This window comes from Portunus trituberculatus, chromosome 20, assembly GCF_017591435.1.
Source record: "Portunus trituberculatus isolate SZX2019 chromosome 20, ASM1759143v1, whole genome shotgun sequence".
NCBI lineage: Eukaryota > Metazoa > Arthropoda > Malacostraca > Decapoda > Portunidae > Portunus > Portunus trituberculatus.
Genome location: NC_059274.1, coordinates 12946352 through 13071351, shown reverse-complemented (window position 1 = coordinate 13071351; position 125000 = coordinate 12946352). Strand labels below are relative to the sequence as shown.

At 40.4% G+C, this 125000-nt stretch overlaps 4 protein-coding genes and 1 long non-coding RNA gene across 18 annotated transcripts in view; 2 read left to right on the top strand and 3 right to left on the bottom strand.

The window, feature by feature from the left end:
• Positions 1-14533: 14533 nt before the first annotated feature.
• Positions 14534-44283, top strand: LOC123506803 (COP9 signalosome complex subunit 5-like). Of its 6 annotated transcripts, none has more exons than XM_045259154.1 (9): positions 14534-14616; positions 16088-16144; positions 18246-18433; positions 18886-18970; positions 19365-19514; positions 19665-19859; positions 20176-20373; positions 23877-24202; positions 43583-44283. In XM_045259154.1, the coding sequence occupies exons 3-8, from the start codon at positions 18255-18257 to the stop codon at positions 24144-24146; spliced, it is 1077 nt and encodes a 358-aa protein (XP_045115089.1). In that variant the 5' UTR covers positions 14534-14616; positions 16088-16144; positions 18246-18254; the 3' UTR covers positions 24147-24202; positions 43583-44283. The 6 variants fall into 6 exon arrangements, with proteins under 6 accessions (XP_045115089.1, XP_045115090.1, XP_045115088.1 ...); XM_045259155.1 differs by lacking the exon at positions 43583-44283 and adding an exon at positions 32207-36759; XM_045259153.1 differs by lacking the exon at positions 43583-44283 and adding an exon at positions 38685-39812 and having other exon boundaries at positions 14535-14616.
• Positions 38541-74607, bottom strand: LOC123506641. Its single transcript, XM_045258889.1, has 13 exons — positions 74381-74607; positions 72577-72771; positions 71394-71517; positions 70582-70658; positions 68762-68784; positions 68482-68594; positions 62255-62374; positions 59383-59559; positions 52402-52666; positions 47899-48037; positions 46566-46722; positions 40810-40991; positions 38541-38851 (listed from the first exon to the last, which is right to left on the bottom strand). The coding sequence occupies exons 1-13, from the start codon at positions 74605-74607 to the stop codon at positions 38578-38580; spliced, it is 2073 nt and encodes a 690-aa protein (XP_045114824.1). The 3' UTR covers positions 38541-38577.
• A 17382-nt stretch (positions 74608-91989) lies between these two features.
• LOC123506530 (potassium voltage-gated channel protein Shaw-like) overlaps positions 91990-125000 on the bottom strand; it is a 227625-nt gene continuing 194614 nt past the window's right edge. Inside the window, exons 1-7 of one of the 6 annotated variants that reach the window (XM_045258690.1) lie at positions 115481-116396; positions 114119-114318; positions 109212-109328; positions 108783-108917; positions 107269-107463; positions 104453-105332; positions 91990-92218 (exon numbers count right to left, since the gene is read on the bottom strand). In XM_045258690.1, coding sequence (XP_045114625.1) covers positions 92106-92218; positions 104453-105332; positions 107269-107463; positions 108783-108917; positions 109212-109328; positions 114119-114178 — 1500 coding nt within the window. In that variant the 5' untranslated portion in view covers positions 114179-114318; positions 115481-116396 and the 3' untranslated portion in view covers positions 91990-92105. Of the gene's footprint in view, positions 92219-98871; positions 99656-104452; positions 105333-107268; positions 107464-108782; positions 108918-109211; positions 109329-114118; positions 114319-115474; positions 116405-125000 lie in introns of those variants that run through there. The other 5 variants (XM_045258687.1, XM_045258685.1, XM_045258688.1 and 2 more) reach the window with 5 other exon arrangements.
• Positions 92919-96929, top strand: LOC123506533. The gene is made up of 3 exons (XR_006675461.1): positions 92919-93082; positions 95971-96148; positions 96435-96929. It is a non-coding gene; the product is annotated as an uncharacterized LOC123506533 (long non-coding RNA).
• LOC123506531 (splicing factor, proline- and glutamine-rich-like) lies at positions 93398-95963 on the bottom strand. Of its 4 annotated transcripts, none has more exons than XM_045258691.1 (2): positions 94830-95963; positions 93398-94726 (listed from the first exon to the last, which is right to left on the bottom strand). In XM_045258691.1, the coding sequence occupies exons 1-2, from the start codon at positions 94876-94878 to the stop codon at positions 94332-94334; spliced, it is 444 nt and encodes a 147-aa protein (XP_045114626.1). In that variant the 5' UTR covers positions 94879-95963; the 3' UTR covers positions 93398-94331. The 4 variants fall into 4 exon arrangements, with proteins under 4 accessions (XP_045114626.1, XP_045114627.1, XP_045114628.1 ...); XM_045258692.1 differs by having other exon boundaries at positions 94919-95963; XM_045258693.1 differs by having other exon boundaries at positions 94989-95963.

Here is a 125000-nt window from a genome sequence, read left to right as displayed (position 1 = left end):
CTTGTGGCCTAAATGTAGCAATGAGAGGACATTCCATGATATAGTGATGCAGAGTGTGTCCCCATGGTGCAGCACACACCACACAGCACACACCAGGAGAAGCACTGACTTCCCAAAAGTATTTGTAGTCTAATCTGAGCCTCTTTGCCACCCTGTCGTGTGATGCAGTGTGTCTCCCATAGGTGTAAGCACAGATCTGGGAGACACGTGCATAGTGAAGACTAGTGCTACTGCCCCTATGGCAACAAAGTTCCAAATGATCACTAATGCTACCATGTACAAAGTCCTTAATGCTACTCTTAACCCGTTTCCGCTCCTCTATTTCCTGCTATAATAGATATCATATCTTTGTATTCATATAAGATCATGCCATGAGGACCACCTTGACTCCGTGGCACTGAGTGAGAGTGAACTACTATTGAAATATCACTTCCCTTGGCATGACCTTTTCCCTTTGTAACTTCATGTGGTAGAAGACGACTCAGTGGGGCATGTAATTCTCACTCATACCCAGATTTTGCTTCACTTACTGACTATATGAGAGAATTGTATGCCCCACTGAGTCCTCCTCTGCCAGATGAAGTTACAAAGAGAAAAAAAGTTCATGCCAAGGGAAGTGATATTTCAATAGTAGTTAACATCACTCAGTGCCATGGAGTCAAGGTGATCCTCAAGGCATGATCGTATATGAATACAAAGATATGATATTCATTATGTCAGGCAATAGAGGAGCGTAAACACAAAATATTGCTGTGAAAGCAACACACAAACATAAGGAAAGAAGCAGCAGCCAATGCCGATCAGCGGCGGACAAATGCGCGGCGCCTCCTCCTCATCTCCTGCTTTGATTTTGGTATTCCATGCAAGATTTAACTTTGTGCTTTATAAAACAATCCTTTCATGGCGGCAAAGCTTGTAAAAAAGCTAATAAAAATGTTGTTTTGTGACCATTTAATGTATATACAAAACAGTAACACCTCCTTGGCAGGTGGTGTTACCAACAGCCTGCTAGCAACCTATACTCGCCACAGTGAGATATGGCCGGTAGGGCGTGACAAAGGGATTCCCCCAGTGTTGCCATTATCACCGTCTACTTCTTTCTCCAAACCTGCTCAATCGATCTATAACCTCTGCCTCTGTCTTTTTTTTTCTCTCTTTGTGTTTCTATATAAATTGGTGCATTTCCGAAGTTATTTCCGGAATTATTACGACTTTTGTTCCACATCACCAATGATGTAACAATCAAAGGGTGTTTTCTGTATAAAGGTTTCGTTTCTCCCAGTCGTAAACGTGGCATATGAGTGAGGGAGGACGAAATTGCCACTTCACCAAATCGTCAGTGAAGGAATTCTTGGCGTAGTAGGCACATGTTTTCGCTATGGATCATTCTTCTGCTTTAAGCTTGCCATATGGCCACATTCATAGTCAACCTAAGGCAGTTATTTGCAACGTCAATAGGTACTTCTTGGAAGAGAGAGAGAGAGAGAGAGAGAGAGAGAGAGAGAGAGAGAGAGAGAGAGAAAGCAGGCTGGTGATCTGTGATGTGGCATCGCTGAGGGAATCCCCTTGGTTTCCACGCCCTAATGGCCATTTCTCACTACAGCGGGTATAGTTACCATGGCAACGATATTCCCTATACGTTAATGATACCATTTCGCGGCCAGAAGTTGCTCCGTTCGCTATTAATTTTTTTTTTTTTTTTTTTTATCCTGGCCCAAAGCATCTCAGTGTGGTTCCCACCAGAAGCAGCATGCGTGTGCGTGGTGTCATTGAGTCGAGTTAACTTGCGTTAAATTAAATAAATCGCGTAATTTAATCGTAACTCCTTAAATATCGAGTCGTGTTAAATTGAAATCACGTTATTAAAGTTCGCGTTAATTGATAATTTATCTAAACTGAGAGACTGCACACACACACACACACACACACACACACACACACACACACACACACACACACACACACACACACACACACAAGATTGGTTAAGTATAGATATGGAGACGGGGCCACACGAGCATAAAGCCCAGGCCCTGTAAAACTACAACTATAAAATATAAGTAAATACAACTAGTTAAATACACACACACAACTCGCTCCGTAATGGGGAAGACTGGCTGGGTGACCAGCAGATGACCGAGGTGAAACACACACACACACACACACACACACACACACACACACACACACACACACACACACACACACACTATTATATTTAAAAAAAAAAAAAAAAAAAATATATATATATATATATATATATATATATATATATATATATATATATATATATATATATATATATATATATATACACACACACACACACAGTGGAATCTCTCTAACAGTGTACAGTTTAATTCAGTAATCATGTTCACTTTATGCAATTTTTATATTATGCAATCCCTTCAGGATTCCTTCCTTGCATAAATCGAGAAATCCTTGCACTTTCAATGTCCCTCATCAAACTATAGCATTTCACTAACCATTCACCTCTTTTCCCCAAAATTTCACACGTATATAAACATAACAAATCTTAATTTTCACAACAATACCCATTTACTTCATAAACAAACTTATACTTTCAATCTCTCTCTCATTAAACTACATTTACCAAACCATCCACCTTTCTCTGCTACATTTTTTTTTTTCAAGTACATAACATAACTGGACTCAATATTTACAACCAGGCGTGAGTATGGTTATGATTACTAACCGAAAGATCATAATCTATTGCTGTGATTACGTAATCATTACCAAATCATAATAAAAAAACATAATTTGTGTGCAAATCATGATCAAAATTTACTCTGCGGTGATAATCATAATCAAATCATAATCAAATTTTTCTTGATAATAATCATTGATTAAAATATGATTATTGTGATTATCTATTTATAATTTCCATGAAACACTATACTTTTAGGTCAAAGTATGTTTTGAAAGCATTGTCACCGTCTCATGTTTTTACTTGCTTTTCTACCATGATATAGGGGAAGGTTGCGGGGGGCATAAAGTAGACCAGTGGTGCAAAGTGGACAGCTGGGTTTCCCACGAAACCAATGGTACAAAATTTCAAACAGCAAGTACAATAACTTCGGTAACATAAATAGCCGCAAATTACTTCCTTCACAAACTCGACAACTGCAGGATCATCTCAACAAGAAATTTCGATCTATTGGTCGTGTCTGTGTTAAAGTTGACCTTTGGACAAACAGACATATGTATTCGTACCTTGGGATCACATTTCAGTTCACTGATAACTTTCAGCTTTAATTAACAGTGCTAGCATGCAGAACATTCAAAGGGTCCCACACTGCAGAAAAATTCATGTCACTTTCACTGAAATCATCACTAGTTTTAACTTAGAAACAAAGGTTTTTACAATGTAACTGACACTGCCAGCCATATCATTTGTGACACTTGTCGGTCTGGACGGTGTGGACACTAATCAAGACAGTGAAAGTCAAGAGGACGATGACATTTTTTGGCATTTCCGATAACAGTGAGAACTTACTGGAGCATTTGCCTGAGCATGTAAGATGTTTTCCTCATAATTTACAGAACACTGTGAAAGATGGGCTTGCGGAAGCAGGGCCTATATCAGGAGTTATTGGAAAAACTTCAGGTCTAGTATCACACATTCGTCCTTCTGCACTGCATGGCATCTGACATTTTTTAAGGTAAATGCAGACCTCAGATCAGAAATGCAACCAGATGGAACAGCAATAACAAAATGCCTCGCACCTTTCTGAATATTGATTCAACCAAGCTTGATCAGTTAAGACATGTCCAGTAAAGCTATCCAAATAGTATGAACTTAATCTCATCAAGGAAATAACAGCCATCTTGACACCATTTGGAGTAGTAACTCTAGTGTCAGGGAGAAAATATAACGTCAAGCAAAGTAATAGTTAATTCCATGCCTTCGTGGACTGAACAACTGTCACAGACATATAAGTCAAACATGATCACCACTCTCAAAAGCTCAATCGAGAAAAGACTGAAGGCATGGATAGGTTTCAGCTGGCTTCACTCCTAGATCCCCGCTGTAAGACGGACTGGTGCTCACCAGAAGAAGTCAGTTTAATGAAGTCGCTACTGAAGAAAAGGGAAGATGAAGTTATACCGGCACTAAAGAAAAGGATTCCCTTCAGGAAAATTAGGAGGCCCCCTACGAAAAAATGCAAGCTGTTCAAATTTATGACATGAGTTCTTCCCTTTGTACATAAACATCAACTTTATCATAAATGGAATCCTATTTGAGTCAGTCAACAGTCAACAACAGAGCATGACAGTGATCCCCTTCTTTCCTGGAAAAGAATCACCTCAATTAACAATACTGACTCTCCACTACCTGTGTATCCCTGCATCAATCAGCTCCAGTTGAGAGACTTTTCTCTGTTGCTGGGAAAGTCTTACGTCCTGAACGATGCAGATCGATTGATGCTCGCTTCGAGGAGTTGATGTTTATCAAGTGTAACAAACACATAGTAAACTAAACCATAACATGAAAAATAATTAAGTGTATATTGAATTCTATATTTTGTAGGGAAATATTTTCATTATTACTGAAGTTTTTATATTTTACAGGGAAATACTTTATATTCATTATTACTAAAGTTTTTATATTTCGCAGGGAAATACTTTGTTTTCATTATCATTGAAGTTTATATATTTTGCAGAAAAATACTTGCAATGTATTATATACTATAAAACAAAAACAAATAAAACTTCTTACACACAAATGTATGTTTTTAATAGCATTTCTTAGTATATGGGATCCAAACAGTGTTCAAATATGTAAAAATGTATCTAATAAATAAAATTTGCTACCTGTTTAGGCATTGTACTGTACTTAACCAATGTTTTTTTATATATAAATAATCACTGAGAAATGTGATTATAAGCATAATTCAATCATAATCATGCACAAAACGAAAAAAAATAATCATAATAAAAAACAGCAAAACTCAAGTAACCATAATCAAATCATAATCAGAAAAATGAAAAAAACAAGTAATCATAATTTAATCAGAATAAAAAAAAGTAAGAATGCCATACACAGTGGGGTGGTCTGTCCAGAGCCAGAACACCACCATCAGCCTGACAGTGATAGCTGCTGGCCACCAGAGTGACACCCACTCACTACATTTCGGCCACCTCAAGGCATAGCTCAGTTCTAGCGAGGCACAGCGGAGTGATGATGGCCTCTTCCTGGGGCATATAACACACGTACACACATATATATACACACACACATACACACACACACACACACACCGCGTAGTGTACGTAGTGGTTAGCACATTTGGCTCACAACTGAGGAGGCTCGGGTTTGAGTCCCGGGCGTGGCAAGGCAAATGGGCAAGCCTCTTAATGTGTAGCCCCTGGAATGTAACTCGAGGGGTTGTGACTTCGCTTTCCTGGTGTGTGGAGTGTGTTGTGGTCTCAGCCCTACCCCAAGATCGGTCTATGAGCTCTAAGCTCGCTCTGTAATAGGGAAGGCTGGCTGAGTGATCAGCAAACGAACGTGGTGAATTATACAAAAACACACACACACACATACACACACACACACACACACACACACACACACACACACACACGCACACATACACACACGCACGCACGCACACACACACACACACACACACACACACACACACACACAACGATAGTAATGCTACTACTATACTCACTCATACACTTCCATTCCCCATTTCTTCCTCCTATCACTACACTTTGGCCCCCGACACACGAAGCGATTTTAGAAGCGCGATTTGAGAAGCGCGATTCCAAAGTCAATGCAAGTCTATTAGAGCCTTCAGACGTGGTCGCGACTCGCTGTGTTGGAAGCGCGACTCGAGATATCCCTTGGTGAAGCGCGATTCCCGAGCGACTCGAGTTACATATGTTACTATGAAACCCCACATACGAGGCGACAGCTTCCCGCGATTTCATCACTACTTGCATCTCATTGGCTGGTCAGGGTGAGATTAGAGCCAATGAGCGATCAGGCAGTTTTCCTCCACGTGGAGTCCGAGCGCGGGGCAGCTGGGAGGGGGAGTGAGGGGTAACTGGTAACATCTGGCTTGGAGGAGTGCATCACAACCACGCATAGCAAGATGAGTGACCAGGGATCTGCTGACCACTTTGATACCGAATTATTAATAGATGAAATAGAAATAGCTTCCCGCGTCATTAGTGGGTGTTATGGCCAATGAGAGGGCAGTCCACGTGGATACAGTAGCGGGGATGGGGGGTATGGTGGGGGAGGGGGTATGCTGTCGCTACACCAGTCGCTGTGTGTGTGGGGTCAACCCAGAATCGCGCTTCTCAAGTCGTGCTTCTAAAATCGCTTCGTGTGTGGGGGGCCTTTATGTATTTCAGGTGGGAAACAACAGGTAGGAAGCACTGATAATTGAAGAAAAAGAATGATGTGTTGACATGTCTTTATCCAGATTATGGTGGATGTCGGGCAGGCTGAATGGGGATATACATAACTATTGCCTTATTTAACACAGTTTGGGCAATCTATCTATTTTGGTATTTAATTCTGGCTTTTGCTTCACTCTCTGGGTCTGGAAGCACAAGGTGGTGTAGAAAAACATTGGTGGACTAACCTGAGGGAAAAGCATGGTTGAGGTACCCCTGTGGTCCAATATTTACGTATGCAGTTAATTTTAAAAATCACCAAAAGAAAAAAAAAGGTATCCATACTGGAATGCACTATATTTTCATACTTAACAAATACTTCAACTGATAACCAAAATATAACAACGTTACCAAATCTATTGTTTACCAACCAGAGTCCAATGAACCATCTGTATTTCAAACTAATGGCACCACAAACATGTGCATCATAATGTCGAGAAGGAAAGCACAGCCACACTGAATTTTATTGCATTTTCCGATTTTTTTTTCCAGCCAAATAAAAAAAAAAAAAAACACATTCCGCATTGTATAAAGATTTGTTTTCTATTTTGGTACCGTTAAGATTTTTAATTTGAAAACACGAAGGAAGATCAAATCTTATGGCATATTATTACTTGGGTCGTGTTTTTCACGTTTTATATCAAGCACCAAAACAATCCTAGACGCATTAATTAGAAAAATTATTATAGAATGCTGAAAGTGTTATTTCAAAGAGAAAACAAAAAGCATACCTAGACACAATCATATTACAGATTACAGCTTGATTTACATTTCTGTCAATAAATAAAATATAAATACAATGCAAACTTCAATAATAAATGGGGAAAAAGCATGATGTACAGCCTAAGTAGTTTTTTGCACCTTTTATCACCATCTCCATCTCCCCTTCCTTCCCTCCCACATTTCTCCCCTCCCATCCATCTCCATCCTCTCAACCTACACCAACACAGCGCGCCCTTAAAAACATCTGTAAACATCTGCAAAACCCTCGAAAAACGCAGGTTGGGGCGCCAGCTAGCTATGTCTTGGTGTGTGTTTGTATTCACGGTCTCTTGCTGGTAACTAAGGAATATACAATTTAATAAACTTGATATAGAATCCTTGCTGGTCATCCAGCTCATGGTACAATAACGAGAGACAGGTAGACTGGTAAGTCTTCTGAAACGCTGTTTCTGTGACGTCAACCACTCGCCTAGCCAGCTCTTATCGCGATAGTCTGCTACTCAATAAATCATGAATAATTAATATAAAACTTTTTTCTTTTCATGATCCATTAGTTATGCAGTTGAAAATTAAATATGATACACATTAGTGATTGAATGTTGATATTTCATAGCGATAGACAAGATATTGTCAGACATGTCAGATAGCCTAGTACACATGTGTCAAACTCAGGGACACGGCCCGCGGTGTAATTATAATTGGCCCGCGAGATCATATCAAATGTGCATTATAGCTGGCCCGTGGTATATACTGTGCCGCTAATACTACAAATCCCACAATGCTTTGCTATAGTCCTTCTACGCTATGGAGTCACTTTGGGAGTGGACGCTGCGGTAAATCCCCGGCTCGCCACTATGCCAAATCAGCCCCAACACATATCACGTCGTGTCATTCGTCACCTATTTACTAATTATTCTTATGTTTATTTCCCATTAAATACTTTTTTTTAGATTCAATAAGGGTTTGTAGTGTTATGAATGCACTAGTATTGTAATATAGATAATAACAATTAGTATACATACAAAAATAGCACGACACTTGGCAACGCTATTTTGCTGGGTTGTCAGGTAGGTCTGGGAAGGCAGGCAGGTCAGGGGTCGGGGATTAAGGTGGGTCAGGGTCATTCATTCATCACCTGGCCACCCACCCAGCAAGATGGAAGGAAGCGTCACGAATCGTGGTGGACACAGCCGAGAGAAAAAACTTTTATACAACGTATAGAAAGTTTTTTGGGAGTTTTCTTTACCCTTTTCTACAAAATTATGCAGAGAGAGAGAGAGAGAGAGAGAGAGAGAGAGAGAGAGAGTGGGTGGTGGTTGGGTGGTATAGTCCTAAAAGGGTCAGGCGATCTCTAATCCTTTTTAATTGCCATAGTACACTCCAGTTGACAAAATCAACGCGCTCAGCGCCGAGTTTTCCCGGCGATTTGCCGACTTTGAGGCTCAGAAAGGGAGATTTGAACTGCTCAGTAACCCGTTTGCAATCGACGTGGAAAGCGCACCAACCAGCCTCCAAATGGAGCTAATTGAACTCCAGTGTAAAGACGTGCTCAAATCAAATTATGACTCTGTTGGTGCTGCGCGGTTTCCATGTTTCCTCCCCGACACAATGCCTCAATTACGCACCCAAGCTGCTCAGATGTTCTCAATGTTCGGCAGCACATATCTATGTGAACAACTGTTCTCTCTGATGAAGGTGAACAAAACACCTCACAGAAGTCGACTCACTGATGAACACCTTTACTCCGTCCTGAGGCTTTCCTCAGCTCAGAACCTGACCCCAGACATTGATGAACTTGCATCTAAAAAAAGATGCCAGGTATCTGGCTCAGACCAATGTGCAGAGTAAATCAGAGTGTAGCAAACTGAGCTTGAATATATCTGTTTCTTATGCACTTTTCTACTGCAAGGCAGGGTCTGTTAATAGTTGAAATGTTGGATTTTTATTAAATGACATTATTATTTTTGGTTCTTTTGTTGTTGGCTTTGAAAAAGGTTTACTTCAAAAAGGAACTTGAAAGGAGGAGGAGGAGAGACATACTTTATTTATTTATTTAAATAAGAAATTAATACCAGATTCTGTGTTTAAGCAAAACTAAAGTTTGTTTCCATATGAAAAGGTTAAACATTACATATCAGTTGCAGTTAATTTTTCAATAAATATTGAGTTTGGCCCATGACTTTACTTCACTGCTTAATTTTGGCCCACTGAGAATTTGAGTTTGACACCCCTGGCCTAGTAGATGTGGCTCAAAAACATTGTTAGTAGATTTTTCAAGCCATATACATTATGCATAATTGCATAATGCACATTGATTTCCTCTTATCCTCTTCGCCTTCATGTACGTACCTTCGTCGTCTTCCTCAGCACCTCACTGTTCTCTTTACATATAAAACTACAAGAGGCTAAAGGCTAATGCACGTATGAGTCTAAAGGAGATCCACACTATACAGGGACGGTCACGCTCTGTTTACGGTGCTGTCACATACTAAATCCATTTCAGTGGAGACCGTAAGCCATTGAAATGCATGTAATATGAATGGACCATGAGTGCATACCGCTATTTAAACGTGGCAATCCATTCCTTTAGCTTGCATCGGCCCTAAACTATTCACACTTCATATAGATACTTTATTCTTGAGTGTAAACCCATGGTACAATAACGAGAGACATCAAAGAGTTATTGTACCATGGTACAGTCAGTAGCCTGTAAGGCTGGCATAGCCTGTAAATTATGGACTATAGTCTGACCGGGCTTAATTTACGGCTATGGTGGGGCGAGGGTATCTCTACAGTTCTGCCACGTTTCCAAAAAATGCGATGTGAAATGGAAGTTATTGGTGTACAAGGCATCGCAAACACCATCAATTCAGATGTATAAAATTTTGACTTGTGTATATAGATGGCTGAATCAACAGTAACCATCATATGCATAAAAAAAACTATATAGTACCATACAAACATGGCATACATATTCAACAGTGTTGCTGATATCAACTGTAGTAACTTATAATGGTACTTAGCGTATGTTTAGGGTGTGTAATAATATCAGCGTTACAGATATAAGATAATGAGCATGGAAAAAAGAAATAATCTATTATCCAAAGTAAAAAAAAAAATAGTAGAAGTCTTGTGAGTGGCGGCAATACTGATGAACCCAGCCTGGCCAGGCCGAATAGCCTCACCTTGTAGTACCAGATGTTGCTATAATTATAAGATAAAATGCTCACATTTACTGGCTTTTACAGTAATTTCAAGGGTGAGGCATAATCGCATTCATAATTCGTAAGCCAAGCTAATGTGTAGTTTCTATTTTTACAAAATAGTAGGTATATGCCAATACCTAAGTGAAAAAAAAAAAAGCCTTATTCACTTGTGAGCGGCAACTCTTCCACACCCAGCTGGTGGCCTTGACACATTGTGGTGGTGACGTGACTGACCTCGTGCTACTCACTTATATATATATATATATATATATATATATATATATATATATATATATATATATATATATATATATATACAATTATAAATGACTCTCTGCTTACCTTTGATTCTTTAGTAAGAGAGAGAGATTAACAGAACAACAGTAGTGAAAACGTGGCAACACTGTACATAGACGCTCGCCCCCCCATGGCCGTAAATTAAAGCTGGTCAGACTATAGGTCTAGGCTACTAGTAGAACTAATTTCGTTCATTAGGCATAAGCAGATTATACAATTTCTAATTTGGAGTGTTGAAACTGATCAGATTCAGCCAGTAAATCTAAGTTTCCTTACCTGTATTTTCTGCAGAAAGGCCACTTCCATTATCGTGTCCACGGAATGGCAGATTTTGATCAGGGACTGCCTCAGTTTTTAGATCCCTCCAACTCTTTGGAACTGGGGAACCTAATAACTCATATTTCAAATTGCGCTTAATTTGGGCAGAACTAAAATGTTGCTCACAAATCACGGCATTATTTACGTTTACTGTGTCAGCACGATAGCATTTTTGGAGCCACTGTCTTGCGATGGTCTTGTTCTTGGGGAATCTATAATATCTAAAATTATTAAACTTAGCAGGCGTGCATCCATACACTGCACAAGGTCTAGCTCTGCCCATACTAACAATAAGAAATTAATATTAAGACACATGAAACATACAATCCAAGATCAAATTCTGCCACACGTGTACACTCACTCAAAGATATGGAGTTGTTTACACGACCGGATGACGTCACTGAGTCAGCTGGTGGTTCCAATAATGTTCTCGTGCGTCTACCTATCAAAAAGTTATTGTACCATGATCCAGCTAGCCAGCCTCCCCATTACAGAGCGAGCTGAGAGATCATAGACGATCTTCGGGTAGGACTGAGACCACAGCACACTCCACACACCGGGAAAGCGAGGCAACAACCCCTCCAATTACATCCCGTACCTACTTACTGCTAGGTGAACAGGGGCTACACATAACGAGGTTTGCCCATTTGCCTTGCCGCGCCCAGGACTCAAACCTGGGCCTTCTCAGGTGTGAGCCGAGTGTGCTACACTACGCGGTACGTGTGTGTGTGTGTATGTGTACGGTCACCTGATGGTCAACCAGCCATCCTTCCCCATTACGGAGCGAGCTCAGAGCTCACAGACTGATCTTCGGGTAGGACTGAGACCACAACACACTCCACACACCGGGAAAGCGAGGCCACATCCCCTCGAGCTATATCGCATACCTATTTACAGCTAGGTGAACAGAGGCTACACATTAAGAGCTTGCCCATTTGCCTCGTCTCTTCCCGGGACTCGAACCCGGGCCCTCTCGATTGTGAGCTGAGCGTGCTAACCACTACTCCCAGTGCCACTTAAAAAAATATATATATATATAATAATAATGAGAAAACTCCATAAATACGTGATAGATGTGAATTCTTCGAGGCACAAAAACTTATTCTTACCTCCTCTCGCGCAGCACAACACGCCATGGTGACGGGATATAGCAGATCACGAGGAAAATCAAACAACACGACAGAATCATAACACTAACCAACGCACTCAAAAAAAAAAAAAAAAAAAACGTGAAAAAAGCGTCAAATACCCTTCATACAAACACCAAACAAACATCTTAGGAGACAGAAAACCTTGCTGACTTCCCCATCAAACGAAGCGGTCTTGTACGTCCTACCACATTTCAAAACTAATTTTCGAACACCTCTATAAATACATTACATAGATGCATAATTTCATACGTACTTATTATTATGCCTTTCCTTCCCTTGCTTCCCAAAAAACGGCAGGATGAAACAATACACACTTCACGGATCGAGAAAACATAAATAATAAACCCGATCCTATAGCACTAGCTATAGCTGCCCGCCCCACTATTACAGTAGTTTCGTCATGTTCAGCAATACAATTATAAATAACTCTGTAAGTACATACATAACAAAAACTCAGATTTTCACAAAGCTGTTTTTACTTACCTCTTCTTCCTCCTCACAACACGCCATGGTGAAGGCATGGCTGTAATGGTGAAAATTTAGCCTCATTTCCCGTACGCTACACACAACAGCACATCGCTACCTCACCTGACGCTGCTGTGCGACGCTAAACTGACTCAGCTGAAACGCTAACCGGAAGAATCTCGGGGACAAGTAGATTCATGAAGGATACGAATCCCAAGAATCCACCAGGCCAAGCTAGTAATCGGACTTTCGATTACTCAAGATAGCGAATTCTGCGCAGCCCTTTTCACTTATTTTTCCTTTTTATTTAAGATGGTAAAGCTGGCCAAGGGCAACATAAAACTAGAACAAAAGGCCTACTTGCCAGTCCCCGTGCAGGACTGAAAGAATTATACAGGGTGGGGCAAATCAAATGCTCGAGTTTTGATACGCTATTAGGAAAAGTAAAACAATACTTACAGAATTATTTGTTGTTTTATTCGAATGAGTATACAATGCCGTTTGTGTGATCACTTTTTGAAGATGGCATCGGGAAGATGGTGGCCATCTGTATAGTGATGCACTGTTGAAGGCGATGTCTGAAGTTTTCGGCTGTTCTTCGGCACATCACAAGGGGTATTGCAGCGATTTCCTCCCGAATTCACATCTTCAGTTCTTACAAATTGTGTGGCCGACTTCACCGCTCCATTCCCCTAAAGTCACTGTTTGGTGTTCAGTTTCCAAATTTGCGGTAATTGGACCTTATTTCTTTGAGGAGAATGGAAGATCTGTCACCGTCAACTCTCAACGTTATCTTGCGATGTTGGAAGACTTTTTTGAACCGAAATTGGAAGAATTAAGTGAGGAAACAAATCTTGGAGACATCTGGTTCCAACAAGATGGAGCAACACCCCACACTGCTCAAGTTGCAATGGTCAAATTGCGACAGATGTTCCCAGCACGCCTCGTCTCTCGGAGGGTGATGTCGAATGGCCCCCACGCTCACCTGATTTGAGCATTTGCGACTTTTTCCTGTGGGAATATCTCAAGGAGAAAGTGCTCTGAAGTCGGCCCCACAATTTGGAAGAATTGAAGATGTGAATTCGGGAGGAAATCACTGCAATACCCCTTGAGATGTGCCGAAGAGCAGCCGAAAACTTCAGACATCGCCTTCAACAGTGCATCGCTATACAGATGGCCACCACCTTCCCGATGCCATCTTCAAAAAGTGATCACACAAACGGCATTGTATACTCATTCGAATAAAACAACAAATAATTCTGTAAGTATTGTTTTACTTTTCCTAATAGCCTATCAAAACTCGGGCATTTGATTTGCCCCACCCTGTACGTAGGTATGCGTACTAGCAAAAAAGAGAGAGAGAGAGAGAGAGAAAAAAAAAGAAAATTACGTCTTGAAACTACTCGTGTTAATGTTAAGTATTGTTTTACTTTTCCTAATAGCCTATCAAAACTCGGGCATTTGATTTGCCCCACCCTGTACGTAGGTATGCGTACTAGCAAAAAAAAAGAGAGAGAGAGAGAGAGAGAGAGAGAGAGAGAGAGAGAGAAAAAGAAAATTACGTCTTGAAACTACTCGTGTTAATGTTCCCACAATAATAATATCAATAAAAATGATAATGAGGATAATAATATGCGATTATCAACACTTCCTTTCATCCAATTTCTTGTGTTTCGTCACGTCAATATTCAACTGCGGTAGTTAGTTAGGTAGCAGCAAGAGACCAATGACGTACGGTAGAGCCAACTTATATAGTAACAAAAATAGTCACAAATTCATGGTCAAGTATAAACCACTGATCATTAGAAAAAAAAAAAATGGGATAAAGCAGCAGCCACGGAGCAAATTACCTACAGAAAACTCTTTATTTTGTATTTCTAAGCACAAAACTAAGCAAAGAAGAGCTCTGAGGAGTATAGGAAGAAGGGGAAAACTTTAAGATGAGATGATCATATAAACTGTAAGGAGGAGCCGTTGCAAAGAATGTTTTGTAAGGCATTGAGCCAAGCCAAGGCAAAGTTGTCGTCAGAGTTGCCAGGTCCGTGGTTTTCTCGCCCAATTGGGCTCTTTTTCATGGTATTGGGCGTGAAAAATATGGTTTCCGCGGTTTGGCGCTTTTTGGGCTCTTTTTACCGCAGTTGGGCTATTTTTTGGGCTACTTATATTTGAAAATATATAATATACTCTTGCCTTCCCGACATACCAAATCAGGGGGTAGACTCACTCGTATGATAAGGAGTGGCGCCAGGTCAGCCAGCAGAAGGGTGTGAACAAGTCTCTCCTCTCCCTAAGGGGATTACTACTAGGGCCGCATGACCTCATTAAGCCCGTAGGCCACCCATCCTGAACACCTGCATGCCACACCCATAATTTCCACATTCACCTCACAGCACACACACTGAAACACAGCCAGTTTATTCTCAGCCTCGTAGCTGCCTCAGCCTGCCTGGAGGAGATACAAGTATACTGGATACAGGCCACGTGCATACGTGTGTACGCTCAAGTGAACATGAGCAAGTGGTCGAAATACAGCAAAAGTACAGTAAAGAGTGGGAACAAGAGGATGGGCTAAAGACGTGGATAAGGAGTATACCCGGCGATGACAATCATGCAGCCTGCAAATTTTGCAAAACTGTGATCAGAGCCCATCACACTGACCTTATCAAGCATGGTCTGACAGCAAAGCATAAGAAAATGCTGCTCCATTTTCTAACATGAGGACTCTGTTTCAATCAGGGTTATCAAGAACAAAAGTCACTAGTGATGGAAAAGTTGCTGAGCTGAAGTTAGCAGCTCACATTGCATGTCATTCCAGCATCAGGACAATCGATCACATGGGTGAGCTGGTAAAAGACATTTCTGGTAAGGATATATCCTTACACAGGACAAAATGCACGGCACTCGTGAACAAAGTGTTAGCACCGACAAAGTGTTATGCACAGACAAAGCATATGCTGTAACAAGTTTCTTCCCACAGAGGAAATGCTGTCATTATGTACACAAGATATATACTTCACAAGTGCTGACAATGATGATGATAACTATATTGATATAGATTAACTGTTGAATAAGATATCACTGTACATATATATATATATATATATATATATATATATATATATATATATATATATATATATATATATATATATATATATAATCGTTAATATTGCTGTTACTACTACTACTACTACTACTACTACTACTACTACTACTACTACTACTACTACTACCACCACTACTACTACTACTACTACTACTATTATTACTATTATTATTATTATTATTATTATTATTATTATTATTATTATTATAGGTTTAAATAAAGTATGTCTCGTTTTCTACCTTTCTCGTTTTTAACACAACATGCATATTATTCATAAAATATTGGGCTCTTTTTGGGCTCTTTTGGAGGGTGGGGTCCGCGGGTTTTGGGCTCTTTTTGGAGTAAAAGTGCGCGGGAATACTGCCGCAGACCTGGCAACCCTGGTTGTCGTGTCCACTGTCCAGTGTCCACGGTCCACCTGAAGGCACAACCACGCAAGGGTGAGGTATCTTTCTTTCCTTGGTTAACCAGATTTCTGTCTCCTCGGTGTTAGCCACGTAGTGTGTTGTACAGTGAGATATTGCTGGTGAACCTGAGTTTGGTGGTGTTTGTTGTACCTACACATCTTGGGTGCTCTATGTTGTTACCCTTCTCTTTGTTGATTGCCTGCAGTCGTCTCTAATTTAATGATTTAACTTTCTTTTTTCTGATTGACTTACTCCATATTGTCTCCAGTCCTATTTGTTTGTGATGTTACGTTTGTTGGTTGAATTGATTGACTTCCCTATAATTACCTCCAGTCATATCTATTATTATTCTTCTTAAGTGATTACCTTTTACTAGTAATTGTCTCTAGGCCTCTGTTTATCATTGCTATAGATTTGTCTGTTGATGTACCTGTCTCAGTTATCTTGTCTAGGGTGTGAGGAATGGTAATTATCTATAATACATCTACATTCCTCCCAACCTCTCCCACCACCCACCACTTAATATTCTGGGTTCTAAAATAACCTATCCTAGCCCCCACTAGGATATTAACTTAACCAAACATAAACCTAGCCTAACCTAACAAAACATCTAAAAAATTACATTGTTGGATCTAGAATATCTCAGATTTCTGCCACACTCTTTAGTGCTATCCGTAACAAGTGGGACCTGTGGAAGTGTATAGTGTCAAAGTAGGATAAGATGAAGACAGGTATTTTTCAGGGAGTAAATTATCAGAATCACCAAAAACACGGCAAATAAGTGACGAGAATAACTTTAAATGCACCCATAAAGCACATTTTGCAATCATAATAACACAAATGATGTATGAAAAATTCCACACCATGTTGAAAAATCACAACTATTGGAAAAGATTGCAGCTGCACTTTACATGTTCAACCTAACCTAACCTCTACTACTGTGCTTTACAAAATCTACCATGTTTTAGGCGATTCTGATAATTTACTCCCCAGAAAATACTTGTTTTTGTCTTACCTCACCCAAAAATCCTTTATTACCATAGGTCCCCAAGCTTGTTCGGGGTGGAGGGTTGGTGGTATTTATTTCATATTATCTTAATGTATATATATATGGGGCTGCCGTGGTGCAGTGGGACCGCGCGCGCTTTGTGAGCCCCAGGGTTCTCAAGCGCACGGGTTCGAATCCTGGCCACGGTCCGAGGTTAGGAAGGGCATCCACTCGGGGTAACGGTTCCCAAATGCCAAAACTGACTCCTCTGTCAGGAGGCACCGTCCTAGCCCTAATATAATAGGGAAACCGGACGTAAAAAAAAAAGAAAGAAAAGAATCTTAATGTATATATATATATATATATATATATATATATATATATATATATATATATATATATATATATATATATATATATGTGTGTGTGTAATGAATTTTGTAAAAGTCTGGAACAAAATAGTAAAAAAATTAGATGATGGAGCTATACTGGACCATTACTGGACTGTGTTTCTAACTATTGATGGTGACGGGGATTATTGAAATAACCATAGCCCATTGATTTTCAGACTGTAAATATTAATTTCTGGCCAAAAGTACTGACTTTGTCACTGAGCTACTTGAACTACTAAGGTACTTTAGTAGCTAGCTAAAATACTGAGATGATTTGAAAGACCAAACTGAATCAGGAGCAGCCACGTCATCAGGGAGAAAATTTAGAAAAAAAAGTTTCAGTACTTCCATTCAGCTTAAAGCTTCTAATAATCATGCAAATAGTTGTGCATCTGCCTGTTGTCATTGTCATGCACATCCTAAAATCCTATTAACTATTTTAAGTATATATTTGTCATTAGACATTAGACACCCAAACAATTTTCAGACTTAATTGTAACTACACTTTATAAGTTATTAACATGGATTTCAATATCTTGTGGACCTCCCTATTTGCATTAACTGCCAATCAGTAAGGCATTCTTTTATTAGTGTAGTCCTGATTTGGGTGTGTGTCCCACAGATGATATCTTATAGCAGTAGTATCCTGCTACATTGAAGTTTAAATTAGTTAAACTCAATTGATTTAATCAGTTCATTTGAATTAATTTTTGTTTTATTTTATTTACTTCCATAGATTATATTTTTTTTTCAGGTGGTAGTCATGGCATCATCTAGCACAGGTGAGGGCAGCAGCTCCAGCAGCATGTCTCAGTCACAGATAGCTCAACGCACATGGGAGATGGCAAACAACATGGAATCTGTTAATTCTGCTGATGAAATATACCAGTATGATGGTAAACAGCAGCAAGATATTCTCCAAGCTAAGCCATGGGAGAAAGAGTGAGTCGCCTTTTTTGTTTGTGGTTTAGCAAATCATAAATAGATGGTGGCAAGTGTTTTTTAGAAAGTAAGACTGGAGTCTTCTTTTATACCATATGCTATATCTTACATTCTTCGTCTTATATATCATATTCATTGGTGATGCTGGACTAAAATTATTCCATGCTGATGATACTTTGCCTATTTTCCTTACAGTTAGTTATGTAGTTGCAGTCTATGAACTGTTAAGTCCATGATTTTAGAACATGGTGTCAACTTTTGCATTGATCCATCATCTTTTTCCATCTACATCTTCAGACAGAAGTGATTGCATAGGGTTATTGTCAGCTCTTGACAAATGAAAATGACACTGTTTTATATGACTGTTTATTGTCAACAAAAGTGCAGGCTTGTGCTAATAGCTAGAATATGTACTAATGAGAATTGTAAACACTAATATTTGGTTCTTTCAGCCCACACTTCTTCAAACAGATCAAGATCTCAGCCCTGGCACTGCTAAAGATGGTGATGCATGCCCGGTCTGGAGGCACTCTTGAGGTATGTTTCTCATGTAACAATGTTGTATTTCAGTGGATGGATTTCCAGGTTTTAACTCAAATTTAATTTTGAAAGACAGGTTCCATGATTGTGTCTTTGTAAGTATTAGAAGTGTGTAAATTGCTTACATATTGTCTTTGACAAGTTTGGTTTTTAAATTTTTACTCTAATCTTGAAATCTGAACTTAAATTGTTTTATTCTTGTGCGGTCTAAACTTATGAATGATTATCTTACTATGCGTAAGTCTACTTTCAACTTCCATGTGCTTTGTGCTAAGTGAAGCCATTTTTTTTTAGTCTTTACAAACTCTTTCTAAGTTTTATGGTATGAAAGATTTTTGGCAACAATGTGTACATTTTTTCATGTCTTGTTTTACATGCATTTCTCTTGCAGGTGATGGGTCTGATGCTTGGAAAAGTGGATGGACCAACTATGATTGTCATGGATTCATTTGCACTGCCAGTTGAAGGAACAGAGACACGGGTCAATGCTCAGGCCCAAGCCTATGAATATATGACTGCCTATGTGGAGGCTGCTAAGCAGGTTTGTCTTGCACCTTAGTGGGATTATTATACAGTGGAGTTGTTTGTAGTATAATTGTGAATTGTGTTTGTTGATATGAGGCTTATGGATTTTAAAATTGCATTATTTTCAGTAAACAAATGTTGAAGTAAAGTCTTTCTTAAATTTCAGGTTGGACGCCAAGAAAATGTGATTGGTTGGTATCATAGCCATCCTGGTTATGGGTGTTGGCTGTCTGGCATTGATGTGTCTACTCAGATGCTGAACCAAAACTACCAAGAACCTTTTGTAGCCATTGTCATTGATCCTATTCGCACCATTAGTTCAGGGAAGGTCAACATTGGAGCCTTCAGGACATACCCCAAGGCAAGATTCTTTATTATTCAAATAGAGCACTGGTTCACAAGTGATATCAGCAAACTTGATATGTCATGTTAGATTGAATAACAAAGTGAAAACCTTAAAAAGTATCACTGGTGCTGAACAGTATGAAGTAATAGTTACTTATGCCTCTCAATCTCTCTGCAATCTCTCCACAATAATACATCATATTTATTTAATATGCACACTTAATACTTACAAGAGAGTTTTACTATTATTTTGTGAATTAAGCCATTTGTTTTAGCTATAGAATGATTATGGGTGAATTTGACATTAACTAACCTTTAATGACCTCCTTCAGGGTTACAAACCACCTGATGAAGGCCCTTCAGAATACCAAACAATTCCTCTCAACAAGATTGAAGACTTTGGTGTCCACTGTAAGCAGTATTACTCCTTAGATATCTCATACTTCAAATCCTCTCTAGACAAAAAACTTTTGGATTCCCTTTGGAACAAGTATTGGGTAAATACTCTGAGCTCCTCATCACTCATAACGGTAAGTGCTTCTTTTATTTAAAAATTGGCTATTATGGTTATCTATCTGTTAAGATATCTTTTTTGTTCATTATTTTGTCCAGATATTCCACATTGGTTTAGTATGCATACTTCTGCATGTACTTTAGCCTCTTATTTATTTCTGACCTTCATTAGGTTAAGTGTTCTGGTACTGCAAATCCATTTTGTAACCAACATTTTCTTTCACATCTGTAAGATCTTTTTTTACCATTTTGATGATATATATATATATATATATATATATATATATATATATATATATATATATATATATATATATATATATATATATATATATACAATAAACCTTCAATGTAAAGGATCTCGATATACTGGACATCAAATATAACAAACAAAAAATCTGACTGGACAAACCCTCGCTATAATAGATGAAAATCCATTATAGCGAGGGTGTTGTCCCATAACATGATGTATGTAAATAACTTTTATAATGTTGATGATCTTAAATTTATGAAGGAAGGGAAAGTGGAGCAGGAAAGACGCTAGCTGGCAACTTGTGTAATGTAAACAAAAGGTGCATCATTGTACCACACACAAAACTTATATACCACATTTCCACAAGGCTTTCCATTTTATCCACTGCAGAGTAATGAGTTCGGGTGGTTCTTTTAGCTTGCAAGGAAGATACAGTCTCACCAGGCTTCTTAATAGAGTCTGCTGACTTGAAAATAGTAGAGACAGTAGATGGAGTCAAGATGGTGGCGAGCAATACTATTAGTGTTCTCGTCTCGTGTCTATGAATAATATCCAGCTTCACTTCGAGAGTAAGAGACTTCCTGGTCTTCTTAGCAATGCTAGGCGACATTGCAGGGCTGATTGCAGGGCGTTTTGGTGGCGTGTTGAGCATGAGATGACGAACTGGTGCTGGACCCTGTTTTTGTTTTGAACTAAGAGCGGGGAAGGGTAGGGAGGGAGTGGTGAGCGTGTTGTCCACGAGAGGCGCTGGTGTATACAGCGCTTTCAAACTTGGAAAAAATTACCTGGATAAGATTTCATTAAAGCGAGTTTGGTGTTTGTTATATGAGCAGATGGTAGTAAAAGGAAACGTTCATTGTAGCGAAATTTCGTTGTGTGAACATTCGTTAACCCTTAACATACGTTTTGGTACAATTGCACTGTCGCCTGCTTGAGCCTTGAGACATATGTTCCCTCACAATAGGTCATCTTTTCCCATCTTGAGGCGACATCTGGTAACCCCCGTGACCTGGAGGGAGGAAACAGTACTCCGAGTGATGTTATGTCAGTGTTACTCGGTACTGAAGAAAGTGAAGACTCCAGTAGTGATTCTGATAGTGATCTGGGAGACAGAGACCAACCCTCACAGCGACGTTCATAAACCTCCTCACGTAGCCTATTCCCCTCGAGCAATGCCCTGGTGTGTGTCACTCATGGTTGCCTCTACAGGACTGTGCTTGTCGGCCAAGTCACGTAAATCCCATTGCTAATAAGAGTTGCCAGATTCCAATTATTATAGAAATCCACAATACTTGTAATATGTAGTTTCTTTTTCTTTTCCTGTTTTACATATTTCATATATCTGAGTTTGCATTTTCTTGACATGAAAGTGCAAAAGTTCCTACTTTTACATCAAATTCAAATGCCCGAAAGGAGAGAGAGAGAGAGAGCGCGCGGTGTTATTGGAGCCCGGGGGGGTATTTCTTAGTGGCGGGTTCTGCCATGAATTTTTTTTATATGCAATAACTTTGCTCTCAGAGGTCATAACATGTTAAAAACTACGCCGTTGTTCGTTGTACTCAGAATAACACAAAGAAATATGTTTTTATAAGGAAAAAATATTTTTAGCATTTTTGACAGGTGTGATTTTTCTCTGTTGTAACAGACGGAAAGTAAATCAACCCCCTGTACTTTAAGAGTTAATGAAGGTTCACACAACGAAATTTCATTACAACGAAGGTTTCATTTTACTCCCATCTGCTCGTTTAATGAACACCAAACTCGATTTAACGAAGTTTTATCCAGGTAATTTTTTCAAAGTTTGAAAGCACCGCTGTGTCACGCAAGCCAACAGGCTTTTGAATACACCAGAGCCTCTGGTGGACAACATGTGCACCACGCACTCCCCCTGTTCAAAACAATAACAGCGTCACCAGCAGGTCGTCTTTCCTCGCTCAACTTACCATTAAAACGCCCTGCAATGTCGCCTAGCATTGCTAAGAAAACCAGGAAGTCTCTTACTCTCGAAGTGAAGCTGGATATTATTCACAGACATGAGAGAGGCGAGAAAACTAGTAGCATTGCTCGCCACCATTTTGACTCCATCTACTGTCTGTACTATTTTCAAGTCAGCAGATTCTATTAAGAAGGCTGGTGAGACCGTATCTTCCTTGCAAGCTAAAAGAACCACCTGAACTCGTGACTCTACAATGGATAAAATGGAAAGCCTTGTGGAAATGTGGTACATAAGTTTTGTATGTGATACAATGATGCACCCTTTGTTTACATTCCACAGGTTGCCGGTTAGTGTCTTTCCTGCTCCACTCTCCCTCCCTTCATAAATCTAAGATCATCAACATTATAAAGTTACGTACATACATACATTAGTGTACATTATAATGACAAATTAAACTGCCTAAATGTTTAATTTCATAATTTTTACTTTCATTAAACCTTTCACTGTACTATGATGCACTCTCAGTTTGTTTACTCTCAATGGAAGTTCAAGTCAGGGGTTAAACTTGTTATAATTGGTTCACTTAACGAAGTTTCGCTTAACGAAGGGTTTTTAGGAATGTAACCCCTTCGTTAAGTGGGGGTTATATATATATATATATATATATATATATATATATATATATATATATATATATTATATTATATTATATTATATTATTTTATATATATACATATACATATATATACACATATATGAGTTGCTTCGTGGGAGAACAATCCAAGTACCATCCCCACCAAAAATGTGTATTCTTGTGCAAACAAGAGCTCAAGGCATCTGCTTCCATTATATATGCAACATTTAATCAAAGTTTAGTCCGTATTGTCATAGAGAGAGAAAAATGTAAGAAACATCTAGTGGAAAAAGATGCCTTGACCTCCCGTTTGTGAGAGAAAACATGTTTTTGCTGGGGATGGCATTTCGATTGGATTGTTCTCCCGCAGAGCAACTTTTATATATATATATATATATATATATATATATATATATATATATATATATATATATATATATATATATATATATATATATACACATATATGTATATATATATGGATAATTTTTTTTTATGTGACACAACCAACTCTAGGTATCATTCCCTCTTTTAGCTGTTTATTAGGAAAAAAATGTATTCTTCCAACAACTAAATTACATTAGGTAGGATAATATACTATATGATGGCTTTAAAAAAGATTTCTCCAAATGATTATTTTTATCATTACTTATATATTAAAAATCAGTGTTATGATATAATTCATTCTCCTTTTCAGAATGCAGAATATATGACAAGGCAGATATTTGACCTTAGCGACAAACTGGAGAATTCAGAGACCGCCCTTGGCCGAGCCGGTCTTTTTGGTTTGGACCCACAAGAAAAGAAGACTGAAGACAAGTTGAGTCGTGTTACCAGAGATTCTTGTAAGACCACCATGGAGGCTCTGCATGGACTTATGGCACAGGTGGTCAAAGATCGCCTTTTCAATCAAATTCCTCAAGCGCAGGCACAGGATCCACCTCAGGCTTCGCAAGCACAAGCCTGAAGTGTTAAGCTGCCTTTCTTTAGACTGAACCATCTAATACAAATAAAGCAACACATGTGAGTATCCTTGTATTGCATCTCAGCTTTTTTATTGTAAAGTTAAATTTTCAGCTCGAAATAAAAAATTCAGTAATATAACATCTCCACAAGGTCCTATTGAAATGAAGTGTACACACACACACACACACACACACACACACACACACACACACACACACACACACACACACACACACACACAAATCCAGTAAATAAGGAAAACTTCAAGGCAGCGAGAAATGAATATGTTAAGGTGAGGAAGGATGAGGAAAGGAACTATGAAAAGGACATTGTCGAAAAATGTAAGGAGCAACCAAAATTGTTCTACAGCTTCATAAATGGAAAAATGAGGCAAAAAGAAACAATAGAAAGGTTAAACGGAGAGAACGGGATGGTGGAAGACCCAAAAAGTATGGCAGAACTATTAAATAATAAATTCCAGGAGGTCTACTAAGGAATCCAAATTTGAAAGGCCACATGGTAATAGAGAGACCGTCTATATGAAAGAGGTTAGAATAACCAAGCTTGAAATAAAAGAGTTAATGAAGGAATTGGATGAAGAGAAGGCAATGGGACCGGATGAAGTCTCAGGCAGAATACTGAAAGAATGTAGGGAAGAACTAGCAAGTCCTATATACATCATAAAATGCTCAATATAAAATGGAACAGTACCAGTAGAATGGAAAAGAGCTGAGGTGGTTCCCATATACAAGAGCGGAAGGAAGGAAGAACCTTTAAATTACAGACTGGTATCACTAACTAGTGTAATATGCAAGATGTGTGAAAGAATAATAGAGAAACAATGGATCGAGTTCCTTTAAGACAATAAATTAATATCAAATAGCCAATTTGGTTTTAAAAAAAGACGGTCATGTGTAACTAATTTACTGAGTTTCTACTCTAGAATAATTGAATGAGTACGAGAGAGAGAGGGATGGGTTGACTGTATTTATTTGGATTTAAAAAAGGCGTTTGACAAAGTGCCACATGCAAGATTACTGTGGAAGTTAGAGGAGAAGGGTGGCTTAAAAGGAAGCACATTGAGATGGATAGAAAATTATTTGAGGGGGATATGAAGTCCAAGTGGAGAGCAGTAGAAAGCGGAGTGCTGCAGGGGTCAGTATTACCGCCAATACTTTTCCTCATATATATAAACGACATGCCAGAAGGAGTGAACAGTTACATAAGCCTGTTTGCGAACAATACGAAACTGTGCAGAGTTATAAAGCAAAAAGAGGATTGTGAAATACTGCAGGAAGACCTAAATAAGATCTGGGAATGGAGTAAAAAGTGAGAAATGGAATTCAATGTGGACAAAAGCCATGTCATGGAAATGGGAAAGAGTAAAAGATGACATGTGGGAATCTATAAGATGGGAGATGGAGTAGAACTGGAGAAAGTAAAAAAGGAAAAGGACTTGGGAGTGACGATGGAAGAAAACAATCAACCAGTAAGCCATAATGATAGAATTTTCAGAGAGACATAATTTGCTAAGGAATGTTGGATTAGCATTTCACTACATGGACTAAGAAATGATGAAGACCCAGATTGGAATATGCAGTAGTGTGGACCCTTCATAAAAAGAAACACATAAGGAAGTTGGAGACTACAAAAAATGGCTACAAGAATGGTTCCAGAATTTGAAGGGATGACATATGAGGAGAGACTAAAGGTATGGATCTACCAACCCTGGAACAGAGAAGGGAGAGAGGGGATCTGATACAAGTTTATAAATTGATCAGCAGAATGGACCAAGTGGATAAGGAGAAACTGATCCTGAGAGAAGGATATGACATTCGAAGCACAAGATCGCATAGTAAAAAGCTGAGAAAGGGAAGATGTCTGAGAGATGTTAAAAAATATAGTTTCCCACAAAGATGTGTTGAGACGTGGAACAGTTTGAGTGAAGAAGTGGTGTCAGCAACGAGTGTGCATAGTTTTAAAGAAAAATTGGAGAAGTGTAGATATGGAGACGGGGGCCACATGAGCATAAAACTACAACTAGGCCCTGTAAAACTACAACTAGGTAAACACAACTAGGTAAACACACACACACACACACATGGTAGCTCAGTGGTTAGAGCGCTGGCTTCACAAGCCAGAGGACCGGGGTTTGATTCCCCGGCCGGTGGAGATATTTGGGTGTGTCTCCTTTCACTTGTAGCCCCTGTTCACCTAGCAGTGAGTAGATACAGGATGTAAATCGAGGAGTTGTGACCTTGTTGTCCCGGTGTGTGGTGTGTGCCTGGTCTCGGGCATATCCGAAGATCGGAAATAATGAGCTCTGAGCTTGCTCCGTAGGGTAACGTCTGGCTGTCTCGTCAGAGACTGCAGCAGATCAGTGAAACACACACACACACACACACACACACACACACACACACACACACACACACACACACACACACACACACACACACACACACACAGACGAGACGCGGCAGAGGAAGGACGTGATACCGTCGCTCCCGAGAATCAGCTGACCTTCACTACCTTTGTTTGGGTTTACAGTGGCCTGGGCGATAAGTGTGGACTCATTTTTTTTCATGAATACAGTGTTAAATAATAATGAGTGAGAAAGATATTCCATCTAAATGCAGGTATGTGACAAGGGAAAGAATGAAAGCTGATGATGACAATGTTGGTGAGGGAGGAGGAGAATTTGCTTTGATACGGCGCAAACTTCACTATTTGATAGAGTCTTAACTATCGAATGTAAATTAGATAAATTGATAAAGGAGAGTATGGGAATGAAAGAGAATGAAGAACAGGATAAAGAGCTCCAGAAATTGAAAGAAAGGATAAAAAGAGTGGAAGAAAACGAAACTAGGCTAAGAACCGAAAATGAAGAATTAAAAGTCCAAATAGTGAACTATAAGAAATTGATGGAAGAAGGACTCGGTTAAGCCGAGAAAGAAAAAGAAAAGCTAAAAGATCTAGTTAACAAAGAAGAAGAAAGAGTACAAGACGTGATTAAAAAGGAAGTACAAGCATGGAGAATCCAAGATAAGAAAGACAAGGAATCATTTCAAGAAGTATTTCAAGAACAGTTAAAAGAAAGAAATGAAAATATGACAAGCAAAATGATAGGAGTCCTCAAGAAAAAGAAAATTTAGTAAGAGAAATTGCAGAAAAAAGAAGAGTGTAATTATTTTTGGACTGAAAGAAAAAATGTTAAATATAGACCAAGAAGGAAAAGACGAAATGAAATCAGTAAAAGACCTACTAAAACATCTGAATGACGAGGATAGACAGAACTTAGAAGAGGAAGTAGAAGAAATCCATAGAATGGGACCATATCAAGAAGGAACAGTGAGACCAATTAAGATATTACTAAAATCACAAGCAGCAGCAGAAGTACTATATAGAAAAACGAAACTCAGAGAAACAGAAGGTTGCAAAGATATATATATATAAAGAAAAATAGAAACGAGGAGGAAAGGAAGAGACACAATGAACTGGTGGCAGAAGCAAGAGAAAAAAATAATGAAAGGTCAGAGGAGAAGAAGGCATTTTTTTGGAGAATTATAGGAGACAGGATAAGGAAATGGTATATAAAAGAGAAAGAAGAGAAAAGAATGGAGCAAGTTTAACTAAAAATGATAAGAACAAGAGATTAAAAATGATGTATACAAACATAGATGGGATTTTATCTAGTAAATTAGAATTAAGAGATTACATAAAGAAAGAAGAACCAGATATTGTATGCCTGGTGGAAACAAAGTTAAATGAGGCAATAAAAATAGACATAGATAAAAGGTATAATATATGGAGGAGAGACAGAGTGGGTAAAGGAGGAGGAGGAGTCATGATGATGTTAAGGAAGGAGATAGTGGTAAATCAAGTGGAGTTTGGGAAGGAAAATCAGAAATACTGTATGTTAAGATGCATATTAACAAAAGGAGTTAACAATCATTGGAACATATGTGCCACCAAAACAAACTCATGGACTAACCAAGAATATAGAGACATGATAGATGACACAATAAGGAGTCTTACAAGAATCATTAAGGAAAGGAGAAAAGTGATATTGGTAGGAGATTTCAACTGTAAGGAGGTAGACTGGGAAAATTATGAAAGTGGTATGGGGGAAGATGCCTGGGGAGATAGATTCCTGAACCTAATGATAGATAATTTGATGGTCCAAAGAGTAAAGGAAAACACAAGATTCAGAGGAAACGATGAGCCGGCAAGATTAGACCTAGTTTTTACAAGGGATATACCAATTAACGATGATACAAGTGCCCATTGGGAAAGAGTGACCATGTAATATTAGAGATGGATATAGAAGAAGGAAAGGAAGATAGAGATGAATCATACAAAGGAGACCGATTAAATTACAGAAAGGCTGATAATGACAATCTCAAGAACTATTTTAAAAACGTAAACTGGGAGGAGATGGAAAACTCATTAACGGTTCAAGAGAAATATAACTTATTTTTGGAAATATACAAAACTGGGGTCAGGAATATGTTCGAAATATAGACCTAAAGAAGAAGGAAAGAAAGATTGGTTTAATGCAAGATGTGCTAGGGCAAAGGAGAAACGAGATGGAGCATGGAAAAGGTGGAGAAGAAACAGAAATCCAGAAAATAAGGAAAACTTCAAAACAGCAAGAAATGAATATGCTAAGGTGAGAAAGGAAGAAGAAAAGAACTATGAAAAGGACATTGTCGAAAAATGTAAGGAACAACCAAAATTGTTCTACAGATTCATAAATGGAAAAATAAGACAAAAAGAAACAATAGAAAGGTTAAAAGGAGAAAACGGAATGGTGGAAGACCCAAAAAGTATGGCAGAACTGTTAAATAGTAAATTTCATGAGGTCTTTACTAAGGAATCCAAATTTGAAAGACCACAGGGTAATAGAGACTGTCTATATGAAAGAGATTAAAGTAACCAAGCTTGAAATAAAAAGTTGATGACGGAATTGGATGAGGAAAAGGCAATGGGACCGGATGAAGTCTCAGGCAGAATACTGAAAGAATGTAGGGAAGAACTAGCAAGTCCAATATACAACATCATAAAATGCTCAATAGAAAATGGAACAGTGCCAGTGGAGTGGAAAAGAGCTGAGGTGGTTCCCATATATAAGAGCGGAAGGAAGGAAGAACCTTTAAATTACAGACCGGTATCACTAACTAGTGTAATATGCAAGATGTGTGAAAAGTAATAAAGAAGCAATGGATCGAGTTTCTTGAAGACAACAAAATATTATCAAATAGCCAATTTGGTTTTAGAAAAGGTCGGTCATGTGTGACAAATTTATTGAGTTTCTACTCTAGAATAGTTGATAAAGTACAAGAGAGAGAGGGATGGGTTGACTGTATTTATTTAGATCTAAAAAAGGCTTTTGATAAAGTGCCACATGAAAGATTACTATGGAAGTTAGAGGAGAAGGGTGGCTTAAAAGGAAGCACATTGAGATGGATGAAGAATTACTTAAGGGGAGAGAAATAAGGACGATAGTTAAAGATATGAAGTCCAAGTGGAGAACAGTAGACAGCGGAGTGCCACAGGGTCAGTATTGGCACCAATACTTTTCTCGTATATATAAATGACATGCCAGAGGAGTGAACAGCTACATAAATCTGTTTGCGGACGATGCGAAACTGTGCAGAGTCATTAAACAAAAAGAGGATTGTGAAATACTACAGGAAGACTTAAACAAGATCTGGAAATGGAGCAAAAAATGGGAGATGGAATTCAATGTGGACAAAAGCCATGTCATGGAAATGGGAAAAAGTGAAAGACGACCAGTGGGAATCTATAAGATGGGAGATGGAGTAGAACTAGAAAAAGTAAAAAAGGAAAAGGACTTGGGAGTGACAATGGAAGAAAATAATCAACCGGTTAGCCATATTGATAGAATTTTCAGAGAGACGTATAATTTGCTAAGGAATATTGGAGTAGCATTTCACTATATGGACAAGGAAATGATGAAGAAATTGATAAGTACTAAAATAAGACCTAGATTGGAATATGCAGGAGTTGTGTGGACTCCCATAAAAGAAACACATAAGAAAATTAGAGACTACAAAAATGGCTACAAGAATGGTTCCAGAATTTAAAGGGATGGCATATGAGGAGAGACTAAAGGCAATGGATCTACCAACCTTGGAGCAGAGAGAGAGAGAGGGATCTGATACAAGTTTATAAATTGATTAACGGAATGGATGAAGTGGATAATGAGAAACTGATCCTGAGAGAAGAATATGACTTTAGAAGCACAAGATCGCATAGTAAGAAACTAAGGAAGGGACGATGTCTGAGAGATGTTAAAAATTTAGTTTCCGCAAAGATGTGTTGAGACTTGGAACAGTTTGAGTGAGGAAGTGGTATCAGCAAAGAGTGTACATAGTTTTAAAGAAAAATTGGATAAGTGTAGATATGGAGACGGGACCACACGAGCATAAAGCCCAGGCCCTGTAAAACTACAACTAGGTAAATACAACTAGGTAAATACACACACACACACACACACACACACACACACACACACACACACACACACACACACACACACACACACACACACACACACACACACACACACACACTTTATGCTCGTGTGACCCTGTCTCCATATCTACAGTTATCCAATTTTTCTTTAAAACTATGCACACTCGTTGCTGACACCAGTTCCTCACTCAAACTTCTCCAAGTCTCAACACATCTTTGCGGGAAACTATGTTTTTTAACATCTCTCAGACATCTTCCCTTCCTCAGTTTCTTACTATGCAATCTTGTGCTTCTAGTGTCATATTTTTCTCTCAGGATTAGTTTCTCATTATCCACTTGATCCATTCAGTTAATCAATTTATAAACTTGTATCAGATCCCCTCTCTCTCTTCTCTGTTCCAGGGTTGGTAGATCCATAGCTTTTAGTCTCTCCTCATATGTCATCCCAGAATTCAAAGGGATGACATATGAGGAGAGACTAAAAGCTATGGATCTACCAACCCTGGAACAGAGAAGAGAGAGAGGGGATCTGATACAAGTTTATAAATTGATTAACGGAATGGATCAAGTGGATAATGAGAAACTGATCCTGAGAGAAGAATATGACATTAAAAGCACAAAATCGCATAGTAAGAAATTAAGGAAGGGAAGATGTGTGAGAGATGTTAAAAAAGTATAGTTTCCCACAAAGATGTGTTGAGACTTGGAACAGTTTGAGTGAGGAAGTGGTGTCAGCAATGAGTGTGCATAGTTTTAAAGAAAAATTGGATAAGTGTAGATATGGAGACTATAATGCGCTCTCTCTCTCTCTCTCTCTCTCTCTCTCTCTCTCTCTCTCTCTCTCTCTCTCTCTCTCTCTCTCTCTCTCTCTCTCTCTCTCTCTCAATGGGATGTCATGTAAGAAGAGCCTACATATTCATGTGCAAACTTTCCTTTCTTATCTTGCCCTCTACTAACACCTCATCTTTGTCATAATATTTCTTCTGCCACCCCAAATAAATATATTCCAGTATAACTTGATCATTTCCAGAATATTTCTTTCATATAGCAGCACAATAACTGCTTTCCTTCTCTTGTGTGGTGCTTTTGGTTTCCATGCAAGATCACATTAGAAGCATCCAATCTACCACCACTGTACTTCCATACTATAATATATGAGAAACAATTCTATGCCACCACATGTGGGATTGTCAGCTAATTAAATAGATACAAAATTTTGCCACAGCAGCCTAGCCATTGATCACTACCTGCTTCCTACCAGTTCCTCCCTGTATTAACACTTGTTCTTTGCTCCCATACCTAAACTAAGATCTATTGTTTCCCCTTATGTCTTCTCATTTATTTAATGGTCAAAATGCCTTTCCCATATTTCTGCTCCTCTTTATTTTCCTTTTTTTTTTTTAACTCCTTGTTTGTCATTCTTTTGATCAGTTTTTTTTTTTTTTTTTTTCTGTATTTCAAGACTTTCAGTCCATTCTATAAATGTTATTTCCTCTTGAGTTCCACCTTTGTACATTCTCTGATATATGTTGTATTCTATTTTGTTCTTTTCTATTTCAGTTGTCCACTAGTACACTCACCTTACTGCAATCCCTATTTTTCTTAATGCATTACCTTGTTATTTATTTCAACAAGGATGTGAGTACCTTAAACACAAGGTGCATTCTCACCTACCTTCTATTCTCCACATCTAGCCTTTGATTAGCCACTATTCACATTTTCTCTCATTTCCATAATTACCACATTATGATCCGGACTATAAACATTCCTTTTATAATCTGTATATCCTCAATCACAATTTTCTGTTTCATTATGTACCTGTAATCATTTTATTAGAAAGTAGTGTTTGCCTGAAACCCTCCTAGATAGACAAATTTACCATTTACTCTTTCTCATTCATTCTGTCTACTTACCAATTTTCTAGTCACATTTGCTTCTTCACCCTCTTTCCATACATTTAGCTCTTGTTGTATCTTAGAGAAGGTAGGGATGGGCTAGCACACTGTTCTATTGCAGGGTATTCCTATTGCCAACCCTTTTCTGTGCAATCCTGGCTTTTCATCCAATAGCATCTTCTACCTGGTTAAACCTCATTTGCTATACAGTGCTGTCAGTGCTATAATTAAAAAAAAACATGCAAATTTTATATTGATGACTTTTTGGTTGCACAGGTGCTCATCACTTATTTATTTGTATTAGATGAAAAGACTCTTGTAATTGAAAAAAGAAAGCAACTCAAAACTTTATTTATAATATAACCTTTAGAACAGACAGGATATATTACCACTACACTGAAATCCAAATGTTCCAGTAGATTGATCAAAGATGGCGAGTCTTAGGCAGTGTCTACACTATCAAGCAGTGCCCGTCAGACAAAACAGTTACCATGTCCTGTTTGATACACACATTGCCAATTTAAGTGGCAGGCACAATGATGTCTGAAGCAAGGAAACGACAGGCAGCACTCTGATTTATCTTTTTTTCACACAAACTGCAAAAATTATGCAATACAGGGCTATTTTTCTTCTCTGTTGTGCTATGCATGGTAAGACTACTCACTCTGCCATCTTATTACTGCCTACTGAATGACCACAGAACCATCTCTCTAGTGGGATGGAGTAGTAAATGAGACTGCAGGCAGACGTTACATGGTGATGGTAGAACCAGATATGCTCTGTCCATGAGTGTAGGGTTTACATTGATCTGGTAGCACTTTTTTGCCACATCAGTGCCCCTGATTTTCACATTTTTAACGTCACCAACTATGTACAGTGATGTGGTTACACTGTTTGCTTGTTGGACTCTGCTCAACAGTGTGGACAATGCTTTAAAGTCTTCAGTATGCAGTAGTGTGTATATTTTATATTCATGGATCTGGCTATTACAGATATCTGACTATGAAACCTGTTATGACAAAGAACATCTAGTGTCATGAGATATTTCTTTACATTTGAAGAACAATTGCCATAAGTCTATATATTTACTATTGGACCAAAACAGAGAGCAACGTGTGTCTACAAGGTGTTCCTATATTTTTAACTTCTTCACAATGCAGGAATTATTGAAGCAGTTGTGCAGTAGGAACATCTTGTTTGAAGCTTTCAGTTTATCATATTTATCATAACAGATCAGCTTACAGCCTACTGGTCATGTATGAAAATATCAATTATTAACTTGTCAATAAAAGGTGCAAATACACAGTAAGTTTTATAATATGGTTAATACTCGTAATTAATATAGTACCATTGTTCATTTTTGTCAAGAAAACATTAATAATAAATAGTAATGTGTTCCATACCCTTGCAGATATAGCTTGTTGAAGTACTAATGTTCTCCAATTGGCAGGTCATTCTTTCCTGTATAATAAACAAATATTAAATAGTGCACGCATTGCTAGTGTATGCTAGTGTACAGTCACAGTTTTAAGTTGCATCTTACTTTGTCGCCATGAAGACCTGTAACAAGCTCATGTTTGAAGCTTTGAACAACTGTGCATCAATAAGAGAGGATTGCCAGCACCTCACACCATTCTTCAAATCCTAGCTGATTACAACCCATCATGGCAACGAGCCAGGGTACACAACTAATGATTGCAACCATACATTGATGTGAGGACAATATGCAATAGCAACAAACATCCAGAGGTCTGGTGACAGATTGCATGCTACACATGAGATATTAAAAATTCACTCATTCTTACTGTTTGCTGATCTGTTTTTGGGTTATGCCTGTGGGCATGGCCAAAGCTGCTGCTCCTCTGTGTTCTGCTTAGCTTCTGTCTACTAGAATTATTTCTCTGATGACCATTTTCACATGCCTTCAGTTTATATTAATAGTTTGAGTGCTATGCCTCAGTGAAATAATAAAGAAAATTTAATCATAATACTACTAGTAAATAGAAATTAAAAATACTTAAAATCTAACAGTACTTTTGATGTACTTAGTAATAAAATAGTAACTTTTCTTTGTAAATGGAATTCAGTCCACTTTAAACATTACTGGTAATGATTATTAATGACACTAGTATTAACTGAATTCAGCATTAGGAAACTGCAAAAAATACATATATATGCATATTTACTTATACAAAAATACATTGTGGTAGAAGAAAACTATGGTAGTTACAAATGTGAGGGAGACCAGGAAGGTGCAGCCTTGGCTTTGCCCTCAGGTGTGATGTCAACCTTGAAACTAATCACTGAACAGCAGGGGCAATGGCAACAAGTAAGCTGTCAAAATTTATAGTAATTGCTTGTAAGTGACCATCAAATCATGTTTGCTGCAATTGTATTTCTGATACTATAATGTGTATTATTTTCTTTTTCATAAAAGAAAATTTACCAAAAAGATAATTTTTACACAGGCAGAGATCATTAGCACACATATCACATATGTATTATATTTCTCAAACAAGAATAAAGTGTAATCTGTATATGTGCACTGTATATGTGCAGTTGATGTACAAACAGATTGAATTCTAGTATCATATCTTGGCACTGGAGGCAAAATTGTGGTTGTAGGACAGTGACCATAAACTCACTTGAAATTTCCCCTTGGAAATGTTACACAGTTTGCAAGCTCTACACATCTTCATGATTGCTGGAGGAAATGAAGCACCAACAGCAACTGCATTGTATGTACTGTGTGTGTTATGATGGACTGGTGGCTTGCCATCTTGCCTTTACTTGTGTTTATGATGCCTAATTTCTTGTATTTTGTGAACAATGGATTAACTAACATTTTTCCTTACAAGACAACTTGTTAAGATGACCTTGTATAGGAAGGGGAAAACCATGTGAATCACCTGCAAGAAAAAAGGCTCTGGCAATTACAGAGAGAGAACTGTTAGATGGCTGAAATTAGAACATTTAACTAACCTCTGATTTAAGCCATCAGCCGGTCACATTTTTCCCTTTCCACTCGAGTCTTTTTCTTGCAAATGATCACTTATTATTACAAAAATAAGTGCATCTTAGAATTTTTTTTTTACATATTCTTAGAATATCTTTTCTATTTCTAGTTTTGCTCTTTAAATACAAGATCAATAAGAGTCTTGTTAGCAAGAAAAAAATATTTTATCCATTGTTTTAAAGATACAAGAAATGTGGGATCATGAACACAAATTAAGCACACATACAGTAGATACCATGTCTCTTTATGACAGCCAACTGGCTATTACTAGTGGCTTTCTAATTCTTGAAGCAATCACAATTCTATGCATTGTTTGTATACTGCTGTTAGACACGACTGAAAATAACAGCCAATATTTAACTTAAAACATTTCTTTCCAGTTCACTTGTGGCCATTGTAGCACTGGACATTAATATCAAGAAATATGGACCAAATCTGCTCTGGTTCTTTCAGTATTCTGGATACATTCTAAATCACTTCCATAGTTCTATCAGTGTTCTGGATACATCCTAAATAATTTCCAAGTTAAAAATTAAGATTGTAACAAATTACCTGTTACATTTAAGTTGATCCAGCTTCCAAACAAGCAATGTTTAAAAAAAATAAATAAATAAAAAATAAATAAATAACTGAACTGGCAACCTTTCCTACTTCAGTCCAACAGGTGAAGTAGGCTATTATTAACTATGAAGACAACTAATCCTAATGTAATGTTTGTCACAAGTGGAGGGATGTATGTAACTATACAGTGTATGATAAACAAAGCAGAAAACATACTTGTAAGTAGTGTTGTCACATATGCTACTAAATTCAAGAAATGAAAACTCAAATACTTTTCCTTCAGTCTAATCTGTATGGACAACCAATTTCTAATTCAATCCAGTCATTCTATTATATCTTTCCTAATGACACCAAGAAACCCACATGTTTGTCCCACCAACCTTCTCACTATTCCCCCTCCTTTATATTGTCAGCATACATAATGCTCCAGTCAACATTTGTGAGAAGTGAAGAATTTTACCTGATGCCAAATATATAATCCAGGTAGGCTGATATAATTCTGAAGAATGTAAATCCATTTGTCTAATCTAGAGACCCAGCACTGTTTTACACAAACAGTTAGGATAAAAGTATTACACCTTAGTTGTTGCAGTGTTTTGGAGTGTATAAAAGAAAATTCAAATAAAGCCTTTTGAAGATCACCCCTGCTTCTACTTGGAGCAACAGATGTACATCTGAGGCCATGCTAACACTGTAATAAATGTCCATGACCTGATGCTCTCCTTCACTGGCTGGCCTGTATTCCTACCAAACCCTTCTTTATCTTTAGGTCATTGTGATCACATCAGAAATTTGGTACCTTGCAAATTACAAAAGATAAGAATACACAGTCTAGACAGCAGGAGGCCATTTCCTAATGACAGCATTAACATGTTCAAATGTCCTCTGATGGCAAATGTACAAATGTGATTAGTGACACTGAATACAGTTGATATACAAAAACAATACATTAGAGATAGTGGACACTACCTTCTAAATGGCTTGTGTGAATGAAAGAAGCAAGGTAGTTTCAGTAAATGATGTGGTAACTACTTACCACAGAGTGACATTAAAAGACTTCATTTTTCCCAACAAGAATACTGGTTCAATCTGACCCCTAGAATCAAGTACTCTTGTATGATTTATTAGAAAAACTGGTACGATTGCACTCACTGGGTGGTGTTCCTTAACCCCTTCGCGCCGGATGTTAAAAAAGCCCGCCTGTATGATATACGGGTGGTAGTGCCTACCGAGCGGGAAACTCGTGCAAGCTTGTCATACTTGTCGTCTTTGTGTATTATGCTGCTGTTTTTTAGTCACTATATCGCCTTCGAAGAGGAAAGTGGACGCTTCTCTCTTCGGAGAGAGAGAGAGAGAGAGAGAGAGAGAGAGAGAGAGTGTGACATTTGCTAATATTTTAGACACAAGCGGACGCATGTAGCTTATCTTTCGAGAGGAAGAGAGAGAGAGAGAGAGAGAGAGAGAGAGAGAGATGGGAACAGTCTATGCCATTGGGTAATTTTAGACAAGGCGGGACGTATGTAGCTTATCTTTAGTGATTGGTGGAGACAAGGATGGTGGGAGGAGCACTAGGATTTCAAAGACAGCATACGGCGTGTGTAGTTGGTATCCAACACACTATACGGGACTACTGAACTGAAGAAAGCTCAGAAAAGAAATATGACGCCTACGTAGGCGTCACCATATTTGCTACTGGGGCTTCATGACGCCTACATAGGCGTCACCGTATTGAAGGGGTTAATACATTATACAATTGCAGGTACTAATCAGTACAAAAAGCAACATGATTACCACATCAATGTTTCCAAATCGATCTTTCATGGTGATCACTCAAAACAAAAAAAAGTTACCCAAATAAAAATTAGGTGCCAGTAAGAGGCCTATATATTTCATTATCAAAAAATCACTTGCCAGTTAGAAGTCTGTCTTGAATTAAACAAAATATTGAGATTTTAAAGTCTAGGTACGAGGTAAAAAGTAAAGAAAAATTAAGTGATTGTTGCCAGAAAAAAGTCTAACAAGGCCAGCTGTCACTTAACTAAAACTAAGACTCACAATTTTGGTTTAGTAATAGCTAAGTTGTTAAAGAATTAACCTTTACAATTGCTTGTTAAATTAAGAATGGATTTACTAGTATGCTGTTATCATGATCTAGCAAAAAGATTTGGATGCCTCATATAAAACTAGTGAATCTTTTTATATCTTATGATTCATTCATATTCAAAAAATATATTCAATATTAGAATTTTTCACAATGCATAAAAGCTGTAGAGATTCAGTGACTAGTGTTGCAAGTCTGACACTCTTTATCTGGCTGAACAGGAACTTTTCCTAATTCACTACTCTCAACTATCTACTAATGAAGCTAAAACGTCGAAACTATAAAGGAGCTAAATAATGTGAGTAATTTTTCATAATTCAATCTTGTACAACAATATTTCTGGTAAAACTTGCAATTCCTAATGAACAGCACGAGATGCTGTGTTGCAATCATTGACCAGGGCATTGGTAGTGCTATTTGTGGTAGAAACACTTGACAGATTTTCACCACCACTGACATTTTCAGACACATGAAGAGTTTGGTCTTGGGCGGCTGAAGAATGCTCTTGTGATGGGGAGGAGGATGCCCCACCTGCACATGCTTCACTGGCAGATTCTTGCTGAGCAACGAGGGCTGCCATGGCCATATCATAAGAGGGAGGCGGCTCGGGGAACATACCCGGCAGCTTCTTTCTGTGAAACGATGTTCTGATTAAATTTTGTTTGGCGAATTATTACAACAAAGGAAAGAGCTTAATATGTAATGCATCATCAAATACACAGTAATAAAACTGACACGGATTAGTACTGTATTTTAGAAGTTTATTGCATGTCAGAATTCAGAGACCCACAGATGTGGATGTGTGTAAAGATGTCATGTACATGTTTTGTGAATGTAGAAGCAGATGTGGAGATCAGTTTTAATAGATAATGGGTGTGGATGTATTCAGGATATTTCTATAAAATCACTTATTTTTGTATAAATAGACAAGATAAAGCACTGAAATCTTCCTTGTACACTTTAAGAGGAAGTAGGTTTTACATACAGATATGTATAATGCATGTATATATTGTTTCCATTCTCTCTCTCTCTCTCTCTCTCTCTCTCTCTCTCTCTCTCTCTCTCTCTCTCTCTCTCTCTCTCTCTCTCTTGCCTTTTACCAGCCTGGCTGCTTTCCTTTATACTTAATTATTTATGCAATATTACATATAATGCTATTACACTATACATACATACATACATGATACTTTACATATTCTTTACATAATCATGTAAAATTCTCTCCCTCCTGCCTCTCTGCAAAATTCTTGCCACATTATATTATGTATATTTGAAAGGATATGAATAGTAAGTATTTTTGGTTGCTAATTAACTAATCATTAATTAAGTAATCATGCATGAATGAGTTTTCTTCAGTTAGACAAGCTCTGTAGTCTGTGTGTGATGTGGATGTGCACGTTTCATTTTATCAGAACTGTGGATGTGTAAGTTTAATTTTTTAGATCTGTTGATGTAGATGCAGACATCTGATACATCTCTACTGTATTCAAATGATGCTGTCAGTATGGCATGCCAATACTAAATTTTTCTCCAAGCAAACACTAATAAATCATTTATGTAACAAAATTATCGATAATATATAAAAATATTTAATATTGTTATCAATTTCCTCTCAGTACAATGCTACACTAAAACACAGTTTGACAAATGCAAGACTGAAGATGAAGAAATGTGGTACTCACTGCCTAAGTGATTGAAAACCCAAAGATTGCACGTCACAAAATGGGACAAGATGACATATACAATAAGCCCCCAGACTTGGCGAATCTCAGCTTAGCAAAATTCACTTTTGGTGGTAGGGTGGCCATGGACCACCTAGTGCAAGCTTGGCAATTTGAATTCAAACTTGGCGCCCACATGGCAAACCACACGGTTCCCTGGTGACGTCAGACCTCTCTCTAAACCTATCAGAATGCAGTGTGAGAGTCCCCTTCAGCCATTTTGTTTGTGCTACCCTCTGTTCTGCTAGCGTGGGAATGAATTCTGGCAATTTACCGCCAACTTGGCCTCTACCAGCGCAATAGGTGGTACCGGTGGGGGTAAGGACAATGGTGGCGGCGGCAAGGATGAAAGTGGGCGAGGGAAACGGGTGGTAAAATGGGAGTTACAGCCTTTATGTCATGTCTTATTAGCTTTATTTATTGTTTATTGGTCTGTTTTGTTCATGTATTCTAATATGTGAAGGCAAAAGATTTTATTTCAGCTCAAAAGATGGTATTTTAGGGGTCAAAAGAGGGACTCTGGCAATGACCAGACTGATTGAGGCATTTTTTAGGCAATTTATATGGTATAAAGAACTTGTGCTTGGCGAAATTCGCATTTGGCGGTAGTTTTGCCAGACTAATTAATTCGCCAAGTGTGGGGGCCTACTGTACTGAAAACTTTAGGGAATCAAATCAACAAAAAATAATGAAGAAGAATCAAGAAATTTTTGCAACTAGAAACAATACCTTGAGATAAATAAGATTGGTCCCCATACATATGCATCAGCTTTTTCACACAACTTACAATAATCCAAAAGAAATCTGCATTAGTATAGTAAAACGAGATAAATATTGTGAAAAGCAATGTTATTTCTAAAAATATTTACCTGTATTGTGGATCAGCTATGGCTGTGTCATAGTCAGGGAGATCTTGACCCATGACTAAGGTCTGACTTTCTTGATCTACTGGACCAGACACTCCTCCCAAGTACCGCAAGACTGATCGGCCTGCCTGGGCTTTCAACATAAGGTACTTGTAACACCGCCAAACAATGCTAATGCAGTATGCCTGAAATGCAGCACAAAATTATGAATATTTTTTTTAGCATGGATCACATTTCAAGGATATATACTGTAAAACAGTAACATGTCAAATAATTATATTTACTGACAGACTAACATTTACCTGTCAACATTCACACATAAACCTCAAGTATCTAGGTTGGAGTGAAGGAAAAACAAGTTATTAAAAAGTAATGATCGATTATTTAGCACCATAGAGCAGTGGCTAGCGTGACTGGTTATAAATTCACAGATCCAAAATTACACAGTTGTTTATCTTTCCTTAGGCCTGGTTTTTATTTTATGTTGTCGATTAAAGCGCTTGTAGGCTTACTTGAAGAGTAAGGGAAGTGCTGCTCAGCTTACACCCATTAGTGATGAAGGCAATTTTATTTATAGTGGTACCCATATATTAGGGCCCATATCACCACCCAAGCATATTTTTTGTTGTAAGGCAATTACACCTCCACCTAAAATGTGGGTATCATGGTGACATGTAGGTAACTTAAAACCACTTGACAAAGCTTGATCCACCACAAGCTCTATGGCCAACAAGATGGACATAAGAGTTGAGGCGACACACACACAAACAAAGTGTATTCCCTCAACTTTACATTGGTCACACATGAGAATCAGTGATAAATCATGCTCAAAACATGTTAAAAACTACAAAGGAAAAAATAAGGTATTAACTAATAGAAGGATAATTCAGTTTTTTTTCAAATCAAGTGAGAAGCAAATATATAAGAAAAAATCAAATAAAACAATAAGTAAATAAAAAAAAATTAATTAATCAATTAATTAAAAAAAAAAAAAAAAAAAAAAAAAATATATATATATATATATATATATATATATATATATATATATATATATATATATATATATATATATATATATATATATATATATATATATATATATATATATATATATATATATATATATATATATATATATATATATATATATATATATTATATGCACTACATAGTACAGTCAACTCTTGATTAACACAAGGATTGTGTTCCTGGGCCCGTATTTATAAAACTATGATTCGACATAAGGTAAACATAAGTCCACAAGATGGCGGACACCATGACTTACATGAAACATAAGTCTTATGTCTCACGTTAGCTCATCATAAACTCGCATTCCCGTTATGTTTGGGTGGGAGCAAGAATAGCATCACTATGTCAAATCAACATGGCGGAGGCAGTGGGACAGAGACGACGCCACCTGAGAAGTTTTTGTGATCGTAGACGTGTTGGCTGAACTATGTGACTAAAAACTGATAAGAGGTATCAGTTAGAGCGTGCAGCCAAGATATATGGGGCTGACATGCAAGGATTCTTAGGGAAAGTGAACTCTAGCAAGGGTGTGAGAGGGAGACGGTGACAGCTGGATGCCGCCTTGAGGGGGGACTGTGGTTACCTCAGTAAAAAGTGGCTTCTGACACTATATCTTCGACCTCTGCCTGCCCCACACTCCAACTACAATAGGTAAGTTTTGCAACATTATTATTTTTCATATTAGACAGTTTGTTTTATTCATTCCATATTGCACATATACTATTTAGTCTCAAATGAGTTTAGTGGGTTAGATTAGGGTGCTATTACATCTCATGGCATAAAGAAAAAGTTCTCATCAAACTACTTGCTCACATTATAATAAAGTGGTACATATCTTTACCACTGGAAATTGTTAGCTCCTAAGACACTAGTTTAACCAAATTTATCATTAAGGTAAATCAGGTTAGGTTTAGTTAAGTTAGTTTATATGAGGGAAGTATATACTTCCCTCATATAAACTAACTTAACTAAACCTAACCTGATTTACCTTAATGATAAATTTGGTTAAACTAGTGTCTTAGGAGCTAACAATTTCCAGTGGTAAAGATATGTACCACTTTATTATAATGTGAGCAAGTAGTTTGATGAGAACTTTTTCTTTATGCCATGAGATGTAATAGCACCCTAATCTAACCCACTAAACTCATTTGAGACTAAATAGTATATGTGCAATATGGAATGAATAAAACAAACTGTCTAATATGAAAAATATTAATGTTGCAAAACTTACCTATTGTAGTTGGAGTGTGGGGTTTGATTAGATTTAGTTAATTGTTAAGGTAGATTTAGTTATGCTAAGTTTGGTTACATTAGGTTTAATTTATTTTCTTACCAAACTTGTCATCAATGCTAGGTAAGGTTTAGTTAATTTCCTGTCAGTTTATCAAGATGGGTTAGGTGAGGTTTAGCTAAGTTAGGTATAGCCAAGTTTGGTTTATTTATTAAGTCATTTATTGTTATTGTCATGTGAGAATTTTTATTTTGATTATTTTGATGTGCCTTGAATGAATCTAGTAACCATTATCATTGCAAATCAATGTTTGACATCTTTGGGGTGATTAAGAAAATAGAAAAAAGATCTTCCTTCCCCCAAAAAATAGTTTCATTACAAAATGTTAGATAGGTGCACATATATATATATATATATATATATATATATATATATATATATATATATATATATATATATATATATATATTATATTATTTTACTTTTTTAAAAATTTATTAACTCTTTATTTCACAGATGGTGCTCAACCTCTACAACCCATTGCTACATCATCCACTGAGACAGTAGATGTCTCAGCACCAGCAGAAGGTTCAGCCGTTAGGCGTTGGAAGTGCTGCTGTAGCATTTCCATCTGTACTGTTATGAACAATGACAACAAATGTTAGTTAAACCATCACAAGCATATTTATTGCAGATCCATCTTACTATCTATATAAGAGGTAAACAATCCTCTCAAGGAGGAAGTATCTTCCTGCCCCCATACTCCTCATACACAGTGTAAGTGTATATGGTGTGTGTGTGTGTGGTTGCCCCATTTTTGCTGTCTTCCTCCTGGAGGAGGGTGTTGGCTTTGTCTATACATAGATAGATAGTTAATGTCCTTACACTTCAGTTTTAAAGATATTTTGTATGCTCTTATTGATAATTTCAGCAGTAGGGTAATGTGCTGTTATTGTGTTGCAGACAGGTACTGAGTGCACTTGTCATTAAGACACATTCATGTGTGGATACATTTCTTGTGAGCTGCCATTTCCAACCTTCCATAATTGAATATCAACATAGGAAATTCTTCATATCAATGAGACCCATCAATTTGATTAGGTTAAGTTACTGAAGTTATACTCTGTTAGTTTAGAGTTAAAGTTAGTTACGTGTAAGGTGGCAGAAGTTGTCCTTTATACCTGGAAGCATTAAATACAATAAATGGAAAGTTTGTTGCCTGTGTTTCTCCAAACCTAAGTAGGGTGTTTATAAAGGAAGGCAGGTGGGCATTACTGAATGTTTGAGGGAGAGTGAATGTGAGGTATGAAAGAAGTGGTGTGGTGTGTGGCAAATGATAAAAGCAAAGGAGTGAAAAAAAAAGAAAAAAAAAGTGTGTTCTCTTAATGTCACCTAGAATGTGGGAGGATATAGATATACAAGGGTGGAATGGTTAATACTTTTCAAAACCAAGACGATCCATATGTGTAAGGAATGATTTACTCCTCAAATTCTTGTCTATGTCATCAAATAGATCCATTAGTAAAGTGGCCACTAATATTCAATGCTTCACTACTATATAGGCTTTCGTATCCAAAAATGGGGGGAAAAATAATGATTAGTTTATCAATTAACACTGCTGCTTATTGTGCTTGCCTAAATATCTTTTTTACTTAAGTACCTTGAATAGGATTGTGCAAAAAATGCCAGTATTACAAGTGCACATTACAAGTGCCAATACAGATTGTTACACCTTATTATTGTGAATATTTCTATCCCTAGACACACCTTCCATACTTGAATGTCAACACTGGAAATTATTCTTCAAATCAGTGTATCTTAAGTGACATTGTTAGTTTAGGATAAGTTAGGTCATTGGAAATTATTCTTCAAATCAATGTATCTTACGTGACATTGTTAGTTTAGGATGTTGGGTCACTTAAGGTTGCTAGGTTGAAGTTAACAATGCAAATTGCTTGCTGACACAACAGTTGCTGCTTCATTTCCTCATCTGTGGCGGGTGTGGTACATCCATCATGTCAGTAGCAACCAACAACAAAACGAAGTAGCAGTATATGTGACTACACGTGCGTGGGTCATATGCTGTTTGTTTACATCGGGTGAAGTGGAGTCAGTGGACAGAGTCACTATTATTGATTATGTTCGCCTTCAAATATACCTAAATTTCATATATTGTTAATCTTATTAATACAAAAAAAGCCTCAGACATGTTTATTTGTTCAAATCATCGTAACTGGATTAGTTTCAGTCCATAAGTTTCACCACTATGTTGCGGTTGGCATCCCTGCGCTAAGTCGAGCTAATGATGAGGGGTTACCAAGCCATAATTTTGCCACCTATGTCGCATCATAGCTTATGTCATGACATATGTCTCGCTAACGAAAGTTTTATAAATACGGGCCCTGGAGATGTCATGTTATTTAAAATCACATAATTCAAACATAATTTTCCCCATAGAAAAGTGGTAATTGGGGGGAGGTATGTTCTTTGCCACTGGGAAAGTCTGCCTATTTTGGGGATTTTGTTACTCAAACCTTAAAAAAAAAAAAAAAAAAAAAAAAAAAAAGATACATTGCTGGTCACAAAAACAATAAAAGCACATGTTCTAATCTTTTTAACTCTGATGGTATGCAATGTGCTCTCCCTCAATCCTGTCATATGAACAATCACAGACGTCTTCTCCCCTAGCATAGTGATCTAACACATCCAACTTCTCTTCAATGGTTACAGTCTTCCTTAATTTCTTGGAATCACTTTCCTGTGAGGGATGCTTGGATGACATAATATAGGCACAAGGCAAAAACACAGAAAAATTAAGCATTCACAGTGTTGGTCAGCTCCAGACTGAGGAGTGAGGAGTGATGACTGAGAAGGAACAGCTAAGTGTCTCTGAACTATCACTCAGTGCCACAAAGTCAAGACGATCCTCTTGGCATGATTGTATATGAATACAAAGATATGATATCTGGTATAGCAGGCAAAAGAAGAGAGGAGACACAAATATTGTGGTGAAAGCAACACATGAGTTAAAGGAGGGTCACAAAAAGAAGCAGCAATAGCATCCAAGCATGGCATGGTAAGACTTGTAAAAAGTTAACAGAAATGTTGTTTTGTGAACGTAAATGTATATACGAGACAGTAAAACCTCCTCGGGAGGTGGTTTTACCGGCAACCTGCTAACAGCCTCATTACCATGGCAACAATGTGTCCCTACGTGTTCATGGATACCATTCTTGGCTGGAAGTTGTTCCACTCATTGTTAATTTTTTTATCCTGGCCTAGTGCAGTTCCCACCAGAAGCACCGTGGGTGCGCGTGACGTCATCAAGTTGAGTTAACCCACGTCAACTAAAATAATTCATGTTACTTAATTGTATCTCCTTAAATATCAAGTCGTGTTAAATTGAAATCGCTTAAATCAAAACTCGCATTAATCATGAGTTGACCGTATATGACTGAAAACGGCTAATTCTTAATTCTTGAAACCTCCATTGACTTACCTTGACCATCAAGGTTGATATAAATATTAACATTGCAAAAAAGGTAAGGCATTTAGTGTTCATTGCAAGGAGTTGTTGCTGGAATGGGAAAGCTGGGTTGTCCTGAATCAGCTGACGGATGTTTGGAAGATAGGAGACATAGCCAATCATTGTCATGCTGCACAAAGAAAGAGAAAATACATCAATATAGTATTGTAGTATGTAAAAAATGACCGAATTCTAGTAAATTTGGCTGTTACAAGGCAAATTGGTTTCTTTGACAAATGCTGGCAACATGAAGTGGCAACTAATGATGGCAGGCCAGTCTTCAGGAATTTTTCATTGCATAAGGCTTAAGGGGATGAAAGTGAATGAGTAACTCAAGAGAATAATAAAAGTAGCCATTTTTTTTTTTAACATACTGAAATTAAATCTGAAGATTATACTTTGAGGCTCAGTGAACAAGTTTATGCAGATAAAATAATAACAAGTTTATCATATGTGGCATTTATTGATACAATAAAAATCAATTGGACAAAGAAGAATGTAGTACATACACTATTATAACATTAGTAATAAGCTAATGAGCAATGAGAAGCTTCTATAAATAATATACAAACTAAAGCATGTCTGAATATTTTCCAGTGAAGACTAGCTAAAGACCTCACAAAATGATGTAACACAATGGAGTAGTTGTTAATGTTCCACACTTATAACTCTGAGATATCAGGTTCAAATTCCACAATGAACAAAGCCTAATACTGCAGCATTTGTCTTCTTGGGACATTCAGTGAGCTTATCCTCCTACAACTGTTATTCATCCCTAAAAGAATACAATATCTACTTTCCTCCATGCCACACCACATATCTGGGGCATCTATTGTACTATTGGGTCCTCTCTATACTTAACACTTCAGTTATATTCCATCTACATCTACAGTTTTGTCATACTTTTGTCTGGATATTACTTGTCTACTTCCTACCTGTCAGTTCCTCTCTGCACTTAAATACCCATACATGATGTTCCTACTTTCCTTACTGTCTTCTCATTCATTAAACCATATTAATTCTTTTTTCCAAACACCATTTACTTTCTTCTTGCTATTTGCATAAACTCCTTTGTCTTTCCTCATTTTCATTCCCTTACTCTGCTCCTTGTCTTAACTTTCTTCCAAAACAACTTATTCCCAATGAATTCTTGCTTTAAAAACTATGCCATTAAATTTTTCCAGGATGCTCCACAATTCATTAACATTAGACAGGAACAAATGGGTAAAGTTGAGTGATGCTCAGCCTGCCTGCCTGTCTGATGATGAATTAAGCAATTATTGATGAAATAAAGGAAATTACTCACCTTGAAATACAAAAGTCAAACACCTGCAGAAAGAAGAAGGGCATCAAGTGTGAGGGCTGACGGCGCAATGCTCCATGCACCAGCAACAGTGTCACAATGAACATACAGAGTGTGATGAAGAGCGCAACATTTACTTCATCTGAAGTAAAGAAAAGACTTGCCATTAAAATCTGAGCTTATAAAAAAAAAGGGGAGGATAATTTTTCAATGTCAATCATACAAGTGACCAATATAGTAGATTGCACTACTTTGCACATGATGGTAACAAATTGAAGTATACTTGATGGATGCAATGTGTTGCAACATACACCAAAGTCAGACATCATCATAGATCAATAAAAAATCAACATTTCCCACAACTGAATACTAAATCCACTACACCATTACTGTTCAAAATTTGTAAGTCAAGAAGTACAGAGACTTTTTATTTAAGTGATGCCTTACAGAAACTCATGCTGCCCACAAGAGCTTCTCATTTCCCCAACATTTAACTCAGAGTACAGTGGTGCTTCACGATAACGGACACTTCGGAAGTGAGGGGGTGTCCATTACTGCAAATTGTCTGTTACTGAGAGCGGTTTGTCTGTGAAACCCTTAACCCATCCCTTTCCCCTTTTTGGTTATTTATTCTCTTTTATTAACACAAAAAAAGGATTTTGAACATTTAAACCACCTTATTCAATGCTTAATGCTGAAATAAATGTTAATTATTATTTAAAAAGTATACAATTATAAAAATTTGTCTTACCAAGAATAGATGAATAAAAGCTGCAGCTTCCCATCCTAACTTTTCTCACCTCCTTACCCTCTGTCTCTGTCTTTCTCTCTCCCTCTGTTTCTATATAAATTGGTATGTTTCAGAAACTGTTACTGAAACCCTTCTAAAAACTTTTTTTTCTACATAGCTGTTGAGGTATAAAATCAAGGCGTGTTCTCTATAGGAAAGTGTTCTCCCATTGTAATCATGGCATCTGAGCACCCTGCTGAGTGCCGATACCTCTACATGCACCATACATAGGCAGTCTAGCTATAGACTATTGCCCTCTGGCAAGCTCGCCAAATGGCTACCCTCACACCCAATCTAAGGCAGTAATATGCAACGTGAACAAGTACTCTTGGAAGAAGTACAGAGAAAGAGAGAGAGAGAGAGAGAGAGAGAGAGAGAGAGAGAGAGAGAGAGAGAGAGAGAGAGAGAGAGAGAGAGAGAGAGAGAGAGAGAGATGGGGAGTTCAAACTGGAGAAGTGGCTGTGTTGTTTTTACTTTCTATGCCATTTACAAAAGAAATCTTAGCCCACTTCATACTAAATCACCCTCAGTTAAAAGAAAGAAATGAAATTGTAGATATCTAAAGACCAGTAAATTAAGACAAAAAATCAAGTGATTGGAGAGTTTGTTTGTGTTTGTTGTCTACACTTTTTGTTAACCCTGGCTCTCTCTCTCTCTCTCTCCCTCTGTCTCTCTCTCAGTGTGACAGTGTCATTATCCTTGCTTGCCCAACAACATTCAAACAAATGCATAACTAGCAATTCACTGGCTGGCATCTCTCTCTCTCTCTCTCTCTCTGAGTGACAGTGTCATTATCCTCACTTTGCCAACATAAAAAAGAAATGCATAACTAGCAATTCATTTTGGCAGGCCTGCAGGTCCAACCAGCTCACCATGAGTGTCCCCTAGAACTATGAATGTGGAAGGAGAGAAAAAAAGTCACTACGTTTCATAAAAAAATTAGTTAATGTGTAACCAGTCCATTATTGAGTGAAATCTGTTACTGTGAGGTCTGTTATTGTGAGGCACCACTCTATACAGGCAACATGCATGGCTCATCTTCAGCCACTTCATCAATAAAAAATTATCCACTTGTAGTATGACTCAAGCTTAATCACACAAGCTCACTGCCACCGTTCTTTTCCAAATTGTTAACCCTCATACCCCATGATGGGAGGCAGTGGCACAGTGGATAAGGTGGTGAGTGTGGGATTGGGTAGACGTCCATGTGTAGGTTCAAATCTCACCACGTACTTACTTGAAACTATGTAATTTGTCGAGTGGTTTAAAGTTACTAACAAGTCACCATGATACTCAGGTTCTAGGTGGTTACACCAAGGATGCACTTGGGTGGTGATATGGGCCCTAATATGGGTACAACTATAAATAAAAATGCCTGCACCACTAATGGGTGGAAGCTGAACAGCACTTCCTATACATACTCTTCAAGTATACCTACAAGTGCTAAAGGCCATAGCATAAAAATGAATAAATAAATAAAAAAGATAAACTGAGTGGGCAGTTTAAAGATAAAGTTGCAGCTTGCGATAACAGACACTTCAGTGGTGAGGGGATTATCTGTTGCCACTAATTGTCCATTACTGAGAGCGGTTTGTCCTGTGAGACCCTTGAACACCCCATTTCCCTTTCTTTCAGTATTATATTTTCTTTAAATAATGCAAAAAAAAATTTCCATAATTCAATCCATATTATTGTACTCAATGTTGAAATAAAAGTTAATTATTATTTAAGAAAAGTACAGTAATAAATATTTATCTTACTTAGAATAGATGAATTAAGATAAAGCTTCCCGTTTGGTGTAATGGCCGATTCCCATGTGGCCAAGAGGCATCTTTAATAAGCACTTAGTGACTACCTGAAGAACATTGCTAAGGTGACAAAGGAGGGGAGCAAGACAAGAGACTGTCTAAGTCAGAGTAGACTACCTCCAAACCAGTGTCCATACGTCACAGTCACAGGCTTGCTTTCTTTCTTTAACGCCGCTCCACCTCCTTACCCTCTGTCTCTCTTTCTCTTCTGTTTTCTACATAAATTGTCCTGCTGCAAATTTGCCATATAGCCACCCTCACAGCCAATCTAAGGAAGTAATCTACTAATCTGCAACATGAACCAGTGCTGCTGCTGCTGCTTCTTCTTCTTAGAGAGAGAGAGAGAGAGAGAGAGAGAGAGAGAGAGAGAGAGAGAGAGAGAGAGAGAGAGAGAGAGAGAGAGAGAGAGAGAGAGAGAGAGAGAGAGAGAGTAATCAGGCGGCCGTGTCTTGTTTATATTGCTACGCTTTCGCCACCACTACTGGCATGGGGCTGTTGACCACTTTGCTAATTATGTCCAACCAGGAAGGCACCACAAATCACTATGAGTGTCACTGCAATGACCCCCACAGACAAGTTTTGTAAATTGTAAACAAACAAAACAAGTTACTATGGTATCTAGCATGTCTTTTTTGGCTTGTTATCGTGTCACATGTGAAGTCATCCGTACAGCCACTCAGGAACTATGGATTTGTCGGGGAAAAATGAAAGCTCCCATGACGGTAGGGGAAGAAAAGAAAAGAAAAGAAAAGAAAAGAAAAGAAAAAAGTTGGGATAGTTCAGTCTGTTCTTGAGTGAAATTTTTTACTTGTAGGTCTGTTATCACGAGGCACTAGTGAATGTAGATAAAAATGAGTAGAAAATGTTAAAAAGAGTTTCCTGGAGTCCTTTAATGTTCAGTCAAATGATTTTAACAAATACTGGGACAAATATATATCACTAGAAAGCTTAGGAGTAGCTCTTTGCTGTGATATAATCATTATTGAACAAATGTAACTTATTTTTTGCTGTGGTATAACTACTACTTAACAAATGTAACTTATATGTGTATGAAAAAATCAAAAGGTAATTAACTTTTTCACAGTCAGAAACAACAAGCATCACCACATTCTCCTCATCCAACTCCGTCAAGCCAGCACCACACTCTCATCCCCAAAACAATATAAGAATAATAATTTCCAGCATTGTCATGCATCATTTTATGTTTCTGAACTACTTACTTATCAGTATATTTTCATCTTAACCCCCCCTCAAAAAAAAAAAAAAAAAAAAAAAAAAAAAAAAAAAAAACGCTCTGACATTAGTGTACTCACCACACTCATGCTTGGTGCCCTCACACCTACACAAACATTTCTTTGTAAAAGCTGATATGTGACTGGTTAAGTGTCCACCAGCTTGAAAACAATGGGCCAATGACAGGCCTTGATATATGATGGATATCCTTAAACATAAATAAACTGTGCGGTATAAAATGAGCGTGGTATTTGAGAAGCGCCACAATTGTGCCTGATGTGGTATAACATAAATGCCACGATCATGCCTCAAGGAGTATGAGGGATAATTATTGTAGGTAAGTCTGTATACACTAAAAATATTTGGACACTATTACATATTCACCAAAATTTAGTGGAAACAATATAGCCCAACTAACAAGCTAACACTTTTCTCTTCATTATTTTTTGCTTTCCATTCCAGACATAAAATATCGTGATTTCCTTTCTAATCTTTTTGCCACTTTCAAACTGTTATCATATCTTTTGACCAGCTCTCCTAAACTATTCACTACAAAAATTATCAGAAAAGATTACCTTGTGAAAAAACAAAAAAAAAAAAAACAGAGGTTAAAGCTGTCAAAATAAAAATGGGAAACAGATAAATTTATACAAATGAGGAAAGTGTTCACTGTACCTGTGTTGGGGCGATGGGTGGTCATAAAATTACTGAGGGACAAGGAGAAGTCATTAGAAGTGACCTGGTCTGTTTTGCCATCTCCCTGTGCTGCCAGGATACATGGCATCTCAGTCCCACAGTTGACTGCTTGCACATCCAGTGGCTCCACAGACAGTTGCTCTGTCCCAGAATTCATTCCTCCATGACCACTACCTGACTGCTTCAGAATGTCAGGGTGAACCATCATGACAGCAATCAGAGACAGGCTGATCAGGTGCAGCAACTGGGGAAAATCATATTTTAGTCAGACTAAGACAATTCAGCATCAAAATGAGATTAACTGTTCTGGTATGAAGTCAAGGAGTCAAGAGAATACAGGATAACTTGTGCTCATAACTGCAAACAGTATCAAAAACTTCCACCTCTCGCTTTACAAGCATTTCTTTCATATGTGTTCAAACAATTGGTTTTTATTAACATCTTTCCATCTAATGAGAAACTGCCAGATTGTCTGTTAAACACAGCTGTTCAATGAAGCTATCTTTTCATATACAGGTAACTCTTGATTTACGTGTGTTTAATTTACACGTTTTTGTTAATACGCGACCCAAAAAAAAATTATGATCAATTGAATTTGCGCAATTGGTTTGCTTTAGAGACATGTTGGATATCCGCATCCGCATCTGCGGAACATCCACATATTTTTTCACATCCACATCCATGGTTGTGATATACTGAACATCCGCGTCTGCCTCCGCATCCACATTTGTGATGAAATATATTTCCGCATCAGCATCTGCACTCTACAGAGGATGTGTGGATGCCGATGTATTTTATACAATGCACAACCTATAGATTATAGAGTAATATATAGACATGCAGTCACAGACTTGCAGAGTACTGCCTAGTGCTTACAGACTTACAGTTCAGACAGAGCTTAGAAATGTGGAGTAAAAATTATTGATGTGTGTCTAATAAATGAATTATCTAGCAAAACTAAAGCAAATAATATCACATATTCATTTCCTTTCAAACTTACACAATGTAATGTGTCTAGAATTTAGGGGAGGACAGGAGGAAGGAGCAAATTTTACATAGTGACTTTGAAGTGCAAATACATAGTAAATAAATAGCAAACTGTGAATGGTGGAATGTTAGAAACTTAGTAACGACAGATGAGTGAGTCACCATGTGTGTGTGTGTGTGTGTGTGTGTGTGTGTGTGTGTGTGTGTGTGTGTGTGTGTGTGTGTGTGTGTGTGTGTGTGTGTGTGTGTGTGTGTGTGTGTGTGTGTGTGAGGGGTGAAGAAGGAGATGGAGAGGAGGCTTATCAACCTTGCTTGTCACCTTCATCCCAACTCCTGATACCTTAATGCTGGAGAGAGAGAGAGAGAGAGAGAGAGAGAGAGAGAGAGAGAGAGAGAGAGAGAGAGAGATATTGTAATGTAATTACAATGGTAAATAATAAAAACATGTTGATTTAGCTAAATAAATAGAGTATTTTGTAAAAATTGTTTTGGACCACATCCTGCATCCCCTCTATTATCTATTGTTTCTCATGAGAATTACAAGTTCGTTTTACGCGAATTTTGATATACGCAATGCCTCTTGGAACGCATCTATCACATAAATCGTAAGTTACCTGTATTCAGTATCTTTGTAAAATAATGTAGTGAACCACACTACTACTGCTACTACTACTACTACTGCTACAACTACTACTACTACTACTACTACTACTACTACTACTACTACTACTACTACTACTACCACCACGCTAATCCGGCCCAGGTGTGGAACTACCTAAGCCGGGCCAGGTGCAGTGACCTGACCCCAGCTGAACGGTGTGATGTCACAGGCCGGATGCTCGGCCGAGGACTCCCCAGTCAGCACCAAAACTCCGGGACATACGCACCGTTCGACTATCTCCACTCGCTTGTGTGTATGATAATAAACAGCAGTAATGTACAGCTCTAGTTTACCTCTCCATCTGTGTCTTGGCTAGTCAGAGAATGCTACATTTGGTGACCCCGAGAGGGTAGGGTTCCCGTGATCGGAAGAGATGGTGTGCCACAAACTCTCCTCTCTCCTGCCGCAGCCTGTCCGTCTCCAGCTGGCGGCTGCCCCACAGGCCCTCTCCTTGGAGGAATTCTCGGTCCTCGTGGACAGAGTGCACGAGGCCTACGTGGTGTCGCCCCCCCCAGCAGACCCCGCCCTGGCCTGCCTGTGCCCCATCAACGCCGCGGCCCCGACGGACCAGCCAACCGCACCAGCAGAATCTCTCTCTCTCCACGTCCTCCAGCAACAGGCAGCGGCGACCTCAGGGGCTCGCCGTAACCCACCCCTGGATGCAGTGCCCAGCTCCACTGAGACCCGCCTTGCTTCGGTGGAGGCCTCCCTGCGGCGCCTGGAAGCTCTGCTCGCCCGCTCTCCTACCCAGACGGACGCTGGGGTCTGTTTCTCACAGGCGTTTCGGGAGGAGGCACGCAGCTGCCGACTGCCATGTGCTTTACCCCACCAGGGAAATGGGGCGGGCGGGGGCCGCTAACACCATTGCCAACCCCCGCCTCTCTTCCTTGTCTTTGCCCCGACCCGTTGCCCTGCCGCCCTATCTCTGCCTTGTCTCCGCCAGCTGTACAGCCTGCCCCGAACCCCACAGAACCTGCACTGCCTCCGCCGCTGGCCCCACAGTGTTCCGTGGCCGGCCATGACGCACCCGCATCCCCTGGACGGCCTACTGTTGCCCACACGCCGTCCCCGCCGGCGAAGCAGCGGTGCCGGGAGGGCCGGGCCTCGTCTCCTCCACCATCACGTCTGCAGCCTACTGGCGGCCGGGCTTCCACGCTGCCCACCCATCTGCGAGTCTCAGCTGGGCGCGCCTTCGCAGCCTTCGGTCGGCGCCAGGCACCCCTACTGGCCGCCCGCTCCTCCGCAGCCCGCGGAGGGCTTTGCCTCGGTCCCGCCGCCGGGGCCCGTCAGCCCACTCCCAGCTCTTCTGACTCCCCTGCGCCGTCACCTCCGCCGCAGCACCCAGAGTGGTTTCCGCCAGCCAGCGCCCGCTTCTCTGGGTGAGAGACATTTGCTCCGGGGCCCGTTTTCTGGTGGATTCCGGGGCAGAGGTGAGTGTGGTTCCGGCAGCGGTCACTGACCGCCGCGCCCAACCCCGTACGGCGTACGACCTCCTGGCCGCCAACCGCACTCCTATCGCGACGTATGGGACCCAGACGCGTCGCGTGGCCCTCCTGCCCGGCAGCTGTTTCCCGTGGGCATTTGTGTTGGCGGACGTGGAGCAGACAATCCTGGGGATGGATTTTCTCGCTGCTCACGACCTCCTGGTGGATCCACGCCGCAGATGCCTCCTACACCAGCCCTCGGCCACTATCATCTACGCGGAGCCCTGCGCGCAGCCGACGCCGTCCCTCACCACCCTCCGCCAAGCGACGCAGTTCGAGGCCCTCCTCCAGGAGTTTCCCCTCCTTACATCCCCACAGTCCGCCCCGCCTCGGGTCCAACACGGGGTACAGCACTCCATCGTGACAACTGGTCCCCCGTGCTTCGCTCGGTCCCAGCAGCTGCCCCCAGAACGTCTTCACGCAGCGCGCAAGGAGTTTAACCGCATGCTGGAGGAAGGCATTGTGCGCCCGTCTGACAGCAACTGGGCGTCGCTACTTCACATGGTGCCCAAGGTCCAGGATGGAGAATGGCGGGCTTGCGGGGATTACAGGGCCCTTAACGCCATGACCCGCCCCGACAGGTACCCTATCCCCCACGTGCTGGACTTCCACACCAAGCTCCATGGCAAGTCTATCTTCTCAAAGATCGACCTCCTGCGGGCATTCCACCAGATTCCTGTGGCAGAGGACGACGTTCCGAAGATCGCGGTGATTACGCCCTTCGGATTGTTCGAATACCCCTTTATGAACTTCAATCTTCGCAATGCCACCCAGACCTTCCAGCAGTTCATGGACAGGGTCCTGAGAGGGTTGGACTTTGTCGTCGTTTACATCGATGACATTCTCATCACGTCCTCCTCGCCTCAGCAGCATGCAGTCCACCTGTGGCAGGTGCTTAGTCGCCTTCAGGACCACGGCCTCAAACTCCACCCTCAGAAGTGCGTGTTGGGCATCCCGTCCGTGGACTTTCTGGGCCACAAGGTGGAGCCCATCCCCCAGAAGATGGCAGCCATTGAGGATTTCCCACGCCCCACAACTGTCAGGAAACTCAGGGAATTCCTGGGGATGATTAACTACTACCACCAGTTCATCCCCCAGGCCGCCGCTCTTCTGGCTCCCCTCAACAACCTCCTGAAGGGTGTTAAGAAGAACTCACCTAAGCCCCTGGACTGGGGCAAGAGGCAGAGCGTGCTTTTCAAGCCATCAAGCGCCGGCTCGTCTCCCCGACCCCCCTTACCTACCCAGTCCCCCACGTCCCAACGGTGCTCTCCACGGACGCGTTGGCGGAAGCTGTGGACGCGGCGCTACAGCAGGAAGTCGCCGGAGAGCTCAGGCCGCTTGCCTTCTTTAGCAAGCGGTTGGAACCGGCTCAGCGCTCCTACAGCGCCTTTGACAGGGAGCTCTTGGCAGTGTACGAGGCCGTGCGTCACTTTCGCCACTTCCTGGAGGGCCGTGAGTTCCACGTGCTCACAGACCACAAGCCGTTAACTCACGCCATGGCCCAGACGGGCGACAACTTCACCCCGAGTGTGTAGGCAGCTCGCCTTCATCTCTGAGTTCACCACGGACCTCAGGCACATTCGGGGGGAGGAAAACACAGTGGCTGATGCTCTCTCCCGTGGCGACGCTCCTCCCGCACGGTCGCCGCCCTGTCTCGTCCTCCACCTTTGGACTACGAAGCGGTGGCGGCAGCGCAAGAGGACGACCCGGAGCTACAGGCACTGCTTGAGGGGCCCACATCACTGCAGCTCGTTCAGCAACAGCTCCCCGACTCTCCACGGCAACTCTGGTGCGATGTGTCGTGCGGGCAGGCACGCCCATATGTGCCGCGGCCGTTCCGCCAGCAGATCTTCCGCCACTACCACTCTCTCAACCATCCTGGCATCTTGGGGACGCACCGCATCATCAGCAGGCGGGCGGTCTGGCCAGGAATGAGGAAGGAAGTTAAAGAGTGGGTCCGTACCTGCCTTCCTTGCCAGGCCGCCAAGACTCACCGCCACACCCGCACGCCACTGCAGACCATCCCCACACCCACGGAACGCTTCCACACAGTCCACATAGATCTGGTTGGCCCCCTTCCACCTTGCCGCGGCCACCGGTACCTCCTCACCTGTGTAGACCGGACCACACGCTGGGGTACCGCGATTCCGAAGCCTGACAACATGGCAGAGTGTATGGCCACCCACTTGCTCTCGGGGTGGGTGTCAAACTTCGGGGCGCCGGTCACCATCATCACCGACCAGGGGGTGCAGTTCGAGTCCCACGCCTGGGGTCAGCTCACTGCTTTCCTCGGCACGTCGCGCCAACGCACCACAGCCTATCACCCCCAGGCCAACGGGATGGTGGAGCGCTTCCACCGGCGTCTCAAGGAGGCGATTCACGCCCTCCTCCATCCTGGTGGCTGGGTTGACGCTCTCCCAATCATCCTGCTGACCTGGAGGGCCACGGAGAAGGAGGACTTACATCACACGCCGATCTGGTCTACGGGGAGGACTTGAGGCTTCCTGGCCAATTCGCGGCACCTGGGCCGCCCGCGGGACACGCTCTGGCCTTCCTTCAGGTGTTGCAGCAGGCTATGGCGAACCTCCGGCCCACTGCTCGTCCACCTGCCTCCCGCCCCACTCACTTCCCGGCGGACCTTCGTGACGCGGCAGCTGTCTTCCTGAGGACTGGCGCTACAACAGGGCCTCTTCAGCCGCTGTATGTGGGCCCATATTGTGTGCTACACAGGGGCGAGAAATACGTCACCCTCGAGATTAAGGGCCGTCCGTACATCGCTTCGTGGGACCAGGTGAAGGCGGCTCACCTGTCTCCTGCTCCGCCCACGGCGCTGCCCCTGCTCCCACAGCAGAACCTTTGCGCCTTCCTCACCCCAGGGAGGTGGCACTGTGCTGCCTGCTGCCGCGGGGCGCCACCGCGAGGATCCCCTTCTCGTCGTGGCCAGCATCCTCACCTCGCCCCATGGCAGACCAGGAGCCGCCGGCAATCCCCCAACCACCACCACCCACCTCGCCTGTCTCCCAGCCCCCATCTCCTCCTGTCACTTCTCCCGGTGTCATCACCCATTTTGGCAGGTTAAGCCAACCCAATAATTTTTTCCAGGCCTCTTAGAGGCTCCTTGCTACTCCCCTTATGCCTTTATGCCTCGTTTTTTTTTTTTTTCTTCTTTGGGGGAGGGGGGTACTGTAGTGAACCACACTACTACTGCTACTACTACTACTACTACTACTACTACTACTGCTACTACTACTACTACTACTACTACTACCACTACTACTACTACCACCATGCTAATCCAGCCCAGGTGTGGAACTACCTAAGCCGGGCCAGGTGCAATGACCTGACCACAGCTGGACGGTGTGAGGTTACGGGCCGGATGCTCGGCCAAGGACTCCCCAGTCAGCACCGAAACTCCGTGACATACGCACCGCTCGACTCATCTCCGCTCGCTTGTGTGTACGATAATAAACAGCAGTAATGTACAGCTCTAGTTTACCTCTCCATCCGTGTCTTGGCTAGTCAGAGAATACTATAATAGAATTAATACCAATGAGAAAACAAAGTATCAATATCAATAAGCATAAAAAGAATAAAAAAAGGTTGTTGCAAAGGCTTCTACATAGGTTGAACACAGCTGGGTAAACTAACAAAGTAAAGGCGTTCTTAACACAAGCTGTCCTTGCAAGTTCACACTTTTCTGATTCATATCTGATACTGATTCACATATCTAGCACATAAACAATCAAATAAAGTACTAGCACTTTAAAAAAATGAAAAAAAAAAGTATTATGTTGAAACTTCTGACATATGAAAAATTAATGTACTTACCATGTGCCATATGCCAATGACAATGGTGCCAGTGCGGACATGGCAGCAAATGAAGCAGGTCCATTCATCCTGCCATTTTCTCAGTGCCTCCAGTCGGCCCCGCACCTCCCTTAGTCGCTCCACACCCTGCATGGTGCTGCTGCCTCCTCCTCCAACACCCCTGCCCTCTAATTCCTCCTGAAAATGAATGATACTTTGTCAACCAATCAGGATATTTTAATTTTCGAAAGATTGACCAAATATTTGAATTCTCACTGTCTAGGTATTGGGGGCTACAGATTCGTAATGCTCTAAGGAACATGGTAGAAATAACAGATAATTTGATGTCATCATTATGGTAGGAGACATCAAATTATCAGTTATTTCTACCATGTTCCTTAGAGCATTACGAATCTGTAGTCCCCAATACCTAGACAGTGAGAACTCAAATATTTGGTCAATCTTTCAAAAATTAAAGTATCCTCATTGGTTCATAAAGAAAGGTTATCTTAAGGCTAGAAAGACATATTTAGCTCCTAGTTCCCACCCAGACAATACCAAACCGTATTTATGTCTCCCGTATGTTAAAAGCCTTGAAAGTATTAAGTCAGTCAGCAGAGATCTTGATGTAAATATAGCTTTTAAGTACACATCCACAATCAAATCTATCCTTGTTCACAATAATTTGAGTGTTAAAGCTGAAGGAGGTGTATATAAAATTCCCTGTAAAGATTGCAACTTAGTTTATATAGGAGAAACAGGCAGATCCTTGGATGTGAGGTTAAAAGAACACAAGAGAAGTGTAAGGAATTGTCACACTAATAATGCCAATTTTATCCATGCTTTTGATAATGACCACTCAATTGATTGGGGTTCCAGTTAAATGTTATTCAAACGTAACAATTTAAAAAAACTTAAGATTTTAGAATCAGTTTGTATACAGAACCATAAGAATTATAATCTAAATGAAGGCATGTTTAAGCTAGATCCATTAATGAGAGCATTGGTGACTAAATCCCTACCAGATCTAGGGATTAGTGGTAAAGACAGATCAGGTCCTGATAGGGTTTGAGTTAGAGATGTACTGATACCAAAATTCTGGCCGATTCCGATACCGATACCACCTAATTGGGCCGATACTGATACTACTACTTATAGTGATTACTGCACTGGACACCAGGATGATATTATATTAATTTGGTATCATCAATATCTTGTATCGAATATATCACTAAGTAGTAAATTCCTTTTAGGTATCGGAAGTATCGGCATAAAATAAGATGATACCGATACCCAAAAAATGGGCCGATACCGCCGATTCCGATACATCGGTACATCTCTAGTTTGAGTAGGGTGGAGCTCACAGGTGGGGTTGGCCAATCACACTGTGCCACGTTACTCTCATCCTCTGTCCCTCCCCCTTCTCTTGGTTGAGTTCGCTTGTATTTTTCATTCTACCTTGCACTGCTGAAGATGAAGGCAGTGGCCTTCGAAATGTCCAGAATAAATACTTCAAGTCTACAACTGTGGATTTACTGACAAGTTTATATTTACTGACAAGTTTATATTTAGGTGTTGTATTCATTGCACAGTACCATACTGCTCCATTGCACCTGTGTACACATGTCTGCATTTTTGACCAGACATATGTCTACTTTAATAATATCCAGACAAAGTTATGTCCATATATTGATGAGCCCAACAACAAGTCCACAAATTGAAGGGATTGCAGTGCTTCCTTCTTGAGTGTTCAAGCATTAGCTTCTATTGCAGGATTCTCAACCTCTTTCTTGTTAAGAACCCCCTGAGTTATAAGATCATCTACCCAAACTCCCAGTAATTTGACATGGAAAAGAATGTAAATCTAGTGACTGATACTAACTCAATATGCAATGATATACTGCAAAGGATATTAAATAAGCCATCTGAGTACCCCTGGAAATCTTGTATACCCCAAGTTGAGTACCCTGCTCTACAGGCACCTCCTTTACACATATATCCTTTCCAAACAGTCTTCCTGTCTTTCTGGCTATCTCTACTGGTTCCCTATTACTTACTGTTTTTTAATACAAGTATATGTGTGTTCTGCACATGCTTCCTTATCTATGCTGGAAACCATTGCTTCAGCTGTTTCTTCATTCACTTACAGGTTATGAAAGTCTTTCCCACACAACTTCTATTTCCTTCTATCTACATGAACTCTTCATTTCCATATACGTACCTACAGTCAGTCTCTCTCTCTCTCTCTCTGAATTTCCTACTAATGCTAACGCTCCTTATTATAATGCAAATAACTTCTGTATCTAAAGGTGAGTTCATACGTGTCAATATGCGGGTGGCAATGCTACTCATTAGAGATATCAGGTAAATTTTAGGGCCTTGTAGGTGGATCTGCAACCAGCAAAACAAGACTGACACATTGGTCTTGTTCAGCCACTAGCGCCTTTGTTTACATTGTGAAATAACACAAAAAAGGTTAGAACATGTGGTGTCCAGAGGAAGAGATGTTAGACCTAGTGATGGATAAACAGCATGTCTGGGACCCCAATATATGAGTTATACGGCAAGAAAAGCTTTCGTAGAAGTACTTTTGATGAGATCGCTGCCCTCTCCAAAGACTGTTTCCCTCTCTGCAGTGTCTTGTTGGAGGTGAGGATTGGATACTTGTTTACATTCATTTCCAACTAACCAGCTGATACTTCCCAGTCACAATATGTGAATGTGCTCCAGATAGGAGCACTCTGTCGATACTTTGAATGGGTAGCACTGCCACTCACATATTGACATGTGTGAACCTGTCTTAAGTATATGTGAAACAAAAATTGCACAAAACTACAATTTTATATGGAGGGATAGAAAAAAAATAAAATAAAATAAATCACAAAAACCTTACCCCCCTCGCCTGCACCCCACACCCGCCACTAGTGCCTTGCTGTATGGTCTCCGTGCTGCCTGTCTCCTGGACGCCTCCCTCAGAATTAGTGCCACTGTCTGGCACACCAGTCACTGCACTCTGAAAAACCTTCATTAATGAGCAACACATTCTGTACAAGACACTAGTGTAGTTACACTATGCAAGATACAATCTAAAAACAATATAAATATGTTGACATAAACAGACAGTTTGCAGATTGAATCTTTAATTCAATTTTTTCCCCCTTCATTTCATGAGTGAAAAAATGAACAGATGGATCAAACACAGCAGAAAATACATTTTCAAGAGGAAAAGATACAGTACATAGCTAAGCTGTTGTTTATGGAGCATGCTGTACAGTAAACTCTCTAAGTAATGAACCTCTGCTTATTGAATTTCAGATATAAACTCCCTTCATTTCAGCAAACACTTGCCATATTTTATGAACATTAAAAGTCATAAAATGGCGGTGTAGTTGACTGACACACAGTCAACCCAAGCCTGAACATGCTGGGCAATTACTGGTGCAGCATATCCAGTCTATTTGTCATGTGACTCTGCCCCTGCTAACATCTCTGCGGAAGTGTTGCCTCATCTCGTGGTATCCATTATGCCTCTTTAATTTCAGCACATACACCGTGTCTTGTCATGTGCTTGCAGATCAAGACACAATTTGTACTCAAAGAATGGCATCATATTTCTTCTTTTCTCATTTATTCTCCTTGTTAAATATCCCTTTGTGTGAACTGAATTATTGACCCAATGACCAACTGTATTGACTGAACACTGTACTACACACACACAAACACACTGAACTTTGATACACTCACACACTCCGCGTAGTGTAGTGGTTAGCACACTCGACTCACAATCGAGAGGGCCGGGTTCGAGTTCGGTAAGTGGAGAGGCAAATGGGCAAGCCTCTTAATGTGTGGCCCCTGTTCACCTAGCAGTAAGTACGGGATGTAACTCGAGGGGTTGTGGCCTCACTTTCCCGGTGTGTGTTGTGTGTTGATGTGGTCTCAGTCCTACCCAAAGATCGGTCTATGAGCTCTGAGCTCGCTCCGTAATGGGGAAGACTGGCTGGGTGACCAGCAGGCGACCGAGGGAACTTGAAGCGCACACATCCTTTTTTTCTTTGAATTTATGAGGACAGCACCATACATTACTTCACTGCTTGAATATAATGTACAACAGAGAGCACAGGGGATGTGTATGACCAAACGATTCTCCTACAATAACAACAAATAGTGTTTGTTAAATATATCTTAATTAACAACCTCTGGATATGACAAATTTTCATCTTTACCATCACATCCTTAATCTATATGAGTTCATTATGTTGAGGGTTTACTGTACATTTCATCAATGTATCCAAGCTATTTCCATCCCATTCATCTTCTTTGCACATCCAATCACAAAAGTACTTTTAAAACAATCTTTCATCTCTTATTTTGCTCACATGCATCACTACAGTTTAGATTCAATCCAAGTACTAAGCCAAGCCAAGCCAAGTGTAAAAAAAAAAAAATAAAAATAAATAAATAGAAAAAAAAAAAATACTCAGAGAAATAAGGGTAAAAACATCTGTCAAAACACACATTGCCTAACACCCTGGTCTGGTTGTTTTACTTACAACAACCTAACATCCCCACCATCACCACCATTTCATCATAATAATTCCTATACTTGTATGTACTGGGTAAATTAAGATTAAAGCTAGTGTGCAAAGGACAGCTCTCACCTTCAGCACACTATCCCCTATCCCACATCCCCTATATTTTTTTAAACATGTTTCTTTTTAAGGAAGAGCAAATTTGAAGGACTAACGTCACTCACCCTAGTGGCTTTTCTTGTTTGTGCAACATTATTTAGGAGAGGTACTAAAGCTCCTGTATCTGCCTTGTCTTGTCTTGTGATGTACATACTATTCATATAATAGTAATAAAGTCATGGCCATTCACTACTGATTACCAAAAATTGTAAATTTTGTCTAATGATGAAAAATACAGTTTATATATTTACAACTCTATACATACATTATTTGTCCTGCACACAAGTAATGCTATACATTGTACATACACATATTGTGCCTCCAGAAATCATATTCCCCACACCAAGCACAGAGATACATGCAAAATAATGTATTTTCTGCTATATGACACACAACACACAACTGATTTGATAAATTAAGGTAGTGAAATAATAAAATGCAAATGGCTATGAGCCAACAGCACAGAATTCAATATTCTCAGAATTCAGTTTTCTTATCTTGTGTGTTTATGTGCACAGTGGTATACAGATAACCAAGATAATGTCAATCACCTCAATCAACTTTATCCACTGATATTAGTGATTGTATATATCTGCTTTGTCCAAGTTGCTGATGGCATTCCCAGTGTACACGCTCAATTTCCTTTATGTTCTAATGAGCCTTGTGTAAGACAAATGAATATGAGTGATAATCTCATAGGTCAAGTCTACCCCATAACTCATATCTTGTGAATTATAAGACCACACAAAATGTAGAAGTGTATCCACTTTATGGAAAATTTCAGCTTTTATAGACTCATGTGCTCACCACACTTGACTGCATGTAGTAAATTCCACTGAGTTGTCCTTACCTCAAATAAATAAAAGATATTTGATAAATACAACTACTCCCATGCACACTTGATGCTAAGTTGATACACTGAAGAAGCACAAGAAGGCTCTCAGGCACATCATAGCCTAATTTAATGGCACAAACTGTATAGGTGCCAAACAAAGTTCAGTCAAGGCAGTGAACATCTGACTCTTCACATTGCCAGAAATAATGGATAAACATGGCAACATGTCTCCCTAATTAATGCAGTAAAGGAAAATAAGATAAGAAAATATTTTATTTAACATTTACCAAAATTCAAAAGGCTAAGGAAAATTCAAGATAAGCTAATCATCTTGGTCCAATTAATAACTTATCAGAGACTTAAGAGTTCAATCCTACCACCACCACCAACAGTGCCAAAATTTGCGATGAGAAATTTGTCTAAAGGTAGGAAACATTGAACATGAGAAGACACTGCTATGGTCTAAACCTATGACAAGATACCAATGATGACAGTGATTCTAACACCTTAGTACCAATTAAATAAAAGGTCTGAGTATTTTTTGGTCAGCCATAATGGTCTTCTCACTAAATATTCCTTGCTACATTGTATGCATATTTTAGCCTTCTAGTAACAGAAAACAGTCATTTAATTTGTCCTCATTCACTATACAGTTGAATCTTACATTCTACTGCATCTTATACAGCTAGAAATAAAGCAATTTTCATTACAATAGCCATCATTCATTATTGAATTAGTATCAAAAACAATTCCTGGAAATCAAATAAGAATACTAAATATACTCAATAAAATAATTGAGATTATAGCAGTCTTAACAAGCACACATTACCAACATCATATGCATGCTAAAAGATTAGTTAGTATCACACAAGTCTTAACAAGTCTCTATTTACATGTGTAGGCTGCAGTGAAGCCTCCTGTGTGTAATCTGTGACATTATCACCACTCCGCACCACCATTTCCTCCTGATCCATTAATATTCTCCTTATTCTATCTCGCCGCAATGCTTGTCTGTATGCAGCAGCTAACATGGCTATCCTTGGGTGAGGTTACCTAAAATCAAATTAAATAATTGGTGAATACTTGAGGGCAATGGCAACAGTGAAAGGAAGGGATTATTTGAACTCCATTTAATGATGAAAAATAAAAGAGGCTGAAAATCCTTCTTTTCTAAAGGCAAAACTTGACAAAGTTGCCTTACACACAGTAAAACCTCACACTATCTTTTCTTGTACAATCTAATCTCCCTGAGTTTATATCTCAGGTTATCATCCCAAACTATACATACATCTACAGCAGTAACATTTCCTCTCCCCCTTGTTCTTTCTACCTGATTGACATTTATGAACATGACCTAAACAAGTGTCTGTCCTTCAAGTAACCCTTCAAACCTTTTGACCCAGTCTAAAGTACTTGTTTGGTTATTTAAACTGAATTACTTATATGAAGAACAAACAAAATATAAATAAAAACCCCTTAAAAAACAGTAGTTTAGGTTTTCTAATAAAAAAAATCAATAGATTAAAAAGGCTACTTTCCTCATAACCACTCTCCATTGCAGCAAGGATCTTTTCAATTATTACTTGGCTCACATAGAAGGGCTCTCATGGCAGTTCCGTTCAGCTTGCATCTCCTAACAGAAGGCACTGCTGCCACTACCAATCTTCAATACTAATACTGAATGTTCCCATCACATTTGATTTATCATTTGATATCCAATCAAGTGTTATCACTTCTCATGCCACCCACACACAAGTGTCACGCCTTGTGGAGGCAGGTTTGAAATACTATCAGTTACAATACATGATGGCCAGGTTTTGTGTGTAGCATGTTGCTGCACCATCATACAATTAAGCTATATATATTACAGGGATAACATAATCTCATTGACATTTGTAGGGAATCACAGGTTTTACTGGCCTTTGTTTCTTTAACTCCAGCTGACAACTCCAGCAATAATGAAAGCTAATGAGGTATGCACATGACTAGTTAGGTTAGGTTAAGTTGGGTTGAGTCAGGTTTCAAACTTGATTTTATTTTACCTAGGTTGTTTTTATGATTAGTTCAGTTTCTTCGGTCAGAACTCCATTAGGTAAAAGTCAAGAATAGGACCTCCTTTCTAATCATTAAAACAAGCAAGCAAGATGATAAAGTACTTACTATACAACATGTCTGTGATGTTTTTAATGTGGGGACGGCTTTTGTAAGGCTATAGTAATTGAATGAATATTCCAGTGCCTCCAGAATCTAAGTCCACAATGATTTGGTTGGTTGTTAAAGTTTCGTACAATAAACTCTAGATGATTTGTTCTTACTATTTAAAAAATTTTCAGTAAGTACACTAACTGCCGCAAATGAATAACAACACTGCAATAGGTCCAGGAATGTGCGGTGTTTGGGGAGTTTTCTCTAAGTCCAGCAAGCTGTGGCGAGCCATGCTCCAGCCAGTGATTTCTAATATGGCGACAGACAGGTGTATGGATTGTGACCTTGGGTTATTTGCATTTGTTTTGAAATATAGTTAGGTTTGTTAAGGTTAGGTTAGTAAATTTTCCTAATTTTTCATTAAAAGACGGCTGTTTTTGTCCTTATAATTTTTTCGGATTGCCATATTTTGCCTTTTTTGGCTCCCCCCCGAAACCCCTGATTCCCCACAGTCCCCCAAGTTTGTTGGAGCAGGTGTGGGGGGGGGGGGATGGAGGAAAAGAAGGAGGTCCTATTCTTGACTTTTACCCTCCTTTATTTTCCAATCACCCTGCCTGCAGGTTGAGTGGGTGGAACAGGAAAACCAGGCAATTCCAATGGAAATAAACCTCAAATTTGTGTGGATCATGTAAAAACAAACAATGAATAATTATGTGCAAAATTGTAAAAATCACCAGAGTAAGGAAAGACTAGTATAAAGTAAAAATTTTCCCTAAGTTATCCCAATCAAAAGTTTTAGACCATCGTAAAAGTAACTGGGGTGTCTCTTTCCAGCCAGCAAACACAACATTCACTCCATACCGTTATTAGTGCACCAATTACTACGTGACACTACTGTTCTTTCACCCACGTACAAAACACACACACTCCAGTCGTGTTATGTCAAATTACATTACAGTAATGTTTGCCTGGTACCGCTGGCAACCCATCCATGTAATGACTAAGAAACCCCATCACATGACACTTCCACTTCCCCTACCCTTTGTCAAGTAATGTCTGGGGAAGCAGTGACGCTCAGCAGTATTAGTTCTTTCAACACCAAAAACAGCAACTCTCAATACGATGTGACGTGGGATTATAATTACCAACTACAACCCAAAACAAACGCATACTTGAAACAGGTGTTATGATTTTTCTTTCATACGTATATAACAACTCCACCACACAAGCAAAACACAACCCAAACACCACCATGACCGTAATGAAAGCAAGTACCGCTTTCACTGGTCCCAGTTCTACTTTGTAAATATTATTATTGTACAGCATTATCGCGATATGGTAAGGGTGTGTGAGGAGTTACTAACAGGAGTGTGGGCGTGACGTAATGACACAAGCATCTTCCCTCGCTCACCTAGCCTACCCCAACCTTTCTTCAACTTCTAGCACACTTACCTGAACACTGCCACTAGTTGTGATACCCTGATAACCCCCATATAGGAGAGAAACACAGCACTTACACGTAGTAACTTTGATCCGTCCGGACTTCAGTGACGGACTATGGAGGACTGCCTCTCACAGTTGCCAACTACTGGCAACTACTTGCTCATATGAGTGTACAGTTTTATAGGGATGGATGAAGTGTGCAAGTCGAGCAACACATAACGTTAAATAGTAAATAAAATGAAATAAATCCTTAGGGAAGGGCAGAACCTGAAAAAATGATGAGTTCTACCTTGTATATTCCTTGAGTTCCACCTACAAGTCACACGAGCTAAATTTTAAGCTGCGTGTATTATCCCTACTATTTGTCCTCCCACTTCGCGTTCTATTTTGCACATTCATATTATTTTCTATCACCTTCTGACTTAATATCTACACAAGCAGCAAAAATATGAACCAATGTCATCTACTACGGAAGATGAATAGCAAGGTCCAGTAAGAAAATTTATTTGGTTGGCAACAGTGAAGCAAGTCAACAAAACGCAGGCGCCGCCAAGGTAGTAGTAGTGCAGTGTTGCCATTTCATGGATATCATCACAAATTTGTGAATAAAACCAGAATTTGTATATCTTTATTATGGAGTAAATTATTTATTCTATGGATTTTTCGTGAAAAGTAAGCTATAAGTAGGTACGTAAAAAAAAAAAAAAAAAAAAAAAAAAAAAAAAATATATATATATATATATATATATATATATATATATATATATATATATATATATATATATATATATATCAAACGTTTGTACATTCTTAAATGCGTCCCCACAGAACACATAAATATAGCTCCTATATTGATGCGTTTTCTTTCTGTACGGCGTACGTCTTCTCTCCCCTCTATAAATACTATAGTAGTCTCCACATAACTTAACGGTCCCACTTATTGAGATAAGGTAGATTCACACGTGTCAATATGCCGCTGAAAATGCTAGCCGCTAGCAGTATCGAGACTCGGACACTCGAGAGGGCCCTGCTAGCCGGAACACGTTCACACATAGCGGCTGGGAAGTAGGTGGATGGCCTTATACGAAGAATGTTCATCTCAACAAAAAACTGCACAATTGCCATCAAATTAAATCATCACAAGTATTATATAGGGAGGCGGTGGCGTTGTGGATAAGGTGGCGAGCGTGGGATGGGGCATACGTCCTCACGTAAGTTCGTATCCCAACACATACAGCTTTGAAGCTATGCCATTTGTCGAGTGGTTTAAAGTTACCTATATGTCACCATGATACACAGGCTCTAGGTGGTTATACCAAAGATGTGCTTGGGGGTGATATGGGTGCTACTATGAATAAAATTGCCTGCGCCACTAATGGCGGGAAGTTGAACAACGCTTCCCACATATACGCTTCCAAGTATACCTACAGGCGCTATAGGCCACAATATATATATATATATATATATATATATATATATATATATATATATATATATATATATATATATATATATATATATATATATATATATATATATATATATATATATATATATATATATATATATATATATATATATATATATATATATATATATATATATATATATATATATATATATATATATATATATATATATATATATATATAAACATGGTGTCCCGCGAGTTAAGGTACATACGCAGGGATATGATAGTTCAAGTGGATCTGATTAAAAAATAATCTATTAACATATGCTATTTTTTGCTTTATTTAGTTAAAAATTGAAAGTGAAAATAGAGCGGTGACGTGTGTTGCGGGAACCACTTGGGCAGAATGGAGGAGGATCAGCAGCAGCAGCAGCAGCATTAGGACGCCGCCGTGTGTCGCTGTAACCTGTAATATCAAGATAATGTGTACAATGCAAACACCCAAATACCTACAAAAACTATTCAAAGATGAGATTATTATTTTTGTTGGTTTATAAATGAAAAGAATGTAGCCTATATTAAACATGACACAGCGTTATTTTATTACACCGTTTTATTCGTATTTGGCAACTCATCACAGCTGGCCAGAGTCTCGTAGCGATGAGTTCCCGCGCTTGTAAATTAATGTCAAGGCTCACAAGCCTCCTTTCATGTGTTCCTGCGTCCTTGAATATTCAAGGCTCACAAGCCTCTTGTCATGATGTGTTCCCGCATCCTGTAAATGTCACAATTAAGACATTATTTAAGTTTTCTAACATTATTAAATTTCGTTCATGACAAGAGGCTTGTGAGCCTTGAATATTAAAGGACGCAGGAACACATGACAGGAGGCTTGTGAGCATTAACATTAATTTACAAGCGCGGGAACTCATCGCTACGAGACTCTGGCCAGCTGTGATGAGTTGCCAAATACGAATAAAACGGTGTAATAAAATAACGCTGTGTCATGTTTAATGTAGGCTACATTCTTTTCATTTATAAACCAACAAAAATAATAATCTCATCTTTGAATAGTTTTTGTAGGTATTTGGGTGTTTGCATTGTACACATTATCTTGATATTACAGGTTACAGCGACACACGGCGGCGTCCTAATGCTGCTGCTGCTGCTGAGTGCTGATCCTCCTCCTTCATTCTGCCCAAGCGGTTCCCGCAACACACGTCACCGCTCTATTTTCACCTTCAAATTTTAACTAAATAAAGCAAAAAACAGCATATGTTAATAGAATATTTTTAATCAGATCCACTTGAACTATCATATCGCTGCGTATGTACCTTAACTGGCGGGACACCCTGTATATATATATATATATATATATATATATATATATATATATATATATATATATATATATATATATATATATATATATATATATATATATATATATATATATATATATATATATATATATATATATATATATATATATATATATATATATTGTTACGCAGCCCCCACGTCCTTCCAGCCTCCACAGCCACGACAGGTACGCACTTAACCTCAGCGGCAGCCTAGGACAGCACAGGACAGGACGGCAACAGACACAGGGATACTTCTGGCGAAGGTCCGGGCTAACAAGAGAAAGCGAGGAACGAGTACTCAACAGACTCAGGCAGACTTATTCAGAAAGGCAGGGTAAAAAGAAACACTTGGCACAACTCCTTCAGTTTATTGGAGTGTAATACAGTACAGTACAGGACAGCACAAGGTGGCACACACGACGAGAGCGAAGGGCGGAGAAGACAGCGATGACTGGGGCACGTCGAGAGCGAAGGAAGGAGACGAAGAACAGGGGACGAATCGAATCGAATCGAAAATAGAAAGTGAAAGAAGGGGAGGGGGAAGTGGGGATAGTTGGAAGGATACGGGATTAGAAGAAGTGAGGTGCAGTGGGAGAAACAAGTCAATGGGGCTTAACCCAGGCGCAAGTTAGGAGAGTTGTTTGTGTAGACCTAGAGCATGTAGTGTCGTTGTCGGGAGGACCGCACCAAGGGAGACAAGGCACCCGCCAGAGAGAGCAATCACCAGCCGAAACCAGCCAAGCACAAGACCGCCACAGCCACGGACGCCGCCCGCCTAACCAAGCGCCAGGGCTGACCCCCGCATGGATGTAGCCGGCTGAGACAAATGAGTGACAGTCAGAGCAGAAAGTTTTTTTTTTTCTTTATTTTTTTTTGGGGTGTCTTTTATTAATTCTTTATCAGAGAAGGAAAGAGGAAGAAAGTACATCCGTATAGCGGAGGGACCTACAGTTTTACGTGGAATCCGAACCACGGAGAGGTGGAGAGGGAGTGGCAGATGGAGGGATATGAAGTTTTTACTGAGTGATTATGAGATGAGTGAGGTGGTATTGACCCTTTGCTAGCTGGCTCGTGGTGGAGACCCGGATGTTCTGGTTCGTCCTGGAGAGATCAACCTGCTATGGAGATAAGAAGAACGATTAAATGGGTCAATTTGGTGGGGGGCGGTGGTTAGGGGGAAGAGGGTATGGTTGCGAAAAATGGATGACTTGACGGCAAGATGACTGACACTTCCGCACCCAACTACCTCTGTGGCGGGGGGATGAAAATGTTCCCGCGTTTTGTGCGTTCACAGTTCTTTCCATCAGTACTGGCCACTCCGTAACAGACACAGGGAGTGCCACTACCGGAACGTCATGCCGACGGCCGGGGGTCCCCATTGCCGTGCTGTCAGTGGGAAGAGTGCGGTTGTGCTCGTCATTCGCCCAGCATTTGCCGCTCTCAACTACCTCTGTGGAGGGGATGAAAATGTTCCCGCGTTTTGTGCGTTCACAGTCCCTTCCATCAGTAGTGGCCGCTCTGTAACTGACACAGGGGGTGCCACTACCGGAACGTCATGCAGACGGATTTTTTTTTTTTTTTTTTATAAAGGAGGGGGGTGAAGGAAGAAGCTAGCTATGAGGAAAAGGTGGTGGGAAGAGAAGTATGAAAGAAAGTAAGAGATGATAGTGTGTGGGCTTAACCACGAAGCTCTTATTACCATTGTTTTTTTTATATATAATAAATATATTTTCCATTAATTTGTATTTATTTAGTTTGCGTTCCTCCAATGCTTTTTATGTTGCAATTGCTCTACCAGAAACACAGCTCTCCCTATAACGCGGACTCTGGGGATCATGAACTTGTACATTTTTGGTAGAGAGAGGGAGAGAGAGGACATTCTCTTCTGATTTCTAAATAATAATCCCCAAGAGAAACACAGCTAAACCCTATATAAAGGAAAAGACTGAGCAGAGCTGCAACAGATATGCATTGTGCTAGTATATTTTTATAGTATAATGTTTGTTAGGTTACAAAAACCTATGCCTTGGCAACTTGCCCTTTGAAAACACATAATACTGATACTACTACTACTACTAATAATAATAATAATAATAGAAGTTTGTGAGTTAATGATTTTATTAAGTTGGAAGTGTTAGTAGTTAGTATTAAGCAGACATTTAGTTGTTATTCGGAAACTAGAGTTAGGAATTTAAGAAAGGATAGGAAGGAAAGGATAAGGAGAGGAAAATGTTGCTTGTAGATTCCCTGCAGGAGAGGTGATCCTACGTCCTTCTTCATCCACATCACAGATTCATCTGTAAGAAACTAGAAAAACGGACGGAGACTAGGCTGGGGCCCATTTATATATCCCCCGTCGCTACTCTATACTGCCATTGGCTCACCCATGAGCCAATCACGGGTGGTTTATCCACCTACTTCCTTTTTCTCATATCCGGTCTCGCCTCAACACCACACTATAAATAAAATTGCCTGCGCCACTAATGGGCGGAAGCTGTACAGCGATTCTCATACACTCTTCAAGTGTGCCTACAGGCACTATAGGCCTTATCGTAAAAAAAAAAGAAAAGAAAACATCTGCCAGCCAAAACAGTGGTGCCAACTAATCAGCACTGCAAACGCTAACTTCATTACCACCCCCTGCGTCGCCGCAACACTGCCCTCCCCCCACAAAAATAGTCATCCCAACTATTCATCATCACTTTTCACACATGTAGTCTGTCCACCACTGAGGTCTTTTCTTCGTTCTGAGGGGGCGAGATACACACGATTCACTGACAGCCTCGTTCCCTGGGTCCCCACAACACACTCTGCAACATTAATTGTCTATTCCACCGTCACCCTCCACCTCGCTGTCGCTCCCCATCTCACTGTCTGGCGACGAGGGTGGTCCCTGCTGGCCCCACGTGAAGTGTCCTCCATAGCAGCCCACGGCCGATCGACGTGAACAATGCTCGGCCGCCTACTTGTGCCATAGCCCAGCTTGTATAGGTGACGGCCGAAAGTCGTTGCAGAATGGTGTACGGGCCTTCCCAGTAGCTCTGCAGCTTCGGAGAGAGGCCTCGTTTCTTGCAGGGATTATACAGCCAAACTCGGTTCCCCACCGCATACTGGCGCGCATCTGGTACAGTACCAGCGGGTTATGGCTTGCCCTGCGAGGCGAAGATTGCTCGACACCTGTCGCCGCGTGGCCACCATCCGCTGTTGCAACGTCGCTACAAACTTAGGGGCCGTTTGTGGTAGCTCGTCCCCAGGTGGTCGTCCAGTGGCTAGGTCCAAAGGCAGCCGCATCTCTCGACCAAACATCATCCGGGCGGGAGTGTAACCTGTGGCATCCTGCTGCGCAGACCGGTGTGCCATCAGGGTAAACGGCAGCCACAAGTCCAAATCTTGCTAGTCAGAGCTGCAGTACTTGGCCAGTTCTTCTGCCAACGTCCTGTTAAAGCACTCCACCATGCCGTCGCTCTGGGGGTGGAGTGGGATGGTGCGCGTCTGGTGGATTCCCAGCAGCTCACAGCACTGCCAGAACATCCTCCACTGAAACTCCCGGCCCTGGTCCGAGTGCAGCTCTCCTGGTATGCCAAACCTGGTGAAAAACTCTCTTATCAGTACTCCAGTTATGGTTTCTGCCTCGTGGTCTGGAATCCCATACGCCTCTGGCCACTTGGAGAAGTAGTTCATAGCCACCAGATTGTAGCGGTTACTTCGGGGCGTACACGGCAGTAGCCCCGTGATATCCACCGCTACCCTCTACCCTCATGGATGCGCCGGATTGGTACAGCTGCAGCGGTGCTCGGGTGCGTCGCGCCGGCCCCCTCTGGCGGCGCAAGTGTGGCACAGCTTGCACCACTCCTCCACATCCCGTCTCATGCCGATCCAATAGAGGCGTTGGCGCAGACGGTACAGCGTCTTCTTGCGTCCCAGGCGCCCACCAGAGACGCCAGTATGAGCTTCCTCCAGCAGCTTGGCTCGCAGGGAGAGAGGCACTACCAGCAGCCACGAGCGTTCGATTCTTCAGTCCCAAAAGGAGAACAATGTTTGATATTGTCTACAGATATATGTTCCTTAAAGATACTATAGCAGAGACTCTATAACTCTATAACCTATATGATATAGTTCTATATAACATAAGACTGTAAAAGAGTATTTGCAGGAGGACAATTTATATATATATATATATATATATATATATATATATATATATATATATATATATATATATATATATATATATATATATATATATATATATATATATATATATATATATATATATATATATATATATATATATATATATATATATATATATATATATATATATATATATATTTGTTAAATTATATGAATTGTTGCAGATGAAACTAGCTCTTTGGTTAAAGCTTGTTCACACGAGTCAATTTGCGACTGATATTGCAAGTCGGTAGATTTTTCGACCGGCGACTGGAAAAAACAGTCGCAAAACAAGATCAACAAGTTGGTCTTGTTCAGTCGATTTCAATCAATCAATGGGTGTGAAAAGCACCAGGCAACTAGGTCATATGGCGCTATGGTAAGCAAAGGGGAGTGGTAAGGATAATGGTAGGGCTATGGGTCTAGTGGGTGTTGGGATGGGAAGTGTACCTTATGGTAAAGTCATTATATCAAGTTAAGAGCATTGATTTGTTCTAGGTAGGAGATGAGGTGTTCTGCAGAGAAGGTTTGTGACTGAGAATATCACAGAGCCTTGGAGGATGGGAGAGGGATGCTAAATGGGGGAAGGCAGTTGTTCGGGCAGCTGTATGTGTAGGGCAGGAGAGGAGGATATGGGAGACAGAGAGGGCTTCATTACAAGTTGGGCATAATGAAGGTGAAGAGTTGTTCATGAAGTAAGAGTGGGTGAGGTTGGTGTGACCAATACATAACCGAGCCAGTGTTATTTTCGTACGTCTATTTTGGTGCCACGTGTTCAACCAAGGAGAAATAGTAGAGTTTGACTGCAAGTAATTTGTTTTTTTGTGAGTTTGGATCAGGAGGACTGCCAACGGTCATACAAGTATTTGCGGAAGAATGGAAAGTAGTCCGAACATGGAATATACTGAAGAGTCGGGGTACCCGATGATGCGGCCGTGCGAGCCAAAAAGTCCACTCGCTCACTGCCAGGTATACCCACATGGCTCGGGACCCAGTAGAAATGGACGGTTTTTTTTCCGTGTTGAAAGACGGAAAAGCCAGTCCTGGATTTTGCGGACTAATGGATTAGTAGATGCAATAGCTTGGATAAGTGACAGGGAATTAGCAGAGGAGTCAATGAAGATAGTAAAAGATGATGATGGATAACTGGAGATATATTTTAGGGCATAGAGGATGGCATATAATTCAGTGGTAAGAACACTGGAGACTGATGGCAGGCAAAACTGTAAGTGTTGATTAGGAAAGAGGATGGCAAAACCGAAGCCATCAGCAGACTTGGACCCATCTGTATAAACTGGGGTATCTGCACTATGTGTCAAAATGTGTTAAAGAAAGTGGGCCCTCAGAACAGGAGGGGAAGTCTTAGAGTTGTATACCACAGAAGTGCATATTGAAAGGAGAGGAAGTAGCCAGGGCGGGAAGGTGTGACAATGAAATGGAAGAATATCCAAGTTGAGAATATGAGAAGAAGGAAGGGTTAACATGCGGACAGGGTAGGGGGGAGGGAGGTTAGGGTTGGCAGTGAGTTTGGCAAGTATAGGCTGACGGACATCAAGTTTCAAGGTGGAAAACTGGTGAAGTCGTCCATAACAGCGAAGGGAAATGAGGGCACGGCGCAGAGCGAGGCATGGTAAGCTTGACTCAGCATATAAGCTTTCAACAGGAGATAAACCGAAAGCACCAAGAGCTAGGCGGAGCCCCTGGTGATAATTTGGATCAAGTAAGGTGAGGAGGGAAGTGGAGACTGAAGAATATACATGGCATCCATAGTCAACAAGAGAGAGAGAATGAGAATGACGTGAAGATGTAAAAGTATTTTGCGATCAGCACTCCATGTCACATGAGATAGTGTTTGTAGTAGATGAAGGCGACGAAGGGCAGCGGTTTTAAATGACAGAATGTGGTCCTTCCAGGTAAGGCGGGAATAAATAACCAGCCTGAGAAATTTACCGGAAGAGCGGTACTGTAAGGGTGAATTGTAAAGTAAGATGGGAGGTGAGGGTACTTGGCGCAAACGGGAGAAGAGGATGGAGCAGGTGTTAGATGTAGAAAATTGGAAGCCGTGTTGAGTAGTCCAGGATGAGGTTGAAGTAACTGCGGTCTGAAGGAGAGAATGTAGTTCTGAATTAGATGAACCAGAGGCATAAATTAGCAAAATCATCAACATAAAGGGATGAAGGAACTCCAACTGCAACGTCGCCATAATATCATTAATGGCCAAAAGGAACAAAGTGGTACTGAGGACACAGCCTTGGGGAACTCCCTCACTTTGAGAGAAAAGTGAGGAAGTATATGAGAGTTGACACGGACACGAAAAAGACGTTTACTAAGGAAGGACTGTATAAAATCCAATGATACCATAAGAGGACAATTGATGCAAGATGTAGTATTTCCAGGTGATATCGTATATAAGCCTTCTCTAAGTCAAAGAAGATAGCAAGAACGGATTCACGGGAAGCAAAAGCTGTTAAAATGAAAGTTTCCATGTATGCTAGGGGATCAGAATTGCTCATGCAGCGTCGGAAACCAAATTGAGAGGAGGAGAGTTGTTTAGATTCCTGATACCACATCACACGGGAATTTACCATCCTTTCAAGTAATTCGCAAAGGCAGCTGGTTAAAACAATGGGGCGGTAATCCTGAGGTAAGTTACCAGTCTTGCCAGGCTTAAGGAAGGGAATAATAAGGGCTTCACATCAGGAAGGGGGAAATTCACCTTTTGTCCAAATTCTGTTAAAAAATGCAAGGAGGAAGGACATGGAGGTAGGAGTTAAATGGCGAAGCATCCGATAATGGATGCCATCCGGACCCTCACAGGTATAACGACTATATTGGAGAGCCGAACCGAGTTCAGAAACTGTAAAGGCAGAATTGTAAGAGCCAGAAGAGCTCAGATAGAAGGTAATAGGTGTGCGTTCTGTAAAAAGATTGGTAGTCTGAAAGTCAGCAGGTAAATGAGCACCTGTACTTACTTCACTGAAAAAGGAGCCCAATTCATTGGCCACTAGTAGTGCGTCTGTCACATAGTTGCCATTAAGATTCAATGTTCATTGTTATGCTGTAGCGAGTGGATGCTTGCCAGGTAATTTATGGATACGTTTCCAGACTGCTGCAATAGGGGTAGTGGAGGTAATGGAAGAAACATATTGTTTCCACCTTGTAGTCTGAGATAAGAGTATAGTTCATCGAAATATGGCGGATGCGCGTTTGAAGGATATAATTATGTGCTGTAAGATGACCGGCTGTGTGGCTGAGAGAGAAAGTCGCGAATATTCCAGTGAATAAGAGACACTGGAAAGAAAAATAAAAGGAGAGTAAAGTTAACGAGATGTAATAATGATAGGAATATATGTGACAGAAGTAGTAGGAATAGGAGTGTCAGAAACAAGTAGAAGGGATGGGGGAGGGGTAATCAGAGCTGAAGGACGTTAGTAAGAGAGTCCAGGGACGTGAGAGATTCAATGGTACAACCGGGAGGGGCGCAATGGTAGTTTTATGAGACTAAGTGTACTGCCCCTGTATTGTGGGCAAGAAGGAGGGAGGATGAAGTAGAGGAGGAGAGCAGAGGGGTTGGTGAAATGGATGGTGAAGAGGGGTGGTATTCCATTGAGGTAGGAGGTTGAAAGTGATCAAGGGGATTATGTATGAGGCACTCAGAGGGTTGGCAGGAAGGAAGAGTGGGGGGAAGTAGGCGGAGGTAGAGGTGTTGGAGGGAGTGTATTTGGAGGATGATGGATTTCAGCAACAGTAGAAATGACTGTAGTATCTGTGGAAAAAGATGAAATGGTAGTGGGAGGATAAGCCCATGGCGGGAAACTGCCCTGTGCAACGTAGTTTGCAACATCCATTATGGTCTCAACCTTGTGAAAAAGGTTCATAAGAACATAAGAAAAGAAGGAAGCTGCAAGAGGCCGCCAGGCCTATACGAGGCAGTCCCAGTGTGTTTAAAGCTACCTAATTCCATCTATCATCCCCATCCATGAACTTATCTAATCTTCTTTTAAAGCTCCCTATTGACTCAGCTCTGACTACATGACCATTGAGTCCGTTCCACTCATCAACCACTCTGTTTGAAAACCAGTTTCTTCCCATTTCCCTCCTAAACCTGAATTTTTCAAGCTTAAACCTATTATTTCTTGTTCTGTCCCTGTTACTGACCTTAAGAACTTCGTTCATGTGCCCTTTGTTAAAACCCTTATGCCACTTAAATACTTCTATCAGGTCTCCTCTTAACTTACGTCTTTCATAAGGAATGCTGGTTGAGTTTCTTCATTCCCGCTGCATAGGGAATATCCCTCATTCCCTGTATCTTTTTAGTCATCCTCCTTTATACTGACTCCAATAGATCTTTATCGTTCCTATAATGTGGGGACGAGAATTGTCTGGGAGTAGCGACTCGCTTTGATGGCGGTGAAAGAGGAAGCTAAGGGTGTGGTTGACTCAGGGGTAGTGGTGGTGGGGTTAGTAGGTAGGGAAGTGCGGAGAGGGCGTTTAGCATGCTCGCGAATGTGTTGTGAACGGGGTTTTAGGGGCAGTGCTGGGTTCAGGTAAGAGAAGGCATTAGAGCAGGGGTTCTCAACCTTTTTATCGTTAAGAACCCCCTGAGTTATAAGACCATCTACCAGTACCCCCAGTATTGTCACATGGAACATGGAACTCAATATGCAATGGCACTGCAAAGGATTTTATTAGATCAGCTATCTAAGTACCCCTGGAAATCTTCTTATGAACCCCCTGTGGTTTCGCGCTGTCAGGATGGCCACTGTCCATGAGCTAACATCATTAGGTCTCTATGACGCTGAAGACGTCTATGCAGAACGGTTTGGTTGGCAATAGACAATCTCATTATCAGACTTTGATTTCTAAGTTATGAAAATAATCTCATTTACGGGGCTTCATAGGTTCATGGTGTCTTGTAGTCTACTTACTAACCTAGAAGGAAAGAAAATATCATACTAACTTCGAGCTATCAATTGAGGAAGAAGTAATTTTGTCCCAGGAATAGAGCAAGATGGTATATAAAAACACAATGCATAGTTATAACCTAACTCTACTATTATAGCGTTTTTTGTCGTAGATACATGTTTAGAAATACTTTACCTATCTTGATATCTCCTTACGTGACAAAAGAATATCCAAAAATATACGATATGCAGTTGACCATCTTTTCTGTGAAATATTACGATATCTGTTGAATCTGGCAACTTCAACGGGAGTTTGGGTCCTCTCCTAGTGTTTCCTTATGATTGAAACATTGATATTTATACGTCATTGTGATCAGGGAAATAAAGAAAACTAAGTTTGCTTTTTTCTAAGAGCATGAAATAGAAAAATTTATGTTTACAAGTGGCAGTTTATGTATAAGACACGCAAACCTGTGTGCACTCATCCACTCTATCCAGAAGCTTAACTAATTTTCAAAAGTTCCCCAATAGCTACACAACTACCATTGGTCTACTGTTTCTATCCAGTTACCTACAAACACGTACACATTCACGGCAGCAACATGCAAAGTACACTAAATACTCCGGAGCAAAGCTGCCTCACCTTGTTTCATTAATCAGCTAACTCTTGCACACTTTCACACCAAAGCTATTTTTCATTTACCATCGACGATTTTATATTCGAATCAAAATTAAAACGACGATTGAGAACTTTCGGCCTAAAGATGTTTGAGGGCCGTGACGGCCTTGGGCGCCGCACGGGGGAAGGAGGTGGCCGTCGGGTCCGGCCTGGGGCCCAAGGCAGGAACTGGCTGCAGGTCCTGCTTTTCCTTGGTGGCCTCAAGCTTCACTACTAGTCGTCCACTTGCAGCGCATCACACTAGGCAAGGGTCGCCATAAGCAAGAGATCAATGTCTACCACTCACCGGATGGTGCCGTGAGGGGCCCTAAAGGGGTGATAAGGGCTCCTTGCATAGAATATGATGGTGAGTGGTGTGTACGGGACCTCTGCTTATAATGACACCGGGCTGAACAACTCGCCATGAACGAGGGCACGCTATGTGCCATGAGCCAGGCACTGACAGTACCAGGGGTCCTTTACGTTAGGTTAGGTTAGGTTAGGTTAGATTAGGTTAGGTTAGGTTAGGTTAGGTAAAAAGGACTCACTTCATGACAGCGTTTGGGGAGTGGTGTGTGGCGGGTCATTGCTCATGGCGACCTGTGTGAGGCATTGCAAGGTTGCATCGTCACTGCTCTCATAACCACGGGACTGGGGTTGACCCTTTCTGGGTAAAAAGTTTCGTCCCAGTACCTGTGTAGGTAATAATACTTTGGATCGTTTCGCCATCGCCATCGCCGCACCGTTAGCCTCGATAAACGGATCGTTATCCTCAACAAACACATCTGTACCGTGGACACTGGAATCGCAACCTGTCGTGGAATCCCATTGTTAGCGTGGACTCATTTTCCTTCGCGGCTTCAAGCTCACTGATTGTTGTCAACTTGCAGCGCCTCATACTAGGCAAGGCGTCGCCTTAAGCAGGGTGCCGTGTCTACCGTCCATCAGATGATGCCGTGAGGGGCCTTTAAGGGTGATAAGGGCTCCTTGCATAGAGTCTGGTGGTGAGTGGTGTGTACAGGACCTCTGCTTATAATGACATCGGGCTGAACAACTCGCCATGAACGAGGGCACGCTGTGCGCCATGAGCCAGGCACTGACCGTACCAGTGGTCCTTTACGGGGTGAAAAGGACTCACTGACAGTGTTTGGGGAGTGGAGTGTGGCGGGTTATGCTCATGGCTACCCGTGTGAGGCGCAGTAAGGTGGCAGCGTCACTCTCCTCGCACTCACGGGTCTGGGGTGAACTCTTACGGGGTGAAAGGGTTCGCCCCAGTACCTGTGTAGGCAAGTGAACTTCAATTGCGTCGCAGTGAGGTGGCAGCGCCACTCTCCTCGCACCTAAGGGTGTGGGTGGATCCTTACGGGGTGAAAGGGTTCATCCCAGTACCTGTGTAGGCAAGTGGACTTCAATTGCAGCGCAGGAAGGTGGCAGCGTCACTTTACTCGCACTCAAGGGTGTTGGGTGGATCCTTACGGGTGAAAGGGTTCGTCCCAGTACCTGTGTAGGCAAGTGGACTTCAATATTGTGTCTTGAAATCGCATCGTGAGGACTGGAACCGCATCGACATCGTGGAAACCCGCATCGTTCCCGTGGAAACTGGAATTGCATCTTGATCGTGGAAACTCGCATTATTATCTTGGAAACTGGAAGGGCATCTTTATCATGGAAAGGCATCGTCATTTTGGAAACTTGCATCGCTATCGAGGAAACTGGAATGCCATTGTTATCTTGGAAACTCGGAGCGCTATCGAGGAATCTGGAATCAAATCTTATCGTACACACTGTTATCGTGGAAGCTCTCGTGATCGTCGTTCGTTTCGTTATCTCTGAATTACTTAATTAGTCTTGGTATTATTATTATTAGCTTCCATAATAATAGAGATGTTGGTCATTTTTATCTTATCTTTTTTACTGTATTTTTTTTCAGGGTACAGTTTAGTGTTCTTCAACCTTTTCTAAATTCGTGCACCTTTTCGAGAAGCAAGGAGGACTATAAAAGAAATGCATCAATATTCGTAATTTTCCCTACTTTAAGACTGAAAATCGATAGATAACATTATTGAATATCTACCTGAAGCTACAGTTTTTTAGTCCTAAACAGTCGCTATATAGAGCGAAATGTACTAAAACAAAATGCCACATCTCAAACACATTAGGCCCGTGTTCCGTCGGAGTGTAATATATTACTATTGTGAATAAATCGCAATACTTTGATTAATATCAATAGGAGAGGACCCAAACTGTCACAATTTCAGTGTTCGCAGGAGAGAGTCAGTATCGTCTCGCGGTACAGAGTAATCGTCTCTAAACACTGTATTATGATGTATCTATTGATTTGCCAGGGTTTTACTCCTACCAGTATTTTTCTGTTCTTATTCTACCATGGTATTTCTTTATAGTTACTTGAGTTTATACGACTGACATCATAATATAGAGCAAAACATAATTGTCTGGTGTACCAAGATCTTTCATTTCTAGAGACTTGAAGACAGCACGGAACCTTAACACACATTTCACCTCGCTTCTGCACAGGTTAATTCTTCTTCTTCTCAACCTTTTAATGTGATGTACCCCTCGAAGTCTTTCAGTATTTATCACGTACCCTTACCCACAATGCAGCGTCAGGAAGGGTAACAATAAATGCATGGTTTATTGACTTAGTTTATTAAGTTTAAATTGTGTTATATATGTGGAGCAGACACAATTTTTAATTAATATTAGTATGTTTCTATGAGGTAGTGTCGATAGGAACTGGTACCTCACAGGGAGACACTATATGTGACTAACATGCAATGCATTTACCAAAAAGAAACTATATCAGACAATTTTCGATCATTATGGCAGTGAACTAGTGTTGCTTGCAGCTAGTTGCAACTTGTAACTAGTAACAGTGATAAATAAGTCACTGTGTGTGTGAATAACATATAAGATAAGAAATCGGAGCAAATATTATAGGTTTGCAAGGTTGTGTGGCAACTGTAATCCAAGAGAGCTTCCTCTCAAGTGATATAACTCCAAGAGTTTCCTTGTTAACGTTGTTAACGTGTCCTGGTTCTAGTGAAGGACACATTGTATACTACAAACGAATTTGCTGCTATTTAAAACTGAAGCATTTTGAGAAACCCGCCACGTACCCCAAAAATTCCTCTCACGTACCCCTGGGGGTACGCGTACTCCAGGTTGAGAACCCCTGCATTAGAGGTTGTGATAGCAGGCATGTTAGCTGGAGGATTTCTACGAGTCAAAATTGCAATGTTAGCTAGAGTTGGGTCGATTAACAAATTTTCGGAAACCATGATTATGATTATGATTATGATTAACTTTTTCTAGCCATGATTATGATTATGAAGCATGATTATGATTATGATTGATTAAAGTCCTCCGACTTGTGATTATGATTATGATTAATGATTAATTTTCTTTCGAGTGATTATGATTAATGAATGATTAACTTGGAATGATTCGAGAAGTCAACAAATTCACTTATTTTCAACGCTTGGAATGATTCGAGAAGTCAACAAATTCACTTATACAAGGAAAAAACCTTGATAACGAAAGCTTTTAGCTTTCGTTATCAAGGTTTTTTTCAATAGTTAGGATGAACAAAAAACAGAAACGAAACAACAATTTTTATCCATTTAGCATCACATCACATCATGTAATTAGTAATTACAAAGAATCAAAAGGTCAGAGTTTGCGGGTTAATCACGGATCCACACGATTTTGATTAAGATTAATGATTGATTAATTTTTTGAAATGGTGATTATGATTATGATTATGATTAAGTCAAAAAAACGTTAATCAATTAACTTTTGATTGATTAACTAGATTGATTAACCCAGCTCTAGTGTTAGGAAAACCGAGGAAAATGGGGGGATTGTTTAGGGGCAGTCCCCGAAGCCCCATTAATTAAAGGATTTTCATCACTGGGCATGGTGACCCTCTGTGAGAATTGGGGAAAGAAAACAGTCCACTCTCCAGAGCGCCGTGGAGAGTAAGGGTAAAGGTTTACGTAAGGGTATACCATACCCATGGCACCCTTAAGCCTCTCACGACTGACTCTAAAGGCCAGCCTTGCATCCCGTATAGGCGCGGCTCTCACACCGTAGGAAAAGGAAGGGAATAGGGTAAAAGGAGGGGAGGGGAAAGATGTAGGGTGGGTGATGGAAGGAAGAAATAAAAAGGGGAAAGGGAAAGACGGACAAATTAGTTAGACTGAGGGCTGTGGTCCGAGGCAGAGGGGGCAGCTAACGCAACCTCTTCCGCATCGGACCACAGACCCCTGCCCCTAAATCCCCCACGTCTACAACGGGCCCGGAATTAGGGGGGGTGGGCTTCAGTCGATTTGCGACTTTGTTTACGTTGTGACGTCACGGAGAAAGGTTTGAAAATGTGGTATCTATGTAGAGAACAAGATTTTGGAGTTGGTGAGGGAAAAAGAGCACATTTGGGAACCTAAAAGTGGATTCTACAGCAACTACAAATAAAAATAAAGCTTACGCAAAGCGGCTCTCGATGAGATAGCTGCTACTCTGCGATGACTGTTTCCCTCTATGCAGGGTGAGGATTGAATATTTGCGATGATTTAATTTGATCGCAATCGTCCTCTTTACCGAAGGAAGACATGTTGCTGGGTTGCTGTCTCGTTTGACACGTGTGAACCTGTCTTTAGACGAACTTTCTCCTACAGGATTAGAGACAGGATGATCCAGGGATCACAGACAGTAGTCAAGTGTGTATGGCAGGCACAACAATGTTTTCTTGTTTTCCAACTTTCTTCCCATCCACATTCCCTCAATCCTCCACCCGTGCCTCAATATTCCGACTCCCTATATGCAATACGTGCCTTCAGTGAGTCTCTCCCTCATCAGCATAGTGGGAAACAATTGGTGATCGATGGTAAACGAGACCATTATCCTTCTCCCATAGCACTACTATTAGATTTTAGAGTAAGCAAGCATGTACCTGACAAAATTGTTATAGCAAATGAATATGTTGAAAAAGTCCACGAATTCAAATACTTAGGCATAATCATGGATGACAAATTAACAGGGTCCGCAAATACACAGCAAGTTTACAAAAAATGCCAAGAGCGTATTCATCTTTTAAGAATATTAAAGAGCATTCATGTAGATAGAACTATATTGTCTTTATTCTATAAGTCTGTAGTTGAATAAATCTTGTATTTCTCAATTGCCATATGGTATGGAAAATTAACATGTAGAGACAAGAATAAATTGGAAAAGATTGTGAAGATCGCAGGTAGACTACAGGCAAACACTTTATCACTGGATGAACTGTACAACAGACAAGTAATGAAACAGGTAGATAAGATCATGAAAGATGTAAATCACCCGCTTAACTGTCACTATAACTTTCTCAGATCAGGCAGGAGATTAGCACTCCCTACGCAACTCACAAGTAGGTATAAAAAGTATTTAAGGACTTGATATGTATGGTGAATAAATATAACAATGAAGTACACAAATGTAGTGAGTGATCATGGTACTGTAATTAGCACACTGTAATTTTAAGTTTTTAATGTATAAATTATATTATACTGTATGTAGTCTTAACAAGTGGATGAATTCAATTGCCAAAACAAATTTCATATTGTATTTGTATCCAATGTGACAATAAAGCTATCTATCTATCTATCAATCTATCTATCTATCTATCTATCTATCTATCTATCTATCTATCTATCTATCTATATATATATATATATATATATATATATATATATATATATATATATATATATATATATATATATATATATATATATATATATATATATATAAATAAATCATCGGAGAAAGACTCACCTGTTCTGGGACTGACATCTGACAGCCGTCCTACGTAGTATACTACAATTGGACGAGACGCTGCTGGTGGATCCACTCTACCTCTACACAGATGAAAATGGTTCTTATAGAAGCTCCACGGCATTTCATAATAGTGCTGGCCAAGCATGAACATGGTATTGCAGTACTGGATGCTAATTGTCAAATTGAAAACAACCATCTGTAGCTTTGATATCATTTATTATTAATAGAATGAAATCTTACACTTCTATGCATAAAAATGGTTAAGTAGATATGCTATGAACTGATGGTTCCTGCGACACAGGCTTTCCCCGTACGCTTTGCTCCTGGTCAGTCAGACTCCGGCCAAGAATGATCAGGTCAGAAGTTTCCTCAATGGATTTTATTCTTTCAAAATTACACTCGTGCTTATACAATGGTTTCCTCCGTAATAAACCTTGACATTCAGGCCAAACCCGTGCTCCCCCCAGCCAGGCCCCGACCATCAATGCTGGACCTGCTGGCCTTAATACTGTATATATTGGCTGATTTGTTGTGGCCTTCAGCACATCACACTGGCTCTACATGCTCTCAATAATTAACACAATTTACTGTGTTGTTTGATTCAATGAACAATTACTTACAATTTTTTCATTTCACATTTATAAAATATTTAGTACTACTTAAGATCTAATTTCCATTCACATATATTTCTCTTTTCCTTTTACTTATACATAACTGGCTGTGGCAGGGAGGCGCGCGGGCCAGCAATAGGCTAGCGTGTTTCTCACACATACAGTGAGGTGCAAACCTTCACACGACGTTAGCGAATTTTGATTTGCTTTTGTGACTGTGTTCGTACAACAATCTTAACAAGGTGCAACAAAGTGCTTAGCTCCACAGTTGTGATTCAGCTTACACAGAGCACAATTTCCACAATTTTTTGAGACATTCTCGTAATTTTATGCAGCAATAAACGTGTAAACAGCTGAGGCAAAATATGTATTCATTACCACTTCAGTAGAGAGCTTAGGGAGCCATCACAGCACAGGTCGACAGCCTTGGTTCATTAAATAATATTAATAGTAATAATAATGGTAGTATATACAAAAGATTTCTTCTTTACAACTTTTTTTCCCAAGCACTGACGACCTATCAGCGACCAGACTCCCCGTCAAGATACCAGGATATGTGTAGATACTTCAAGTTAAATTTCTCACAAACTGCGTCATAAAAATAGGCTGTCACACTTTGATTTCACGAGTTTCTGACTGATTTCAGTTTGATTGTTCACCTATTCTCTTATGAAACTATATGCAAGCACTGTCCCTTCATTTTGTACATAGGCATTAATTGAATGAATGGCATTAAAGAAGATAAAAATTTGTAAAAAATAATCCTTGGGTGTGGCGTTGGGTGGCCGGGTTACCGAGGCATGGGAGGGCTGTGACGGGCCAGTCGCTGCGTACAACCACGCTTCCCAAGTCGTGTACGCGAGTCCATTGGAACCCTAAATTATGTAATGCAGCTACGGACTACCTGTACTCTAGGGAACTCTTACAAAACATGGAATTCCCTCCTTCTCTTTCTTTTAAGAGTGTCTTAGCCAGTGTCCGGGATCAGCGAGATGCAACTAAACTGGACGAAGTTTCCTAAATCCCGTGGCTGCGGTCCCCTCTCACTCTCTCTCTCTTTCTCTCTCTCCACCGCAGAAGCAGCCGCACTGAATGGTTGCTGCCTGGCGCGAGCCCCTGAGAATGATTGAGGCATTTTAATACAGTACAAATTGAAAAGCAGCTTTAAGAGTGAAATAATGGAGCGAACAACCAATAACTTGGCTCACACTTGTGGGCAACATCTTCGGAGGGCCTCGAACTAAAGTACAACAAAATACACAACCTGTCTTGTCCACAAAACAGTATATCGTACTGCATTTAGTTTGTTCTTTGGTGACGAATGAATTACGCAATACGTAAAGAGAACCAATAACATATCAGCGCATGGGATACGACTACCAAATGGAGTGGACCACATAGGCACGTATATCAATAAGATTGTTGAAGGATTTGGAAACAGGAACTGTTGTTATAAATGTGGTGGCGCGGCACTCTCCAAGCAGGCATCGCGTCCCAGTGATGAAACAAAGGTTTAAGCTGCAGGTGCCAGAGTGAATAACCCTCTTTTAGTTGCTATTTAGTTCAGTGTGTAGTAGAGGAGCAGACATCATTCCTGCTAGGTTAAACACAAGGACTCTATAAACTGAAATGATAATTTATGTGCACAAAAAATCGACATTTTGAATGGGAAAAAGAAATAAAGTACACATAACAATATTTGTCGTGAAACTCTCCGTCTTGTTTACCCCATGGCTTGGGCGAGGGTCCGGGGTGTCTGGGCGTGGCCATGTGGGTTCAAGAAACAACTACACTGCCTTGTTCTTTCAAAAGCCACGTACTCCCTTATAAACATATAAATTGCGATCACCATATCAATTCACCATTAAAAACTACCGTATACAGCCCGAGAACGAGATGCCCTCGCCCACTGTAAAGTGCAATCGGATTCTCCTCTACTTCGAATCTGAACTTTCTCGAGACATTATATAATGTAAACACTAAACACACATTATTCCAGTGCTTCTCAACAAATCAGAGTCCGTTACTTTTGTTCTATCCTTCCAAAGACCAATAAAATGAGATACTTAAAAAAAAAAAAAAAAAATATATATATATATATATATATATATATATATATATATATATATATATATATATATATATATATATATATATATATATATATATATATATATATATATATATATATATATATAACCATGGATTTGCTATTAAGGAGAAAAGGCATACCCACTCCATACACGAGATAGGTTTTCGGTAATTCATTATATTTTGTAAACATCACGAATAATTTCTGTGCTATAGTATTTTTTATCCTTTTTTCCAGAGGCATCCTCCTTAGCAATACCTGCCCCACTAGAGTGTTTTTTGCCTATAACCATCACGGCTGCGCATGCTGTGGCGCAACTCACAACCCAGCGCACAGGAAGAACCCAATGAAGATTACATTAGACCCCCGCGCCACACCACACACTAAATGTGCTATCGTCACCACACAATTTTACTTTAAGATGGCTACAGCGCCTCTCTGCCAGGACAAGACGGCAAGGGCCACATGCACTGCGGTAAAATATTCATGAAAATGTCTCCTGAAATAAGCGTTTGGCAAACAGAATGGAATGACAAGACTGAAGCTCACATTGTTGCTTACTGTCCTGCAGACCATTGCAATATACCAACAAATATAATTCATGTCAGCTAATACTGAAAATTTTTCTTTTTACCAAAATACAAATTTAATATGATGAGTATCATACATTTACTGAAAATTTAAGCTTTGCTAAAGTTTGAGGGTCAGCCGAACTTCACATCTGCCTCAACGTAGAGGTGTCGTGTCAGCCGCCAGGCAGCGCCGGCCTGTAGTCACTCTCTCCCACGGGAACTTGACGGGCCAGTTCCATTCTCAGCATGTCCACACCATCAGCATTATTTTGATCCTATGATATCACTGCCTGAAAGCCATCTCAGGGTTGTGCAAGTCCGTGACAATTACAGTCAGCGAGCCTACACTCATATACATACATATAAATAAGTTATAACATGGTAGCAAAATCTACATATTCTGGGTACATTTCATATATATATATTCTCTTTTCCTAAGCAGGATGAGTGGCGCACTCCCAGGATGGGCCACTGTGCAATGACTCCTGAGCTGATGAACATGGCTGTTAGTGAGATCAGTAATTTTAAAAATCATAAAGTTTAGTTTGTCTCGTAACACCGATTCTGAATACATGTAAATCAAAAGTATTAAATATTTATGCTGTAGCTTAATAGTACTAAACACCATTATTATGCATAAAAAATAACAATAGAAAACCAACAATCTACAGTAATGACAGCTTACGATATCTAACCTTTGCTTCTCAGGGAGGATTAACATAACAGAGCTCTCTGGCAACCCCAACGTCCCGGCCTCGTGTGGCGACAGCTGTGTTTGGTCCCGTGAGTTCCAACATGCAGGTGAGTGCACACCTTCCACCTCTCCTGCCTCGCTTACTACATTACCAAGAAGCGTATACTGTTTTTTTTTTTTTTTGGCATTTTTAAGGTATTCTCAATAAGGAAGTGAAATTTCCAGTAAACGAGTCCACAGAGTCAGCAATGTCCCCTAAATCTTTAATTTACATACTGACAGGATCTTTTATAATAAAATATATTCACCTGAAAGTAGTTAATCACAGAAACAAATTATATTGTTGTACAATGTGGGGTGAGGCTTGCGGCGGGAGATGGCGGCGGAGGGGGCAGGGAGGGGGCGGCGGCAGGGGGCAGTAACTCCATACACCCCGCCCCCCTGGCTCCCGACACTCGCAACAAGCCAGGAGGGGTCAAATACCCCTCACTTTTTATTCTTGGATGGTTCATCTGCCAATCATGTATCAGAAAACTAAACCATTGAGAACACCCATGTTACCACTCGCATAGGGCGCCAGCGTCAGGGAAGGCCGGCTGGCTCATTATAGCATTGGGCTTTGCTGTGGCCGACAAACAAAAATTAACATTTTTGTGAGGAATATAACTGTGTTGCATATCAAGGAGCATAAATATACAAAAAAAAATATCATGTTTTCAAGAAAAAAGTCCTTAGTAGAGAGACGATGAAGTTATTCTCAGCACTCCTAAACTTTGATTAGCATAAAAAAAGCTACTAAAGACAAACCATGCTATTTTCCATTGTAATAAACATTAACATATAGATAAACGCGAAACATTCCTTTACATAGCAAACTTTTGGTTTTTGTATAAATAATTTAATTTGTTAGTTATTAGAAATTACGAGTGGTAATACGGCAGTCGAGTGATCTCATATACTAAGGATATATATACATACATATATATATATATATATATATATATATATATATATATATATATATATATATATATATATATATATATATATGTGTGTATGTATGTATGTGTGTGTGTGTGTGTGTGTGTGTGTGTGTGTGTGTGTGTGTGTGTGTGTGTGTGTGTGTGTGTATGTATGTATATATATATATATATATATATATATATATATATATATATATATATATATATATATATATATATATATATATATATATATATATAATATCCGCCAATGGAAGAGTCCCTCCCCTGTGGGCCAAGGTGACAGCAGCCAATAATGTACTACAGTGTCCGCGTGAAGCCTGAGTGAGGGCGACGCTACACCATCTTGGAGTGCAGTCTACAGTTAGCAGGTGGTGGAGGCTGCCCGTACAATACCTGGATTTTGCCGCCCCCTGTGCGCTCGCCCAGTGCTGCTGCCAGGGTGATATCTAGAGAAAAATCAAACCTCTACGTTATAAAGATCTAGATATTAACAATGCAATGATGGGCTGAAGTGACGGTATAGAGGCCGCCACAGAAGCCTGAGAGTACCGCCACTTGCTTCGCCCCTCTGTACACGTGACTTACAGTATGTACTATGCAGTCATATGATGACCAGGCTAGGCAATATTATCTAAACTATGTTCAGTAACTGAAACCTAGTGTCTAGCAGAGACTAACAGGAAAATGTTAATTGAGTGAAAATATAATTTTGCTACAGTGATGATAATTACAAAAAGCAAGTAGTTACATGATGCGTTATAACAGTTGCATTCTTCTACAAGCATAAGAACTCAGCGTCAACCTTTAACACTCCTGGCGGCGCCGCTCCTGCCGACCCTGCCGCAGCCACTTCCTGCCTAAAGTAGGACTTCCTGGAGGTGACGGTGGCAGGCAGCAGGAGCTGGCCGGGCGAGGGGGTGCGCCTGGGCCTCCTATACAGTAATAGCGAGCACGCCAAACGTTCTACTTCTCAAAAAAAAAAAAAAAAAAAAAAAAAATATATATATATATATATATATATATATATATATATATATATATATATATATATATATACAAAATGCTTATAAATCTTTTTAATTTTCATGTATAGTAGAAATTAATGAAATTAATATTATTTAACAATTGCATTCATTATGCCAGACGCAGTAACAATTGAAGGGTGAGGGACACCCGGACGCCACCTCGCGCCACCACGGCCACGTCAGCGGTGCCAGCAGACACCCGTGGCCTGCCCTGTGCAGCGCCACGCCACCCTCACGCCTGTCCTGCTGCAACCGGCCACACCTCAACTTACATTTGAGAAACGAGTAACTATATAACATTCTTTGCTTGACTTCTATTAATTTATTTATCTATTTATCTATTCCTGGATAAAAATCTATCAATAATAATGAAAAAAATAATAATATAACAATAATAATAATAATAATAATAATAATAATAATAATAATAATAATAATAATAATAATAATAATAATAATAATAATAATAATAATAATAATGATAATACATATAATGACAATGATAAACAGTAATAGTAAAAATAAAAACAATAACAATAATTATAATAGAAGCAACAATAACAGGAACATCAGTAATAATATTAATTATGAAAATAACAATAAAAGCAACAATAATAACAATAATGGATAATAATAATAATAATAATAATAATAATAATAATAATAATAATAATAATAATCATAACAGGAGCACTACTGCTAATAATAATAATGGTTGTTGAATACAATGCCGTGTTTGAGTTGAACAGCACGAGAGAGGGCAGCGTGGCGCTTCGATCTTCCCCACCACAAATACAATGCCATCTGAACTACTCAAAGTACCACAAGTTTAACAGTCTTAGGCCTCTAAATATGATTATGGACTTTTATAATGCACATGTTGTTCATTAAAATACTTCACTTACTTATAAATCCATTAGTGGCTGTTGCTGGTAGTGTTAGGTCCTCTATATATATTAAGAGACTGCAAGTGAAAACGTCAGAGCATAGGACAGGTTAAAAAGATGAAATTACAAGTAGGTAACAAAAGTAGAACAATGGCCAACAACTGCCAGAGCTTGTGCTTAGCTGCCCGCGCCTCCACAGCCCCGCACGGGACCGGCCAAGTGGTATAGGAGGAAACAATGAAAACATGAAAGCGTTAAAATACTCGACTTCTTGTTTGGTCCTTTATGAGAGAGGAAACAAATGTGCTAAAATCGTGTCAACAAACATGCAGGCAAACAGTGCTGTAAGTCTTGCATTCGAAGTATCATTGTCTTCTGAACACCAAAATAATGAAAATAATATATAATAGTTATACAAGTAACACTCAAGGATCACAGTACAAGGTCTGTCACGGGGCGTCTGGCTGACAAGGGACGCCGTGGTAGTGTCTGGCTCCTCGGCCCGTCACACGCACCGTCACGCGTCAGTAAACTGGCTCTTAGTGTTCTTGTCAGGTCACACGAGCTATGAATCCCGTCTTGACTCATACGTCGGAGATTACTGGGTCACCTTGGGAGTGCTCTCTCTGCTGCTCCTTCCGCCGGGGCTACACGGTGCTGGGGATAAGCTCCGGGGAGTCCCGCCCCTGAGAGCTGCAGTCCCCAGTGCCAGTGCCTTCATTTTGTCCACTATCTGGTCCACGGAGGCCCACAATGGAGCCTGAAGAAGACCCCAGGAGAGGGCGAGTTGGGGAAGGGGGTGGAGATGGGGAGCGGTGGGTACGGGAGGTGGGCGGAGGCTGCTGGAGGGGAAGCTGGGAGGGGGCAGAGGTGGGCTGCGCCAGAGCCACCTGCGCCATGGTAGCAATAGGGAAGAGTGGCTGGAGGGGGGCAGTGGGGCCCCCGCCCACTCCCGACTGAGACAATAATGGGGCCTTGAGGGCCGTCTCTAAGCCTACGCCATTGGGATTCAAGGTAACAGATAGACCCATGCCCATGCCGACTGGAAGAGAGGGAGACAGAAAGGTGTTAGCGCTACACACACAGCCGCCGCGCCGCTGCCATGCCCACCCACTACAGCTACACCAGCACCACAACACACTAACTTCCACCAAGAGAATATAGAGTGTAGGTGTGAGTGTACTGCACCCACATGCCAACACTACACTAGAAGCAGCACTGCCCCACCCCTTACCCGGTGTACTAGAACTGTACAACAGTGGCCTCTGAACCGTGGCGTGTTCAGCTGAGACAGATATGCGCACCTCAGCATGCAGATCCCAGGAACGAAAGTATTGGTGCCGCACCACACAACGTGATACAAACACTCTGAAGGATATTCTAATTTGTGCAGTTATACAGCCTGGCCCAACGCTCCCTCGTCCTCACACCGACACGGCACACACCTCACACTCGGCCACCTTCTGAGGGCTAACCTGAAGATGAAGCTCTCCTGTCTAGACTATTTACTTGTAACAATAAAGGAGTAACCTGCGTTTAGTGGCCGGAGCAAGTTTTGGTCTCGTCTTGGCCGCCGGCGATAGCGATAGTCTTGTCATCGCCAGAATCTGCCTCGTCGACGATTTGTGCACATCGATAACAGATAAGATCGCTAGCGTGAACGAACCAAAGCTTGACAAAATAAGGTTGCCCTTCATTAAGCTCTTGACATGTTATAACTAAGCAGGGATGTAAAGCTAAGTGTCTTACATATAGGTTAATTAGTTTGCTGCATCATCCATGCCTTGGTTCACTCGCTTACTGAACAAATGTGAAAGAAGCCGGAGAATCATTCCGAGACACTATTATAGGTTGACCACGCCTTATTACTTGTAAAGAAGAGAAAACTTTGTCAAATTCTTTACTCTAGTTTCGCAAAATATCTACCTTTAATCATGTGAGAAAAAGCCTAATTCTTAACCTCCTGCAACGATAATTGGGAAATGAAATGCCCTGAAATACGTAACAGTATTCTGCACTATGGGACGGGCGATAAGGTAAGCTGCGTCAGGGATAGGGACTATTACTCGTACGTACTATTCCACTACCATGATGCTATATTATGTATACTCGAGCGCCTGCACACGCGCAGCTGCGTCAACGCCTCCAGACACCCGCCGCCCATCTTTTCTACACGTCAGTAGTCTGATGGGCGTCTTAACACTATCTGCTTAAAAATTAACAAATATAACTTAATAAAACTCTCTCTCTCTCTCTCTCTCTCTCTCTCTCTCTCTCAACTAACAGAGCACCATTTTCACTACTGCTACTCATATTTGCTCCGACACGACTACAAAATAGGAAAATAATGAATCAGAAGCACGGGAGTCTGCTGCCGCATCGGAGAGCACCGCACGCGCCTCGTAGATCAACACGCGCATGGCCGATAGTACATTGTCGGCAGTCACAGTACACCAGGCCCAGGGTCAGTTAATAAAATGTGCAGTACTCCTACTTAGTACAGCTCTTGCCACACAGAGGACAGTACTAACCAACACTAGGAACAGTATTTTGTCTGACGAAGTAGCATTCTCACGGGAAGACACAGTGTTCTACATACAGACGTCTTGACAGCTCTCATGCAAGGGAATGCCTTCACAGGGAGAGCAGTGTTCAGGGGAAGAATACAACACTTCAACCAGCATGTTACTCATATGAATCAACATTTCACAAGGGACCAACAAAATACTCAACATATTTTTTTCTTTCAGAAACAGTTGAGCAGAGGGGAAACATGACGGCGCAAGATTCATATGAATATAGCACTAACACGGGAGCCAAGTTGAGTGTGGGGGATAAAGTGATGAGGAGGAAACTGACCCACAAGAAGAACATAATCCTGACAACATGTGCTGTACTCTCACGATGACTACAAAGCCTAAGATAGAGGGAGGAAACAGCACCGTCTGGCTGAGTGGTGTAAAAGGGAGCAGAAGCATTCGTCTCGGGAAGCTTTCCGAGACAACTCATAACAAGATGACGAGTGGCGGAATGACTGGTGAAGGGTAAGGCTGTAGTGCATCCTGGAGTAGAGCAAATTTGAGCCTACAATCACTATGTTTAGGGGAGGGGGGAATACAATATGTCTAAGAACAGTGCCTCCACAGGGAGGACAAAGTGATACTTCTTAGTTATTATGTACAGTATCTGGTAGAGCACAGTACTTATTTTGAAAAAAAAAATAAATAAAAAAGGACAGCACATATACAGGACCTGTGGTAGTAGTTTGTTTTTAAATAGAATTCTTGGCAGGGTGGCAGGTTCACAGGTGGAGAGTTGTTCACTAAGGAAGGTCTTCCACGCACTCTAGCGGGCCACCGCCGGGGACGCGGTCGGTGTCGCACACGAGCCGTGGAAGGTTCTCCACAAGGGAATCTTACATGAATCAACTCTAAAGTCTGAGAGGGGAGTGATATGGAAAGTCTTGTGGAGTCAACATTACAACACCGTATGCTACAAAACAACCATTTACTTTCCCTTGTGAAGCCCCGACGCATGCCAGTGTTTGGTCATGGTGGGTGGTGGACGTGGCACCTCTAGAACCCAGTTATTTTGTTTGAGGGCCTGTCACTACCTTTAGATGTACCATTAGTCGTGGAATTAGGGGCATCGTTGCCTGAAAAAAGTAATATTAGTGAATGTCAGTAAAAATGGGAGAAAACAGCTGCCTCACCTGTAGTCCACCAACAGGGAGGCAAGAGAGACAGATCCACTGGGACACACACAAACACACACAGCAAAAGGACAGGAAAACACACACACAAAAAAAAAACAACAACAACAAAAAACATTTCCAGGGAAAAATACCGAGATCTCTCTCTTGACCCTCAGCTTAGTGAGGCCACAGCATGAGGCAGCTGAGAGATGTTGGTGAGTTGTCAAAGACACCCAAGAAGACAAGTGCAGGAAACAGCCCTATATGACAAGTGATCTTTTAAATATTTTCTTTGTGAGAGAAGCGAGTGGATAAGATTTGTGAGAGAGAGGCTCAAGAGGATCTGCCATGCCCCATGCTCCGACTGACATTCATCATATAATGTGGAGATGGCTTTTAGTGAAGTAATTCCTGACTTTGAGATGGAAAAAAAAGTATGACACACAAGGAATAATCTCTGGATGACTCTAAAAGTACCTTTATTTGTCAGGGGAGCAGGAAGCATGCCAGTGGTAGTACAGTTAGCTTTAAAAATTGCAAGGGTTTTAGCAAAGACTGAGGCTGTTGCTATCAGTATCAAGGACTTATTTGATTCAACAGAAGTCAATGAGGACATAACTATGTAAAAAATAATAATAAGTCACAATCACTTTGCTGTCCTGATGAAAGTTAAAAATAGTGACATTTCAAAGCTCTGTAGCTAGTGAAGCATATTAATAGTAAAGGTAGATATCATTGGTAGCACAAGAGTATGAGGATGGTGGATGTAAACCGATAGATGAACTGGTGATCTAGACTGGCGGGATGCGGAACAGGAGTGGGAGGGGAGAGGATGGAGAGGAAACAGGGGAGGACACTCTCTGAGAACTGGCTGATGTCTTAGTCATAAACACACACACACACACACACACACACACACACACACACACACACACACACACACACACACACACACACACACACACACGCACAGTCTTCTAGAAAGTCAATTGTTTCACAGCCCCCAGGGACTGTTAAAAAATCATATATAAAAAAAAAAAAAACATGCAAACACAAAATATACATTACTCAAACATTAAACACAGACACTTTGTTTTGGCTACAGCTATCCAGCCAGCAGGAGACATTGTCGCTGATATCTCACAGTTCAGCAGGCACTATACTATGTGTACTGGAGACTGGTCGCAGGGACCGTAAGTGGGGAGCCACACAGACACGTTGATAAAACTATACTCCTTAGCGAGCCATGAAGCACTGAAGAGCAAAAGTCCACTTTAGACATTCTATACTGTATTAAGATAAGCGTATATTATTATGGAAGAGAAGAGGGCACATGCCCATTCAAATAATGCACAATTTTCTGCACTTATGCAGGAAGAAGCAAGAGAAAAACATCAAATGAAAAAAATATATATATATATATATATATATATATATATATATATATATATATATATATATATATATATATATATATATATATCAGATTTAGGCAGTATGGTTTTGAGGCAGTAAAAAGCTATTGTATACATATAAAAGAGTAGACAAACAGACAGAAAAAAAAAAGAAAAAAACATTTGAAAAAGGAAAAGGTAACATGGTCAACAAGTGATACGGTAAATTTCATTACAAAGAAAATAACAAGACAGACAAAGGGCAGACTCATGAAGTCTAAGAGAGTGGCCCCAGGTTACTGAGGCACCAGAGACAGGGAGAGGAAAGGGTTGCTCTGAGACTGGTCAATACCACATGAGGCGACCACCAGCTGCAGGGACCGGGAGGTTTTGGAGGGTGATAGAACTTCTGAAAACTGGGTTTGAGATCAGGAATATTCCTGCCCCTTAGGGTTGGCGTGCACATCTTCCGCATATGCATAACTCCTGCTGGATGGGAAGCTCTCGCCAGCACTGGTGGGGCAGTGGGAGGACTGGGAGGCGCGAGAGGCCTGCTGGCTTCCACGCAAAGGGGACGACATAGACCCCCGCTGACTCTCCCGCCGACTGAGACCTTGAGACCCGTTGACAGAGGGAGCTTGTGGGCCACTTTTGGGGGTAATATTCCAACTATAATTGTTGGGCATTGTGGAGGCGGGCACCGTGAGGGTGTTGTGGGAGTATGTGTTGGAGCGAGAAGTGGGGTCCAGCACGTAAGTATTGGAGAGGGAGCTTGTGGGGCTGCCCACTGTGGGGGTGGGTGGAGGAGGTGGGCAGTTCCCCCCGCTCATTTGCAGGAGGTGGTTCCTAAGACCCAACATGGGGATGGCCTCATCACCGTTGCCTACCAAACAAATGAAAATTGTAAGATCACTGAGCCTCACCTGCCCTAGTGTTAATACCAGCTAGAACCTCACTTGAGCGGTTACTACTCAGGTGTGTCACACAGACCTCACCTTTGTTAACACAAACCTTTTTCTCAGCTACAGATGTGACCTTCCCAACTTCTACCTGCTGACTACTAGTAACCTACAGAACAGCACCTTACAAATCAAACTCCTATTAGCCAGAAAAGACTACATCACATTAAAACTACGTAATATAAAAAAGAAAGCCTTTTGAGGGAAGCTCATTATCTTTCACACTGGATTATTTCAGTTCCAGATGGTAAGGTTGTAACAACTATAACGTGTTACATTTCTTATTATAGTGTCTTTCTGCCACAGAAATGAGAAATAATGGCCTCCTTCCCAATCATTCAGGCAATTGTTGCTCCTACTGGTCATCCATTGCTGAGCCAATCAGACACACGGCTGCTTCTCACCCTCTGACCCAATCACATTACCAACTAGTCCTTGCCTTCAGAACCATCCACCTTCTTGAAAAATTTTCAATTGTTACTACTTATACTTCCATAGTTTGAACAAAGAAAAAATGAATACTTTTTTACAAAATTTGTTACACTCTTCCTTATTCATTCTAATATTTTCTTCAGTATTTCCTAGTTTAGTAGAATAACTGCTCTGAATCCTTCTCTTTCTTCTCTTACTTTCCTTTCTCTACTCATCTTGATTAATTAAATTATTTCTTACTCCTCTTTTTTGGTTCTTACCCTACATTTTCTGCTCAAAATTTTAGTTTATTACTCTTGGCCATGTGTAACTTCTCTACTAACAATTATCATCTTATTTTCTCATATATCTATTCATATGTATACTACATATATTTTTTTTTTAATTATTCTATAGTACAGCCTTACTTTCCTTTCTACTTTTAAGACAAACAACTTTCATACAAAGCCACACTCACTCTGTCCCCATACAAAACACACCTTCAAGCATTAATGAGAAGCTTTACTCCACATTCTGCTCTCATCTACTGCTCAGGAAAGCCACGCAAGGTAAGGAGAGACAAGATTAATAGCTCTTTACTGCCTTTAAATGACATGAATGATTGATGAACAGAGCAAATACCTTATTTCTTCTCCTTTACAGGTGGCATGGATCCTCCTTACTCAAAGAGAAACTTTTTGTTAGTAGTGCACAAATACAACTTTTTTTTATTATTATTTGGATTAGTTTAGGTGGTGGCTTTTAATACTTTTACATGAAGTGTATTTATGTACATAGGTACTACTTTTTGAGGGGGGAGAAACAAGCTTACTACAGGCTACTGTTACTTTCAGCAAACACACAACTCACATGGTCTGACAAGTGACATCCAGAGCAATGACTGCTGTCCTATCTGACTAACATCCCCTTTCCTCCCACACTAACCTCAGGACATAAGGCAGTCTGGCTCATCACAGCCATTTCATTCATTCACTCCTAGTAACCTAAGCTAATTTCTATTTTAAATTTTATATCCACAACTCAATAGTAGAGCTACGTGGTCTACCTAAGAACCTCATCAAAGAAGAATTAGTCTTAACTGATTGGAAAGTGACATTACAGCATTATATGGAACCTTTCCATTAGCATAGTTTTAGATAAATGTTACACACACACACAAGAAAAAAAAAAAATAAATAACATCATTAATAGCTAATTTCTGACAAAGCTCTGCACCTGTGCTTGCTGGCTGTCAACTACATGCCAACTAAGTTTTCTATGAACTTTTTATATCACAGAAAGTAGGAGCACCACAGGCATGATATACAAGACTGAGATAACTAAGGTTTATGTGGTCCACCTGACCGTTTTGGACTGTGTCTGGATTTCTATGCCTTGCTGCACAAAGGGACATACTTGGATGCAAATCCAGATTAAAAAACACAAGTTCAAGTTCTAAAATGTATCAAAACTTATAGTATAATAAATAACTATCAATTCTACAAATGAAGACAGCATTACGATGTAAGTTACAGTAAATATATACTGTATATATATATATATATATATATATATATATATATATATATATATATATATATATATATATATATATATATATTTTTTTTTTTTTTTTTTTTTTTTTTTGCTGAGTATCAGCTAGTATTATACTTTTATACTTTACTACTGAACACATTAATGTCTAAATAACAATTGTTGAACCTTTTGCAAAGAAACTACTACTGGGGTGGTTTGCAATCAAAATGAATAAACTCACACACACACACACACACCCACACACACACACACACACCCACACCATGTAAATGCAAATCTGAAAATGCTTTTACTAGTAAGTGGATACCTCAGTTCTAAATGACCAACTATAAGAACTAGTTGCACTGGTATGAAACGAATATAACCTCATTCTAAGCATGTGAGATACAATGGGAAGAATGGGAACGAGCAAATGGCTCCCTCTTCAATATTATGTAAAGTCTAGCACAGCACAGTACAGCATAGGTGCAGATGCCCAGTGACCTTGATAGGCTCCACTCAAGTCAACACAGGCACATTAATTGTTTTTCTTTGGCATTAATAGAGCGCATCACATTGCTATTATGTACAATCATTATCATTGTTAGCATCATCCTACTTGAGTTTAAAGACATTTTTAGAAATTTTCATTTAGAGGGGTAATTATTTGTTATGAAAATTATGTATTGCTGTTGATGAAATACTGTTGCAACTTGGTGCAAATGTATATATATATATATATATATATATATATATATATATATATATATATATATATATATATATATATATATATATATATATATATATATATATATATATATATACATAATGTTTTCTTGTGCAGAGTAATGGAGGTGGCAAGTGGGGTGTGTCACATTTAGAATGCCAGTTTGAGGGACTGAGAAGACACACTGAATACTAGACTATCGCTGAAAATTGATCATGAGCAAGATATTCATGGGGAATCCATCATGTGGGGCAAAATGCACGTCAATCCACGACACATAATGACTTATTCCTTGAGAGATGGAGACTATTTCACACCAGTTCTGCTATAATCTTAAGGTCCATAAACAAAGGTCATTGAGGATGCTAAAACCTAATGATCTGACCTCTAGACAGCCAGTTCTATTTGAGAGTAGGAAGTGCAAGCTCATCATTCAAGGATTACTAGCACTCTACACACTATCAAATACAAACTCTACACTACAGCAAAAATAACCAATTAATAAATAAATTAATAAACAAAATGAATAGATAAATACACATTAGTTACTACAGTGAGGTCTATGCCTGATATCCACAAACCAGAGACCAAAACAAGATTTACCACACTTATGTGCCTGATAGTAACTGTGGCTGGGTTAAAAGTTTGGTTCGTTTATACCATTTCATAGAAAACTTCCCACTTATAATTTCTTTTGCACTTCATTATTTTGAAACAAATTATTGGTGCAAATATTAACAAAGATTGCAATACCCAGTTGGCTTGATGGCCTAATCTTCCAAAGATCATAGCAATGCATCATTGGTTGGAATGGATTAATGGTATCCATCTAATGCTTGTGTCTTTAAAGTAAATACATCAAATGTCTCTCAGTACGTAATGTTACTGTGGTTTGTTGAAAAAAAAAGAAAAAGAAACATGAAGACACCTCATTCCACAAAACATGCTCAGCTTACTAAAGGAGAGGGACAACTCAACCTGAATCCTTCTCCTGAGCTATCCAAGGCATACACTCACACATTCACACACACAGACACACTCACATACACACAACAGTGGTTATCAGGACTCAAGGTTAAACTCAAAACATACAAAATATTAATCACATCCAATATTTAGAAATGTGATAATTTTGTTGCTGAATTTAGCATAGTCAATGTTCATCTAGTCTGGGTTAACATGCATAACACCTCAAAGGCACTTCAAGGGGAAAATAAAGTCATAGGTGCAAGCACAATGTCTCCATGGCAAGATGGTCAGTGTGGTTAATCAACTCAAATGAATCACATGCTGCAGGCTAGGCAAGACTGAGGCTGCAGGTGGTAGGAAGCAATGCAGGCAAAGCAGGGTGTAAGGCCTGGAAGAAGAGAGTGACAGGAGAAAGAAAAGAAGATATGACAGTGAACACAAAGGCTGAATTGTTGGGAAAGCAACATAAACAGGATGCATGGGTTAGTAGTGTTGCAAGCATTGTTGGTGTTGTGGTATTAAGCTTTCTCTTGTCTGTTGTATTTGCAGGTGTACGTATAGTTACGCACTGTAGTGTCCCAGGAGTTAATGAAGGAAGAGTGTAAAACTTACTGATGGAAGCTTTCATTTCTGTTGGAGGATGTTATCATGTTTTCTGCAAAAGGTATGTACGTACTTGCTCTTCAGTTATACATATTAGTTTGAAGGGATGTTATTACAGACTCCACTGTACTTAATGTATTCAACACTCATTAAAAATATGTTGGTATTGTTGTATGCAGTTGTACTTTGTATGACTTATTACACAATGTAACTAGTGTCAAATTAAGCTATTACAAGTTCTTTTTAAAGTTCATTATTATGACCAATAAAATTTTGTAAAAAAAAATTGAAAGCTTACAAAGATATTATTTCAAGCACAGTGTTGTAGATGTGTTAGTCTGTCCTGCAACAATATAAGATCGAAAGAGCTAAGGTGTAAGAGAAAGAAGATAGATGGCTGTAATGATGGACATGAATGTGAGATTATGTGATGACCTTATGAAAATGTCAACTTGGCTTTGTATCAACTCACCCATCTTTGGTCCTGGTCCGCGGTTCATAGCATTGGGTCCTCCACCACGCTTGGGGGGCGGTGCCACCGGGCAGCGCACATGCTCCACAGGAAGGACTCGTCGCCGCTTCTTGGGCAGCTTGGCACGGGCTTGAGTGTGGCTGTAGTACATGGCGAAGTTGGACACGATGACAGGCACTGGGAGCGCAATTGTCAATACACCAGCCAGGGCACAGAGCGCACCCACAAACATGCCCACATAAGTCTTGGGAGCCATGTCGCCATAGCCCACAGTGGTCATGGTGACCAGTGCCCACCACAGGCCAAGAGGGATGCTGTTGAAGTCGTTGTGAGGGTTGGCTTGTATCCTCTCAGCATAATATACTAAGGAGGCAAAGATCACAATCCCCAGCACCAGGAAGAACACAAGTAAGGTTAACTCTTTTGCTGATGCTCGGAAAGTCTGTATCAAGATTTTGAGTCCTGAGGAGTGGCGTGTCAACTTGAATAATCTCATGATTCGAATGATACTAAAGAATTCCAAAATATCTGCATTCTCCAAATGTGAGGCAAACTTCTGGAGGAGAATATCCACATAGAAGCTTAGAGTAGCAATGAAGTCAATCATGTTCACTGATGCCTTAAGAAACATAAACTTATTGGGTGATGCAATTAACCTTATTAATATTTCGAAAGTAAACCAAGTGTTACAGACACACTCTATGTAGAAGAATGCTTCATGAGCATTGGTAGCTTTCTTGTCAAGAGTCCAAACGGTTGTGTTCTCTGCTGTGTGTACAGTGATATTTTGTATCACTGGCACTCTCATGTCCGGGTGTGTCTTGAGGCAGAATGAAAGAATGGACACACAGATGAAGAACACGGAGATAACACCAATAACCTGAAGTACAAGTCACCAAATTAGTTGTGTGCACTGCATTGTATACATATATGTATATATAAATATGTACTAAGGGCCAAATTTTAATAAAATGCATTAATGCAAATGTATGATAAATGATTGTAGATCTTAAATTAAAGATGCCATGAAAAGGCTAATTAAAGAAGGACTTTTAAAAACTAAACTGTAGTGAACATGAAGCTTTTAAAAGGCTAAACTTATAATGTGATGGTGATCTTTATAATTTATTAAGAAATCATCAGTATTTATTTCTATATATTACAGAAAACATGTACTTAAACATTTAGACAATAGAAAAGTAGCAATGACCTTGATACCATACTTGTGTACATGAGCATCTGATGAAAGGCAAAGCATATGTGGTCTTTAGTGAGTGAATAACATTTTTCATTAGTCTTGATGTAATATATTATATGGTAACTGATACTTTTCTGGTAAATTTTATAAATCTAATTGTCAAAATGAATCTTATTTAAGCAATGGATGAATTACAGATAAAATGAAAAACTTTCAGTAATATTTATATAATATTCAATAATATTTATGTAAATTATGTTGCACAGCTGTGGGGCTTTCTTGCGTAAGACTGTGAAGAATCAGGACTGCTGATGGAATTGTAGAAAAGGCAGTCACAGTATCAGAGATACAACAGGAACCGTAGTGAGCAGGAGTTGGCAGGAATGAGATGTGTGGTAGTGTGGTAAGTATGTTCTAGTATGCCTTCCGAGGATTCTCCAGATTTTGTAGCTAGTGTCTCCACTTTGTGTTGTGATACAGCTAATATTACTCATTCCACATCTTAGCAGTATCAATAACATTCAAAGGTTGAACAAACTATAGGCAAAGCCTCATCTTTTTAATTTTTGCCCTACCAAGTGAAAAACATTTGTTACTCAACCTGCTCAACATTACAAAGGCACAGCTATGTTGTATTTTTTTTATTATTGTTTGGTCCTCTGCCATTGTGCTGGTATTGACAATCTTATCAAGGTCATGATAGGTGATTGAATTATCCTGGAGTTCTATTCCAAATGGAACTTGCCTCATTTCTTTGCTCATATGAAAGTTAACATGGAAGAAAAAGGAAGTTTTATATACTGCACAGGTACAGACATGAGATTAATAATCACAAAATCATGAAGATCATTATTGACTACTCTTTCCCTCTGCAGCATCTTACTTCCCTTTCACTACCAACTTCTGTTCCTGTTTTCCTTCCATCATATGATATTCTCATATCCATTTTAGCCTTATAAATTCTTTTATACCCTGTTGATGAAGATTTTTCAGTGGCCATGGCACCTGCACCTTGAGGGAGCATTGCAGCCTTGCCAGGTGCAGCCTCAACACAAGGGATTCCTTTGGTATAGTGTAACCTTTAGCTGTTTCTTTTTGTATGACCTGCATGTCAAACATATCTTTTCATAAGTGTTCTGTGACCTGTGTGTCAGGCTGATTGTTGTGGGGACACAATGAAAGTGATGGCTGAGCAATGTTTCAGCTTCCTCACATGCATTGTCATTTTCCCTAAGTTTGTTTTATCAATACAATGTTCTGATAAAATCTTTGTTCCCTGGAATAAAAAAGCATACATGATCATTACCAGCAAACTAATTTCCCCGAATGACTGATGAAGAGAAGGTTCATGCTCATTAACAGCTTAATCTATCCAGTGAATACATGGTCACTCACAAACCATGCACACCATATTCCCATATCCTGACTAGGTATTATAGACAACATACATATTGTCTAAACCATCCAGCAAGACATATGTCCCTTTCTTTGGACTGACTGATGACCTGTAAGGGGACTGGCAATTAAGTGGGCCTTTTTTTATATTTTTTTTGTTACTCTTGGCTGGCTTTCCCTCATGCATACAAAAAAAATATACAAGGCAAAGTGGCATACACACCTTGGCAGCCTGGGAGGAGTATGGCTCGTCGAACAGAGACCACAGCTTAGGTTTGGTCTTTTGCCACCACGACAAATTTCCAGAAAAATAGTCATCCTCAAAACCAAACTTCCTGGCAACCTCCTCCTCACTGGGCTTGTCTGTGTCCAGGTCCAGACGGTCCAGCACAGCCAGTGTCTCCTGTGTGTCTCGATGCTGCAAGGACATTGTAGGATTGAGGTAGGCAACACCACCATTGGTATCCTAAGGTGTGCTTAACAGTATACTGTACTATATCTGCAGTCATGGAACATGATCTAATATTGATAGTGTTTAGAATGAAGTGGAAATACACTTAAGTCCTCTTATACATGTATTCACTTGAAAAGAAGAGCTTGGGTACATTTTTCAAATTCATATGACTTAAAACAGTATTTATCATTCAAAAAAATGTTTCATGTTAATATACAATAAAGAAATGGGTACTTTCTTGGTATTTGCCAAATAACTAAATATTAATATATATTTACCTTCATAATAAAAATGTATCTAACTTAAAAAAAAGAAAATGAATAAGGAAGCAAGATATTGCTTGTGTTTGAAATCAATAACATAAACTCAGCAAATCTATAAATGATTAATGTCAAGGTTGTAGAATTCCTCCAAATATTGGCTCAAAGGTACATGAGATTCTAGAAAATGACTCAGTCTAAGAAATGAGAGAGACTTTCCCTTTAAACATTTTCTCAACATGCTATGGGGGGGGTGTGAAGGGCTTGACTCTACACATTCTCTCTGAAATTACAAAACCTGAAAACATTTCCTAAACAGAATAATACAGTTTTATCGCATCAGTGACTCCAGTGAAACTGTACAAACTGTACAAACTGTACAAACTCGTGTGTTGACAAAAGTATCCATTCCCAGTTAACTCTAAGGAATTCAACTCAATGTTTTGAATGTGTGCTACTGCCAAGTTTCATGTTATATATATATATATATATATATATATATATATATATATATATATATATATATATATATATATATATATATATATATATATATATATATATATATATATATATATATATATATATATATATATATATATATATATATATATATATACACACACACACACACACACACACACACACACACACAAAGAAGTACAGAAAGGAGAGTTAACTTCTTTGTGTTTTCGTCGTTTCCTTGAAGACAGGCGATTCATTTTGTCCACACACACTAGTGGTTATGAAAGAAGTCTTAAGTTTCTGACAGCTTTGGCTTCGAATGCTTGATAAATTGACCAGGTAAAAACTTCAGAGCCTAACAGTTAGTAAAACACCACAGTCGACAAAATGAGTCAATGAGTAGTTACAATCTTCTAATTCTTGTTTAGATATTTGTTTAGTAAAATTACAAAGGCATACCAAACTACGATGCCAATAGTCATAACCACCTTAAAAGGAAAAATAAACGATATAATACAACAGCATGGAAAACGCCTGACAAGGATGCTTAGTGCTCACCGCCGTGTAGGTCATCCAGCAACACGGCTCCACCTGGTTGGAGTCGAGCCCCCAATACTCCAGCTCCTCCTCGAAGAGCGGGCCGCACACATCGGTGGGGTAATGTAGTTTGCCCGTGCGGTAGTAGTTCAACACCTGCAGACGGACGAGTATTAGCAGATACATGCAAGTATGAATTAAGAGTTTACATTAGCAAAGTAGTACGCAGCAAGGATACGAATCTTGAAGTGTTTAAGCTTCTTATCGTGTTACTTCTTTCCCTCATACAAAGGAGAAAGATGGACTGTGAGAACATATCTCTTTTTCCTCTTCCTCCTTGCGAGCTCATTCACTAACCCAGCAACGTGCTTCTCTTACACACGCACACCCTTAAAAAGTAACCCACTTGTGACTGTTCTCTCTCTCTCTCTCTCTCTCTCTCTCTCTCACCTGCGCGAACACGCCGGGGTGCCTGTCAAAGAAGTACTCATTCAGGATCGGGTCATAGTTAGCGAGAGCCTCCGTCAGGCGGGAGAGACGCGTCGCTGGGATCTTCTTCAGAGTCGCCTGTGGGATTATTATTATTATTATTATTATTATTATTATTATTATTATTATTATTATTATTATTGCTGCTGTTGTTGTTATCATTATTATCATCATCATCATTACTACTACTACTACTACTACTACTACTACTACTACTACTACTACTACTACTACTACTACAATTTCTACTTCTTTTGCAAAAACAGCAACAACTAATGCTACTGATGCTATTGATACAATTGTTATGATAAACTTCACCCCCCACACATACAGGGTACAGATGGTAGGAAGAACAAGTGAAACAGGTGGATTCAGCTTTAATGGGAGAGTGACGTGATGCAAAGGAGGCGCCACAAGAGATGAAGGCGCTATGAAAACACACCCTGATCTTAATCGCTACAACATCACTAGGCTAAAGAAAGTGGATAAATGTAAACTGCAACCCAAAGTGGACACGAAAGAGGGGTTTAATTTCCATCTGTGATCGTGAGATAGTTAAATGTGCCGCAGATGAAACAAGCGCAGGGGATATCGCAGGGAGTCTAACAATTTAATCTTGCTAGAAAGTCTAGGTAGCACTGATCGGTGGTGAAAGAAAAGATGGTGAAGATAGGAAGACACACACATGCAGACACATAAATAAGGATACAGGGGGTAGAGAAGGAAACACACACACACACACACACACACACACACACACACACAAACACGGCCCGGTAGCTCAGTGGTTAGAGCGCTGGCTTCACAAGCCAGATGACCGGGGTTCGATTCCCCGGCCGGGTGGAGATATTTGGGTGTGTCTCCTTTCACGTGTAGCCCCTGTTCACCTAGTAGTGAGTAGGTACGGGATGTAAATCGAGGAGTTGTGACCTTGTTGTCCCGGTGTGTGGTGTGTGCCTGGTCTCAGACGTATCCCAAGATCGGAAATAATGAGCTCTGAGCTCGTTCCGTAGGGTAACGTCTGGCTGTCTCGTCAGAGACTGCAGCAGATCAAACAGTGAATTACACACACACACACACACACACACACGGAATGGTGGAAGACCCAAAAAGTATGGCAGAACTGTTAAATAGTAAATTTCATGAGGTCTTTACTAAGGAATCCAAATTTGAAAGACCACAGGGTAATAGAGAGACTGTCTATATGAAAGAGATTAAAGTAACCAAGCTTGAAATAAAAAAAGTTGATGACGGAACTAGATGAGGAAAAAGCAATGGGACCGGATGAAGTCTCAGGCAGAATACTGAAAGAATGTAGGGAAGAACTAGCAAGTCCAATATACAACATCATAAAATGCTCAATAGAAAATGGAACAGTGCCAGTGGAGTGGAAAAGAGCTGAGGTGGTTCCCATATATAAGAGCGGAAGGAAGGAAGAACCTTTAAATTACAGACCGGTATCACTAACTAGTGTAATATGCAAGATGTGTGAAAAAGTAATAAAGAAGCAATGGATTGAGTTTCTTGAAGACAACAAAATATTATCAAATAGCCAATTTGGTTTTAGAAAAGGTCGGTCATGTGTGACAAATTTATTGAGTTTCTACTCTAGAATAGTTGATAAAGTACAAGAGAGAGAGGATGGGTTGACTGTATTTATTTAGATCTAAAAAAGGCTTTTGATAAAGTGCCACATGAAAGATTACTATGGAAGTTAGAGGAGAAGGGTGGCTTAAAAGGAAGCACATTGAGATGGATGAAGAATTACTTAAGGGGGAGAGAAATAAGGATGATAGTTAAAGATATGAAGTCCAAGTGGAGAACAGTAGACAGCGGAGTGCCACAGGGTCAGTATTGGCACCAATACTTTTTCTCGTATATATAAATGACATGCCAGAGGGAGTGAACAGCTACATAAATCTGTTTGCGGACGATGCGAAACTGTGCAGAGTCATTAAACAAAAAGAGGATTGTGAAATACTACAGGAAGACTTAAACAAGATCTGGAAATGGAGCAAAAAATGGGAGATGGAATTCAATGTGGACAAAAGCCATGTCATGGAAATGGGAAAAAGTGAAAGACGACCAGTGGGAATCTATAAGATGGGAGATGGAGTAGAACTAGAAAAAGTAAAAAAGGAAAAGGACTTGGGAGTGACAATGGAAGAAAATAATCAACCGGTAAGCCATATTGATAGAATTTTCAGAGAGATGTATAATTTGCTAAGGAATATTGGAGTAGCATTTCACTATATGGACAAGGAAATGATGAAGAAATTGATAAGTACTAAAATAAGACCTAGATTGGAATATGCAGGAGTTGTGTGGACTCCCATAAAAAGAAACACATAAGAAAATTAGAGAGACTACAAAAATGGCTACAAGAATGGTTCCAGAATTTAAAGGGATGGCATATGAGGAGAGACTAAAGGCAATGGATCTACCAACCTTGGAGCAGAGAAGAGAGAGGGATCTGATACAAGTTTATAAATTGATTAACGGAATGGATGAAGTGGATAATGAGAAACTGATCCTGAGAGAAGAATATGACTTTAGAAGCACAAGATCGCATAGTAAGAAACTAAGGAAGGGAAGATGTCTGAGAGATGTTAAAAAATTTTGTTTCCCGCAAAGATGTGTTGAGACTTGGAACAGTTTGAGTGAGGAAGTGGTGTCAGCAAAGAGTGTACATAGTTTTAAAGAAAAATTGGATAAGTGTAGATATGGAGACGGAACCACACGAGCATAAAGCCCAGGCCCTGTAAAACTACAACTAGGTAAATACAACTAGATAATACACACACACACACACACACACAGACAGATATTGACAAAAGCAATTTCATACTATATAAACAATGAAACTAGAACCTTAAAACTATATATGACAATTCTAGTACTTATTTCACCCACACATAAAAAAAAACATTAAGAACATAAGAAAGGAGGGAAGCAGCAAGAGGCCGCCAGGCCTACACTAGGCAGTCCCTGTGTGCTTAATCTACCTAATTCCATCTATCTTCCCCATCCATGAATTTATCTAACCTTCTTTTAAAGCTCCCTATTGACTCAGCTCTGACTACATGACCACTGAGACCGTTCCACTCATCAACCACTCTGTTTGAAAACCAGTTTCTTCCCATTTCTTTCCTAAACCTGAATTTTTCAAGTTTAAACCCATTATTTCTGGTTCTGTCCCCGCTACTGATCCTAAGAACTACATTCATGTCCCCTCTGTTAAAACCCTTATACCACTTAAATACTTCTATCAGGTCTCCTCTTAACCTACGTCTCTCTAAGGAATGCAGATTAAGTTTTTTTTTCAGTCTCTCTTCATAGGGAATATCCCTCATTCCTTGAATCTTTTTTAGTAATTCTCCTTTCCACTGACTCCAACAGAGTTATGTCCTTCCTGTAATGTGGGGACCAGAATTGTACCGCATAGTCAAGATGTGGCCTGACCAGCGCCAAGTATAATTTTAGTATTACTTCAGGACTCCTGCTTTTAACACTCCTAAAAATGAAACCTAATACTCTATTCACCTTATTTCTGGCCTTGATACATTGCTTCCTTGTACCGAGATCAGAGCTATCTATGACTCCTAAATCTTTCTCATACTTGGAACTTCCTAGTGCCAATTATCTATTGTGTACCTATTGCTTGGATTATCTCTACCCACGCTCAGTACCCTGCACTTGTTAATATTGAACTGCATTAGCCATCTATCTGTCCTTTCTTTCATCCTATCCAAGTCAGCCTGCAAAGCCTTGCCATCCGAATCGGACCTAATTAATCTACCTATCTTTGTATCATCCGCAAATTTACTGATATAACTAATAATTCCACTATCCAAGTCGTTGATATATATTAGAAATAATAATGGCCCTAAAACTGAGCCCTGTGGCACCCCACTAACTACTTCTCCCCACTCGGAATTAGATCCATTAATCCCTTTGTCGCCTGCCGTCTAACCACGCTTTAATCCAGCCTTATATTCTACCCTCTATACCGTGTGCTTTAACCTTTTTTAAAAGCCACTGGTGAGGTACCTTGTCAAAGGCTTTACTGAAATCTAAGTATAGAATGTCATAATTTTCAGCTTTATTTGCCGCCTCATAAACCTTACTATAAAAGCTCAACAAGTTGGTAAGACACGACTTCCCTTTCGTAAATCCATGTTGTTCGTGATTTATCAAGCCGTGTTTGTCTAGGTGTTCCCTAATGTTTTTCGCTATTATTGATTCCATTAATCTACCCACAACTGAAGTTAAGCTGACAGGCCTGTAATTAGACGTTAGGGCTTTATCCCTTTTCTTAAATATGGGAACCACATTAGCTTTTCTCCACATTGTCTGTACCTCACCTGACTCCAGTGATATCCTAAAAAGTACCGCTAGAGGCTCGCTGACGACTTCCTTGCATTCCTTTAGAACCCTTGGATATACTTCATCAGGTCCTGGTGACTTGAATTTCTTTAGTTTATCTATCTCCTGTTCTACCATCGCCTTAGTTATATGAATACACACACACACACACACACACACACACACACACACACGGTAGCTCAGTGGTTAGAGCGCTGGCTTCACAAGCCAGAGGACCGGGGTTCGATTCCCCGGCCGGGTGGAGATATTTGGGCGTGTCTCCTTTCACGTGTAGCCCCTGTTCACTTAGCAGTGAGTAGGTACGGGATGTAAATCGAGGAGTTGTGACCTTGTTGTCCCGGTGTGTGGTGTGTGCCTGGTCTCAGGCCTATCCCAAGATCGGAAACAATGAGCTCTGAGCTCGTTCCGTAGGGTAACGTCTGGCTGTCTCGTCAGAGACTGCAGCACATCAAACAGTGAAACACACACACACACACACACACCTTGTAAGTCTCGTGCCGTATCCCGCCCACATTGAGGACCACCCTGTTCTCGGCGTCCATGGCTGGAGGGGAGGGCGGGCCTGGGCGGTGGGCGGGCGAGACAGCGTGGGCGTGGTGGCGGTGGGCGGCGGGGGCGTGGCGGGAGGAGGAGAGGGTCAGGTAGCGGTGACCTGGCTACTCCCCCACCGCCCTGTCTCCTCCTGCGAACGGAAAACACAGAAAAAGAACATTAGTAACATAACAGACATTTATTTCAACAAGGAAGGGAAGAGATTAAAGGAAACTTCCACTCCTTTTCCTTCCCCAAGCGAAAAAAAAAGAAAAAAAAAGAATCGATAAATAAAATGGAGAGTACAGAAAATTAATCCATCCCGTGTATTCGCTGACAACTTATGGCGGACTGGCTGGTCTGAAAGGGACGGTGGGGGGAACGGAGGGTGAGGGAGACGGGGAGTGAGTGGTGAAGGAGGAGGGAGAGGGGGAGTAAAGACAGGCTCAGAACAACGCAAGGACAGGCCCACTCCCTCACAGGACTGGATGCGGGAGGGGATGCATGTTGTTGTTGTTGTTGTTGTTGTTGTTGTTGTTGTTGTTGTTGTTGGTGGTGGTGGTGGTGGTGGTGGTAGTGTTCTTATTGTTGTTGTTGTTGCTGCCGTTGCCGCTGCTGCTGCTACTCTTACTACTACTACTACGGTTAATTAATAATAATAATAATAGTGTTAATAATAATAATAATAATAATAATAATAATAATAATAATAATAATAATGATAATAATAATAATAATAATAGAATAATAATAGTAATAATAATAACAATATCAACAATAACAATAAAATGATAATAATCGTAGCAGCAGCAGCAGCAGGAGCAGCTGTAGCAACAACAACAACAACAACAATAACAACACCTGTGACGACGACGACGACAACAATAACAACAACAACAACAACAACAACAACATTACCACCACCACCAACAACAATATTAACACTACTACTTCTATTACTATAACTACTAGTATACTATTACTACTACTGATGGTGGTGGTGTTGTTACTTTTGCTGTTGCTGCTATTGCTTCTGCTACTGCTACTGTTACTGTTACTGGTAGTGCTACTACTACTCCACCACCACCACTACTACTACTACTACTACTACTACTGCTACTGCTACTACTGCTGCTGTTGCGGCTGCTGCTGCTGCTGCTGCTGTTACTGCTACTTTTGCTGTTGTTACTGCTTACTACTACTACTACTACTACTACTACTACTACTAGCAGCAGCAACAATAAGCCAAGAATAGCAGCAGCAGTAACAGCAGCAGCAGCAACAACAAAAACAGTAGCAACCACCACCATCACCACAACAATGGAGAGGGACGGGGTGTTCTCCCGGGGCGGGGGACGCGGGGCGCATGCGGGGCCGCTGTGCCGCCTGAGAGCCCCGCGCCAAGAGAGGTGAAGTGCATCCCTTCACCTTCTGCGCCGCCAGCCGCCCTGCCACCTCACCCGCTCCATCTAGCCCTTTGTCGGTGGGCAAGAGGTGGGCCAGCTCTTGCCTCATTGTGTGTGGCGTCGCCTTTTATTGTGTACACCACAATAGGGGGAGACCGACACCCCTTGGCCCTCCACCCAGGCTCCCCGCCACGTCCCTCCTTTCCTCCCACCCACTGCACAATCCAATATTAGAAACGCCGTCATATGCGTCTTCTTGGAGGTGTGCTTGGCAGGTCAGCGTGCGGCGGCTTGTTTTCTGAGCACCGGTAATGACAGCTTGGCCCCGATGTCTTAATAACTTTGTCGCTTCAGGCAGAGGATCTGAACTAATATAAACCGGGACTCATTGCTCATCTTTATCTTATTTATCTTTTTTCCTTCATTTTTTTTCTTCCTTTTTTTTAATACTCACAGGGTAAAGTACTAATATTTCTTCTCGCGTCCTTCTCACAAGTAACCAATTGAGCATACACCAAAAAGACGCCCATGACACGCCCTTGTAACGCTACCACTCAACTTTACTCCTTTTTTTTTTCTTCTTCTTAATTAATTTCTTTCTGTACTTTCCTCATTGATTAAGTTGGCGCGTGTCACTGCCACAGCTTATCACACTTTCAGTCCAGCTGCGCGGCAAAGGTGGTGATTACGTCTCACTCCCGTCTCGCCTTCCTCAGTATTTCAGGCGCGTGTGTCATCGAGGCGTCCTTATCATGCCCCTTAGTCACCTCTTATAACAAACAGAGGCGTGTGTGTGTTTATTTACTCTTCCTACGTGATAAACCTTCTGAACCCTTTTGAACCCTACAGAACGACACTCCAACGCCTTCCTCTAAACTGCGCCACACACACACACACACACACACACACACACACACTTAACATCCACCACCACCACTACTACCATCACTACCGCCGCCAGAAGCACGTCATCCGTAACCCTCTAGATATTCAGGCGATAAAGGTGAATTATTTAGCCTCGCACCGCCCATCTGCATGCTGCCTCACCCATAAAAAGTTGGTCGATTCTCCCTCCTGTCATCCCAAAGTTCAATATTTCCCTCCTCTGCTTCCCCTTCCTCATCCTTCCCGGTGGTGACATCATTTCCCGTCTGCCTTTCCGACAATTCCTTCCCTCTTGTGTCTCTTCGTAGTAACAGTCTTCGTGGAGCAGCGTTAGTCACGTGGCCGCAATGGTGCTGACGATGCAGGTGACGATGTAGCAAAAAGGGGTTATCTCTCATCATCGCTTTCTGCTCCACTGCGACATTCTATTGAGTCATACGTGGTGCAGGTGTGAGTTATTTTCCTCAGAATGTTACGCTTTTCGGCAGACTCCTCAAATAAACAGTAAATAAGCGCACAACGTCTCCTGTTCCTGTGCAAGACGCTGCTCTTCTCACACTCTCTCTGATCTCCACGCTTGAGTAACCTTCCAAATTATCCACCTTGATGCGATAGCACTGAAAATGATAAACAGTGTCTGAGCATATGGCTGACACCGACCTCTCTCTCTCTCTCTCTCTCACACACACACACACACAGACACACACACATACCAGTGGAATAGAGCTGGCCGTCACCAGACCTGAGCTGTACGATCACCACCGGCTGGGGATCCACGCACGGAAAACCATAATGATATTCACCTCGGCATAATGTTATTGCGGTAGTTAATTACGGCAGTCATAACAGGTTGCCGGGGAGCATCACGCTAAACCAGGGGAGCGACATTACCGCGCACGAGGTAAGATTAACGATTGCATTCCATAAATTACACTTCCTTCTGCATTATCCTTAAAGAGGCTTCCTGGGCCCGAGGGAGGCGCTGGCTGCAGGAGGCACCTCACGCAAGCCTTGACTTTACTTCCCGTGCTTTTAAACTCAAGGTAAGGAGATAGGGGAAGCACAGCAGGGAAAAAGTAGACGGTAGAACGGATGAAGCGACGGAAAACCAAACAAGAAAACCAGCTGTAAACGATTACAAGGAAGACTGCAGAACCAAAGAGTCACTCTTCACTTTCTACACTTCTCAATTCAAGACCAGACCAGAACAGTGGGGTAAAAGTGAACAGCAGAACGGATGAGACGACGGAAAACCAAACAAGAAAACCAAACATAGATGATAACGGGAAAAACTCTACAAAACCAAACACACCGCCTTGACTTTCCACACTTCGCGACTCAAAATCAGACAAGAACAGCGAATTAAAAGGGAATAAGTGGATGAGGCGAAGGAAAAGTATACGAGGCACAAATGCTAAGATTACATAACCAAACACCCACAGTCTTGACATTCCTTACTTCTCAACTCAAGACTAGGCAAGAACAACGAGTTAAAAGCGAACAGCGAAGTGAGGCGACGGAAAAGTAAACCAGCTATAAACGGTTATAAGAAACACTACAGAACCTAACACCTACAGTCTTTACTTCAGAGGCTACGAGGCGCCCTGGGACCAACTCGCCACTCCGTGCTGCATGTGAGTCGAGCTGCAATGAACCTGACCGTGTGTTGTCGGTCCCAAATTGTGGTGGCAATAATGCTGGAGGGAGACAAGGCAATATGAGAAGCGGAACTCTGCGTGCTAAACGATGGCGGCAGAGAGAGAGAGAGAGAGAGAGAGAGAGAGAGAGAGAGAGAGAGAGAGAGAGAGAGAGAGAGAGAGAGAGAGAGAGAGAGAGAGAAGGGCGCTGGGTGGTCCGGCGTGGCGTCTTTGTGGGAGGGGACGGAAAGAGGAACAGGAAGGGGAAGAGGAAGAGGAAGGGATGAGGGAGAGGATGAAACGGCGATAATTATAATGTGTATAATCGTATTTTTTCGAACACAAGCCAGATGAATAAAAAATGTAGAGGTCAATGTCCGCCTTCCCTCCACCCTCTCCCCCCTCCCCCCTCCACTCCTTCCCTTATTACCTCCACTTGGGCGGGCGTGGAGGCTGTGTGTGCGTGAGTGTGCAGGCGCGGAGACATTTATACGACTTTTGTGTGAATATATAGACGCGTGGAAGTAGAGCGTGTGCGTGAGTGGATACGTGTGTGTACAGAGGAGGAGGAGGAGGAGGAGGAGGAGGAGGAGGAGGAGGAGGAGGAGGAGGAGGAGATGTAGAATATAGTTTCGAAATATCACCACCATTACCACCACCACCACTACCGCCCCTACTACTACTACTACTTCTACAACTACTACTACTACCAGTACTACCAAATTATGTCTTTACTTCAGTCCACGTGACATTATCAGTAATCGTGAAAGAAAATAGCTAGTTTGCTTTAATTACTCTCTATTCCCCTCTTTCCCACACGTTCTCTTCCTTCACTTCTCTTTCTCTCTCTCGTTCAAATCAATTTTGTCTTGAGATTATTTTTTCTATTCAATTTTTTTTTATTTACTTCTTATTTTTCTTTATTATTTTCTATTATCATGGTGGTCTCTTGTATTAGTTTGATTATGTTAGACTTTCTCTCTCTCTCTCTCTCTCTCTCTCTCTCTCTCTCTCTCTCTCTCTCTCTCTCTCGTCAATTTAATTAAAAATCTTCAAATAAACCAACAAATTTTCTGTATTTCATTATATAGATTTTTGTAGATAATCAAACTTCCCCCCCTCTCTCTTTCTCTCTCTCTGTCTGTCTCTCTCTCTCTCTCTCTCTCTCTCTCTCTCTCTCTCTCTCTCTCTCTCTCCAGCCTATCTTTCTGTCCGTCTCAATATCTGTCATTTCATCAAGCAATATCTGTCTCTCAGCGTCACCCTGTATTGGACTGTCTATTATCATGCAGTGACTCGCCTCTCTTTCCCTGTCAGTTTCTTTACTCCTGACTCATCTTCTATTTGTCTGTCAGTCTGTTGTTGTCTGTCCTGTTAGTTTATCCTGTCTGTGATTACTCTGTCTATGTTTTCCAGCACCGTTCCCATGTAATTTTGTTTGACTGATTGTTTGTCTAATTGTTCATCTTGTTTGTCTGTCTATTTGTTTATCTACCTGTCTGTCTGTTTGCCCACCTTGCTTGTCTGTCCGTCTGTTTGTCTGTCCGTCTATCTTTCTAATTTGTCTATGTCTGTTTGTATTTCTCTGTCTATTTGTCTATCTGTCTGTCTGTCTACCTTAATCTGTCTCTCTGTTTGCTAACCTACTTATCTTGTGTGTGTGTGTGTGTGTGTGTGTGTGTGTGTGTGTGTGTGTGTGTGTGTGTACCTTTGATCTGTCTGTCTGTCTGTCTGTCTGTCTACTTTAATATGTCTGTCTGTCAACTAACGTGTCTAACTCTGCCTATCTATCTGTCTGTCTGTCTGTCTACTTTTGATCTGTCTGTCTGCCTGTTTACCTTTAATTTGTCTGTGTGTCTGTCTGTCTGGCTGTCTATCTTTGTCTGTCTGCCTGTCTGTCTGTCCACCTTAATCTATCTGTCTGCCTGCAAACCTGCGTATCTTTGTCTGGCTGTCTATCTTTGTCTGTCTGTGTGTCTATCTGTCTGTTCACCTTAATCTGTCTGTCTGCCTGTCTGTCTGCCCACCTTAATCTGTCTGTCTGCCTGCTAACCTGCGTATCTCTGTCTGTCTGTCTGTCTGCCATGATAACCTTGGGTCGTTACCACACGTAGCGCGGCTCATCCAACCATCAATTTTACTATCGAAGTTTAGAATAAGTCCAGCGAACAGGATATTGGACGGGAGGAGGCGAGTTAAGGAGGAGAGGGGCGGGGGGGAGGCCGGGAGGAGGAAGGAAGGTAGTGATAAGGAAAGGAAGCGAAAAAAAATACGTAACGGAAAATTCTTCGATGAAAAAATGAAAAATGGAGGAGGAGGAGGAGGAGGAGGAGAGATGAAAAATTCCAAATTCGCAACAGTGATTAAAAAAAAAAAAAAACAGACTTGATCTTCTCCAATGTAAAACGAAAATTGAAGATGAGGAAAGAAAAAAATAAAGAAACACAAAATTAAGAAAATAGTGAAGTCCAGATTTTTTTTGACAACATAATAAAGAAAAAAAAGAAAAGGAAAGAAAAACACGTATGAACCGAGAGAGAGAGAGAGAGAGAGAGAGAGAGAGAGAGAGAGAGAGAGAGAGAGAGAGAGAGAGAGAGAGAGAGAGAGAGAGAGAGAGAGAGAGAAATACACAAACTAAGACAAAAGAAGAAGGGAACAGGAACATCAAGACATTTGAAAAACCATTAGTGAGAGAGAAGAAGTAAAAGAGATAGATAAAGCCTGAAGGATGAAAGAGAAGAGTACAAATGGGGGACGGAGGAGGAGGAGGAGGAGGAGGAGGAGGAGGAGGAGGAGGAGGAGGAGGAGGAGGAGGAGGAGGAGGAGCAGGAGGAGAGATAAGAGAGTCAAGGGATGAGGCGTGGTGAGGATCAGGTCACGGAGAAGATAAGAGGAGATATAAGTGAGAGATCAAAGGAGGAGGAGGAGGAGGAGGAGGAATACAAAGGAATACAAAGGAAAGACCAAGCAACAACAGACCCTGGGGTCCTTACTAGGCTGCTTGGTTAACTATTCTATACTAACTACACAGTGTGAGAGACAGGACAGCAAAGCAGAAGGCTCCTCCCACCCACCCATCCCACCAGCCGAAGCCGGCCGGAAAAGGAAAGGCACCATGTGGTATTGAAAAACCAAATGGATTTTAGAGGATAGAGAAAGAAGTTGTAATCTACGTCTACTCTTGTTTGTGGGGACTATGTAGGTGCTTGACGGTTATGTAGTGTGGTGAATGTGCGTGTGGGTGGAGTCACAGTGTGGATGTCGGAGGGTGGTGCGGCAGCCTTGCCTGGCGCTTTCAAGGAAGGCAGCAGTCAATCAGGCCCCAGCTCCGTTCACTCCACTGAGTAAGCGTACTTTCCCTTGAGGGACGCCGTACACTGATTTCCCCTGCAACATTGATCCCTGGTTGTCCTGATGGTGATAAAAATTAACAGGGCCCTAGACAAACACAACCCGTCACAGGTCGAAAGTGGGAGTAGTGACCGTTAACTCAGGGTTATCTGTGAGTGTAAGTATAGTATAGTGTAATGTAAATGTGGACACAGTGTAGAGGTCAAGAGGTGGTGCGGCAGCCTTGCCTGGCGCTTTCAAGGAGGCAGCAGTCAATCAGGCCCCAGCTCCGTTCAGTCCACTGTAAAGTGTACTTCCCACTAAGGGCGCCGCACACTACATGGTTACCCCTGCAGCAGTGACCCTGGTACTTTAATTCCCGATGATGATCACTACTGTCAGGGCTCCTGACTTTCCACAGCCCGTCACAGGTCGAGAGTAGTAGTAGTGACCGTTAACTCGGGGCTGTCTGTGTCGTGTAAGGAGGGTAAGTGTATTCGCGAAACACCCGCAATTCACGATCTGAGGCATATTTCTTTATGGACGGCGCAAATTACTCGGAGATAAACAGTGACAACCGGGGATTAGTTTCGAAATATTTGTCAAGACGAATTTTGAATGTCTCAATAGTACCTGAATCAACTACGTTCGATGGCAAACCGTTCCAAATATTGATAATGCGATTAAAGAAAAATGTTTGGCTTCGTTTGTTTTAAATCGCTTTCCTATTACCTTGAAACCGTTGTTTCTGGTGAAATTTGACCGGTCAAGCGTTAGGAAGTTATCAGGATTCATATTCGTAAATCCCTTAAAAATTTTGAAGAGTGTGATAAGGTCCCTCGTAATCGACGTTTGGAAAGAGTAAATAAATTTAGTTCTTTAAGTCGTTCCTCGTATGGTTTATTACGTAATCTTGGAACCATTTTAGTTAATCGACGCTGTATTCTTTCTAATTTTTCAATGTCTTTCTTATAATAGGGTGACCAAAATTGTACGTTATATTCAAGGTGCGGGCGTACGAGCGAATTATATAAAGTTAATATTATCTCTTCCGTTTTGAATGTGAATGATCTTCCGATAAAGCCGACTAATTTATTTGCGATTTTCACAACTTCGGTGCATTGATTACTTTGTTTGAGGTCAGCCGATATTACAACGCCAAGATCTTTTTCTCTCTGTACGCTCTTTATGGAAGCATTCCCCATTGTGTAGTTCGCTCGTGGATTACTATTTCCAATATGTAGAACATGACATTTGTCAAAATTGAAATTCATCAGCCACGTTTTAGACCATTCGACGAGGGTATCTAAATCGTTCTGTAAAAGTTGACGCTGAGTTACTGAGTCTGCCCTGTTGGCAATTTTTGTATCATCCGCGAATTTTGATACTTTACAGTTAATATTTTCCTCGATATCGTTTATATATATGATAAAAAGAATCGGTCCCAAGACTGATCCCTGAGGAACGCCACTACTTACGCTGGTCCATTCTTACGATTTACCGATTTACCGTTTATTACTACACGCTGTTCACGGCCCGATAGCCAGTCTTCGATCCATGTAACGAAATCGCCAGTTATACCGTGAGCTTTTAGTTTATTGATGAGGCGTTTGTGGGGAACCTTATCGAAGGCTTTTTGAAAATCTAAATAAATTATATCAACTGCCCTAGTGTCGTCGAACAGATTATCCGTGTTGAGAGTCCTTGATGATGTTATTACTTTCGAGGAATGCTACCGTTTTGTCTCGTATAAGTGATTCCATTAGTTTACCTACCACCGATGTGAGGCTTATCGGTCTATAATTTTGAGCTTCAGACTTATTACCTTTTTTTTTTAAATATAGGTGTAACGTTTGCGAGTTTCCATTCGTCGGGTACTTTTCCAGTATTTAACGATTTACCAAACAGTATCGAAAGTGGTTTAGCTAATTCATTTTTAGCCTCTTTTAATATCCTTGGAGAAATTCTATCAGGGCCCGGCGTTTTGTTTATTTTAATTTTACTGATCGCTTGCAAAATTTCGTTTTCTTCAAATGTGCACGTATTCAGAAAGACGTTATTACTTTGAATGCGAGGAGTCGGCTGTTGTTCTAAGTTAACTTCTTCTGTGAATACGGTTGAGAAGTAGTTATTTAAGATATTTGCCATCATGGTATCGTTTTCAGTGTACTCGCCGTTTTGCATTTTTAATGGGCCTATTACTGATGGTAAGGTCTTTTTCTTTCTAATGTAGCTGAAAAATTCCTTGGGATTAGACTTACTGGAATTTGCAATGTGAAGCTCGAGGTTTTTCTTACTTCTCTTGATGAGTGCTTTGGTATTTCGGCGTAATCGGTCGTGTTCTATCTTATCACTGTTTATTTGAGTGAGCTTATATTTCTGAAATGCGCGTTTCTTAGCAAGGAGGCTATTTTTTATTTCCGTATTCCACCACTTCGGTTTTGAGTTAACGATCGAGCGCCTATTTCGTAGTGGAACAGATGCATCTACTGCTTTGTTAAGATTGGATGTAAATATTAGCCATGCTTCGTTAATACTTATGTTTCCCGAGAGCTCACTCCAATCGCTTTGCGCAAGAATGTTTCTAAGTTTTCTATAGTTGGCCCTTTGATAGTCAGGTACTTTTTCTTTACTTTCCTTTATTATAGATTTATTTTCTTGAATACTGAAAGTAATCACCCGGTGGTCACTGCTACTGAACTCAGGTCCTACTTTTACATTTCCGACAATGTTTTCATTCGTAGTTAAGACAAGGTCTAAAATATTTTCTCCTCTTGTCGGCTGTTCTACTAATTGATAAAGGCTGCTTTCGAGCAAGTTCGCGTATAAACTGAGTCCTGTATGTGAGTTTAAAGGATCGCCCCATCTACGTATAGGAAGATTGAAGTCACCAAAGATTACGGTTTCGTTTTCACAACAGATTTCAGCTATCTGTTCATAAAGTTGGTTGTCTACTGCCGTTGACTGACTTGGAGGTCTATAAATAATACCAATTACGATTTTGCGGGACTGGAGGTTAAGCTGAATGAATGACGCATTTATATTAGCTATTTTCGTGGTGGATTTTGCAATTGGGTGAAGATTAGTTTTAACGTACAGGAGCACCCGCCTCCTCTCTTTCGTTTCTTTCACAACTGAATAAACTGTACCCGGGTATTGAAAATTCGGCCAAAAAGTCTCTGTTTACTGTATCAATCCACGATTCCGTTACGCCGATAACATCATATTCCTCCATGGAAACGATTTCTTCAAGATCCTGAAATTTATTTCTGATACTGCGAGCATTTACAAAGCAAAACTTGACAAAATTTTGAGTAGATGGGGCCGTGTCAGCATTAACATTACTATTTACGTTGTCCCTGGCCGTGCTAGTTGGCTCGCGTTTTTTGCCAGGTGAGCAACAACAGCGTCGTGAAATAGACGGCCGAGCCGCGCCGATCCGATTTCGTTAAGATGTAAACCATCATTATTAAATAATATTCTCTGGTTGTAGAAGTCATTCCATAGATTTACGAATCGAACTCCTTCTCTGCAGAGGTTGTCTAGACGAGCATTAGTGCTGAAGGCTTTGTTAT

Excerpts from the sequence above, each read along its gene's own strand:
- LOC123506803 (XM_045259154.1), top strand. The coding sequence starts at position 18,255 with ATGGCATCATCTAGCACAGGTGAGGGCAGCAGCTCCAGCAGCATGTCT. Across the intron at positions 19,860-20,175 it reads CCTTCAGGACATACCCCAAG|GGTTACAAACCACCTGATGA; the intron begins GCAAGATTCTTT and ends GACCTCCTTCAG. Across the intron at positions 20,374-23,876 it reads GCTCCTCATCACTCATAACG|AATGCAGAATATATGACAAG; the intron begins GTAAGTGCTTCT and ends TCTCCTTTTCAG.
- LOC123506641 (XM_045258889.1), bottom strand. The coding sequence starts at position 74,607 with ATGGCACACCGGTCTGCGCAGCAGGATGCCACAGGTTACACTCCCGCC. Across the intron at positions 70,659-71,393 it reads TGGAAGGACGTGGGGGCTGC|GATGCGGGAACACATCATGA; the intron begins GTAACAATATAT and ends TGACATTTACAG. Across the intron at positions 48,038-52,401 it reads CACCCATCGCCCCAACACAG|ATGAAGTAAATGTTGCGCTC; the intron begins GTACAGTGAACA and ends TCTTTACTTCAG.
- LOC123506531 (XM_045258691.1), bottom strand. The coding sequence starts at position 94,878 with ATGTGGGTGCAGTACACTCACACCTACACTCTATATTCTCTTGGTGGA. Across the intron at positions 94,727-94,829 it reads TCTATATTCTCTTGGTGGAA|TCGGCATGGGCATGGGTCTA; the intron begins GTTAGTGTGTTG and ends CCTCTCTTCCAG.